The following is a 117,013-nucleotide window of genomic DNA, read 5'->3' on the forward strand; positions in this document are numbered from 1 at the left end:
ATACCTATAAAACATGAGCAAGGACAGCATGGATGAAAACGATAAAGGATTCGAGCTATTGCACCTTGCGAATATTAAAAAAAACCAACAGCTCAGTTAAGCTAACACATTGAGCCGTGTCACATAAACGAAATAAAAAACACAACAGTGCAAAGAGCCCAAGAACGAACAGGACTTCATAAGAATAGTAAAAAACTGATAATTTGTGAATAATAAAAATATACTGATTTATTGCATTACGGTTAAATTCTATAAGAAAAAAAAATAATTTCAGAGAAATGCTGGCTAAAGCATGATATTATATATCTGTTATTTTCAACACTCACTACACCGTAAAATGTATTATTTTACCATGCGTTCTAATTATATTACTAAGGAATCGAATTCAATTATCTAATTTTATTCAATTTTGAATAAACACTATTTAATCGGAACAAAACATGACAAACGAACAATGACAGCATTTAAAATTACATATCAAACCGAAACTAAATCCCAAATCTTTCACACGTCAAAACTAAACAAACCTTTCAGAATTTCTTCACTTTCGTCTCCTCAGATATCACAAGTATTTTTAGTGTGTGTTTACTCTTCTGCTAGTGCTACAGTTACCTAATATTATATTCAGTAGTAAACTGGCTGAAAGCTAAATAGATCACCTGTCCGCGCCTGGAAATGTTATATATGCGTATCGCAAGTACGTACTCGTATCGATGAACGGATTAACTAACGAAACCTTCCTGAGTAGGGTCCGGTTGGCTATCAGATCGAAGGAACCAATTGTGCGGGTGCTTGCCATTACCAATTCCAGCTGGTAGCGGCAGTTTGGAAGCCGGAAAACGATAACCTGCTGCTGAATGAAGTACGAACCACCTGCGCTACACGGTCAGTCTGAGTCGTCCGACTTGAAGAAAAGTTTCTTCTTCGTTAGAAAAGAAGACTCGTTAATGCCGGGCGATGTGTGATTGATCAACGAGTGACGCGAGCGCAGCGACTCCTCCGTCCCGTGGCTGTGGTTGGAATCTATCGCAAAGGAAAGGTCCTCGTCAGCCGATTCAAAGCTAGAAGTAAATAGATGTTGCTTATTATTTTCAAGCTTCTAAAATCAGTTGTTTGTTGGGAATACCCGAAAGCTCTAACGGCAAAAAATAAGTAAATAGCAGAACGATTATTACTCACCTTCCATTCCCGGGTGGTGTGTCGATAGCGTTATTTCTAAATCTCAAACGAAGCCCCGCGTGGCTATGGTTAAGCGGCGTCGAATTCATCATCCTCGCTGTTGGTGTGTGCGTTGGCACGGTGTTGTTCAGTGTAGGTGTAATCTGCATTCCAGTTCCCCCGCTACCTGTTGAAACATCCAGCTCGCCGGTAGACGTAAGCAAATCATCGTCCAACTCGTCGTCGAAATCCTTCATCAGGCACGTTCGCACACTACTATTATTGATACCATTGCTATAGCTGCGGTTGTGACTGTTGCGGTTCGCTTTTTGTCCGACACCGTGTATCGGCGGTTTTGCGTGATTCAAACGTAAACAACTAACAACGGAAATCACCAAACTGGTCAGCAAGCATCTCAGATTGCACAGTTTGCGATGCAAATAGGATTGTACCCCGCGAACCAAGCGCCACCGTCGTCTCTCGCGGTGTAAAGCGACTATCCTCGGAAACTGAAGCAGTGTATCGACAGAAGGACGAGACTCTGGCATAGGACACATCATCCACCGAACTACGCCCTGCAGTTCAGTAGATAAACGACATAGAAGCTCTGTTGGTAGAACACCATTTCGTAAATTTTGCCAAAGCGGTCCATTCGGAGGCAGTTCGAGATTGCAGGATAACTCCAATATTGCGATTCCAAGGCTAAAAATATCTACCGCTTTCGTGTAACGGCCTTCCATCAGCTCGGGCGCAATGTACCGAGAGTCACCCTCGGTTGCGTGATTCGAGTTCCGGTTGGTTAAATCAAACACAAGCCCAAAATCGGCTAGTTTACACACTCCGTCATCCGTGATCAAAATGTTGTCCAGTTTTATATCCAGATGAATTAGGTTTCGATCGTGCAAGCTTTTCAAACCCTGCAAAACAAATTTCGTCAAGAAAAGATCATTATTTAAAAGTCATTGCATCTCACCAGTAACAGATCCAACAGTATAGACCATATTTTGTCTTCCGGAATAAAACGCTGTTCCCGGGCGTAGTCTTCTAAACTTCCTTTACACAGCTCCATTTGCATATACAGCCGATCTTCCTGCTCCCATGCCTGATACAGTTTAACGCAGTTTTCGTGCTCACTAAATTGTTCGTACCGACGAACTTCCTCCAACCGCTCGTGCCTATAATTCTCACCTCGGAAATACTCCTTCGACTTTTTGACCGCATAGAAGCAGCCATCAAGCTTACTCTTCACTTTGAACACTTCCCCGAATGAACCTTCACCGACTTTAATAATCTGCTCGAAGCACTGCTCGTAGTAGGACTCTCGTTTGTCCCGCTGGTACAGCGAGCTGAGCTCCGAACGGTTGCTCTTAAACGAGATCGCATGAGCCGACAGGGAACCATTGCTAGTCCGACTAAAACTGTTGTCGAATTTGGGATATAATTTCGGCGGTTTTGGCGGCCGCTGAATTCGGTTTCTTCGGTAGGGATCTTTGAACGATAGTGAAAGGTTGCTTTCTTCCAGAAACTCCGGCACTGGCAAAGGGGACTTCATTGTTCTTATGTTCTGCTTTAAAAGGAACTGGATCACTATAGGAACAGGATACACCACGAAAGTCGGTATCGGCGAATTTGAAAACAAAGCCCCAAGATGTTTACGCAAAACAAAAATGAAGGTTATGATAACCAACCTACCTTAACAGAAATCAACCTCCGGCCGATTGAAAAGAAAATGTGATTTCAGAACTCAGTTCTGCTCGCGTAGTAATATAAAATAAGTCTTTTATCGAAAATTGTGCAATTTTTTAGCCAAAAACTAAATATCACGAGATTGAAAACTTAGCGGTTTTTATTTCGTCTGCTCTTTCTTGCATTCGTTAAACGTTTGAACGTTCTGACAGTTACGGTTGCGTGTGTCTAAGACGTTAACAGACGTTACCAAAATTTGCATGCAAATTTGCTTCAAAGCGTTACGTTTATCAATGGGATTAGTTTCCGGGAATATTTGCATGTATAACATTTTTTTATAACTAGAGAGTGTAAATCACGTTCAGTACCATTGTACGAAGACGAATTTTTCATCTTCTTGAGAATACATAATCTGCCGTTGTGACCGAAACTTTTTTAAAACCAAATATTAAATTGAAGAGTATCTCGTAACTCTAATTTCGATTTGGCGCCAAGTTTCTCTGCACGAGGTCCTAGCCGAGGATTTCCCTTCCTATAATCATACTCTTAGGGATAGACCGTTCCAACAGAGACTAATAGAGACTACCAACTGACGAAGAAACACTCGAAATTCCGTGGTACACTGTGTACTAGATCTTAAGAAGTAGTAGAACTATCACGGTCCCTTCAGTTTTGCCAACCTTAACAAACCAATCTAGTGATCCCCTTTGCAACGGGCTTGTAAAGTTGGTAGCAGGAATTATTTATTGACCGTTCCTAGGATCGTCGCTGCATGCATCTGTTGTTTACATGCAAAAATTTCTCCGTTTTTCATCTACGCAACGACACTTTCTAGTTTTTCAACCACAGACCAGTTTGTTAACGTTCGGGGATTTCATGACTAATCGAAGTTTGTATGCATTTAAATTGCTGAAACTATAAGTGCGGTTGAGATCTTATTTCTTGTAATGTTTCAGCCACTGTGTTGTTTTGAAAACTACGAAACCTTTGCGTGTTCTGCATATTGTTTTAAAATATTTTGGAAAACAAAAATTGTTCAGAATGCATCAACCTTTACTTAGGGATGGTTCTGGGAAAATTAACTGAAAATCGTTTGTGGGGTGAGTTATTTTTTTCACTGCTTCGTAAACAACATACCCTAGCAGGAAAAATAAAAACACGTAGCAAAGAAACGCAAAGCATCCTCGATGATCAACGCGTTTTCTGATTGACATTTCGAGGGACCGTCTAGTACTACCTGAGTTAGTACCTCTTGAGCCACGGAAAACTCGTGAGTCCGCCGTCTCAATTAGTCTCTGGTTCCAACATCAAATTATGGTCTAAGAGAAGAGAAGACAATCGCGTAGCCAATTTGATCCAGTCCTAACCTCAATATTGAACCAGCTTATGATTGGTCGTTTTGCCAGTCAAGAGCGTTCATAATATTTTAAACGGGACAAAAACAGTGCTGCTGAATTTATTTTGGCTACTTTTCATACACATGAACATTTCATGCAAATTGAATAAATACCCAGAATGACGATATAACTACGTGTATTGTTAAGAGAGACACGAATAAACATAAAATTCAATTTTTAAATGCAGCTAATATTGTGAATTTTTCGACCGAGGGTTGATATTTGAGGTACAATTATTTTCAGCAACTGTGAAAAACTTGCAAATGGAATCTGGCAACTATGGACGCTTGTTGTTTCTGGAATTACGACAGGGCCTGGTAGATAAAATTAAGAAGAGCAAGAAGCCTGTTGTCGTCTCTTCTCTTAGATTATGGTCTTGTCAATTTTGGTCTTGTCCAAAGAGAATAGTGAAAGAGACGCAGAGTGAAAATCAGTCAAAACGGCAACACTCCCTTTACGATGATTTCAACACTAGAATTTGGCAACCGTTTCCAAAGGCAGCACTTTAAATGACTCCTATTATATTTTGAAAACAAACCTTTTGTCGATCGTTGGATTTGTTTATCAAATGATGTGCATTTCGAAACAAAGAGAATAATTCTAAAACTTGTTTTTACTCATACATAGACTGTAGAATGCACCTTACAATCACGATTGCACTAAATTCTGACGAAAATTCAAATTTTTTTTTGATAGATTTACAATACTTATCTCCTCCAACTCAGGCATGAGTAATGTTTATTTACATTGCACGATTGGTCTGCTCAATAAGGTATTTTTGGCTTCACACTATTCGTCTCTTTTCCTATTCTCTTTGGTCTTGTCAAACTGCAAATGACGTGAAATCCCAAGATGATACAAGATAAGGTATAGACATACGTAAAGCGAGAGTTTTGGTTTTACGATTGGCAAGAAAGACATTGCGTAAATACTACTTCACTTTCCATAGAAAGAGATTTAAAAAAACGAAATTTATTCAAACATAATGTTTTGAATACAGAAAATAGTTCTTTCAGCCTTTTTGAGGTTCTCAATGCATTTGTCACCAATAATATTATTGTACAACCATGTATACACCTTATGCAGATTATCTTGAATCTGTTTTGTGTTTGTCAAATCTGCGACTCTTCGTTTTCTTATGCGGATACGCTCTTCAGCCCATTGTGGCAGACATTCGGTCCTAGCATGCGTCAAAGCTGTTTAGTGATATTGATGACGTAGACGCTACCATTCACCGTAGAAATTGTTACACATACGAGCACAGAGGCAGTTTTTGTTTTGATGCATGTTAAGACCTTCCTATATAAGGACTTTGGATTCGGCGGTTAAACGCAGGATCAAACATTGCGCCGTATCATCTTTTGACACCAAGGTGGTTGAGAGTTTCGGCACAGACAAACAGACATAACACTCAAAAATTCACCATCGCTCATGTTGAAAACAATAATTTTATGGGTATGTTAGTGTCCAGGAACGCCACACTTTGGGTGGTGGCGTTAGTGTGCATTCTTAGAAGTTCGCGCGTAGTAGTCGGGTAAATAGCTGTAAAAATGAGTCCCCGGTGCGAGTTTGTGTTGTCAAAATAGAAAAAGTGTAACAATCAGAAAATCGTTTTCTGGTTTCCACGCGTTTCTCCCATGTAATATATAAATATTTTTTCAAATATTCAATAGTACAATAGATTTGTTTTCAGTTGTGTACTTTGGACGAACTGATGGAATGATCAATCTCGAAGAAATCCAATAGGGAAAAAGTAGCCTATTGTGTGTCGATCACTTCCAGTCGATGGCTTGCAATGAATTTCGCTGGGAAATTCCGGATTTAGGGCAAAGCATAGGGAATGGCTGCATTGGTGATAGAAGCTGCTGGAAACCTGGATAAGGTGGAGGGTCTAGATTTAATTCAGAACGTTCTGTAGATAAAGTATGCGAAACTAATATTTTCAATAACGTGGATTAATCCACGATGGCAAGAAGGATTTTTTTTGAAAATGCAAAACAAGATTATCGAACTGCAAAGGAGTTTTGTTTTAGCTTTATTTATTATTTCTTTATATAACTCTCAAATTAATCATAAATAAAAAGCAATTAACAACCATATCAAAACATAATTATATTCTCAAACGTCTTTCCCGTCAGATGTAAGTATATTTTTTTGAGGACCCTACCCTACATCTACCCTAAAAACGAATATTAAGAACTGAAGAAAGACACATACGTTATTGTTCAATCCCTGATTATTCTTTGTTTGACACGTGCATTCGGCTTATGATACTTTACAAACAGTAATAGTTAAAGCAGATTTTAAAGTGCTGATAAATTATAATTGTTAAAGTTTAATAAGTACCTTTAACTTGCGAACAGTAAAGCCATCTTCCTGGCCATTGCAAACATCGCATAGTGTTGGAAAAATTTAAACAAACAAACTTTCACTATGAAACTTTTACCTGGCAACGACGACCAGTGTCGCTATCTTCGACGAGGTGAGTAAAGAAGTTGAGCAGGAATGACGATAGGTAGCGCTAGTGGCAAGTAAAAAGGATTTTATAAATATGATCGATAGAAATTTTGTCTTTTTGCTCAATGTATTATGTCTGTTTGTCTGTGGTTTCGGTATCAAAGTTGAAACCGATCTTGGTAAAAATTATTGCTGCAGCGTATTTGCCGTTTCGGTGCATTGGCAAACAAACTAATTTCTTGAAAGGAGACTTTAAAAAACTTACAAGTTTTACAGTTTTGACAGACCAAAGTCACATTTGTAGCGAATTGATTACACATGCTGACTTTGATTCTGATCACCTTCCAGTAACTTTTTCACTTTCTTAAGAAACTGTTTCCGATCCCATTAGATCAGTGTTTAATTATCATAAAATGAATTGGGAAAGGTACTATTAATGAGACCTTGTACGTCAACCTGGGTATGTTTTACCCATTATTTTTTGCAGAACTGTTACAACAAAATGCGTACAAAATACCCATTCATAAAAATCGCGTTTCAGTTTCAGTTTAGACATTGTAAAATCTATTGAGTCGCAATAGTGATTATAAATAGACACCATTCGATTTATGGGGCTATATTTTGCATAGTTTGTGCGAAAAGGAGTTATTGAAAATATATTTCGATTTCGTAGCTGTCGTGAGGGTGCATAAAAGTTCAATTTGGATAAAATTTCAGCTGAATCGAGACGATGCGAAACGATATTACTAATGAACGAAAGCATTGCAAATTCGCGACGCTCCTTTAATGTTTGAATATTGATAAGCAAGCAGCGTGCTTCATAAGATGGCAAAGGGAATGCTGTCCATCCTAGTTTACGAAGGGCAAATAATAAAAAGTGTTTTCGTACCGATTCTATTCGTTCATCATGTCTGCTTGAAAAAGGGCACCAAATAATACTACAATATTCCAATATCGCCCTAACATATGCAATATATAATTTTTTTGTATAAGGATCTTCAAAATGATAGCTAAAGCGATTTATAAAACTGAGCATGTTGTTAGCTTTGTGTATAATCGAGAGGCAAGCACTAAATTTTCAATACGACGCAGTGCCAAAAGTAGTACTTAATTAGTTAAGTTTCTTTAAGTACCATAAAGTACCGCCAATATTTAAAAAAAGTGCTGTCAAATACAGAAAAGATTTTAAGTACAGCGCCTTAGTACTTTAAACACAGACTAACAGACATAACACTCGAAAACAATGCTTCGCCCGCTTTAACGGTCATTTTAAATATATTTGTAGTTGGGACTGTGACCACATTTGAAATTATGGCGCCACTGACATATGAACAAGCATATGGGGGATAGACCACTAGCCAAAATTGTTCCCAAACCTGAGGGGTAAGCCTTCAACAAATGAGTATTTGGGACTGTGAATAAAAGGTGGAGCTAGTGTTCTGGGAAAATTACCGGATCGACGTTTTTTGTGGGAATTCCCTCATAGTGTTATGTCTGTTAGTCTGTGCTTTAAATACGTACAATATTTTAATTGCCACCAATATGTACTTTAAATACTTCAAGCACTCAAACATCGACATTGATTATATTAAGTACCTTATCAAGTACCACAGAAGTATTTTTAAATACTTTCATCATTTACTTTAATTATATTCGAAATACGTTGGTATTTTCAATACGGCGCACTCAAACCTGTTAGTGCTTGCCCCTCGCGTATAATATAACTCCTAAATCCCTAATTCTTTCAAATTTTACTACAGTCTGATTTCGTAAAGTAATCTCAACATTTGGTGTTTGTCGTTTGCGACTAAAGGTTATTGAATAACATTTCTTCACGTTCAGTTGTAAGAGGCTTTTTTGACACCACGTGTGGAAAATTTGTATTTCGTTTTGAAATGTATTCATATCTTCAGCGTTTCCTATCTCCAAGTAAAGTTTCATATCGTCTGCATAAATTAATATTTTCAGTTATTTGAGAATAAAGGAGATATCGTTCACGTATAAAATAAACAATAGAGGGCCTAAATGAGAGCCTTGTGGAATTCCTTAGGTGGCATTAATAGCATTAGATTGCTTGAATTTAATTATTTGCTGACGGACGGAGAGATATGGTTCTAACCATGTAAGTAACTCAGGCTCAATACCGATCTTTATCAATTTATAAAGTAACATTGGGATGACAATGCGATAAAATCTAGGGGCAGATCACTCTAGAAATGTATAACAAATTTGCATCAAATTAGAAAAAATGCATTTAATTTCCATTTTTGAATCAACTTTGCACTCCCTCGCAGAAAAGTTTGTTTAACAAACGTCCTACCAAATACACATTAGATATTTGTATTTGGTCCTACGCTGATTCACTTTGTTCGACGTTTTGTTGAATGTAGGGCTAATTTTTGTAGGGTTTTGACGTCTTACGCGCAACGCAAAATACATTGCACGCAACGCAAAATACATTACGAATTTCTATTTTGATGGAAAGAAATGCATTTAATTTAGCTGATTTTTAAAAATGCATCACAATGATCAGCCCCTACACTGAAAAAAATCCAAGCGTTAATTCTATTTGCTTCAAACCGCTTAAAATTCATATGAAGAAGAAATGCTATTGTTATCTCGCGCACACATACCTTCTATGTGTCAACTGTAAAAACTATGTATGCACACATATAAGTTATATGTGCATATTGTTATAGAATGGGGTTTTATGCTCCTAATAGTTATGAAAGGTGAATGTAAGATTAAAATTTCTTGTAAATACACACATTTGGTTTATGTGCCAGCAAATAGTGTCTATATGCCTCCGTTAATTGCAAAAATCTATGTGTAAAATCAATAGGCATAACGTTTACTTTTTTTTGAGTGTAGGATAAAATGCTTTACTTAAGCCTGTATAAAGTGCCTTGACGTAGTTTCCATTATCCATTGCAATCATCAGTGAATAGTTAATAAATTCTAGTAAGTTTGTTGAGGTCGAACGACCTTTGAAGTAGTCATTTGGTTTTTCTTATACAGCTTATGGGCTTTTTGCTTCCTATTTTTCAAACTCTTAATTTGTCTATTATTCCAAACGAGTACCGTACCAGTGCAAAACACCGTGGCAGTGTCAGTGTCATCAATCAAAAACGGTGTAAAGAACAGCTGCCTTTCGTGGACCAATAAGCCTACTGTCAAAATTCATTTTGAGAGGAAATTTTGGACAAACATTGATCGCCAATTATAAATCACAGCAACAGACAAAAGGGAAAAAGTCTCTCTTTCTTAAAATGTTAACATCCATTCTCGGCGAGTTACGGCTTGTCCAGAATTTTCTCTCAAAGTGAATTTTGACAGTATGCTTATTGGCCCCTCTCAAAAAAACACGCGAGAGCCAATCAGAAAGTGTTAACAAAAGCGCAGCAAATGTCATTTTGGTCGAGCTAGTGCTCGAAATGTAACGCTATTAACACAGCGTGCATTTTGCTTCATAAATATTTTTTGAATATGAACTGTGAACGCACTCTATTATTTTGTCTCTTTCGCTTACCTTTCTTCCCTTTTTATTCGCCTTTATGTGTCATGCCGACTTTGTTTTGCTAGTAGATTCGTATCTATTTGGTAACATTAAAATTTTTCAAGATTCTCGCGATCTAGTGTGATTTGATTAAAAATCAGTTAACTGGTAGCAAGTGCGTATTAGATCCAGATTCTAATGAAAGTATGCCACATCACACAAACTATTTAGTCGCACTATTGTAAACGTTCAACCAGCAGCATGAACACGCTTCAAAACCGGCTGCAGTACTACAGGAAGCAAAAGTTCTTCCGGTACGGTGTTCCGTTCCTAGTCCTAATCGTTGCCGGATCATTCGGTTTACAACAGTTTGCTCAGCTTAGGTATGACGTGTATTATGATCGGTTAATTGTGATTACATAAACATCCTGATTGCAGATACACTTATTCCAAAAAGGGTACTCTTACCTGGGAGGAAGCCGAATCGTACGGTATTGAGATGAAAAAGCCAGCAGAGGTTACGCTGGAGACGGAATATGATAAAATAAAAGCAATTGACATCGACAGTTGGGAAAACGTTCGTGGTCCGCGGCCGTGGGAAGAAGAAACCATGCCCAGACAGGCAAAGGTAGGACATTAAAGAAAAATGAGACACTAGTTTTTTTTGTAGTTGATATAAGTTAATTATCAGAAAAATAAAAAAGAGGATTTGTATATTTAGTGGTAGGTGTAATGTATTTCGTATGTATTGCATTTGCCAACTATGATAACAATGTTGTAAGCTTGCACTTTACATTAAGCGACTAAGAAACTTGACTAATATATTTTGGTGTTTTAACACTGAAAGCTTTCTACGGTTCTGTCCGATATGATTATTGTAAATGAGATAGGCGAAGGTAACGCCTGCGTCACCAACTTGACTCGGGGTGAAAGTTCGTTTCACTTAAGTAGGCATCTAATTGTTTAGGTCTTAAGTATTTTAGCAACAATCGTAGATATTTAGTCTTACTGAAGCAGATCTTTAAATATGTTTTGATTGCGTAGCTTTTTACTAGTTAGGCAGATTGCTTTGGTAGCTACTTTTACGCACACCGATATCTAATATTATTTGTTTTTTACTTTTCTATTCACTAGTGTCCAGCAGACATTTTAGATAGAATCTTGTACTGATTGCACCTTTTGGAATGAACTCGTCATAGCCTCGTAGAAGTTGCAACAAGTCCTTTCCTTCGACAACTTCACTGTTTATAGCCACATTCAAGATATAGTCCCAACTGTAAAAATTGATCCTTTGGTCAATGTTAGTTTGACTACTGCTGCTTGTTTGCGTAGCGTAATTATTGCTTTTGTCACTGTCACTTAACTGCAATCGCATGGGATTTCGATCGGGATCGACAAACGTACAAAGTTTATCACAGTTCAAACACATCAAGCTGTTACTGTTGTAGCAGGTCAGCATCAAATCGAGTAATTGACGCCAAAGATCGATGGAGAACATTTCGCTGGCAGCCCTTTCCAATAGGACGCGGTCTCCCACATTCCACAGGCACTGAACTACTTTGTCCTCACGTTGATCCTGAATGTGGAACTTGGTGATGGTTAACCAAAGGTACGGAACTTGTTGCACAATTTCAAAACACTGAGTATATTCTCGCCGAGACCAGTAGTACTGGATCAGAGTGGTTCCTATATCTGCGTAGTGGCAGCAGGAAGTGGGCCGCAGATAATGACCACATGATTCACACTTTTCCAGTAGGCGTAGCTCTTCATCCAGCAGTTTCTGATTGTATTCGATAAAGCTTCGCTTGATGTAAACTCTTGATTCCTCGTCGATCTCCCAGATCAGTTCAACCTTCAAGTAGTCGAAATAGATTCGAATGCACTTGAGCCTCGGGTTATCTTCATTGTGTTCCTCCATTACGCATTCTAGTTTGTACAGTAGACTAACAATCGCTTGACATTCGTAGGCATCAAAGATTTTAGCGTAGCGGTCAGTAAAATTCAGATTACTTATGGTTGATGAACGGTACACTAGATACAGATTACGAACAGTTTTGTCATCCTCACTAAGCTGATAATCGCTGAGTAGTGACATGGAAAACATCTTCTTTTGTGCGTTTCTTTTGGGAACAACTTCTTCGGTGGTATCCTCATCTTCGACAGCCTCATCATTGCTGGGTAAAATTCGAACTATGTCGTTGTAGTTCTCTTCGTTATTGTACATCTTGCTCACGTTTAGTGTTTTGGGCCTTTCGGGACCGATCTGATCATACCCCAAGAACATTTGCTTAATGTTCCGTCCATACTTACCACGTACAACCGACACCAGAGCCTCCTTGATTGTTACTTCCGCTTGCAGGGAACCATCTCTTCCTCCATTGTTGTTAAACAGGTGATCTAAAATGTAAACTCCATTTTCCATTCTGAGAGGCGAGTTCTGCTTTCCGTTGCTTGTAATCTTCTTCGGTTGACTACTTATCTCAACCTCCAGTTTCAGTTGGAATAGTTTCTGTTCGCCACCGAAAACGTAGATATGCTCTCCTACAACAGCCACGCGCTCAATCTGTTCCAAATCGTTGATCCACAATACAACTTTCGATGCGAGTGGGTCTATGAGAAATATCTCCCTCGAGTCGTGCACCAGTATTAGTCTATTCAGAATTGTTTGCAGACGCTTAAATGAAATTATATCGTTCTGTTGAGGAGATGCGTCTGATTTTTGCTTGAACTGGTGTGTTCGCAGAACATTTCCTTCCATGTCCGCTTCCCATAGTCGAGATCCCGGTCTGGCACAAAATATTCGCACCTCTTCCCTCCGTATGATGTCACTAGCGGTGCTACTGCAGTACATTGAAGGTGACGGCATCTGATTGTTGTCATTGTCGTCTTCTTCTGCTTCCACCGGCGTACCCGTACGGTGCCTTTGACCCACAATAAAGGTTGCGCCGTACTCACCGTCCCGAGGACGGTTACCGATCTGTGGAGGGAAACGAAAAACATATGAAAAAAATCAAAACTTTTATCAAATATTTCACGATTCATGTAGCTTTTTGATAGGGTTGGCTTATTGAATGTAAGCTTAGTTCAAAAATCTGACTAACCTGTTTGAACTCCTCACGCGCTGTATTGCACAGAACACACTTCGACAGTGTCGAAACCAGTAACAGATCTTGGTACCGATCTATTTGTACAATTTGATTCTCCAGCAATAGTACCGGATTAAGTGTTATGTTCAAAATATTTCGTCCCTATAAATATAAAAAGATAGGTATAGCGATTGAGAACCTTTACTCACCTTACCATAAACATCGCCAGCTGCAAAAGTGACACAGTCCCCTTCGAATCTCCACAATACAATTCACGATCATCTTCACCCCAACAAAAACAGGTAACGAAGTTTCCATTGTTGCCATTTCCTAGATCCGTTAGCAGTACCTCCTTTGAACTGCCGGAGCTCTCCAAATCTAGCACAATACCTATCGACCCCCTCATATTGGCTATAGCAATCTGCTTTCCATTGCGTGAAATCGATAGCTGACTTATCCTGCCCAACTGACTGGGAATAATACTCAGAAAACTAATAGTGCCACGATCGTACACGTACAAACTTCCGGAGTTGGCACCAAATATCAGATATTTGTGCGAGACATCGAAGCAGGTAAACTAAAATCAGAGAAAAAAAACTATGTTTATAAAATACTTAATCGCTACTATCTAACTCCATTCACCTTGATCCTTTTGGTGTTACGCAGCGGAAGGTTGACGGCCTGCGTAAGATTTATACGCTGGCCCAGGCCGTAATGCTTGACTGCATCCATTATCATTGTAGCACCTTCGCACCAATACTCACTGTAGCTATATACCTACCTATATGCCAGTATCGAAACAGGCGCAGGAGTTTTCGGGAATTGCGGACAAATCAAATAAAACTTTGAATTGGCACAAACATAGCTGATAGATTACGAAGTTCAAGCACAACTTTTGAGTCTCGAAAAACAGCAAATATCCAACGAGATTAAACTGATAACACAGGAACGAAAAAAATGCAAACAGCAAGAAATTTATTTTTCACTGCTTCTCAAAAGCTGTCAAATTTTTGTAAGATTGTTACTGGGGGGTCAGCTTCCGGGAATTTCTCTCGGAGATACGGTACAGACATCAACATTTCTTACACGGAAAGAAACTTAAATATAATACGCTTGATTGGAAACGCGCCTTCCGCGAGTTTTTACGACGATACCCAAGACGGATACAGGTGTGCACATTTTTTCTGTGTGAGTGCGGTTGTCATTTTTCTTTCATGAAGCCGAAAAAACAAGAGGATATGAAGAAGAAATGCACAAACAGGCCACGTAGCGGGCCCTTCTGTTGCCATAAGTTTTGTTTCGGTTCGGTCATAGTTAATTTAATCTTTTTTTTAGGTAAAAAGTGTCCATAAGTGTTCTAATCGATAGATCTAAAGTGAAGCTCGGCCTTTTCTCACTTTTCATCGTGCGCCAAGGAATCAGGATGCTCGTTCGTATGTTGATGTTTACTTCAAGGGCCCCGGCCGCCATGCTCAATTTTGCAAGTATAATACCACAGATAACAGACGTTTAGGCTAGAACAAAATTTCTTCACGTGTTTGACAGCTACAATCTAACTGCATTGTATCGATCACTGCGCCATCTACAAACGTTTGCCAAACGTGTTTCAGACGTCTGATTTATTCGGAATTTCAGTAGCGGGTATTTACACACGATTCAAATCGAGCCTAAACGTCTGTTATCTGTGATAATACTAATACACTCAAAAGTGTCAAATGTTCCCACCTTCTCTCCATCTTGGACGATACCCAGAAAAGGCGGGTAGGCTGGTTAAACTAGATCAACGACACTAGATGCTATTGCTTGTGGCAGTAAAAACTGGATTCTAACCACACTGCGCACTTACTATTCTTCTATTGAATTCTTCTCATAGACTGGTTAGCTCGACTGGTTTGTCCATGAAAATACCATCTCTATCACTTGAAATACATGTGATTTGACAGCTCGCAGTTTTCAGTAGCAGTTTGATCACTCGCACTTCGAAAGTGCGGAGTCCAGGTTGGTGGGAAGTGCGCAATAACTATTGAAACTTTGTGTTAGGCTCCCCGTCGTCTTGCCCTTTACTGCAAAAGAAGTGTGGGTACCCACACTACTTTTACAGTAAACGGCAAATTACGGCGGATAGCCTAGAACAACGTTTCAATAGCCTACCGATCGCCAGCATCTAGTTTAACCTGCCTGTCCACCATTTCGTTTACTGGGTAAAGCTAGAGTCTGTGGTATTATAGAGTCCCGTACAGAGGAATGCGCAACACTGCCTAAAATGATGCCCTCTTATTTGTTCCTGGCACCCACAGTTTTTGCTGTAACTTTGAATGACTTCAACCGAGTCGCACAGTAAATTGATATGGAGTGAATTGAAAACATACTGTTTCATGGCTTGTAGCACTTCATTCATACTACTATTCCATGTAATTTATTTTACATTGTTACAAAAAAGTATAATAAATTGAATACAGTGTCTGGTTTAGTCGATTGAAATATTTGGCCATGATATTATTTTTATCAACACTAATACTTTTCTTGCATGTTCTCCGAAAGAAAAATGTTTGTTTACTTTGCACGATAGGTAGCCATCTGACTGTTCGATAGGTAGATTTGGCTTCACTCTGTGCGGGCCTTTAACATAAACAACTCCTTTGGGTAAAGCCAAATTTACACCTTTCCAATCCGATTCACGGTTTAGTACCGTGCACGAATATCCAATATTTTAGCATTGAAAATGCTTGACTCTACAAATTTTGGATTCAAGCTTTGTATGTTTACATTCGTATTGATTTATTCGTTTAAATTTCATTATTTTTGTGTGTGTAGGATTCTCGTCTAGTATCACAAGACAGCTTTCAGCAAACCATCCTTATTAGGACAAATAAATAACGGAAAAAATTCAAGTAGAAAATTCCTTTTATTATCTTATATTAAGTTTGCGCTTGTTAATTCTGTACCTTTACCATGAGCCTTAGCGGCAAGGTTCGATTCGTTTCATCCGCAAACCTCATTAGAACGAATATATAATAGAAAAAGAATTGAATTGGAAAATTCAATTCTGTATCTTTTTCCAGTAAACAATAATATTAAAAGTAACAACGTAATGCATGTGTGCCCTGAAAAACGATGCGATATTGATACGATGAAATAAACTCACGCATGGTGTTCGCTAGTCATGCTGCATTTTCAATGTAACGGTGGTCGTGTCTTGTACACAACCCTCTAATTTTTTTTCGATCTCTTACTCTTATTGTGCAAAATGCTTCCGCGCAAAAGTATATCAGAAGTGCAAATTATCGCAACCCTGAACCGCCTATGAAAAATGTATGACTGTTTTCAGATTGTTTCTGACCACGAAATCTTTTTTTTTCTTATCGATATGTTAAACAATGCATGTTTCTAGCTGAATAGCCCTTAAGCAAGGAGAAGATTGTTTACATCGATTAGCTGTCTGCAAGAGCAACGAATACGGTGACGAGCCTATTTTCGCCATGTTTCTATTATCATGCTACCCATTTGAAGCCGTTGGTTAGAGCAGCGTCCACCATCTTTGTTCAACGCATTTTTGCTTTGTTTTTCACATTTTGATATTGCCAGGATTCCATTCTTTAACAAACAACAATAACGAAAAAACTTGTAGAGGCTGTGTCCAAGATTTTTTCCGCTGCCAGGAATTCCACTGTAGATCGCGGTCGTTTTCATTACCGTGTCGTGTCACTCGTCGGGTTCGTTGGATCCCATATACAATATTCAATTCTGGTATTTCTGGTGTACCGAGCAAGGCGAACCTGCGACAGCATGATCATTGATCAGTCGTGAAACTCAACGTCCGTTCATAAGATGTTTGGTCCAGCGCCCGTCACCTTTCTTCGTGCTGGTAACAAGTGATTTGCAATAAAGTGAGTGTGTTTTGATGGGAGAATGCTATACCGGTAAAGTCTTAGCATCCACATAATAGAATCTCTTTCATAAGACACGATAGAATGGTGATGTGTACTAGTTTTGGAACAGAGATAATTGCATATCTTAATTTTGAATTCCAGGCGTTGGATTTGGAATCGATTCTAACTTAACCAAGGACCACTGTAATTTGTCACGGCGCAGTATCGTATACCGGACCATGTTGAAGTACTACGGTAATTCTGACGATGATGCGTACGATATGTGAAAAACTTGGTACCGAGATCTCCATCGAAAGTCGGTAATTCTGCTGAGTACCCCGATGAGTGATGAGCAGAAATGTAGATTGCACATTATACAACCATTATTTACAAATAAAATTGTTCTTCGACATTAACTTATTTTAATTACATTTATTAAAAATAGCTGATCACTCTTACTGTCTCCAAGAAAAGCGAAATAGATTAACTTGTCACATAGACATCTAATTGGAAAAGTTCCTTCGCGTATCAGTCGTCGGCAAGAAAACGACTAATGAGCGAAAAAACTTACTTTTTGGCTTAAAGGACCGCATACAAATGACGTAGCTTTCTTTTGGAGATTTTCAAACCACCGCAAAACACAAGTTAGGGATGTCTAATACAACCAGTGAAGTTAGAAATTTCAAGCCAAGAAAAAGAAGAGAAATGTTTGGATTTGTATGCTGATTGGAATTTATTCTATGAGTATTATTCGCTTAAAAAGACACTACTAGAGAAATACGATACTTCCTAGAGTTTAGAGGCTGAATTCAATTTTCTTTTCTGATAAAATTGGGGCAAATCTCGATGAACGTATACATTTTAGAATCTTTCGCAATAAAACTGCGGAATGGTGTTGGATGGGATTTTATATACATAATCGCTACTCACATGAAAATATTATTGAAAGCCGTCGCTATTTTGTAAATTATTCAAAATACTTGAAATTATTTCATTCGCTGCGTGCGGAAGAAGTGGGGCAGTTCTTAGAGAAAATGACATTGTTTCAAAGGGGATGATTAGAATTTAGTGCTGAAAAGCTGTGAGGGGCAAAGGGGGTTGAAAATCACAGAGAATAACTACGTCATTTCTGTATGTCCCAATGTCAATAACAACCAACAAATCGCAGTGCCAATAATTTAGTTCCTGCAAACCATCGATAAAAATCACTGATCATATTGGAACCATAATTGACCCTATTTTCGGATTCGGTTTCCGGTACCATTTCAGGTAGCATTCGTCGCCAAAAACACACTGCATCAGCTTTAGTAAGGCCAAAACCGTTGCATAGTGACAGCTGAACTGAATGATGACAAACTTCTTATAGAGGTCACAAAGGCATTGGCCAATATAAGTCTATTAAAAATCATATCTTCCAGATTGAGTGGCTAATGTTGAGATAGGTGAATACAAGCACCGGTCGGTGGCAATCTGTCTCGTTTGTGTATCATGCACTCCATATGATCCAAGCCCACTGGATCTCCTTCCGTGATTCTTCTCTTTGACCATATTTGATATATAGTTTTAGCGCAGAATATCCGTTGTTTCACTTCTGCTGCTGGTAGAGTTGATCCATTCGGCGGCATCGGTTTTTTTACTTCGGTGATTTGAATCACTGCTGGAGGCTTGTTTTTAACTTAAAAGTAGAGTATGTAAACTAATTAGCGCATGATATTTTTAAATTGGATTTATTCACAGAAAACTTACCGTTGTCTCCTTTGGCATTTTAAGTTAAGAGCAGTATTTGCAAAAATTTAGTATCTTGAGGAATCGAAAATTCTAGCCACAATATTTTTCCAACGATTTTTGATTTTTCCCTGCGTAACCAATGGCTACAGTTATTAGAAATATGTAACAACAGATTCATCAGTGCTGCTAGTTATATGCATTTTCAACCAAACATCAAATTTGACAGTACCAGTTACCTGAGTCACTGAGGGGTAGTCGGATTTGCGATACAGTTTTGGAATGCCAGTGTCTAGTCGTGTCGTTGGTTATACCAAAGAGAACTGACATACAAGTGAAGTTTTCAACTTGTGTAAGAAATAAAACTGTCGCTTTGAAATGACAACAGCGAGTAGCAACTTGCCACTCGTTGGCGCTTCGGTCGGCCAGCAATCGCTATACGGGACTTGTGTGCAAACTTGGATACAATGGTGATTCACGCATGCGAACCTGTATGCGATGGTGATTTTCAACGTATTTTCATTTTAATGTTTACACTGGTTTTTCGGGAGTTTGTTCTAACTTATATGTCTGTTCTCTGTGGTTATACTGCCTAAGCTCGACCCCCATCAACAGAAGACAAAAGTTAAGCCCGTAAGATATTAAGCCTGTTTCAATGGCCCTGCCACTTCAAGTTTTCCGATCTGTATACTTCACATCCTTGCTCTCACTTGAGTACTACAGTCGTGATTCGCTGGCTGGGCCACACCTCTGTCCAACTAACGAATTTGATTCGTTAATTGGACCGACTGACAGACGTCAAAAACTCTCCAAAGGAGACGTTAGTAGTGTAATTGCATCTATTCACATCTTCAATAATTGTCAGATTGATTGTCAAAGTAAATTTGACATAAGATTTTGACATTCAGATGCTTTTTAGTTGGACAATGGTCCAACTAGCGGCGGTCCAACTAAAAAGCGGTCCAGTTAAAAAGTGTCCAACCAGCGAATCACGACTGTATTACTCTAATTTTTCATTTCTTGACCTACCCAGTAATCTCTTACTAATTAAATTTCGTTAGAATGTAAAAAAAATAAAATTTATGATCTTCAAATTGATAAGAATTTGATTACTTTAGGCATTTTTTATAATGGTATATAAGCTAGGGGCAGATCACTTCCGATGCATTTTTAAAAATCAGCGAAATTAAATGCATTTCTTTCTATCAAAATAGAAATTCATAATGTATTTTGCGTTGCGTGCAATGTTGTTTGCGTTGCGTGTAAGGCGTCAAAACCCTACAGAAAAACTAGCTCTACATTTAACAAAACGTCGAACAAAGTGGATCAGCGTAGGACGTTTGTTAAACAAACTTTTCTGCGAGGCAGTGGAAAGCTGATGCAAAAATGAAAATAAATGTATTTTTTTCAATTTGATGCAAATTTGTTAAACATTCTTAGAGTGATCTGCCCCTAGTATATAAGCCACTTAATTTCAATGTGTCATACATATGAAATATAAGTGTGGAATCGGTTGGAATTGACGTGTTTTTTTCTTGACAAACTAAATCTAAGTGTCAATATAGTTGCGGAAATATCAAGTGTGAAAGTGTATCTTCGTCAATACACAGTATTAATGATATTGTTACAATATTTCAATCCCATTTGAAATCCACATCTTCAATACAACTTTTTTCCATTATACGTACAATACTTTTGTCAATCTCAATACTCCCTTATAATGTCAAAAATATTGAACATAACCCTAATAAAAAAAAATTATACACGAACTTTAACCCATATAATCCAACGATTCCACATATTGTTTGGATTATACCCTGAACAGGTCGTTAGGCTCTTGGATCATAAGATGTTTATTAGGGAAGGCTCGAATAGAAATGTATAGTAACAAAACCATGATTTTCACTGTGACAGTACAGTAATTTTACAATAATTTACAGTAAGTTTTAGTGTTTTGCTACAATACAAAAACAATAAACTTTAACGTTTTTACAGTAAATTTCAATGTAAAATAGAATTTTACAATGAAAAAGGGGGGTGGTTATGTATCTTAACATTAAAAAAAATCAATTTTTCTCCATACATTTTTTTCTCGAACACAGTAAAATTTAATGTGAATGCACTGTATCAGTTTTTTGCTGAACAGTGAAATTTATTGTTACATGAAATTTTATTGAAAATCTACTGTGAGAACTTATTGAAAATCTACTGTGAGAACTTTGCAACGAACAATGTTGAAACAGTAATAACTATAATATTTATTGTTTTATGATTGTTTGTAGGGTAAATGCTATTGTAAAATTCTATCCGGGGGGGGCACTTTTGACGGAACGGAATATTTCGCACAAATGATTTTGAATCATTCTCCGTGCATCATTTTTTATTTTCCCACCTTTAGTAGAGAAACTAAAATAACCTTGATACATGCGCTGGCAGCCCTGTCGGAAAAACTTCACCGATACGGAAAAGTACGAGAGCGCTTCATCGCGCGAGTGTCAGTGAGTGAAAAATGTAGAACCTGCGGATCGTTCCAGATTCCGTCTATGAAAAGTTGGAAAACCAACCCAGATTTACTTGAAAATTGTCGCCACGCACGCCAGAAACGCATATCTAGTGGAACTCGCAACGTAGTGCACAGAATTCCTACGGTAAATAAGTGTAAAGAGTGCCTGACCACTTGAAAAAAGTCGGACCTTTTGCTTCGAGGATCGCCTGTATCTTGTGGGTGCGTGCGGTGAAGTTACATGAGGGTGGAGTTAGAAGAGTAATAATTTTTCTCAACCGCGGGAAGCTCTGCAATCGTGTACGTGAGAGAAAAGTATCGTATAGTATTCGTGCGGAAGTGTTTGTTATTCTTTTCCAGCCTCAGTGTTGGCAGCTCGGTCAGAAAAGGTCGACGAGTTTTGTTATTCAATTTCTGGTGATAAACATTAATATTTTACTACAAACTCTTCAGCCAAAGAAATTATTTGCTTTGAAAATTATCAAATCTTGCCGTAATTTTACACTAAAGGGACGTCAGATTCCCCACAAACACCTTTGTATTAATAAATATTCCGCTTGCTGCCGAAGAAATACGCTGAATGATTATTCTTTTCAATGGGTAGTCTACGGAAATAATACATCCTATACCAGCTAATAGAATAATCAACCATCGGCAATTGCTTGCTACTGAGACAACGCAATGAAGATCTGCATCAACCGTACCCTATCGATTTACACCTTCCGCATCTGGCATGATGAGCTGGGTGTTGTTTTTGCTGTCACACGAACCTTATCTGTTAGAAGATGGCAAACTTGCATATTTGATTGGCATGTGAATATTGATTCATATCAAATTGTGCTATCGTGTACGGTATCATTTTTTTATTTTAAAGCTTGGATAATTTTTTTTCCTGGCAGGAATAGGATGAGTTAATTAAATAGTCTAAAGTTGGATTTTGGTGTTTCGAATTCATCTCGTCAGTTACTGAAACCAACGTGGGCCAATGAGACAAATTCAAACTAGCGCTAATTTGATAGATAGGCACTAAATCCTTAAAGGTACTTTAGTGAACGTTCAAGCAACTGCTTGATCCCGGACGGCAAGCAAAAGAACTAAGTTTTGGATTGGAAACCTAGCACTGCACTGCAAGGTTAATTTCCTAAAGGACCAAAAATGGATTGAACAAATTTGTTCATCAGGATAAAACAGTTGGCTTATGGCGTTTTCGTTACGCTACACCGTGTAGCCGGTGCTACACTCTTTCAAACTTGGGTGTAATCCAGGCTCCTGCCAGGTGGTCATTTTTTCCTAGTCAACATCTGCCTCTGTTTCAAAACAACCCAATGCATGTGTCCTTGACCTGACAAATCGATCATGAATCGACCAAAGGGCCGAAGTCGCAATGATATCGAATCGAAAAAAATAGCTTTGAAAATTCGGTTCAGAAAATTAAATCGTATTTTAACAGTGTTTGCATACTGCGCTTTCAAATGTATTGAAACACTTTGAAACAATACTAGTTTTCGGAAGCATAACTAAAATGTTTTATATAATAACGTTTTCGTTGATAAAATTGAAAACAGATTGTTTCGCCGAGTGTTGTTATGAAATGTTGATTAGGCCATTTTTGAGTCGCCCTCTTGTTTTGACGACCCTCAATTTCGCCCTGCAGTGTCGCCAAAAAACAAAAATCAAATGTGGCTTTCGCCGTGCTCGCTGGAGGGGAAAATTTGTTATTCCCCCTGGGCGTAACAAGCACTTGGTTTTTGTTTAGGGCGATTCCATTTACGGACCTTGTAAACAATGATGCTGTCAATTTCGCCTGTATACACTACCTTAGAAATGCAGAGGCGTAACCCGCCTGGCATTTTGTTTACAGTTGAAAGTCGGATGCGCCGTTTTGTTTTTTATTGATTTTCCTGAAGTGTGGAATATTTATAAATGAGTTTTTATATTTTTTATAAAGTATTTTTACTCCTCTTTCAGATATTAATCAAATCTCTGTTTGTGTACATTTGTTAGTTTCGCCCATTTGTCGGTTCATGATCGAAATGGTACAACCACCAGGGTATCGTTAATGCTAAATAAATTACAATTACAAGAGCATGGGCAAATCACCGTTCTGATATACGTAAGCTAACAGTATCATTCATGGCGAATCAGACCAAATTCTTCCCATCATGGCCACCAAACAGTGTCAATTGAATTTGAAGAATTGGAAGGCTGAAACTGTCAAGATGTGTGGGACGGGAGTTGACTTCTAAATCAGGACAGTGAGCCATCAGCAGGCGAACCGTTGGCTTATCGTGCGAAGCCGTCGTTCGAGAAAGCCAAGCCTGCTACAGAACCGTCTTTGGATATACCATATTGTAGAGCAGTGAAGCAGAGCAGATTAGGACAACAGTGGTACTAAGGCAGATCGTGGCCAAGTGAAATCACCAGTTCACAAGCGCAGTCCATAGCGGGGACTTCGATTACGACGAAGCAAAGCACCAACATTATTCGTACAATTTCCCAACGGCTCACACGTAACTTCAGCGTTCCCGATACGAGAGAACTTAAAGCATAAGAGTCGACGTGAAATGAAGTTTTCTGGGTTTGCCGCTTAGTAGAACAAGAGAAATTGAAACAGTCGTCCTGCTATGCCGGCAGGATTCATCCTAATTAGTCCAGGTGTTTGTTTTTTTGACTTCGCGTCTTCAGAACCACGGCACTTGACAAATGCTCTGGGCTGACGCTAAGTCCAAAATTGGAAACACTACTTGTGAACTCACTAAACGATTTCTACCTTACGATGTCCCGTAAGTAAAGAGGTTCTGTTTGCTGACGAGACCTAGTAAAATCGGACCTTGTTTTCAGCTAAGCAGGCCAATGCTAGCAAATGCTATATTACTCCCTAAGGAGAAAATTGGTTCAAAACCGTCTTTATGCATGAAGGGCACAAAACCTATCTATAATTAGTCCAGGTGTTTGCGTTTCGATTCATCCTGCTAAACACGAGCTTCAGCTCTTAAAAAAAAGCCGTTTCTCATTCGGATCATTGTCGAGATACCGTGAACAACTTAACTGCCTTCCCACCTTGACAGCGGTTTGTAAAACCATACAGAAGCCGGAAGGGCAGACAAAGGAGGCACGCCGTTTTCGGGGCAGGAGAAGCTGAGCGCGGAAACGTAGCACCGAGCACAGGAAACCTTCGAGCATTACGTAGTCTATGTATTATAGAGTTCCGTACAGAAGAATGCGTAACACTTATAGTTACTATATTCATAGTTAGACGGAGACACTTTGCGGAGCCAATTGAACATGTTAAATGCTGGAGCCAATCGAGCATGTCACATAACATGTTCTTTTCGGATGTTTATAGAAAAGGTATTGTGATTATGGTTATCAATTATTTTACTTTTTCCTTGTGTTATCGAGCGTAGAGAAAAGAAAATGAACAAAAAAAATCTGTAACGCCAAGACATATTCGTATAAGTATGAAACCACATCATATCATCGGATACGTGCATGTAAAGTTCTTGCTGACGACATCAACAGTGAAACTATTAAGCTAGAGCTTGAACATTTGCATGGGATGCCAGTGTTTTCTTCCTGGAATAAGAGCTGCCAGTTTTCCGGCTTTTGTGTCCGCCTAACTATGAATATAGTAACTATAGTAACACTACATAAAATCTCGACGACTTCTGAGCGCCAGAACCCGCAGTTTTTGCTGTAACTTTGAGTGACTTCAACCGAGTTACACAATAAATTAATACGGAGTGAATAGAAAACTTACTGTTTCCAGCACTTTATTTATGTTACCTACTCTTCCATGCAATTTATTGTACTTTGTTACAAAAGAGTATAGTAAACTGAATAATGTGTTTTGTTTAATCGATTGAAATATTTTGCCATAGTTTTTATCAACACTAATTCTTTTCTTGTATGTTGTCCGAAAGAAAAAATTTTGTTTACTTTGCTCGATACATGGTAAAAAACTACCCATTTTAAGTATTCAAATTGCCCATTTTCGAAAGTTATTCGAGCTGTCAAAAAATGGGTATTTTTTGTTTCTAACAATTTTTATCCATTTCACAACTACTCGATGAGGTAATGTCAATTGATCTTAACATTGAATGAAAAATCCTTAAGAATTATTTCAAGCGAGTTAACCTGCAATGTTGCAGAGAAACCACGGCCTTTCCGATTTTATAATCTTTATTCTACGAGGATTATAAAATCCCTAAAATTTTAGATTTACATTAGTTAGTATTTAGTTGAATAGGTAAATTCTTTCGTTTAGTGCCTTCTTAGGCTTCTAATTGTTTCCTCCTTGGTAGTTTACTCCACGTATTAGCCACTGTAAGTTAGGTTAGGTTTTAGCGATTATTCACAGGATTGCTGTGTCATGTTTTATGTTACCTCTAATCTGGTCGTGTTCTAGGCTAGACCAAGTATATTAAGGGCGATTAGAAATAATACAGTCCGCTATTTAATACCTGCATTAATTTTAAGTAGATCGTAAGTTCATGAAGTTTTAGTTTAAGTAATTCACGTTTTGTACCTCAATTCAATATCGAAATATCTTTAAATCACCTTTAAATACCGTCTTTAAATACCACTAGATTTTAGTTTACTTGTAGCCTATAAGTTAGATGTAGTATAATATTTCAATAGTTTTAAGTTTAGTAGTAAATTTACCGTTTTAACACCATCGATCACTAGATTCTAAGACGTAAGCTAAGACCGTTTTTATAATTCTTTGATTTGACATTCTCATGAGTCATTGCCTATTGGCTGACGTTTAGTTTACTTGTACGGTACGGGTAAAGAAGATTAATTGTGGACGAGGGGCTTTGTAGTAACATGCAAACTAAGGATCGTAGCGGAACGTGCAAATTATCGGCCTGCATCGGAGACCGTGTAGGAAACGGAACATTTCGCAATGCTCCGAAAACAACGGCTGTTTAGACTACTGAGGATGTTGCAAATATGCACCAGTTCGTCATTTTTAGAGCAGCCAAAAGATCCAGCCTTCAAAAATATATCCAGTTGGCGGTTTTATTTTGTTAAGGAGTTTTGGAATAGGATCTCCATCTAGATTTCTATAAGGAGACAATAATGTGAAATGAATGTTATTTTATTTTCTTTTAAATTTAGAAATAATTCTATTGACAGTATTTTTCATCCTGGCGCGATTTTCACGAATGGGTATTTTTTACGCGTTTTGTTGTAACAGTTCTGCGAAAAATAATCGGTAAAACATACACTGCCGTTCTACGCCCAATTGTCCCATGTTGCAAAACTGGCAACTGAGAAAAACGCGATTGAAGATGAAAATTGTATTAGCCATCTGGAGGGATACGGTGTAACAAATAAAGCTTTATTGTCCAAAATTACGTTCATGGCAATCGTTTTCATTATAATCAGTCCAGTTTTTTATTATAGAGATTCAATTAACGTTAGTTTTTAAGAAAAATGTTAAGTGGGACTGTTATACCGAGAAATCGAACGGAAACCGGAAAGTTCTACGCATATCAGTCCCATAACGATCTATGTAAATGATGCTCATAACTCATTTTTTTTACAAAAGTGTATGTCGTGAGTTTTTCTGTTACTCGGGAGATTTGTTGCTTTATCAAAATTGGACATAAGGTAAAGTACCTATTTTTACACTATTTAGAAGGGTACCTCACAAGATCATTAATTACTCTGCCTACACTCGATGGAGTGCATTAATTTGGCATTCACAACCTTGCTTCGTTCTTAAGAACCAATCTAATAACACAAATGGCCTAAAAACGATGAAATGCTAGTGTTTGATCGCAACTAAAGTTCCAATCGAGTGCTCCAATTGTCGCCCTACCATTTGATCCAATTTGTTGAACAAAGATAGCAAACGCTGCACTAACCAACGGCTTCAAATGGGTAGCGTGATAATAGAAACATTGCGAAAATAGACTCGTCATCCTAGATGCGTTCGCCATGTTATGCAAGCGACGATAGTAATGAAGAGCTTTACAGGATTGTTCTCACTGCTGGGATTAATATTGCCACTGCCATCTCTTTTTTATTGAACCTGTATTTTTCCATCAATTTTTTCAGTGCCCGACATCTAGCGTAATGTACTTCTTAACTAAACGCTACGTAATTATTCTTTTATTGTGCACTTTTTTGGGATTTTTGTTAGTGGGACAATTATGCGTAGAATATCAACAATGGGACAAACAGACTTGGTATTTTTTCACGAAGTCTTCGAACAAACTTTATGATTTGGATGTGACCAAAAAGCCAAAAAGCAACATGGGACAATTATGCGTAGAACGGCAGTACACGAAACTATAAAATAACCTACAGAATAAGTTCTTTTAACTTAAATTTAAGTACTTTTGAGATGTGCGTCGCTTTCGCACTTATTAGTGTTGTCAAAAACAAAACGAGAGATTCGACTCAGTCGAGGTCTTCCGTGCAGTAAGGTACTTTTTAGTTGTTTCGGGTATACTCAAAATTAGGTAAGTTCAACTTAAATTTAAGTAAATTAAACTCAAGGTTGAGTTATTATTTTTGCCGTAGTTAAATGGAAACTACCTTCAACACGGTTTACCTAATTTTACCTTCCTGCACGATACCACGAGATTGAGTCAAAAGTACTGAATTTTAGGTAGTTTTTCGGTGGCGTGTACCCAGGTTGACGTACAAGGTCTATACTCATTTATGGGTACAAACTCTACCCATTTAATGGGTTATTCCACTTTTATTGAAAATGCATAGTTTTCTACGCATTAATGGGTACTTTATTTAATCAGTGTGGTCGAACATTTAAATATGAACAACGCCTTTGGGATTAAGTTTTCCGAGTGAGCCTGAGAAAAACGTTACACAGGTCGACAGATGTCTCGGCTCGCAAGATACAATGGGTAGGGGCCGTACACTAATTACGTAAGGCTTTTTTAGAGCTTTTCAACCTCCCCCCAGAGAAGAGTTCGTAAGATTTTGGTGAACTCCCCCTCCCCCCACATAAGATCTTATCATGATTATCGTAATTCATCAAATAATAAGATAGCGAAAATGATATGTATAGAATTATTACAAGGAAACTCATGACAAAATTTAACTGTAATCATATGCAGAATTTTAATTGCATGCTAATCTCTCCCAGTAGACAGAATAACTGTTGTCAGATATTCAGTAACTCCAATTTGGTCCACATGATCTGCTTTGCTATATTCCACTTCCTTTGAATCTATTTTCTTGTGATGTAGAATTTAAGAGTTTATAACCTCTTCTGGCATGAATTTATTCTGAGTTCCAGCTGTGACGCTTATCGTACGCATAGCTCCGAGTTAACCATCTTCGAATTTTCTTAAATTAAAATTACAGCTCACACTCTGGAAATATTCGACACTCAAGATCTTTGGTATGGTGAAACATTTTCCAGATACCTTGCGGGTTTGAATCGAACGTTTGAAAAGAACAAAGTCGGTCTAACAACACGAAGAGTATCAACACTTCCTAACTTGTAAGGCATATTGTGACTCCAGTTCCCGAACAGAAAAATGTACAACCAAGAGCCAAAAAAAATACTCATTGTTTGATATACAAAGATTATATGGTACAAATGAAAATAGTTCCCTTTTCTTAATAAAAAGAATATTTTCCTTATGGATTTAATTTTTTAAACTTGCTTTATGATATTACGTAAGAAAGGACAAACCCTCCCTCCCCCTCAGATAAGAATTTGTAAGATATTTTGAAACTCCCCCTCCCCCCATATGCCCTTACGTAATTAGTGTAGGCACCATACTACTCTCGAAGGCAAGTCGATTCAGGGAGCATATCGAGCCAAATTCATAATTGGGCTGGGTTTTTATAAACGATTATTTCTCGGGCGGATTTTTAAAAGGCCGTTAGGAACAAAAGTAAACAAACTAAGTTATCTGCACTAAACCACTCTTTCCTAACCTTACTATCGTATTGATTGTATCACACGAATACGATTCTTCAAAAAGGGCAGGCTACCAAATTATTAATTAAATTAAAAAAACGTCATATGCTTCATTAACCATATTTTTTCAAGCAGCGTATACGTCCTTTTGATATCCCACGGTCGTATAAACATCAATATTAGAACCGCATCAGTGTGGAGATACGCTACCCAAGTAACCACTAAGCCGTGAAAATAGCATCAATTCGATTCTATAGTCGCTTATAGATCAAGGGTAGCAGAGCTTATAGGTTCAATATCGTACTTTAGTGCTGCTTAAGGTTCAAGTTACCTTTTTTAAGCATGTGTTAGAATTGAACGCTTGGTAGTGTGCTTGGGAAAATTTGTGTTCAGCTTTGCCACCGGATTATCCATTTAAACCTTTTTTAAACTCAAAAAGAAGAATATCAGTCGATTTATTAGATCATCACGATTCAATTCATGCAAAATACCTGCTGGAAAAACCATCGGCTTAGCTAAATGGTGCTTTTGAAAAAGTGGCTGTGGTTTTTTCATTGCGCAGTTGTGTTGCGTACCCCAGCTCGGTGTGGTAGTGTGATAAAAAATCACAGCCACTTTTTCAAAAGCACCATCCAGCTAAGCCGATGGTTTTTCCAGCAGGTATTTTGCATGAATTGAATCGTGATGATCTAATAAATCGACTGATATTCTTCTTTTAGAGTTTTGAAAAGGTTTAAATGGATAATCTGGTGGCAAAGCTGAACACAATTTTTCTTACGCATACTACCAAGCCTTGAGGTAACTTGAGCCTTAAAGGCCAGTTTTGGCGAAATATTCGGCTGATATACTGCATACTCCTACTTTTTCCACCGCGCCTATGGAGATATGTCAAAACAATTTGTGGTGGGTAGAACCCACTGGTTGGGAAAAACAAAACAAAAACAGGGAATAAAAAGTTTTTCTGGTTCTTTTTTGCATGGTCTTTCTGTCGCATGCACCGTTTGATTTTTTTGCAGTACGGAGTACGTTCCAGGCTCGAACGTCTGCCTTTAGAAATTTGGAAATTACTTTGTTCGCGCTTGCCGTTTGATCCATTTAGGAGTTGGTTAATCTAATTGATATTTGTCGTTCTTAAATTAATAGACTGATTATACTTATAATTGGGCGCAAGGTTTTGATCATATTTTTTAAAACTATCATTAGATGTATACTAAATTGAAACAAATCATTGCAATGTACCATATTTTATGGCTCGAAGGTTTTGTGCCCTTTAATCTGTTTACGACGGTATGCTCAAACCTGGGAAGCTGATAAGGTTTCCTATGCTTACAATGTGTCTCATATCATATTTGTCTTAATTTGGAACTTATTGTTTAGAGTAATATAAATGTCAACTATAATAGGCATTAAAATGGCATCGGTTACCGTATCTGGCTTATAGCTATAGGGTTTATAAGCTCTATAATAGAGCCTCATATACCCATATACGACCTGTTTTAATGCTTAAAATTCGTAGTGTTTATGAGCATTTGCAAAGTCTGTATAGAACCTATAAGCATCGAAAAGCTGGAAAAGGTAGGAGTAGGCAGTATATCAGCCGAATATTTCGCCAAAAGTGGCCTTTAAGCAGCATTAAGTACGATACTGAACATTTAAGCTCTGCTACCCTTGATCTATAAACGACTATAGAATCGAATTGATGACCACCTTGACTGACGTTGTTTTTACATTCATGCCCCCGGGAGAATTTATGTCTTGTATTTTCATCAATTTTTCCTAAAAATCTGGCCCCAAGATATAAGCAAAATTGTTTTGCTCTGGGATGGGACCTTCGGATAGATGTTCTCTTCTTAAGTTTCCTGTTCATTTTATCTTTTATCTCACATAGCCACTCTTTCTGCCTCGCATATTTTAATTGGACTGGCTGCATTCGACAGTACTTCTTGGTTGCATTTGGCCATAATTTTTTTGCTATTCGCATGTCTCGTCACAGGTGTTGGTAAATTAGAATGAGTTTATAACCCAATTTTCCAATACAACAAAACCATAAATTAATCAAAAAAGTTTGTTCTTACCAATATTTTCGTTAAACACACTGACATTAATAATTTTATGGTAAGCATTAGAAAAACTCTAGTAAGAGAACTGTGGAGAGAAAAACAGAATTTTTGGCAACGTATGCCCCAGTATTGTATGGCAACACGTCCAATGTTATAAGGATAGGCAATAGGTTTGTTCCAGTACCAGGAGAAACTGTAAGTACTCCGGAGCAAACAGGGAGAAAATCGTTCCTGTACTATCTTCTTCTCTTTTTTCTTCTTCTGGTGGCAAACCGGAGTGAAAAGGAGCAAGAATTTTTTGCTCCGGAGCAACAGGGAGTAACTTCCATGTACTGGAACAAACCTAATGTTCGATTGGATTCGTTTTTTGACAGCTGAACGCGAATCCAATTCATCCAAAATGGAGTCTCCGCAGTTCTCTTTCTAGAGTTTTTTCTAGTAAGCATTTATAGCAAGATCCATCACCTGTCAGGACTCATCAGAAATTGAAGTCAGAGTTCGGATTGATTTCACCGGAAAACCTAACAGAATTCGGTTGGTTTGATTGAAATGTCACATGCCAAGATGTATAGTATAATGTGTACACTGATTAACAAAAATATGCATAGTTAGCATACTTTCTATACTCGTCTCTTTTATTCTGCTGTGATTTTTGTCAGCATTTAATGAGTGGATAGACCGAATATGTCAAATGCATAAAATTTACGGCAGAAGAAACGAGAGGCAAATAGAAAAGTGTGCTATCGATGCATAAATCTATACCGTTTATTCAAAACGTAATATCTAACAAATGTAAACAAACTGAGTTTATTATGCAAAATAAAAGCTAAGCATTGACTCTTTATCGTCCACAAATAATAGAGAAAAATGACAGCTCTTTATATGTTAATTTAATCTTAAGTCAAAATGTCACATATAGTATACTAAAGCTTTGCTAATATTTTGAAGATGTGATGTTTTGCGTTGTGATGTTTCTCCAAGTCGACTGTAGTTAGTATGTTTTTCCAATGCCAAACCTCATATCTACACTCTCGGTTGCAATACAGCACATGAAGTATATCACAACTACAAGCCCGTCTCTCTAAACGTCACAGTAAAATGTGTCATCTACAAACGGAGTTGCCAAGACCACATATGTAAAAGAGCATAATAGCAAAAGTGATCGGCAAAATGTAATAAAATAATAGTTATCAATTATTTTCCTATTATCTTCGCGAAAAACATGTAATATGCTTATACGATCCTGCAATGAGTAAATGCAGAGGTGATAGTACAATTAATAGCCTTCTGTGTGCTTTAATTGTTAAATAAATTTAAAATTTGCAAGAAAATTTTTGCACGCGATTTTCTCCGTTTCACGTTTCTGTTAGATATGACGTAATGAAAAAACGCTCTAGAAATAAATTTCTACGTGTAGGTATCCATACACGGAAATGAAAACAACCCGCAGAATAAGTCCTTTTAACTTAAATTTAGGTAGTTTTGAGTCTTGCGTTGCCTTCGCACTTATTAGTATTGTCAAAAATAAAGAGAGAGATTCGACTCAGTCGAGGCTTTCCATGGAACAAGGTACTTTTGAGTTGTTTGAGGTATACTCAAAATAAGGTAGATTTAACTTAAATTTAGGCATATTTAACTCAATGTTGAGTATAAAAAACCTGTCAATGAGTTGTGGTTTTTGCCGTGGTTAAAGGAAAACTACCATCAACACGGTTTACCTAATTTTACCTTATTCCACGATACCCCGAGATTGAGTCAAAAGAGCTCAACTTTTGGTAGTTTTTCGTATCCGTGTATATCTCTATAGTCTTAAGGGGTTATATATTGTCGCTGTTGTGCTATTTTATGACATACGCCATTTTCGGGTAAACTGAGTTAGATATGCCACATTACTTGTCGAAAAAATCTCTACAAAGTGGAGTTTTCAGAATTTTTACATTCTGCTTAGTTACTGAGATATAGCGAGAAACGTGCTGAGAAATTTTCAATTTTTTGCTTCAAATGACTGTCTGGGGAGTGGCTCAAATTATCGTGATACATAAGATGTTTTTATGTGTAAAACTATCTGAGAAACACAATGGCATACTCATTTTCAAAAGAAAAAATGCATTTTTTTCTCATACGAAGTGTGAGAAAAATGCAGTTTTAGTTTTAAACTGGAAATTTAGCATATTTGGCAACACTTTTGCCAAAAGTTACTATTTTTTTTTATAGATTCCCTGACTAATTTTCTTCAAAATGCATCTCACCGATTGTTTATAGACCAAATGAAGCCAAAAATATGAATAAAAGTTTATAATTGATGGTTTTTTTCTATGGAAAATTTTCCATGCGCGATTATGACACGCCATACAAATTTTGTCATCAATACACAGCTATGACACGTGTGAGTGCGACTTTTGTTTACATTTTTGGTAAATTTAGAGAAAATTTTCAATAGGACGTAAGTAACAATGAGAGATTCTCTTTGAGGTCTTTCTCTTCTGTTCATTACTCGGCCATTTCAACATTTACTACTCTACTCCTTGCATAATATTGTAGTAAAAACCGTCGGCTTTCGATATGTACTGGAAAATTAGTACAAAGTGTTGTAATGACGTCGTAATAAACGAAAGAGAAAGTAAACAAAGAGAGGCTCTCAATGTTACTTACGTCCTATTGAAAATTTTCTCTAGAAATACTCGCGCCATAGTCAACCGATCTTCGTAATATTTTAAAGATTATTACAGAATAGATAGAAGCATCAATCATATTCATTGAATTGATTCTACCATTTATAAGTTTCACGATATTTAATGTGAAACTTTAAAAATTGTGTTCTCGAAATGTGCTAAATGGCGCTTGTCATGAGATATCACAACAGCGACGATATGTTGAAGTTGGTCAAAAAATCGATTTTTTGTATTCTTTTATCTTAAAGTGTAGGTTCTTAAGAATGTTATCCCAAACTTTTATAGAAGCAAAGTTATAGCGTTTTTCATCTTGCTCCCTTGCGAAGACCTGGCTTATACTTGAAGCTTCAAACGCGTTCCGTCCCAAAAACGTTTTTGCGGGGATTAGGATTGCCGAAAGAGTTTTCAAACGATTTCAAAACTTTGTTTAAATTGTTTGCAATTTAACTGCCGAGTCCTTGAACGATTTCTTTTTTTCGTCTAAATTTTCAAATAAATGTTATGAATATTTTAATATTTTTTTCGTGTGAAAATAGCTGATGACAACTTCTTTGTTTTTGACAACCACATTTTTTGCTGTAGCTTTGAGTGACTTCAATCGAGTTACACAAGAAATTCATTCGAAGTCAATTGCAAACTTACTATATCGTGGCTTAATTACACTATTCATAATATTCTTCCATGTAATTTATTGTACAAAAGAGTATAATTACATAAATTAATTAAGTATATTGTTAAGTCGATTGAAATATTTTGCCATATTATTTCTACAATTCTAAAAGTTTTCTTGCATGTCCTCCGGAAGAAGAATATTTGTTTACCTTGCAAGATAGGTAGCCACTGACATGTTCGATAGGTAGCGATTAGTAGATATTTAGCGTTACTTTCATACCTCTGAAAATAAACAAAGCCTTTGGTATTGAGCTATTTCAATCTTTTATTTGGAGGTAAACAAATCTTTTACCCAGAAAATTGGAAGAAAAGAGGCTTCTGGGCTTAAGGGATGGACAGTATAGTGTAGAAGGCGAATGAAACGTATCTTATTTAGTGCGCCTGAAAATAACGCTTTCTCTGTTTTGTACGGCATTGTAGTTGTTTGTTTTAGCAGAAATCAAGTGACCAACAATTAAAACGCTGAAGTGATACAGGTATGGATCAGTGCTATTTTAGGGGGGTTTAATTTTTAATAAAAAATCATGATATCTCATTGGTAAACCCGACACAAAATGGTACTTTCGAAACAATAAACGGTGCTTTTATTTCAAGTTTGAACGGTAGGTTACGGCACAGACGTTGGTGATAAGATCTCTCAAACAGCTTGCGTTGTATAACGAATGCATGTTGCGGAAAATTCAATTGGAAAGCTACCAGTTGCGGGAGACCTCAGTGTCATTGACAAACTAATTTCTGAATTTAAAGTATCGGTCCATTGAGTTTCAATAATTTCTTATAATCTTCTGGAATCTTTCTGATGTTTGCCTTATGCCTTATACATTGCGCATAGAGAATAGAACAGAACTAACTGACGTTTCTACTTTTCATCGATTTCTGGTTTCCTTATAAACTCGATTAAAATCTAACTAACTCTATTGAGAAGAAGAAGAAGAGAAACTGTAAATGGTTTTAATTTAGAGGTAAACAAATCAAATGTACCCAGAAACGAAAAGAAGCTTCTGGGCTTAAGGAGTGTATTATAGTGAAACGTATCTCATTTAGTGCTTCTAAAAATAACGGATTTAGACAAGAAAATCATGAAATCTTAATGTGGGTTGAGATTGCAGTCACAGATAGTGTTACATGATTGTTGTATTTCGAAACATTTAATGGTTGTTATGAAAACCGTGTATACCTCTGCATTTCCACGTTTGCCACGAGAAGGAGTTTTGTTAATAGGATGGAGTAAAGAGTTACACAAAGGCAAATACCTTGTTTAAGTGATACGATTCATGCAACGCTCTGATGTGATACCATGTGTTTATTGTTCTGGGCATCCGACTGCCGAGAATTTATAATAGATTTACCGCTTGTTGAATTAATTTCGGAATGCACAATTTGTAAAAGAAACTTCAGCTCCGGACCACCAACGATCAGAAGTGTTTGAGTACTTATGTTTAATTGAATCAAATGGCAGGCGAACGATTTTATTGATTGGCATTAACTGGTGGAAGTTACATACGACAAAATATGTGCAATTCTGAATATAATTAAAATTTAATTTTAATTTAAAATTTAATCATTTAATGAAGACTGCTTAATTCTTTGCATTCAAATAAAACAGGAAAAAAATAGTTGCATAACCAAGGGGGTTAAAAAAAGGGCAGTAAAGTTGAAAAAATCGCATTGTTCATGGGAATATAAAAATAGCACGCACATCTTCTTCGTTGGCACACAGTCAGTGAGTGCGGGTTCTACCAGAATTAACTGCCAGTTTGTGGTTAGCTAGTCTCTCTTCCGGCATACGCACTACATGTCTAGCCCACAGTAATCCGACGTGTTTTAACAGCCTTTCGATGTCAGTATGTCTGTATACTTGGTACAGTTTGCTTTCTTCAACGCCAACGCCGAATGTTCGAACAAACAAACATTCTACAATTATCTCATTTGTAGCGCAGGTTGATGGTAACATACCACAATAATAACAACTCGAGATAATATAATCAATCGTTGGAATGATATATCTATCTGTTGATATAAAATAAATTCAACAATAGTGACCTTTCGGTGTGTTTCACTAGGTTGATTATTTACAACATACATATTTTACCTTGAGTTGGGATAGTTAAACCTAAAAGTCCGACTTAGTTGATAAGAATGTTTACCTTATAATTAACAAGGTTTTTTCTGTTGCAGAGTACCATCAAGTGATCATCGACAGATACATTTCCAAATTGGAAAGAAGATCAACGCTCCAACGCACCGCCAACGATGTCGGTGAAAGTTTTCTTCGAAATAGGCCATGAAGCATCGCTGAAAAGCCGCGTTACGCCGGAGGGCTACACGCACGACTGGGAATTGTTTGTGAGAGGTTACGACAACAATGACATTAGCCACTTTGTCGATAAAGTGATTTTTAATCTGCATGAATCGTTTCCTAAACCGAAAAGAGGTATGTTACAGCATCGTATGTACCGTCCCAGTTTACTAAATATCTTCTTTTTTATTTTAGTGGTCAAAGAACCTCCATACGTGGTGAAGGAAGCTGGATACGCCGGGTTCATACTACCTGTTGAAATATATTTCAAAAATAAAGGTGATGAGCCGAAGAAGAAGGTGTACACGTACGATCTTGATTTGCAGTCGTACAAAATTCAGAGAGAAGAGTACATCGTGACTAACCCTTCAGATGATTTCAAGCGCAAACTTCTTAAAGGTGGAGGGGTACAGCTAAACAATTCGTTGCCTACGTCGTCAGCTTCGGCAGATTATAAAAATCGGCACAGTAACAGCGGTGGTAGCGAAAAAACCACCTCGTCACAAGATAAAAAGTATAAGAAAAACTCAAGCGATGACTCGAAAGTTCAGAACACATTCGCAAATCTCTTCGGACCTCCGATCACCAAAGGTAGCAGTAAGGTTTCGCCTGATCCAAAGCAAAACTTATCCTCGTCATCCAGTAAGACTTCGCCGAATACAGCTGCAAGCGTTAGCAACAGCAAGAGTCAGCAGGCGAATCAGAAAAGTGATCGCGGTAGCTCAAGCTCCTCGTCCAAGGACAAGGATAAAAATGAGAAGGAGAAATCTTCCAAACATAAGCACACTAGTCCCAACAAAGAAAAAGAATCAAAAAAGTCAACGAGCGAAGAAAAGCATAACAAAGAGAAGAAAGATAAAAGCCACTCTAAAGACCGGGATAAGACGAAGGAAAAAAGTTCCAGCTCGTCTTCAGCGTTTTCGAAAATGCCAGCTAGTCCAAAGAGAAACAGTTCCGCATCAGCAGCTGCAACAGCACCACTACCCTTACCTTCGACTAGGACTAATAGTCCTTCGTCGAAACGACATGCCTCGCCGGCAGCACCTCCACCAGCCGCAAACCCTGCCGCCGTGAGTAGTGGCGCTTCAAAATCGGAGGAAAAAACCTCAAACAAGCATAACAGCGAAAAAGAGAAAAAGAAAGATAAGAAAGAGAAAAGAAGCTACGATAAGGATAAAGAACGCGGCGACAAGAAGGATCGGGAGGTGAAAAAAGATAAAGAACATCAGAAGAGTGTTGATAGTGCTTTGGATAAGCCAAAATCTGATCTCATTAAACCCAGCAAGTTGGATGCGGTTAAACTGGAATCTAAAATGCACTCAAAGGAGAAGAAAATCTCGGATGAACCACTGAAACAGGCAACGGTTGAAAGTACTTCGATACAATCACAGACAACAGTTGCGACACCGTTGGTGCAGGAGGTTCCAAAGAGAATAGAAAAGTCTGAAACAAAGGAAAAGGAGAAAGAGGAACGGAAACACAAACATAAGAAGAAGGATAAATCTAAAGACAAGGAAAAGGATAGATCTTCCAGCAGTAAAGATAAAAAAGAGAAGAAAGATAAGGAAAAATCCTCAAGCAGTAAGTCGGCGTTTGCGACTCCTCCAACTAAAGAACCTGATGTTGCATCATCAATAAAACCTGCAAAATTAATAGATCCCGTCAAATCTGTCCCACAGGAAAGGGAAAGCCCTAAGTCAGCACCGGCGAAAAGTGCACCGTTGAACGCATTATTAGCGGTGCATCGTGGTGGCAACAGCAGCGACTCAGAAGCAGACAGTCCACCTTCGTTGGGTCCTGATAAGGACTCAGAAAACTCCAACAGCAGCATAACAGAATTGCTTGCAGCAAGGCCTCCTTCGGCTGCTTCATCCAGTGCGTCTTCCAGCATAACGAGGCAGCCGGAACAAAGGTACATAACGGAACCTCCGCCTGCCGTGGAGCCACAAAAACCGGAAAAGACACACCACAGAAGCAAGAAAGAAAAAGTGAAAAACGTTTCATCTGAGAACAAAGAGGAGAGTAAAAAGCGAAAACGAAGGAACAAGGATGCTGATAATGATAAAGATAAGGATAACAAGAAAACGCCAGCAGTGGTACCGGCAGCGGCATCCGCTGTTCAACGGAGTCCTTCACCTCCAACACCTCCTCCGACATTGATGGAACCACCGGCCAAAATACCCAAACGGGACGACCACTATAAACGAGATGAATCGTCCCCAGTCCCAAATAATAACAACTCCAAGATTCTGCCTACGGAGGATAACGGAACTACATCGTCATACTATAACAATAATAACACCTCAGCAGCACCGATGGGTGTGCCTGCACTGCCGCCTCCCTCCGCACTGCCGCAATCGAATAGTTCCAACAGTGCAGCCACCATGACCAGTCTGTCCGGTGACTACATGTCCGAATTAAAGGACCTGCAGCACAAAATTATGACCCTGCAGGATAACAGCGAGTTGCAGCGAGTGGTGGAGATGATCGCTGCTACCGGGTGTTACGAAATTACCAGTGCAACGTTTGACTTCGATCTGTGTGCACTGGATCGCCACACGGTCCAACGGTTGCAGGAATTCTTCGCGACATCTTGCTCATCCTGACAGTAGAACCCTTCGTTGTGCACAGCACCATCGGATCAACAGCTGTAAGTTCCTTCCTCGTTCTTCTCGATCTTTCGAGGGTTTGTTTTTACACTCCTACCGGTAACTCATCAACCGTAGATTTCCTTCAGTCTGCCTTGTCTTATTTTAACTTATTACATTTTATTTGTCATGTTATTTATTTCCTCCCATGGTTGAAGGCTTCAAGTCAGCTTTTTAATCGAGTCGTCTTTCCGAATGTGAGTGGATAAGCATAAATTGAGTGTGATTTGGCGTAAAAGTACCGGAAAAAAAGCATCCGCGCTTATAATTCACACACTGGTGTAATTTTATGGCAAGCACGAGAAAAGTTTACACAAAAATGTACAAATTAAATTTGATCGTCTGGTAAGGTGTGTTATCGTGGTACGGGTTTTTACCAGAATCGGTAGGATCTTCTACACTTGTATACTTGTACATAAAATTTATTATAGGTTTAAAAGTACATAATTGTATGTAAAAAAGTAACGTACTGAACATGGACAAAATTGGAACAAGTTAGAATAAATTTACTTTAAGCATTAGAACAGAAAAGGAACAACACTTAACGGGAGATGGATGCTCAGATGAAGCAGCAGTCTAACGAGAAAGGCCACAGTGGTGTCCCCCGGGATAATTATTTTATATGGGTTCTCCATATTGAAATATGGATCTAAAGTACGACATGAAGCCTTTGTCCAGTGACGTATGTTTCGTGGAACATACGACAGGTCTGTCATTCTGTCTCTTAGAATATTCAAAATTAAGAACTTAAGGTTAAATGTCGCAATGGGCTTTATCAATAAAATATGAATTTTAAATATAGTTTTAAAATAAATTTGCCATACTTTGATTTCGTTCCATAGTCCGACATGTAGAATCGATAGAAAATAGACCCATCGGAATACCCGGTAGACACTATCGTGGCCCCCCCAGCACATGGTTACACAATACTCACAAAACAGACGGGATTTGCTATCATGAATTAATATCGCGATATCATTTTATGCCATTAGAATTTTTCATGAAACAACATTCAATCTTTCAAATTTAAAATTAATTAATGAATGTAATCCAAGCATTTTACAGGAGCAAACCAACCTCTATAGTTTTCGCGTGTCTGAAAAAGAATACTGCAACTCCACCTTATACAACCGCATTTCTCGTTTCTATAGTTGCTTTGCTGTGGTATATTGCCTGGAATTGCTTTCTCTGTGCGCTACTCTTATTTAAACCGTCTACTAACACAATTTTGTGACGGAATTGCAAGACTGAAAAATAAAATTCAAATTTCTAACGAGGAGGAATTGTGTATGATTTCACGTCCAGGAATAATCTTTACAGGTTCCTCAAAGGCATGATTTAGGTGTGAGGTTTGTTTGACAAAAGTTTTGAAAGAATAGCTCTGTAGTGAAGATTGTGGGTATGCAGCCCTTAAAATACAACATCCACAAAATCTATTTTTTTTTCTTCACCTAGATCATTGCGATCACACGGTGGATCAAATCTCGCGTGTTTTTTGTAAACGGCCAATAAGCATACTGTCAAATTTCACTTTGAGAGAATATTCTGAACAAACCGTAACTCGCCAAGAGTGGACGTTGGCATTTTATAAAAGAGAAAAGTTTTCTCTTTCGTTTAATGCTGTCACTAATAATCGGCGATTGATGGTTTGGCCAGAATTTCCTCTCAAAGTGAATTTTGACAGTATGCTTATTGGCCCTTTTCAAAAAACACGCGTGAAATGTTCACAGTTGACAGGACTTGAATCTCGAGCGTGCGATCGAGAATCCATTCTTTACATTTATCTGTATAAGAAAAACCAAGAGATGGGTTCGATGGGAGTACTGTTGAAGCATGAATAATTCAATATAATCATGTCAAATTGATAGATAAAACCTGAACAACACGTCATTCTTACGCCATTTCAATTCACAAAAGGGAAAATTGGATTAAACCAATTTGCGCATTAAAGACAAGACCTAAATTAAATTAAGATTGATTTTTGTGTTTCTAATTCATTTCGTCAGTAACTAGCGCCAGCTGGGTGCTAGTTACATGATGTATCTAAATTAGTACCCAAATTAGCACTAGGTAGACACAGAAAATCCAAACAGTTCACGGCTACTTCAGCCGACTTGTCCCGAGAAATATCCCGCGAGGCAAATACAAAAGCTCTGGTTCGCTGACGAGAAGTCAGAAACGAACTGTTGTCCTTTTGGCTAGGAAACCAAAAGTTTCAAATGCGCTAATTGTAGCGAAAACCATAAATCGAATTTCTGGGCTTGTCCTGTTCAAGAGCCTGGCATTATGCAAATCAATCCCAAAACGCATTAAACTAATTAACGTATTAAGGACATAAGACTTCATTTGATTTTTGCGTTTCGAATTAATCTCGTCAATCCGTGAAAGTGGTGCTACGGAGGAAGTAGCTCCTGAAGCACGTGGATACAGGTACTCCCCGGAACAGGTAACAGACGATTGAAACAACGGAGACGAGAAGACGTTGGTCACGACTCATTTAATTGTGGATGAGTGCCAATGGCGAAGGCTACGTGGACGATGCTGAAGGAGCACCACGAGAAAAGCAACCTTGGGCAGCATGTGACCCTTCTCCGACAGATTACAAACCAGAACTTTAAGGTAGACGATACTGTGGATGCGAAAATCGAAAAAGTGAGTGGACGTCACGAAAATTATGGTTTCGGGATGCAAGAATGCCTGCAGATGGCGCTAATACTGCGGGGACTTCCAGAGTCGTTCAATCCTTTGACGACGGCATTGAAGGCGCAGAACAAAGATGAGTTTACCCTGGAACACATGAAGATGAAACTGATGGGCGACACGGTCAAGCTTCGAAAACATTCCGGTTGTGACGAGGACGTGCTACGCATGAGCGATCATAGTGCATCACAGAATAGCGTCATCTGCTCTCATTGTGGAAAGCCCGAGCATCTGAAGCGGAATTCTATGGCGACGGCAAAGCAGAACATGAGGAGACAAGTCGTTTGTGATCCTTTATGATGCGGTCCGATAGACTGTTTATCCAGTGATTTGGATGCCCTTAGGAACAGTGCTTCTTACGGCGGGTGTCGATGGCTGTAAAATCGAGTGCGTAAACGGATGCAACGAAAAAGTGTCGATTACGTTGACCGGTGTAATTTTTGCTCCCAGGACTTGACGGCAGTTTGGTGTCGATGGTGAAACTTGTTTACAAAGGGATTCGTGCGAAATGCGATGCGACGGCTGATCACGCTGGTGACCTGTGTCAACTAAATGTGACCTAAGACCTAAGAGATCCGGAAATGATTGGTGAAATCGAGCGTATTGGCCTCTAGGATCAAAGGCAAGATCTGTGGAATCTGGTACAATTTTACGTCGAAGGCAAGGTGACACGGCTGTCGTTCTCTCAGAAGACGAGAAGCGGCGTTGGATATCGTGCACAGCGGTCCCCCGACGATATCCGGGTGGATGCTGATATTATATCATCGAAAATTACAGCCGTCACACGATTGTCTGTTTCTTGAAGGATAAGTCCAAAGTTGCTGGACCCCAGGGTATTTCAAGTTCACTGAAACACAATTTGGATGGAAGTCGAAGGTGTTCCGGTCGGACGGGGATGGCGCGTAACTAGCTTCTTTACGTAAGTTCTACACAGAGGAAGAAATCAAGGCAGAGTTCACAGCTGAAGACGCTTCGCAGTAGAACGGCGTGGCTGAAAGGAGAAACAGGATGTTAAACGAATTGGGATTGTGTATGCTGTTAAATGCTGGCTTGTCTCATTCAGAACCGACTGCAATCTTTACCGGTTGGTTTGACGCCGTATGAGATGTGGTTCGGCACCAAGCCAGATTTGCGACATTTGAAGCTGTTCGGCTACAGCGCGAGTTGTATACCATTCCCCCGAAAGCCATTTCCCAGAAATTTATTCCCCAGAATGTACCATTCCCAGAAAGACATTTCCCAAAATGTACCATTCCCTAGAAAACCATTATCCAGAATGCCCCATTTCCCAGATAGTCATTTCCCAGAATGCCCCATTTCCCAGAAAAGTTAGCTTTTATTCATTTTTTGTGGTGAAGCCAAAGGTTTGCGCATACCTAATTCAAGGAACCTATGCGATGTTAAGCTGCTGTGCCGACGAAAGCGGCAAACCTGTTATCCTCTCGCATAACCGGTTTACTCGAACATCGGACTTCGTTCCTTCTTTCAAACATGAGCAGTTCTTTGAATTTGTATGCCAAGTAACTCTTGCACGCAAACTTGTGAACTTTTCGTCTGCTCGATTTATTCAAACATAGGTTTTGATTCCTGCTTTTTGAGCTTTCCTTGAATCTATATTAAAATCGAAATGAATGCATATTTTGACAAGTGGTTTGGTGGGTTTCTAGAGCATTTCTCTTTCTTTTGTATTGGGAATGTTTCGTACGCAAATGTACGATCCACCCGATTGCTCGATTTACTCAAACATGTTGCACTGAATACATTCGAAAGTATTTTAATACTTACGCCAAATGGTACTTTACCACAGTGTTACAGACATTTTGAATTGAATATATTTTTAGTTGGGACTGTTATCGCATTTGCGATTATGGCGCCACTGACATATGCGCAAGTATACGTGGGATATACCAATTGTTCCTGGACCTGAGGGTTAAATAATTTGTAAATGAGTGGTTGGAACCAGGGTTGTTAATACGATACATTTTTCGCGATAATTTATCGGCGTTACTCGTTAACGATAATGTATCGTCATCGAAAACTCCGTTAACGATAATGTATCGTCGCCTTCATCGTCATCGTCGATAATTGTATCGTCGTATTCATCGTCATCGTCGGTTCATCGGTTATCGCGATACATTTTGCGTTACTTTCCCGTTTATTGGAGTTGAAGTTGATGCGGTTAACTTTCAGTTGTTTAGAAATAAATACCTATTGAAAAACATGTTGTTGGCAGTTGAAAATCAATAGTTTTGGACATTTTCTATGCACAGCGGAGTCCGACGATGCGTCGAAGAGAATTTTTTTTTAACTTTTCGGGAAAGTGTATTATACTGAAGGGAAAGTTGTTGGCAGTTGAAAATCAATAATTTTGGACATTTTAAATACGCAGAAGGGTCCGACGATGTGTCAAAATGGAATTTTTTTTAATTTTTCGAGTAAGTTGGTGCACAGAAGAGTCCCAGGTGCACAGTGCGACAAAAAGGTGATCAAAATTGTTTTGACTATGAAGAAAACAAATTTTGAGCTATTGTGTAATTAGTAATTTTTATCACGCAAAGACATATATTGAAAAAACTACTAAACCACTATTATTAGGCCATTCACAAATTATACTACACATTTAAGTGGTGTGGTGATTAATAGATTTTATTATAATTTTAATTTAAACTAGAAGATTATGAATTTTATAAAAGAGAATATACATATATCCAATGCATATTTTTTTCTAGTTGGGATGCTTTTAGCCCCCTCCTCCGTTTCTTCTCTCCACTATGTAACAAGAAGCTTTATGCTTCCTTCTTTTACCCTCAAATATGTAGTGTAATTTATGAACGACCTCATAATAGAGTTTTAGTCGTTTTTGAATACAGTGAAGACCCGTTTTTATCAGCCCCTTGGTGAATTGACACTGACAAAATGTGCACATATTTTTTCTGGTTTTGAAGAGACGATGTCGAAACGCAAACACCAAGACGAATATATTTTTTTTTCCTTTCTTTTTAATAAACGGCAGTGGTTAAAATAATCTTCTTTAGTCCCTCGACAAAGCCTCATAACCCGTTCTTATTATTTAGTAAAAATTTCCCTTAGGAGTACAGTACAGTAGTATTATTTTTGTATATTTTGCAGTATATATAGTGTTTGTTTTACAGATTCGTCTTGGTAAAGCTATACCTGCGGAAATTTGTGGCTTCCATACCAAAACATTGCTTTTTGGACACTAAATCATTCGATAACTTCTAAGTTGTAAGAGATACAAATAAACTAACATTACAAAAATTCTGTATTTTCTTATGTTGAACGAAATCTTGGAACATTTTGAAATTCTACAAAATTACCAGGAAAAGTATTTTGAAATAAGCAATTTTGTGGGGTATATCAAAGAAATCTCCACAAACGTATAATTAAATCGACAGATAGACACATAGTCTCTTCAGCGAAATTAATACTAAAGATATTCTCAACAACTTTGCCAAAAAAAAGTTTTTTTTTATTTTCATTTAAATGACCAAACAAAAACTTGCTTCTCAGCTTTAGAGGGATTAATCACCTAACTAATACTTTTTAAATGCAAAAAAACATAAATAAATTTTGCTGAAGACACTACAGCTAAAAAATGTTTTTCGTGGTTCAAAGAACTTCTTTCACCTTTTTGCCATTTTGGAAACACTGTGCACTGGTGGATTCTCCTGTGAATTGAAAATGTCCAAAACTATCCATTTTCAACTGCCAACAACCTACCCTTCAATATAAAAAGTTCGCGAAAAGTTGAAAAAAAAATTATTTTGACGCACCGACGGTACATGTCCAAAACTATTGATTTTCACTTATTAATAACTTCTTCAATATAATAAACTTTCCCTAAAAATTGAAAAAATCCATTTTGACACATCGTCGAACCCCCTGTGTATTGAAAATGTCCAAAACTATTGATTGTCAACTGCTAATAACTTTCCCTTCAATATAAAACACTCCAGAAAAGTTGACAAAAAATTCCATTTTGACACATCGTCGAACCCCCCTGTGCATAGAAAATGTCCAATACTATTGATTTTCAACTGCCAACAACATGTCCTTTAATAGTTATTTATTTCTAAACAATTGAAAGTTAACCGTATCAACTTCAACTCCAATAAACGGGAAAGTAACGCAAAATGTATCGCGATAACCACCGATGAATTATCGACGATGACGATGAATCCGACGATACATTATCGTTAACGGAGTTTCCGATGACGTTGACGGGTGGTTAACGTTAACGACGATGACGATTAATTATCGATTAACAACCCTGGTTGGAACCATATGTAAAAAGTGTAGCTAGTGTTTTAGCCAAATTGGTGGAACGATATGTTTTAGGGAATTCATCATAGTGTTATGTCTGTTAGTCTTTGCTTATGCTACACGACTGTTATGTCAAATGGCCAACCACCAATAATGTAGCATGACTAAGCTGACCAACTCTGACAAAAAAACCGTACACCATACCGCAACAAAGCGAAATCGTTCGCAACGCTCAGGCAAACAGTCCGCACAGTGTACGGATTTTTTCGTCAGAGTTGGTCAGCTTAAATATGACAGACGATGTTGTGCCAAAAGATTTCATGCCGAACAGGATAGTCCTGCTCAAAAGTTGGGACAATTCTTCAAGTGTTGTGTTGCACTGTTGGTACTGATGGTTTGTATTATGAATACATTTTATAAAACAAATCCCCTTCTTTTAAACATGAGTTGTCATTTTGAGCTTAACTTTTGAAACATTGTTGAGGGGATACACTTTTGAAGTTAAGTGATGTTTACTGTTCAGATTTTAGAGATTGTGACCCGGATCAAAGCTTCTTATTTGATTCGTTCCATTTATCGTATTCATAAAATAGTAAAATGATTGAAGACGCTCCTGGTTGACGGTCCCGGTTATAACGCAAATTCCGCCTTTCAAGCCACAGCTACAGAAAGCCTTTCAAACTGGATATTTCATAAAGAACTCCCACTCCCCGCCTGTTTGTGACATCGGAGCGTTTTGACTACCGCTAGCAACCCTTTTTGGCGCCGCTGCGGCTTTCGATTTTCTCCAACCCAGATTTTTTGGTTATTAATAAAAACTTGTTTTACATTGGTAACACTTCATAAAAATAATCTTCAAGTGAAAAGTAACCTATCAAATTTTTGCTCTCCCTTTTCACAAACCCGAACTACTTACACCCCAAGTTAGCTAGATCGTTAAAAGTGTCCATTTCAACAGTAGATACAGAACACTAGATTGGGATTGTCGCTGGCATCAGTGGCAGGAACATCATTGTTTTGATTCCGGGATATACCTGTCAAATGGGCCAAATAAAAAAGGCAAAAAAATAATCCTCTATCGTCGTTTCATAGCGACTAATCACTTTTGTTTCTTTTAGCCAGCAAAACAATGGCCATTCTTGGCTTATGTGTTTTCACTAATTAGAATGCACAAATTGTCTAAACTTGTACTGAATTTTGATAAATTTTCATTTCCTTGTGCGGTATACACAAACTCTCATTTCATAACAATAACAGTCGAAAATTTACACCGAGAAAATTCGTTATATTGAATATATTGATTTCACACATAATTTTTTGCAATTTGTAGTGGCAGATAAAAATTACCTGTCGCGCATAGATATCATGTGAAAGTTAATGAAATTATAATAGTATGCCACATAGAAATTTGTTACATAGCAGATATCACATCATTTTTCTGTTTGCCTCTCGTTTATTCTGTTGCAAATTTTATGCATTGGACGTTTTCGGTCTTGAATGCATAAAAATCACAGCAGAATAAACGAGACTGAAATGAAAAATAGGCAAACTCAATTTGAAGTTCAACTAAACGGTTTGTGGAAAAAGGCAGGCCATATTTTTCTGCGTGTACCAAAAGCGCGGACCAAAGACTTTTACTAGAGAGACTTTCGATACTTTGACAGATATATACCGGAAGCAAAACAAACATGTTCTGAGGCGAAAACAATGGGAACACCAGCGACAATCCTTATCTAGTGTTCTGTATCTACTATTTCAACTTTCATCAACGTAATAAAAGCGTTTCAGAAATGTTGGTTATAGGCAAAAGGGAAGAAGCCGAAAACCGGAAGCATGACAAAAAGGGTGGCCAACGGTTTCAAGCGAAACACCAACCGCACCCACTGGGAACATCGTGAAGTTATGTGTGAATTATCTGGCGGCATTTTCTTTGTAGCCGGGACCGTCAACCAGAAAGTCTGATATGGCCGTCATATGAATACGATCAAAATAAGAAACTTCAATCGTAGTCACTATCTCGAAAGACTACATAAACATTGCGCATATTCAAAAGTGTATCAAAACAAATATTTCAAAAAAGAAAACTCAAAGGAAGGTAAGGGAAACTCTTTTAGAAAATGTATTCATATGAAAATAATCAGTACTGACAGTGCAACGTAACACAATAATAATTGTCCTATGCTTCTGAACAAGATTACTCTGCGTGACATAACGCCATTTGGCATAATATCGTTTAACATAAGATATTATATGGTAGTTGGATATTTGACATAAGAGTCGTGTAGTATAAGTATAATTTACCATTTACTTTCGAGTGCATTTGTTGCCACTTGTTTGAGTAAACCGAGCAATAGGGTGGATCGTACATTTACGTACGAAACATTTCCAATGCAAGTGCACTCCTTTCGACTTTAATATAGATTGAAGGAAAGCTCGAAAGAAGGAATCAACACCTATGTTTAAATAAACCGGGCAGACGAAAAGATCACAGGTTTGCGTGCAAGAGTTATTTGGCATAAAGCTTCAAAGAACTGCTCATGTTTGAAAGAAGTAATCAATTCCAGTGTTCGAGTAAATCGGGTATGCGAATGAATAACTGGCTTGTTTGCAAGGGGCCGCCGCTTTCGGCGGCTCATCTGCAGCAGTTTAATACCGCATAAGTTTCTTGACTTAGGTAATGCACAAAGTTTTGGTTTCACCACATAGCCTTATTTACACTCTTTCATTCTTTTGGACCCTCGAAAACGGGCTACCGCTTTTTATGGTTGTTGCCAAATGGCTCTCAAAAACACACCTGTACTGAATTCTGACGTTGCTAGCAGTGCACACTTCGAGGGGAGTAAAATGGTCAATAGTCTGAAAGATTTTTACCTATTCAAAGTAATATGGGTGTTTTCCTCATCTTACTTGTCTAGAAAATGGTTATATCTGGGGAATGAACTTCTGAGCATTGGTTTATTCTGGATAAGGCTTTTCCGAGAAAGATTATTTTGAAGATAAAAGAAGACATGCTTTTTCTTTTAATTCCACCAGGTGGAATTAAAAGGAAAAGCATCTTATCTTTAATTTTATTTTTTCAGCATTCCACCAAGATGATCAAAGAAAAACTGTTTTAAAGAATATTGTTTTCTAGGAATTGTTGCTTTCGAGGAAATGGTTCTTTTTGGGGAGAACACTTTGGTATTGTAGTTTCTTTGGAATGGTAAAGTCGTAGAACCAACTTTTCATTCCAATATTCAACACAACATAATTATTATTATTTCCTGATTATACATCATATTAACATGGTTTAATCTGTTCCACAATATTCCGCCACGTCACTCGGTCAGTTGCTGCTTGTCTCCAACCTCTCAGGTGCCCGATACTCGCCAGGTTCTGCTCCACTTGGTCCAGCCACCGGGAACGCTGCGCTCCTTTCCGTCTTGTACCTGCCGGGTTGGAGGTGAACACCAACTTGGTGGGGTTGTTGTCCGGCATCCTCACAACATACCCCGCCCACCGCACCCTTCCAGCTTGAGCTACTTTCCGGATACTTGGCTCACCATAGAGTCGCGAAAGTTCATCCTTCTCCTCCACACGCCATCCTCCTGCACACCACCGAAGATCGTTCTCAGCACCCTTCTTTCGAAGACTTGCAGATCCTCCTCGAGCATTGTCCACGTTTCGTGCCCGTAGAGAAACACCGGTCTAATCAGTGTGTTGTACATGGTGCATTTCGTGCGGTGGTGAAGCTTCCTGGAACTCAAAGTTTTGTGGAGCCCATAGTAAGCACGACTTCCAGAGATAATACGCTTTCTGATCTCCCGGCTGATGTTACTGTCCGCAGTCACCAATGAGCCTAGATAGATGAACTCGTCAACCACCTCGAACTCGTCGCCGTCGATCGTAATACTACTGCCTAAGCGTTCCCTATCGCGATCCGGTTCCGCCAGTCAGCATGTACTTCGTCTTAGACACATTTATCTTCAGTCCTACTCGTGCTGCTTCGCGCTTCAGTTGGGTATACAGAACTGCTACCGTCTGTTTGTTTCTACCGATTATGTCCACGTCGTCAACGAAGGTGTATCTTCGTCGCGAGCGGTTGACTCTTGTAGAGCTCCCTTCGAGTCGGTTAATTTTCATTATTTTCGGCGCAGTTTACTGCCTCCCGGTTATCGAAAATGTCAATAAGGGTGCAATTTAACGATTATACAAGGTGAAGTGGCTTATAAAAGCATTTTCGGCATATTTTTGAGTGACGCGAGTGGTGACAGTTTGTGAAAATCGAATTCTGGCAAATGAAAAAATATCTTTTCCTCGCATTACGGGCCGTCGATTCCCGATGCAAGGACAATAAAAGTGCACAGAAAACATCTAGAAACACAGTGTATATTCGAAAAATAGTGCAAAATGGTTTTTCAGAGAAAAAAATTCAATCCGAAAAGTGAAAAAAGATACGGCAATAAGAAAAACTAGCATATTCAAATAATTGGCGTTTCACCAGCGACTAGTGACTACCAGGTGTCGCCCCAAAATTCTTCGCCCGAAAAATAGGTGGCAAACCAGCCAGTCGGTGCTCAGCTAATTTCGTCTGCGTCCCTTGTCACCTATTTTTTTTATTTATTGGGTGTTTCATAGGCGTCATTCATCTTTGGAGCCGCCTTGGATATTCAACTGTTTTTTTTACTTTCTTATTTTTTTGCGAATGAGTAGAGGTTTTGATTCTTTAATATTCGGGATTGCAGATGTTTTGTCGCATGTAAATTTTGGGTGTTCGTTGATGTGATGGCACTGGTTTGTTTTACCAACGGGGAACTAATCCAATGCATTCAGTGCATTGGGAGAACACATGGCCTTGTTTGAGTGGAATGATGACTTCGATCATGTATGAGGTTTGAGAATTGACAATTCACGAGAGGAATCGGCGACCGGTAAGCAATTACCTTCAGTTATGTCAGCACGAAGAATAAGTGTTTTGCTGTCATATTCATTGGTTAGCTTTCAATTCTATCTCATGCCTCCACGCGAGTCTATGTTTATTAATGGCATTTGGTCGTTAGACCGGCGACGACTGAGTTCTATCAGCCTTCTGCCAATAGTGAGCAGAATGCAGCAGAATGAGAGGGTGCGAACAGATCTAGCGGAGAAAACAATACCGTAAAAATGAATAGTTGTTAGGAAATCAGCCCCAATAAGACTTTAATTTGACTAGTATCGATGATCGCGGGTCAATACGTACTGAAAATTCGCCGCGTCGGTTTTAATCTAATTTCAAGTTCCGTTATTGGTGGCAAGCCCGTGCATCAGGTTAACGATCCTCTGTATTTCCCTTTAATGTTCGATAAAATTGTTCGTATACGTGTATTTCGCAAACAATCCGATATTAGAAATAGGAAATACTTTCGTTGATTTATAACATCGCGAGCTATCATAACTCTTTGTGTGTATAACGTGTTATCACTCGGTAGTTTGCAACCCAAAAAATATATTGAGGAGAAGGTATAGCGAAATTAGTCTAAATAATGTCGCAATAAATAGTGATCCGGCCTATTATGCAGATAAGATTAGCTTTTCTAGGCAATACTCCCACGATCGGCTGTGTGGAGTTGAAATTGCTTTTGTTTAGAAAACAGGATACTCTCGGTAGCCGGCTACCCAGAGTTTAAAAAGAACCAAAAACTAAACAAGATCTTCTTTTTCGAGCGATCGTGTTCTCGAAAACTTACTAAACTACTACCTAATAAACTATGTACAGGTCGCATCGCTTGCATGGAGCGAATCCTAGTCTGATGAACCTTCTGTATAAGATTCCTCATTTTATTCAAACGATCGCCGGGTAAAATCAGCACCGACACGATAGAAACCACGAAAAAATTCGTCGCGTTATTGAATATTATTAAGAAATATAAGCAGTGCTCCCTATCTCCGGCTTTCCGGAGTTCAAGTTGCTTATTTTGCTAATCGTATTAATACAACAAATGATAAATTTCCCAAATTCTCGGCAGCCGGCTGCCCAGAGCAATTATTACATGATAACGCTATTGGCACACTTACTAACAACTTTCCCATTCCCGTGATACATGTGGAGATGCAGAGGATTCCTCGGTCTCTAGTAGCAACATGTATCGGACTAACATTCCTTCCTTTCCCAGAAGATCTGCATTCGGACGTGGCCGGCGTCGGTATTGATCAGCATGCAAGGATCAGAATAGATTGTACAATGTGGCTCATCATGTTATTCCCAAACATGTTGTTCCAATGAACATTTTGCAACCTAATTTGGTTCTGGTCAATAACGGAGTAGCAACTACGGGCGATCTCTTATGCTTATGCTTATGCTTATGCTTATGTCCACGTCGTCAACGAAGCACACGAGCTGTCCGGACCTCGTGAAAATCGTGCCCCGCATGTTGAACCCCGCTCTTCGCATTACACCTTCCAGCGCTATATTGAACAGCAGGCAAGACAACCCATCGCCTTATTCCCCTGCGTGTTTCAAATGGACCCGAGAGGCCGCCCGAAATTTTGACACAACACCTTACACCATCCATCGTAGTTTTAACAAGTTTTGTCAGCTTCCCAGGAAAGCCGTTCTCGCCCATCATTTTCCATTGCTCTACACGGTCCACCGTGTCATAGACGGCTTTAAAGTCGATGAACAGGTGATGTGTCGGGACCTGGTATTCACGGCATTTTTGGAGGATTTGCCGTATAGTAAAGATTTGGTCGTTTGTTGATCTGCCGTTGATGAAACCGGCCTGATAACTCCTAACAAATCCGTTTACCAGCGATGATAGGCGCCGAAACAAAATCTGGGGTAGCACTTTGTAAGCGGCATTTGTCACTGTTATCGCTCTGTAGTTTTCACAGTCCAATTTGTCGCCTTTCTTGTATATCGGGGTGATGACCCCTTCCTTCCACTCCTCCGGTAGCCCTGTCCCAGATTCTTTCGATTATTCGGTGCATGCATTCTGTCAGTTTCTCCGGAACCACCTTGAAGAGTTTCGCTCCTAGACCATCCTTACCAGCTGCCTTTTTGTTCTTGAGATGTTGAATAGCCTCGTTAACTTCATTCATAGTGGGCGCCAGTACATCCCCGTCAACTGCGACACTGACATAATCGTCCTTCTCGAACGCCCGATTGTCCGCCTGCGCACCATTCAGATGTTCATTGTAGTACTGCCTCCACCTTTCGACCACCTCACGTTCGTCCGTCAAGACGCCACCTTCCTTGTCTCTACAGATTTCGGCCCGCGGAACAAAACCGTTGCGAGAGTCATTCAGCCTTTTGAAGAACGCCAGCGTTTCCTGAGAGCGATACAGCAGCTCCATCTCCTCTCACTCAGACTCTTCCAGGCGGCGCTTTTTGTCCTGAAAAGACGAGTCTGCTGTTTTCGCTTCCGTCGATATGACTCCACGTTCTGACGAGTGGCTTGAAGCAACATCGCTGCGCGTGCTGCATTCTTCTCGTCCAATATCTCTTGGCAGTCGCCATTGAACCAATGGTTCCGTCGACTTCTCTGTACGTATCCCAGGACGCTCTCCGCAGTGCTGCTTATGGTTGCTTTAGTCCTGGTTCAGCAGTCCTCAAGGGGAGCATCGATGAGCTCCTCCTCCGGTGGCAGCGCTGCTTCAAGAGGCTGCGCATACGTTGTCGCGACGTTGGTTTCCTTCAATCGGTCCAGGTTATACCGCGGCGAGCGCCGGTATCTTACACTGTTCGCTATGGATAGTTTTGGACGCAGTTCAACCATCACCAGATAGTGGTCCGAGTCGATGTTAGCGCCCCGATAGGTCCTTACGACGATAATGTCCGAGAAGTAAACACAACATGAATTAGCAAATTCTTTGTTTTAATTCGGAATAAATAATATTATTCTAACTTCCGGTTTCAACACCATGCAAATCATTTCAAATGTGACCGAATCGAATGCGAAGAATGTCGTTCGGTGGAAGTGGAAACGAGTAGTACGTTTGAAAAGATCAAATCAATAAAAAAAATCAATTTTCTGGGGAATGACTTTCTGGGAAATGGTGCATTCTGGGCTCCAGAATGACTTTCTGCGGAATAGTATATTCTGGGGGATGATATTCTGGATGAAATTCCGGAGAATGGATTTCTGGGGAATGATTTTTGGGGAAATACTATACAATCCGCAGCGCATACTTGTGGATTCCACCACAAGAATTTGAGGAAAAAGTAACTAAAATGACCTTCGTCGAATAGTCGAGATGTACGGTTCTTGGAACTCGATAAAGCGCAGAAGGACGTGAGAGATGGAACCATCCGTGACCTACCGCGTGAGTCCCACAACGAAGACGAGCACGTTGCAGTACGACTGTACGATTGTGGGCAAAATGTGAAAAAAGAAGAAGTTGACGATGACGAATATTTCAGATTTGACGAAGATGACGTAAACGAATCCAGATAGGAAGTTTCAGTGCAGGAGGAGCCACCTGAAATGATTCCTGTTCGTGTTAATGTACAGTAGTCACAAAGAGCGAACCTTGGCGTTCCACTAGCACGATACAGCAACGTGATTGGTTTATCAGAGAACACGCGCACTGAGACGAGATCATACGGCGAAGCGATTGCGGACCCGGATAATGAACAGTCCAAAACGGCTATAGACGAAGGAATGGTATCCCTTCATGAAAACACATCGTAGCCACTTATCAAAGTACCCCGACACCGCAACGTGGTTAGTTGCAAATGCGTGTACAAGTGTAAGGAGGACGAGTACTGATAGGTTGTGCGATACAAGACCAGGTTGGTCGCACAAGGATTTTCTCAAAAGCATAAATCTGATTAGGATCAGGTTTTTGCTCCGGTGGTGAAGCAACTAACATTCTCTACATCCCTGACGATAGCGAACACGCGGCGATTGCTCGAGAAGCACATTTACATCAATTCCGCATACTTGTATGGCTTGTTGCAGGAGGAGATTTTCATGCGCCAGTATCCAGAGCACAGGAACGCTACATTTTTAAAGTGGAGTCTATACGGATTGAAGCAAGCTGCGCGACTATTAAACCAGCGGATTGTTGTGGCATTGAAGAGCATGGATTTTTATCCATCTGCTGCAGATCCGTATTTCTACTGGCGAGTTATGGACGGAGTGTACACATACGTACTGATCTATGTGGAAGATATTATAATCGTATGCCAAACGGCGCAGGATTATCAACGACTAGTCCAAGCTTTAAGCTCGAAGATTGCGGATTTGGGAGATTTGAATTCGACGTTGAGTACGAATACACGGTTCGTTTTGAGCCAAAACTCTTCGTAAAGATTTTAACGCGGATCAATATGGAGAACTACAAAGTATCTCGTGTCTCTATGATTGGCGGCTGAACTGTAGGCTTCTGAATGTGTTCCTTACTGCTGAACCTCCTACAAATACATGTTGGTTTCTACAAATATTCCGGCATGAAAATTATGTATAATATTTCAGAAATACTACAATCTGTCCACTAAGAGCGCGATCGGCAGTGATATTTATTACAAATTTAGGCACGTTTATTTGAAGTTTTTATACTTCCATCCTTTTGTCTCAATAGGACCTCTAATATCAATTATTGCCTGGCATCTTTAAGACATACTTTCGATTAGATTTTCGACGTACTCCCTTGTTGAAAAAACTCCCCCGAGCATTGGTTATCACAGGGTATTTTACGAAACGCTCGGCCTCATATGCGTGCTATTGTTCGATATTCCCAGGAAGAAACCTCCAGCCTTATTCTGCATTACGACGTATCGCTTTTTCGAACGAATGTGGTTCGCATTCTCAATAACGACAACAAAATCAAATGGGAGCCTGCTTCGATCGAACCATATTCGTTTGAAAATGTGATCCGTCGTAATGCAGACTCTACTGTTCATCTGAGAAGACAACGTTGCTTCAATCTCGATCAATGTTCACTTTGGCCCACGCGAAATGTTGTAGAAGCACATGGGCGTCAGTATGGTTTCCGCAGCATCCTCGGAAATTCACGTCTTGAGCAATTAAATGTTTACTAATCGTGTTATGTGCTAATTGTACACTACTATTACCGACTGTGAAGAGTCGTGATCATGCTCTTACTGGGCATGCTGCATGCTTCAGATAGTGAATTTTCCTGACCTTGGAATATTGAGCTTATTGGGATTATTTGATTAAAAAATACTCTTCACATTTAGATCATTTCAAACTTAACAGTGCCACATTGGCAGGTTATAAGTTCTAATGCAAACATGCTAACACTTCTACCAGTACATCAAGTCAACTGAAAACATCCAACATCACACAATACGCTAAGGTAGCATAGAATGTACAGTACACACTAAATATATACATATAATTGTAATAAAGTGTTTATTGGATTATCCTAACAATTTATAAACAATCGTACTCCAGCGATTTACAAGTACCCCAACCTGTACGCCCTATTTTTAGTCAGTCCTAACCGAACCGATGGGTCGAATTAATGTGCAAACAGTTCAATCATCGCCGTTACTTTTAAGAATGTGCAAACGCCACTAATAAGCGCCATGCAATATTTGTACATTTGTTGGTTACTATATTATATATGGTACAAATATTTAATTTAACACAGCAAAGATATTTTGTTATAAGCACACAAATCAGATGAAGACATGAATGCGAGCCAGTTTGTACTCTATAGCGTGTTTGTGTGTGTGCATGTCGCAAATAGGCATGTAAGAAGTCGAGTTTTAGTTGCTAGAGGAAAGGATGGCCAAGTATTTACAGAACGCTAAGTCACGGATATACAATAAGGAAACTCGTTTGTCGCTCATTATTTTAACAATTTCTTGGCGTTTTCAATCGGTCTAGAGTTCGTTCGGTTTTGCTGAACTTCACCCTCTGTTTAGTCAGAAATTATTTTAGGCATCTAGACAGTAACGGAAAAATAATAAAACTGAGAAAATGATAAATCTTAAATACAAACGAGCTGTTGGCCGTATTCTCTCTGAAACCTACCGAAATTGTCATCTAACAAAAAATCACAACGTAATCATACATATCTTTATTCTATCTCTAACACTTGTTACATAACAAACCCGACTGCATTATGCAGTCAGATCGATTCTTTTGCGCGATACTCCGCCCACTCCGGTGCGGGATCGAGCGGCGGTAGAACCCATCCCAATGGAATAGAACTCGCGTCATCCGAATCTTCATCAGCGTCCCCAACCAGACAGACATCCCAAGCCCAACGGGTTCTGATTAACGCGTCTCGATCACGATCCGCTTCAAGCAGTGGATGTTCAAATTTTTTCGGTATAGTATCACCTAACAGGGTCCGGTTCCATTCGTTTTCCACGCGTCGCTGAAAATTGGCAGCAGATCGTCTCGCCAGTACATCTTTCAGACGTTTTTCCTCCTTGATGCAGTCTGCTAGCTTCGCGTTCCAGATTTTTGTTAGTTCGCTTAGCTCGGCTTCAAATTTTTTATCGCTGTCATCTTTTACGTTAGATAAACCTTCCGAATGCCGTTGCTTAATCATCTTGTCAAATTTGGCCAGGTGCCTTTTACAAGCTCCTTTCCGTCGGTGTACATCTGCTAGAAAGTTGCCAGCATAGTCTAACTGCTGCTGGGCTAGTTTTTCTTCATCTAACAATGCTCGTTGGTCCTGCTGCCATTCAGCTATCCTTTCGTGTAATTGTTTCCGATTAGCCAACTGCTCCTGTTTTTGTTGCTTTAATCGCGCATTTCGTCGCTTCTCCCAGGCACGCTTCTTCCGGCGTGCGTGTAATTTCTGTTTGAATTGCTCGAGCATTTTAGAATCGTCCAACTCTTGTGCGATTTTTTCTACACTCTTCTGAATGTGCTGCATTCGATCGACCGCTGCGTTCCATTCCATTTCAGGCAAGGAATTCATCTCGTTTTCCAGTCTTTCCTTTTCGATCTTTAAATTTTCATTTTCGCTGACGAGGCTGGTTATTTTGGTTTTGAGTTCACTGATTGACGCTGATGGTCGTCGCTTTTGCTTTATTTGGTGCTTATTAGTTAGAAAGGTTTGCACAAATTTTTGGTCAATCAAATAATCAACTTCACTCTTAGCAGGTGCTGGTGGCGGGGGTCTCGTTGGATCAAAGAAAGGAAGACCGAACATTTCTAATTGGTAGTTGTGTTAGACCTTTTTAAACTATTAGAAATCAATAATAATATCAAATGGGGTAAAATGTGAAGCAAGTTTCAGCAGCGTATTTTGATTAATTAAAAAATGCTCCAACAATAATGTTATGTTACTGAGGTAGGTTCACTTTGGCATCCCCCAAGATGGACAGAGCTGCGATATACTGTTCGCTTTCCTTCAATTCCTCTTCATTTTTCAGCATTTCATTCAGTTCTTCGTATGCTTTTGCTAATCTGAAATTAAAAAACTCGTGAATTTTGACTCACATGAGCATTACTCCCAATGTGAGAAGCTTGTAAACAATCCAGCGGCAAGGATATGTGAGCACGGCTCCACCCCCGCACAGACGAAACAACCATATGGCGAAGCGAGGCTTACCTCCGCTGGCAGTCCGGGACCATCATCATCGATTCCTGCAGTACTTCCTCCTGTTTACGGACGTCGTGATCATCAGCTCCGTTTGCCTTCAGTTTCTCGATGCGGTTCCGCTGCGTGACAACCTCCTTTTCGTACACGGTTTTTTCCTTGGATAGACGCTTCACGACACCGGTCTTGATAGTGAGCTGGCGCAGCCTTGGATCGGACATTGCAACAATAAGAACGTGTTGTGATTATTGCTCTAAGAAAATCGAAATGTCTTTTTAGTTTAAAAAAGCGTGATCAACGATATACTTTTACAGAATGACTCACCTTCACGCTGGAAAAACAAAGCGATTACCCGAGTTGCAGCGTTAGTTATGTGGGGGTTTGGGGTCGGGCAGAAAACATCGCGGAATATTATGCCCTTTGTTGCAGCGATGCCAGGTCCATTTATGAAACAGCTGGATTAAAAGTCTAAAAAGTTTGTAAATTAGTTAATGTCTATAGTACACGGTAAAAATTGCACACGTTGATGTAAAGTGATTTGCTGTTGAATTCACACTACTTGACAAACATTGCAATGCGATGTGCCAATCTATTGGAATGCTTTACACATGGCTTCTAATGGACCATGCATTGAACTCCGCATGCTTTCCAAGCTGATATTTATGATTTATCATAATATAAATTTTCCGGTGCATTTCGTGCCTTGAACACAAATGATAGCATAATAAATTTGAGCTTAACAAAAATTATGTAATACTCACGCTTTCGAACACTCTAGAAATTACATACTATCTGGATTTTCACATTCTTACACCGATTTCCAAGTGTTTGTTTTACGACAATTAGATTCATGTAATTTTGACATTTGTAAACAAAGGTTGAACCATTCAAATTTAATAGATCTGAACAGTGGTGCGAATCCAACAGATAAGCATTTTGACTTATAGATAAAATCCATTAAATAGTTCTAAAACCCGGATCACTTTGGTGCCATTTGTAAATCCCGAGAATATCAAAGCCAAATCACTACAATTGGTAGTGAGGCATGACAAACTAATTCAAGTGAAAAAGCTCTTGGATTGAACGTGACTATTTTTTATCGTGTATATTTCTCGTCAAACACAAAGAGAATAGGGAAAGAGACGAATAGTGTGAAGCCAAAAATACCTTATTGAGCAGACCAATCGTGCAATGTAAATAAACATTACTCATGCCTGAGTTGGAGGAGATAAGTATTGTACTTCTATCAAAAAAGAAATTTGAATTTTCATCAGAATTTAGTTCAATCGTGATTGTAAGGTGCATTCTAGAGTATATGTATGAGTAAAAATAAACTTTAGAATTATTTCATCTCTTTGTTTCGAAATGCACATCGTTTGATAAACAAATCCATCGATCGACATACGGTTTGTTTTCAAAATATAATAGGAGTCATTTAAAGTGCTGCCTATAGAAGCGGTTGCCAAAATTCTAGTGTTGAAATCATCATAAAGGGCGTGTTGCCGTTTTGACTGATTTTCACTCTTCGTCTCTTTCCCTATTCTCTTTGGTCAAACATATATAATTACGGCGTAAAAGCCAAGTGACAAAATTCTCTTTGAAGGGAAATTCCGGACAAACCGTTACTGGCTGAACACAGTTTACAGCAATTATTGTCTATCCCGAGAAAAACTAGCATTTCGTCGATTTGTTGCTATATGTTTCACACATGAGTGCGAACGAAACAAAAATAAACGTCAAATCGGTTTTTCGCTTGCACTAATGCAAAGTGAATATGCGCGTGATTCGGCGCACGGCTTGGCGGCGCATGGCTGATATGTGACGATGTGGATTTAAGAAAAGATTCGCAATAATGAAAGAGAAAACTTTTCTCTTTTGTTTACTACCAACATATGCCACACTTAAATTTCAAATACATGGTGCATTCAAATCAAGTCGATCGTGAACCGACAAATGGGCGAAACTAACAAATGTACACAAACAGAGATTTGATTAATATCTGAAAGAGGATTAAAAATACTTTATAAAAAATATAAAAACTCATTAATAAATATTTCACACTTCATTAAAATCAATAAAAAACGAAACGGCGGATCCGACTTTCGACTGTAAACAAAAAGCCAGGCGGGTTACGCCTCTGCATTTCTAAGGTAGTGTATACAGGCGAAATTGACAGCATCATTGTTTACAAGGTCCGTAAACAGAATCGCCCTAAACAAAAACCAAGTGCTTGTTACGCCCAGGGGGAATAACAAATTTTCCCCTCCAGCGAGCACGGCGAAAGCCACATTTGATTTTTGTTTTTTGGCGACACTGCAGGGCGAAATTGACAGTCGTCAAAACAAGAGGGCGACTCAAAAAAGGCCTAATCAACATTTCATAACAACACTCGGCGAAATAATCTGTTTTCAATTTTATCAACGAAAAAGTTATTATATAAAACATTTTAGTTATGCTTCCGAAAACTAGTATTGTTTCAAAGTGTTTCAATACATTTGAAGGCGCAGTATGCAAACACTGTTAAAATACGATTTAATTTTCTGAACCGAATTTTCAAAGCTATTTTTCTCGATTCGATATCATTGCGACTACGGCCCTTTGGTCGATTCATGATCGAAGTGTCTGGTAAATTGTTATTTATTTATTTATTTATTTATTTATTTATTTATTTATTTATTTATCGCACGCATCAACAGGCCGCACTCGGCCCCAATGATGGAAACTTAAACTAATTACATTTAAAAAACTGCAGGAATCGCTTTCTTAAAGATATCCGAGACAAATGAAAGTCGAACAGGTGCGACACACGATTGAAGAGGCGTTGTAGTCCCGTGATAGCGGCATTAGCTGTTTGAATAGTTCGTCGAAACGGCACTCTCAGAAGAACGTTTCCGCGTAACGTTCTGGACCTTGCTTGGATGTTGACTCGCTCTAGTAAATCTGGAGAATCGATGCGTCCTGACAGAAGATCAGAGATGAATAAGGCTCTTGCAGTTTCTCTACGGCGCTAAAGGGTATCGAGCTGGATGAGTTGACACCGACTCTCGTAGCTTGGTAGACGAAAAGGATCGCGCCAAGGCAGGCGTCGAAGTGCATACCGTATAAATTTTCGTTGAACGCCTTCAATTCGATCGCTGCTGTTCATGTAATTCGGGTTCCAGACTGCCGAACAATACTCCAGCGTGGAGCGCACTAAAGAGCAGTAGAGGCTTTTGAGACAATAAATGTCTGTGAAGGATTTAGCCGTACGGAAAATGAAGCCCAGGCTTCGCGATGCTTTACCAACAACATACGAAATGTGATTCTTAAATGTAAGTTTCGCATCTAACAGCACTCCAAGATCCTTAACGCAGCTCACCCGGGAAACAAGAGCTTCAGACAAGTTATATTCAAACTCAATGGGATCTTTTTTTCTGGAGAACGATATCACAGAACATTTCGCCGGATTCAGATTCATTCGGTTGTTTTCACACCATCTGCTGAAAGTGTCAAATTGCTGCCGCAAATAAAGTGCGTCCGTTCGGCTCTTAATTCTGTTGAAAATTTTTAGGTCATCTGCATACGACAACCGTGGCCCTTTCAGCTGATAGTTTACATCGTTGAAATAGAGAGTGAATATCAAAGGTCCGAGATGACTTCCTTGTGGAATTCCAGACGTTGCGGAGAATAATTTGGAGTATGCATCACCTATATTCACACTGAGTTGACGGCCAACGAGATAGGATTGGAACCATCGCAGGAGTGATCCACTGAAGCCAAGTTTTTCCAATTTAGCGATTGCGATATCGTGATTGATTTTGTCAAAAGCTGCAGATAAGTCAGTATATATAACATCAGTTTGTTGATTCGCATCGAACCCTTCGGACACAAAGGAGGTTAGAGATAGTAGATTCGTCGACGTCGATCGATTCGGCATGAATCCGTGTTGGTCTTTATAAATATATTCCTTACAGTGAAAAAACACTGACTCCACCACGACTAACTCAAAGAGCTTGGAAATGGCACAGAGCGCAGAAATTCCTCTATAATTGTCAATGTTCCTCTTATCACCTTTTTTGTGGACAGGAAAGATGAAAGCTGCTTTCCACAATTGAGGAAAAATCGCGGTTGTCAGTGACATTTTGAATAGTTGACAGAGTGGTTCCACCAAACCAGATATACACTTTTTCAAAAACACAGCAGGGACACCATCTGGCCCGGGAGATGACGATGCTTTAAGCCTGGATGCTGCTGATACAATATCCGAGTGCTCTACACGAATCTCACTCACTGACCGTTCGCGTTGGGCCACGCCGCTAGCTGCAACGTCAATCTGCTGCGAGGACAGTGTCTCACTGACGAACACACTCGCAAATTTAGAGGCGAACAATTTGCATATGGCTTGTGAATCATGACCAGCTTCGCCATTCAAAAACATTGCAGAAGGCAAGCCGGTTTCTTTCCGCTGCTCATTGACGTATCTCCAAAACGATTTAGGATCCGACTTAAGCTTACGTTGCATTTTTCGTTGATAGTTTGAAAAACAAAAACTGTTCAGTTTTTTTAAATCGTTATTGAGCCTTACATAATAAGCTCTCAGTGACAAGGTACGGCGTTTGGTAAACTTTCGTAATGCTGCTCTTTTTGCAGTTTTTAGCTGACGTAACTCGGCTGTCTGCCAGGGGAATTGATCCCTTCGTTGATTACACTTTGGGACATGACGATCGATAAGGTAGCTCATTATATGGCAGAACGTTTCAGCGGCGGAGTTCACATCATCCTTGCTTAGCACAGAATCCCAGTTAATGCTTTGTAAAATATTCAGAATGCTGCTATAGTCGGCTCGCTTATAATTGTGACACACGGTGGGCGCGTGGCTAGAAAACTTCATAGGCGGTACGTCCTGGAGTGTAAGATGTAGAGGCGGATGGTGGCGAACATACTTTACTAGCGGGGCGAGGGCGGTGGAAATATACGGCGATTGATCTCTGGCATTAACCCATTCATGCCCATGTTGTTTGTGGACAACAACGTTTTTAAACAGCTATAACTTTTGATTGAGGCGAGATTTGCTCACAAAAATAAGTTAGGCTCATTAATGTGATTATTGCCTTTAATTTGAGTATTAACAGTTACAAGAATCAGCTCTAGAACTGTAGTTATTGCAATTAGTCTGATTGGATTCCAATGGACCAGTGCTGCCAGGGACAGTTTACGTTTACGACGGAAAAGGATTTTTTCATATATCTTCGTTATGGTGCAATATTATTGAAAACTGATAAAACTTATCAATTTAGACTGGGTTTGGCTACGTTTTCCACGTAATTGGACTATTGTAATTATTCTAGGAGAATTGTATTGAGCATTAGATGGTAAAAATTGACCAGCTTCTAGCACTACCATGGAAGCACCTATCTTTATGAAAATAGGTTTTTCGCGTTTCTTGACCCAAACGTTTTCAAGGAAAAATAGTTTTGAAACCTTACATGAACTAGAAAAAATTTGGTCATGAAAGGGTTAACGAAGCGAAGCCAATTAAATGTAACACGCAGAAAAATTATATTTAAACCAAAAATATGTGTTATTGAATTCTACAATTTATGGTTTAACGAAAATATTTCTTTATTGCAATAATAATAAATTTTTGCATAAGTACCCATGGACGACTGCAAAAGAAACAATTTATCGTATTTTACTCATAAAAACGGTAATTTTTATAGTTAGGACACATTTTTTGTCTAAAAAAGGAAAAGGGTAGACGAACAAAACGGTGAACATCAATTTTATAGACAATTATAGATAATTATAGGGGGGGGGGGTATAAAATATACAAAATCTGGTGCAATATTTTTATTTAAGAGATTGTCATGACCTCGATGACCTTGGTCGACAATGACTGGGCAGTGCGTAAGCCTCTCGTACCTGAAGGCATAAAATAGACCCCACTTGCGGTCCTTAGCTTCCTGCCCAGTAACTCCTAGCCCTGGCCTCCTCGTGGCGTCGACTGGGATACGAGTAACCTTAGTGAAGATCGGGTAACCAACCCCGGTGGGAACTTTGGTCGTATGCTGGCAGGGAAGGGGGGGTTACCCTTCTTCGGAAGGTGTAAACCTGTCCTGGTGCCCAGGTGGGACCTTAAGCAGTCCTGGCACGATGGCCCACCGGCGAGACAGGTGGTTGGCGTAGGCCCTATAAGCCACCCCTTAAAAAACCCACATAACGAACAATACAGAAGAGAATACGACCCAGAACAATCGGCAACGACCCAGGCGACGAATAAAGGATCACGATTGGAAATTCGGAACATGGAACTGCAGATCGCTCGGCTTCGCAGGATGTGACAGGATAATCTACGACGAGCTACACCCCCGCAACTTCGATATCGTGGCGCTGCAGGAACTTTGCTGGACGGGACAGAAGGTGTGGAAAAGCGGGCATCGAGCGGCTACCTTCTACCAGAGCTGTGGTACAACCAACGAGCTGGGAATCGGCTTCATAGTGCTGGGCAAGATGCGCCAACGTGTGATCGGTTGGCAGCCGATCAACGCAAGGATGTGCAAGTTGAGGATCAAAGGCCGTTTCTTCAACTACAGCATCATCAACGTGCACTGCCCACACGAAGGGAGACCCGACGACGAGAAAGAAGCGTTCTACATGCAGCTGGAGCAGACATACGACGGTTGCCCTCTACGAGACGTGAAAATTGTCATCGGCGACATGAACGCACAGGTAGGAAGGGAGGCAATGTACAGACCGGTGATCGGGCCTAACAGCCTGCACTCCGTATCAAATGACAACGGCCAACGATGTGTGAACTTCGCAGCCTCCCGTGGAATGGTAGTCCGAAGCACCTTCTTCCCTCGCAAAGATATCCACAAAGTCACCTGGAGATCACCGGACCAAGTAACAAAAAATCAAATCGACCACGTTCTAATCGACGGTAGATTCTTCTCGGACATCACAAACGTCGTGCGAATATAGATTCGGACCACCACCTGGTTGCAGTATGCTTGCGCTCAAAACTTTCGACAGTGCATAGCTCTCGTCGAAGCCGAACGCCGCGGCTAAACATCGAGCGGCTACAAGATGGCAGAGTGGCTCAATAATACGCGCAGCAGTTGGAAGTGGCACTACCAACGGAAGAGCAGCTAGGCGCAGTTGCCCTTGAAGATGGCTGGAGAGATATCCGATCCGCCATAGGTAGCACCGCAGCCACTGCACTAGGTACGGTGGGCCCGGACCGAAGAAGCGACTGGTACGACGGCGAATACGAGCAGTTAGTCGAAGAGAAGAATGCAGCATGGGCGAGAATGCTGCAACACCGCACGAGGGCGAACGAGGCGCGATATAAACAGGCACGGAACAGGCAGAACTCGGTTTTCCGGACCAAAAAGCGCCAGCAGGAAGACCGAGATCGCGAAGCGATGGAGCAGCTGTACCGCGCTAAAGACACACGGAAATTCTACGAGAAGTTGAACCGCTCTCGCAGGGGCCACGTACCACAGGCCGACATGTGCAGAGATACAAACGGGAATCTTCTCACGGACCAGTGTGAGGTGATCCAGAGGTGGCGGCAGCACTACGAAGAACACCTGAACGGCGATGCAGCAGACGACGAGGATGGCACGGTAACGCACCTGGGAGCACGCGCGGAAGACATTACACTACCGGCTCCGGATCTCCAAGAAATCCAGGAGGAGATTAGCCGGCTCAAAAATAATAAAGCCGCTGGGGTTGACCAAATACCAAGCGAGCTACTAAAACACGGTGGCGAGCCACTGGCTAAAGCGCTGCACTGGGTGATTACCAAGATTTGGGAGGAGGAGATTTTACCGGAGGAGTGGATGGAAGGTGTCGTGTGTCCTATCTACAAAAAGGGCGACAAGCTGGATTGCTGTAATTACCGAGCAATCACCCTGCTGAACACCGCCTACAAGGTACTCTCCCAAATACTATGCCGTCGACTATCACCAATTGCAAGAGAGTTCGTGGGGCAGTACCAGGCGGGTTTCATGAGCGAACGATCTACCACGGACCAGGTGTTCGCTCTTCGTCAAGTACTGCAGAAATGCCGCGAGTACAATGTGCCCACACATCATTTGTTCATCGACTTCAAAGCCGCATACGACACTATCGATCGAGATCAGCTATGGCAGATTATGCACGAGTACGGATTCCCGGACAAACTGACGTGATTAGTGAAGGCGACGATAGATCGGGTGATGTGCGTAGTACGTGTCTCAGGGACGCTCTCGAGTCCCTTCGAATCACGCAGAGGGTTACGACAAGGTGATGGTCTCTCGTGTCTGTTATTCAACATCGCACTGGAAGGTGTAATAAGAAGAGCAGGGATCGACACGAGTGGTACGATTTTCACAAAGTCCGTTCAGCTACTTGGCATCGCCGATGACGTTGATATTATTGCACGAAACTTTGAGAAGATGGAGGAAGCCTACATCAGACTGAAAAGAGAAGCCAAGCGCGTCGGACTTGCCATCAACACGTCGAAGACAAAGTACATGATAGGAAGAGGTTCACGGGAAGCGAATGAGAACCGCCCGCTTCGAGTTTGCATCGGTGGCGACGAAATCGAGGTGGTTGAAGAGTTCGTGTACTTGGGCTCACTGGTGACTGCCGACAATGATACCAGCAGAGAGATTCGTAGACGCATCGTGGCAGGAAATCGTGCTTACTTTGGCCTCCGCAAGACACTTCGGTCGAACAGAATTCGCCGTCGCACGAAGTTGACCATCTACAAGACGCTGATTAGACCGGTAGTTCTCTACGGGCACGAGACCTGGACCATGCTCGTGGAGGACCAACGCGCACTTGGTGTCTTCGAACGGAAAGTGCTGCGTACCATCTACGGTGGAGTGCAGATGGAAGACGGCACATGGAGACGGCGAATAAACCATGAGCTGCATCAGCTGTTGGGGGAGCCGCCCATCTGTCATACCGCGAAAATCGGACGACTACGGTGGGCCGGGCACGTAGCCAGAATGTCGGACAATAGCCCGGTGAAAACGGTTCTCAATTGCAATCCGACCGGTACAAGAAGACGTGGCGCGCAGCGAGCACGATGGATCGACCAGGTGGAAGACGATTTGCGGACCCTTCGCAGACTGCGTGGCTGGCGACGCGCGGCCATGGACCGAGTGGAATGGAGGAATATTTTGTATACGGCACAGGCCACTTCGGCCTTAATCTGTTAATAAATAAATAAAATGACCTCGGTGAACACTATGTCGAATGAAGTTTTTCAGAAATTAATGAATCTGTGTTCGTTTGGTATAAGAATAGCTTTAAAACTTTTTTGACTACCTAATAACACGCATAATAGGCACAGAGAACAGACATACAAGCTAGAAGATTTTAATTCGGAAAAGTTGTGTAAATATTTAAATGAAAATACGTTAAAAATTCACTAGCGACACCTATCGTCAAGTTCCGTTTATCACCATCGTCCTGGTTCGCCATGTTTGTTCACCATCAACAAGCTGTCAAATCTACCCACAACAAAAACAAGAGAAAAATTTTTTCAAAACAATGAGATTTCTTCTGCTACCAAGTTGCAGTTACTGTTCAACCGTTGCTGCAGTAATTATAAGATAATTGAAACATTCCCTATTGTTGACAACGATGTTTGTGTTCTATATTTAAACCGTCGAAGCGTTGTTACATAAACTAAGCGAGGGTGAAGAAATCGGTCCTTAGAGACCAGCACATGAACTCTATCGTATCAGAGCCCGCACCGGAGTTATTTCCAGTGTACGACAGCTTGTTGACGCCGAGTGCTAGTGTAAAATACTTCCAAAATTGCTCGGGTTACGTGTTGCGTCCCGTACATAATCGATTCGTCCCGGGCATTCGGCATCTCCAGTGAAAGTGGTACTAAGTAATTCTTAATTATAGAAGACCAAAACAGTTGTCACTTAATCGAACTAATTTTCAGGTGACTTTGTGGAAAGTAGACTGCGTAATTAGCAAGAGCTGTGGATGTCATTTTTCTTTGTTATTGTGGAAATAACTTTGAAAACCAACCGTCGAGGATGTTTACGATACCTTCGAGTATTGCTCGTAAGATGAAAGTAAGCGTGATGGAACTGACATCAATTTCTACCATAAACGTCTACCGTGGAGGCTAGCGGACACAAAATTCTTCTAAGAATTTCTATGATGCGATGAAGGATTGAACAGTTGGATTAATGAGCATTACGAGCGGGTTTCAAAATACGTCAAAGCCAGATGATAGATACACCCTGTTCTGATTTTGCCCACGTATATAGAGGATTCCTAATCCATGAGAAGTATAGTCAAGATGCGGATGAATAGGTACAGATTCTATTGGTATACCTGTCAAAATGCAGTGAAATGCAAAACTGGAAGCAAGTTGTTCACAGGTGTGAATGTCCCTATTAGATTGCAACAAATGTAGTTGAGGAAAGAATGCATTGTGGGTGAATATAATAAGCTTTAGTAGTAACAATTTGATTATGTGTATCATTAATTTATTATAGGTCACTAGAAACTTCACTATGAAACAGCACTTCACTACTGAGCTGGCAAATTCATACGGAATGCCTTCCGGTTCCGTTTTTGTCGACGCTTATTGCTGTCAGCCACTTTGCGCTGAATCCGAACATTTCCTAGAAATCCTTGTATTAGAGTGTTAAAGATATAATCAATAAGTCTATCGAAGCATGACCGGCATGCTGCAAAAGCGAAAGCATTATAATCGATATAGGCCTTCAAGCGTTTCTTGACACCTCTTCTGTTTTCAAAAAGAAATTTCCGAAACTTCAGTTTGAAGCTCCAAAAGGCCTGTAGACCAACAGCATATAAAGTGTTATTCGGAATGTTAACCGAACGTGCGGAAATTGAAGATTTCAATAAAGTGAACAAATAATCTTCGTTTTCTAGGATCTCGTCATCCTGCAGGGCTATCAATTTCTCTCGACACTTTCTATGACGAAGTTTTCGGACAGCGGCTCCAAGAACGTAAACTAAAGCATTAATTTCCTTAGTTTGAACCACCTGAGAAACGGATACATCAAGGGCTTCAAATTCATAATCTGAATACTGGTCTTGTTCTGCCATTGGAAAACTCTCCAAATCTTCTTCGTTGAGAAGAGGTACTGCCTGATCATTTTGGCAATTTTTGCCATTAAAATTTTGTTCAACTGCTGCTATCATACTATACTTGAATGCGCTGGCGAATTGAAACGCATTGGGAGCATCATTAAAACCGCAACGACGCCTAATTTCGGAAAAAAAAAATTCCAGGCAGTCTTGACAGAGCGGATTCGTACAAAGATAGCAACATTTGTAGTCCTCCTTCAACGTTGTCCACAGCCATCGCAAGGCGTAGATATTACCAATTAGGCCACTTAAATAGTGTGGGTGTTTTTGGGTAGCCTTCAGCCTGTTTGATTCCTCCTTAGCCTATAAGAAGCATAATGAATATTTTAATAACGTTTAAGCGTTTAGTATTCAGGAATGGTAGCGCGAATACGCATAAATGACGGAAGTACATAACCAAAGTGAACGTACGTCATTTATTTGAATTCTACAGATTTATATATCAAAACTACCTCGTTCAAATCGAAGCAGGAATTCGGAATATAGTACATGCATTTCAAGATTTTCATAGTCTTTGTAAGAAAGTTCATGTGATTGGTTCCGTCAGTAATTGCAGTTCGGTACGGCTGGTTCAACGAAAATAATAATACTCATGAATTATAAAGTTATAAAATTTTAAATCAATCTCTTTTGATAACTAATACCTTGCCAATGGAATCTGTATATTTATCCTTTGAATTAAATATGTCGAACAATTTATCATGGATTTCGACAAACTCTGCTGTGTCCAGTGCTTCATTTGGTAGTTCACCACTTTGTACATAATATCTCATACCAATCGCACAGGTCTCACTTAATGTTCGCGTTGCTAATGCAACGTTCATTGATGAGAACGGTGGTAATTCAATGTTTTTCAGTTTCAGTTTTGGAACTAGTCTTAAAGCAGGATCTTGCTGTACATCCACATCAAATAACTGTTTAATGTGAGTTTTGGAAGCAATTTTATTATCAAAAACAGCGTTGTACTTAAAAATCGCATTCCGGGTATTTTTTATCAGATGAGGCGTGTCGTACATAACTGCAATTTTCGAGCCATTTAATTCCAAAAATGGACTTGTAACAGTGGCACCAGCTTGGCGTACCATTCTCATGTTGGTACTACACTGGTCCATGGTTAAAACAAGAGGAATTAACCCACAATTATGCACAGCACGGATACTCCTCTTAACCATTTTGAGTTGTTTTTCATTACCTAGACTATTGTGAGCAAGGAGGTATCCTATGGGCTGAAATTTTGAGCAAATATTTGAAAATTACATGTGAGACGGCATTTGAGTGGTATATAAGCTTTATACAGTAATCAGTGTACTCAGAAACAATTGGGAATATTTGGAAAGAACAGTAATCCCATAATCGGGGATATTGTTATAGAGAACTATCTCAGCACAAGACAACTCATTGGTTGTTTTGGTTATTGCCTATGATAATCATCAATTACAGGGTGACTGTGGATAGACCAAACTACAGACTCTTTACACAGACTTGCGGAGACAAAAACCATAAAACCAAGAACCATGCATATATTGGCATCACGCAAGATCCCATAAGCTGTAGGGCTTCCTGCCATATTTCACCTCACAAACTCATCATGCTTGTTTGGCTGCATTTTTGACCCTTCGCTAGTCTGTGTGTAGTCTGTAGACCAAACTGGCTCTGAGTGCAAATAATGATACAGCACCTGTTTAAACCGAGAATATATCCCAGACACCATAAATGTTATGGCCTCGGTCGCAAGTTTCATCACATCATTTTTTTCGATTCTGCGTTTAAGGCCGTCATCTGGAAATCCATGGAACTTGTCAGCTTTCGCGCTATAGGAAAGTTCTGATTTAATGGCCATTCCATCGAATGAAATCACAACAGTTCTGTCCTTCTTTGCCTTTATTCGCTTTATTTTTTTGTTCATTATTGCAATGATAGCGACGTTTAGGCCCGGCTCGATGCGGATGTGTTTATTATGGTTATACACTGAATTGTTGTGCGGCAATACAAGGTGACCAGAGTTCTTGATGTGACGATAGGTTCGTGGACCACTTAAATAAGTCGAAGCAGCGAACCTCATAGTAGGTGCCTGATATCTACGCCCTTTTGGCTTTCGCAAAGCATTGCGCAGTGAATCGAATATCACAGGATTGTTTCGAGCTCGTTCACCTAACAATTCATTCGAGGTTTTATGTTTTTTCAAAATCTTATGCTCAACTTGTAATTTGGCAAGCTGCAGTTTCCTTTGTCGTGCAGATTTCAACCGACGTTTACTGGTTTGTGTTGAAACAAATAAGTGTCGTTTAAGTTTGTTCACCTCATTTTGCAATCGTTGCGTCTTTGCTTGTTCCATTTTGAATTGGGTATAGAAATCAGGCACAGAGCAAATGTTATTCGTGGCGGATTCAACCGCATTGTGTTTGCCATCATTTGAACAAAAATCACAGGTAAAAAGTTGTTGCTGCGACGGATCATAGGTGGAAAGTATCGTCATAAGAGACCCCGGACTGTTGATATGTACGTTCACATCATCCGGCTGCATTTTACTAAGGAATTTAGTATGCTCTGCCTCTCTGTGGCTTTGATCAGTACTACACAAGTCTCTGTAATATAAAAATCTATAAAAACAGTTAGCAAATTCTAATTTTCCATACCCGTTGGTTTCTTCTGTAGGTTCTGCAAAAGTTTCAGGTTGACAATCAAGTTGGCTGTTGTTTTTGGTTTTACGGGCAGCTTTCTGCCATTCCCAAAAGTCTTTATCGCTTTCAATAAATTCCACCACTCCATGGGGATCATCAACGTAGTTAATGTTAGCATGAAGCTGCATCGCGGTATTCCTTTCCGGGGAACTGTTATCACGAGATGCGCATTCATAGGGTATGATTTGACATGGTTTCATCATAGAGTTTTTCCACTTGATGGAATCGTGATCGTCATCAATATATTCTACTCCTTGGTATTCTTCAGACGGACTAGATCCTACTGCGGCACACAAGTCTCTGTAATGAATGAATGAAGAATATAAAAAGAATAGCCAATTTCAATTTTTACACCTACACGTCATCTTCTCCTGCATGCTCATCCAATACTTCCTGTTGATACTCAATGTTGCTACCATATTCTCTGCACCGTGTAGCTTCGTGCCATTGCTGAAAATCACCATCGCTTTCGATGAATTCCACTATGCCTTCAGGATCATCAGCGTAGTTACCATTTGTAACAATTGGTATCATGTTATTCCATTCCGGGGAACGGATGTGAGGAACGCTACCAGCGCGCAGTCTGCTTTGACATGGGAAAAAACGCAAATCTTATCAACCGCATAATTATTTTTTTTGTTACTGACCCTGTCCCTCTTTTTCCTAGGTCTCGTAAAGCATCCGGGGGGAAATGATCAGAACACAGTTTTTTCCTCGTAAGCGAATTTGCTCCATGCAACAGGAAAATCTCTTGCAATGCTGGAGACTCACAACTAGACACCCATTGACTGCATCTGCAAATAGATAGCAAGGAACATTTTGTGACTGAACTTTCCATATGGTATGGAAATACTTACAGTTTTGTATCTTTGGGAAAATTATAAAAGGATTTACCCTCAGTAATTCCTTGTTTATTTGGGCACCAATAATGTTCACATTTGCGTCCCATATTGGATATCAAAACTAAACAATCGTATTCATTTTGATAATGTGGAAGTTTAAATGAATGACATTAGAATGACGGATGAAAAGTCAGCTAGTGGCGATCGAAGCGCCGGCTAGTGGCAAGTTGCTAGTTAGTTTTTTTTTCAAAGTGACTGTTTTATTTCTTACACACATTGAAAATTCGACTTGTATGTCAGTTCTCAGTGTAATAGGGATCTTTAGGGGTATGCGGGTTACGGCTTTTCTGATGCAAATTATTACTGTAAGCTGTGGCTAAAGTGCGATATGGAAGGACAAATCTCGACAAACATACACACAGAAAAAAGTATTGGTAAAAGTAAGAGTGTTCCGCTCTTAGCAAAAAACAATCAACGCCTACTGTTAGGTTGAAACTAAAACTTTTAAATTAATCACGAATAACAATCAAAATAAGTTTTCCTTTTAATCTTATAAAGAACAGTAATCAAAATAAAAATTTTATTTTCAAACTAAGGGTCGATTTCTTCATCCTCGCTTAACTTTTAAACAAGGTTTACCAGCACATTTAAACCTGGCTTAAGCGCTAAGCGAGGGTGAAGAAATTGGCCCTAAGAGTATTTTTTGCTATGAGTGAAAAACTCTTATTTTTACCTACATTTTTTCTGTGTGTATGATTACGGTTTAAAATCTAACTGTCACAATTCTCTTTGCAAGAAAATTCCGGATAAACCGTTAATGGCTAAACACAGTTCATAGCAGTTAATCAAAGAGAAAACTTTTCTCGTTTGTGTACTACCAATATCTGTGATTGACGAGTAACGGTTTGTCCGGATTTTTCTTACAAAGAGAATTTCGACAGTTGGCTTTTAAGCCGTAATCATATGTTTGTCGAAAAATGGAAAGCTCCTGAATTTTCAGTGACGCTTGAAATTTAAAGTTAAGTCGAATCTCTTCGAAATTTTTTACAGCATTCACAAAGAAATTGAAAAAATCTGTAGATTACGCACTTCTGGAAACTTGGCATCCTTGCCGCATTGAGAAACTGCAAAATTTGGCTTACCGACCAAAGTTTGGTGTTGGTAATATTCTAGTACTTCTCTCTTGGGATTTGTTTTGTTTACCTTTGGTTTGTCAGGAGTAAAACCAAGAACTGCATGCACGGCAACGTGTTTGTGATTCACAGCATTTCCCACCTGTAATTCACCGTAACAATCTATAAAAATGGTAAAAATTGAGGAATCCAAAGTCATCGATATCGGCCGGGTACTGAACGATAAAAAACGACCACTGAAGGAACGGTTCCGTGCCCTATTCAGCTTGAAGAACATTGGCGGCACTAAAGCGCTGGAATGTATTGAATCGTGCTTCGTTGATGATTCCGCTCTGCTTAAACATGAACTGGCATACTGTCTGGGCCAGATGCAGGACCGGGCAGCGATTCCGATTCTTGTGAAAGTGTTGGAAGACGAGTCGCAAGAACCGATGGTACGCCATGAAGCTGGTGGGTATTTTCAAATTAGTTTTGTGAATACATCATTGAAACAGATTTTCATTCTAGCGGAAGCTCTGGGAGCAATCGGATCGAAAGAAGTTGAAGAAATTCTGATCAAGTTTTCGACAGACTCGGTAATTGAAGTGGCAGAAACCTGCGAAATTGCTCTTGGTAGAATTCGGTGGCTTCAGAATAAAGAAGCTGATTTCGTAGATAGCAATCCTTACGCGTCGGTTGATCCCACGCCTCCCGCCAACAATACCAATATTGCCGATCTTCAAAAGATTCTACTAGACGAGGAAAATTCGCTGTTCAATCGATATCGGGCAATGTTCAGTCTCCGCAATTTGCAAACAAAGGAGTCCGTTCTTGCTCTTGCCACAGGATTAAAAGGAAAGAGTGCCTTGTTTAGACACGAAGTAGCGTTCGTATTGGGTCAACTGCAGGAAGAATGCAGTGTCCCATTTTTGGCGGAAAATCTCCGCGACGAAGAGGAAAACGAAATGGTGCGACATGAATGTGCCGAGGCGTTGGGAGCAATTGCAACAGAAGAGTGTACAGAAATTTTAAACCAATATCTAGACGACGAGAAAAGGGTCGTCAAAGAAAGCTGCGAGGTCGCATTGGATATGTGTGAGTATGAAAACAGTCCCGAGTTTCAATACGCTGACACACTAGGCAAGGTTTCCTCCAATTAGATTTTTTCACGTGATATATAAATATACGATGTTACAGCTGAAGGGCAAATTGTATTCTGCAAGTATCGATAGGAAGTATCACAATCAAACTGCCAGTAATTGTCGGCGCTTAAATTCTAACACGTAAATTCAAATTTAAAGATTACTTGTCTATTTCTTCTTAGGGCGCCTCTTGGCACCTTTAGCGGCTGTTGGGACTTCAACCGATGCACCGGCCATCTCATCTTTCAGTTCAGAACTGGCAATCTTATTCTGTGCTTCCAAGTAGAACATCAAATCACGAACTTGTTCCTTGAGCTCCGTAACTTCCTGTTCCTTTTCAGAACATTTTTTCTCCAAAGCGGAAAATTTACTTTGCCACGAAGCTTGATTCGATTGGAGTGTCTTTCCGAATTGCTTCTCCTCCGAAAGTTCCTTCAAAACGGTTGTCATTCTGAAATTGCAATAGAAAGTTATGGAGCATGCATAAAATATATGCAAATTGTTTTCAAACATACTTAGTGGACATTTGATTGACCTTCTTTTCCAGGATGCTTTTCTCCTTGCTAAGAGTCTGTATTTTACCTTCCAGAATACCATTCTTTTTTTTGATCTGTTCGGTTTCTTGCAAGAGCCTCTGTTTCTCACCTGTGATGCTGGACTCCAAACGTATCAGTTTCTCTTCGTAGTAGTCTCGTTGAGCGTCCAATTGTGATGTGAGTAGATATGAAAATTCCAATTGCATAGAATCGATTTTTTCCTCCCCATCATTACCCGGCGACTGTGTGGCTACCAGCTTACCATCCGATTTACTCTGAAGTAGCCGATGCACAAAATTATCCCCTGCGTAATCCCAAACGCGATTAGTTCCCAACTGTAGAGCATAAGTATGGTTCGTGGATCGATAGTGTGAAGCTGCATGACCACCCTGATACCGGCCGCAACCGATATGACCACAGATCAAACAAATCCAAAGGGCTTCTGTTCCCTCACATTCCATGCACACAGAAGTTTCGGACAGCTCCGGTGTTTGAATGCAACGACATACCGGACATGTCGAATCACCCCACTTAATCAGGCAGCCCGCGTGAAAAGCATGGTTGCACAAAATAGTCAATACGCCATCAACACTTTCGTCCATCCTCTCTAAACAAACGGGACACGTGGGTAGTTCAGTGTGGCCGGGAGGCGCAATTCCGTCTTCACCCCATTGCACTCCGGAAACCCACACCGCGTGACATAGTGAGTCCGGTTCCAAACTGTTGTACGGGGCTCCGTTAAAAGTCTGATAAAATTCGACGGCTGCTTCCACGCAGCGAAATTCTAGAAGCACCATAAATTGATTTGGGGAACCGTCCCGAAGTATTCGTACGTGCTGGATGACCGAATGACACGGGGCGATAAAATTAAGAATGTCATGGCAGTTCAAAGAAGAAGGAACGGCGATCAAGCAGAGCGTTCTGGAAGGGCCTTCCGTAGCGTCGGCACGTTCGCTGTAAACGAGAGAAAAATGATTCTTAGAAATCTTTCAGGTATTAAGATTAAATAATAAACGGTTCCTAAATTGATAAAACCTTCCTTATAATCATTATAGATCGAACCGTTACAAGAAACATTCCAATCACATTACGACCATGATCAATACCAATCGTAGTCAAATTTATATCGCAGACAACAAACTGCACTAAAAAGGTATTTCATTTTATGTAACCGAATCGTTTGTTACGTTACTTACTTTCGCTTGTACAGGTGCAAAACTCCTTTCGTCACCTCGACAAACGGATTTCCGGAGAAAAAATTGATTTCCCCGGGAAACTCCTGGACCGGTGCTGGTGGGGTCTCGTCCATGGGAGTCTGCTCGCGCGAACTTTTTGGTAAAACTCCACGAAACTCATCACTTCCCACTTCCGAATCGAGTCGGTTGCGGTAGCTTTCGATGGTAATTTTCTTCGGTTTTCGTTGACCTCGCATATCCCGCTGCACTCGAGGATTCGTCGGATGCTCGTTTGAAACTGCTCCGGCTGCTTCTACGAATTGAGATGAAAAAACGTAATTTCAAATAGTTCTCTGGGTATGTGAAGTCACACTGTACATGTAAAGTGGCATAAATTTTCTCTGTCGAAATTTTCATGAAAACAAATCACTACGCGGAACAAACACCTACCATTTCCGTCATCGATGGCACTCATTGTGTTGTCTCCGTCGACGTCTATTTCAATTTTTAGCAGGCACAACGAAACCAATACAGACATTTATGAAGTGCATGCGGATTAATCTAATGATAAGCAGCTGAATTTGTAATTTTTCTTCGGAGAAAACAGTGTTCTCGCTACAGCCGAGAGTATAAACAAAGCGAAATAAAGAACCAAAAAATTATGCACTTTCTAGGTGCATCTGATTGAACAGAGATGCCAGGTACTTTTTTCAAATGTCTGCAATAATAATTTTAAAAGTCTGGGAAGTACAAAAAATGTGCGGCAAGCTAGTGTAACCAAAAGCCTTTATATTCAAAAATCTGCAAATATCTGCAACCAAACTAAAAAATCTGCAAATATCTGCAACCAAACGGAAAAATCTGCAAATATCTGCGTCATCGAAAAAATCTGCAGCTTAAATTAAAAGTCTGCGAATTTGCAGACTTGTCTGCAAATCTGGCATCGCTGTGATTGAACGATGTCAAAAATAATCGAAAAAACTGTCAAAAGCGACAGAACAGTAACACATCGCAAATCTAGTACAGCATAGCTTTTGCATTTATTCAGTGAATTTGGCCCTTTATTGAATTCAAGCAAATACTTGCGTGTGTTATTCAATGAGGTGTACTCAACATTGTTATTAGAATTAATTTGTTGTTCTTTTGGCAGACCTAAAAGTTTTATTGAAATAATAATACAAACCAATTATCAATTAGTTTCTTGATATGTTCTAAATATTTAAGATAATTAAAAATTTCCCGATAGTTATGGAAAAGCGAACTTTATTCAACCAGTATACCGAGTTGTTTTTAACCATAATTTTCATTGGAGCGGTAGCTTTAATGATGCCGGTATCAGCGGAAAACGTGTCGACTGCAGAGGTAAAAGAATCGTTGCAGATAACTGGCAAAATGTGTATCCTTTTATAAATAGCTTAAATTACTAAGGTTTTTCTAATAAAGGAACTTATAAGTTGTGTGTGTTACATCATTCCAAATTTTATCCTTGACCAGATTCCAACTAGATTCAAACATGTTTGTCCGAAAACGCGAAGAACAGAAACAGGTCGTAAAACGTCTTGCTTCCACTGATGAATATTCGAAGAAATATGACCTACTACAGCTTGCCCTGACGGAGATAATGCGAGTACGTTTCCAAATATGTACGTATTGTCAAACATAAATCAGCAATGTAATTACTTTCAGATAATTGTAGAGGAAGGAATCAAACTTCGTGAGAACAATATCAATAACGGATCAGACTTTCCCAAAGACACGAAACTAATAGAAGCATTTGCACGTTTTGTGGAAAATACATGTTTCTTTGCAGAGTTAGTGCTACGTCTGCCCGATATGTCGTACAGAATTCTCAAAGGTATCAATGGATGGAGATACCTGGTGATAGACGCTTTAAACTATTCTCGTAGTTTCGAAACTATACTTGACCCTAAATCACAAGAATTGTTGGGTTTACTAGAACAAGAGTTAGACGAAAGCAAACGGACCGAGAGTTACGTGAATCCTTATCGGGAAGACAAACAGCATTCGGCACAAAGATTGAAAAAGAAAAAACCGAAGGCGAAGAAAGGGCCACAATTGACGGGTTATATATCTAAAACTGAGCTTTGACTATCTTAAGTAAGTGCTTCCGTTTATTGGTTTAAAAGTTTTGTTTTACATAATAGTTAATTTCACATGTCTTCACGTCCGAACCTTCCGCGTCTAGCTTTCTCTTATGTTGGGCGCTCCAAGCTGCCCAACCTGGACCATTTTACCGTAACCACCTCGACCTAGATCGTGATCTTGGCGATATTCGTCACGTACCTGTCCACCGGTTTTACCGCGTCCATACTGGCGACCTTCCACGAATCCTGCATCCCAATCGACACGTACAATTCTATCGTCCAGTCTTGTTCCGTTGATGTATCTCATTGCACTCTCCGAGTCGACTCGGGTGTAATATTCTACAAAGCAGAAACCGCAGGGTGTTTTCTTGAATTTATCCAGTCCCATAACAATTCGCCGAATATCGCCGCATCGCGAAAACAGTTCATGGATCTGTTCTTCCGTTGTGTAGAAACTGAGATTGCCAATGTATAGCGTTGACGACATCTTGAGCAGTCGTTCTTGTTCATGGCGAGATCCCTGGAAACAACAAAGCATTACTGAAGACACTTACATGTAAATCATGCGGAGCACCCGTTCTAGTCAAGCTGCTTATTTAATTTAATCCTAATATGAAAATTGTTTAAAAAATATCAGTAAATTCAATTTGGAGACGGCTGTGTGAAAGTCGCAAGGATAGAACATGCTTCGCAAAACCCGTTTCAAACATATTAGAATATAAAAATCGAAAATAAACTTCAGGCATAAAAATCGGACAGAAATCCTTCAGCATAAGTATCGCTTAAAAGTTCTCACCCGTAAAACTCGGCAAGGATGAACCTCCAGTATAAAAATCGTTTAAAAATAAATAAATCACTCGTAGGAGCATCCGTATATCTTGATGTTCGGCTAACAAAAACTACTGTGTAAGAATCGGATGCATTTTTTCCGTTTTTTACTGAATGTTTTTTTACCCGACTTACAAAGGAATGCCCCAGTCCGATTTTTATGCTTCCGGTTTTTATATTCTAATATATTTGAAACGAGTTTTACGAAGCATGTTTTATCCTTGCGACTTTTATTTTCGGTCGCTCATTTGGCAAAACAGAATAGACCAACTCTGACGAAAAAAAACCGTTCGGTAACAAAGTGCAATCGTTCACCACGTTCAGGCACACGGTACGCATAGTGAGCGGATTTTTTCGGCAGAGTTGTTCACACATCCTTAACTTTTAAATCTTAGTTTTTTATTATTAATCGTACGATAACCTGTCAGTTTAGTACTATAAATCAGGTCAAGGAATAATATTTTAAACAGAAGTTATACATGGGAAGATTAATTTAACAACAATAGTACATACTTAGTTCTAGTTTAGCGATGCGCTAAACATGGTTTAAAAGCAAAGCGTGGGTGAAGAAATCGACCCTACGTATTGTGCAGGTAGCACATAGCATCATAACAGATTATAACCTGCTGAAACTCGCAGAGAAAACTCACCTTGAAATGTTGATCCCTGTATTTGCTGAGAGCAACAGATGGTGTATGAACAGAGGTCATTTTTATCCGCTATTCGCAGTGCGTTTACAATTAAAACTTCCGCAACTGTTATTATTTTTGTCTATCTTTAGTGATTAGAAAACTTGTTTACCACTTACTGACCCTCGTTATGCGGCTGACAAATTTTTTGGTAACAGCTTGACAATGTCAAGTAATGTCCCTTTAATAAAAGTCCGGCAAATATTAATTTGACGTTGGCGTATCAGTGATGCCAGTTTGGCAAACATGTCTGTATTCAATAAAAATAACATTATGAAGAAAATTGTAGTTGAATAATTTAAAATATTTTCCCGGGACATGCGGATAGAGAAAAACCAAGTGTCAAATTGATCCAGCTCTCAACGTCACTTTGAACCAGTGTGGGACAGAATGAGATGGCATATATTTTCGTTTGGCATTTTGCTGTAAAACTCAATTGCCTGCTGCGACATCTACAGATTAATAGCATACATAAGATAAGGTGGATGTTTGTGCGTTTTTCATATCTACACAGAAAATAATATTCTTGTAAACATTACAATAAATCTGCGCTGGCAACCGTCTGGCAGCCAGCCTTGAGCGGGTGTGTTCAAATCAGCCTCCTGGCAACCCTATACCATCATATGGAGTTTGACAGCGACCTACATATATGGGGCGTTATAGCTATAAAGCCCCAAACAAAGAATTATGTTCGGCACTATACACGATATTCAAGCATTCCTCACGACGTTTTGTATCTTGTGGAATGATTTAACACCATATTATTCAGAAAAACATCATTTAGTAACTAATTACAGCTTTTAATCATTCAATTCAAAATTAATGTTTTGATTTTCATGGCAGTGATGCTGGCTGTACAAAGACGTCGTCCTTGACAGGAGGCTGGTTCAAATTTACTACGGATCAATAATAGAAAATTAAGTCAACACAACCACTTAATAGGAAAAAGGACTATGCATCAATTGAAATTCTATGGTGTTGCTGACTATAGGGTGATGAGCCTATTTGCGCCATGTTTCTATTATCACCCTACCCATTTGAAGCCGTTGGTTAGAGCAGTGTCTGCTATCTTTATTCAACGCATTGAGTCAAATGGTAGTGCAACAATAGGGGCACTCGATTCAAGTTTTCATTGTGCTCAAACGGGCGAATTTTACTGTTTTCAACGCATTTGTGTTATTATATTCCCGGATAGAATTTTACAATAGCATTTACCCTACAAACAATCATAAAACAATAAATATTATGGTTATTACTGTTTCAACATTGTTCGATGCCAAGTTTTCACAGTAGATTTACAATAAAATTTCATGTAACAATAAATATCACTGTTCAGCAAAAAGCTGATACAGTGCATTCACATTAAATTTTACTGTTTTAGAGCAAAAATGTATGGAGAAAAATTGATTTTTTTAATGTTAAGATACATGACCACCCCCTTTTTCACTGTAAAAGTCTATTTTACAGTGAAATTTACTGTAAAAACGTTCAACTTTATTGTTTTTGTATTGTAGCATAACACTAAAACTTACTGTAAATTATTGTAAAATTACTGTACTGTCACAGTGAAAATCATGGTTTTGTTACCGTACATTTCTATTCGGGTTGGTTCTTAACCCATTCATGCCCATGTTGTTTGTGGACAACAACGATTTTAAACAGCTATCATTTTTGATTGAGGTGAAATTTGCTCACAAAAACAAGTAAGGCTGATGAATGTGACTATTGCCTTGCATTTGAGTATTAAGAGCCACAAGGATCAGCTCTGGAACTGAAGTTATTGCAATTAGTCTGATTGGATTCCGATGGAGCAGTGCTGCCAGGGACAATTTACGTTGACGACGGAAAATGATTTTTTCAAATATCTTCGTTATGTTGCAATATTATTGAAAATTGATAAAACTTATCGATTAAGACTGTCTTTGGCTACATTTTCCACGCAATTGGACTGCTGTACATATTCTAGAAGAATTGTATTGAGCATTGGAAGGCAAAAATTGAGCAGCTTATAGCACTGTGAGGGAAGCACCTATCTTTATGAAAAAAGGCTTTTCGTTTTTCTTGACCCCATCGTTGTGAAGGGAAATGCACTAAAAAAAAGTTGGGCATGAAAGGGTTAACAACGAAGCAAAGCGGTTGATGTCAATGTTTACGCATTCCATTGATTGTAAGGCAAGAAATTACCGAATTAGTGAGGCACCTTGCTTAGTATGGTGAAAATAGGCTCATCACCCTATTAATTATTTAAACCAACTATACTTTTGTGTTAAAATTCACTTCATTTCCGGTAGTATTTATTATGCGTGTTGTTATCGTCCCGTCATTTTCTTGTTATAAGGTCAAACTTTGCCATGATTATGGTAAAATTAAATGTAATGTACCGACAAATTTCAGCTGACTATGATTTCCGTTTAAATGTACTAGAAATATAGTATTTCTAAGTGTCAAGGGAATGTTGACGTGCGCCATTTCGACCAAATTAACTTGTTTTTGTTTTTCGTCGCAACAAGTTTATTTGTATTGCTTATTTTATTTTATTGTGACAATTTTCTACGAAATAAATATAATTTAACATCCGCAATCACATGTCCGGAAAACATTGCTGGAAAGTCTAGTGGTAAGTTTAAAATGAAATTTTAATAGTGGTATGACAAACTGTCCATGTAACTGATTCTTTTAGGATGACCATAAACCAGACTAGTTGAATTCTGTCTGAAATTTGAGCTCAAGCAGCATCATAGTCATCCGTAAGTACTCGTAAATAAAGTATAGTTTCTAAAAAAACTATAACTATTAGCAGAACGACGCACTTATTTGTGACATTATATTTGTTAGGTATATAGCAAAATCTTACAGCAAAAAGTATAGCGTGTATGGTAAAATTTACTATGAACTTAAATCATCACGGGAGAATATTAGTTCTCAACTTGACTACTTTCATAGTAAAAACGAATACCATACGGTGAGATGAATATAGTGAAAACTACAGAAACCAAAGATATATTAATATGGTAGAAATGATTGTTTACGTAGTTGCAGCGAAATCATAATATTAACAGCTGAAAATTGTGGGTACAATGTAATTAATTTAACCCTCTAAAATAGTAATTTCAACCGAAAGTTTTTTTTGCGTGTATGATAAGTAATTTGATGTAATTTTTTAATGTTTTTCCGTAAATACGCATAAATGATTGTAAATAATAGACTCAGAGGGAAGAAAAACAATTTGGAAGGTAATGATAATAGTTTTTAGTAGACACACACAAGTTAAACATAAGAAATCTTCGAAAATGTGTATATTGTGCTTCTAGGTCAGGGTTCACAATTGCCCGAGTTGAGAATATTTAAACAACCAATTAAAGCATAATCAATATAAATTCACTTTTGGCGAGAATTAGCTCTCATTTCGAACATACACAACGTTGTACGGAGTGGTTTTATACCGGTTCAGAAAATAAAATTTAAAAATATGCTTTATTGTCCCTGTTTTGCATAACAAATCTATTAACATCTTGAAGAAAATTAGCTTTCTTCCACTTCACTTTCATTTTTTATACAACTACGGACAATTTTCTTAAAAATGCAAAAATTACGTAATCTTTTAACGATTTGCTACTGTTTATTCGCAAAACATCACCCCAAGCATGTAGCGCCCCCTGCATATATTTTCTGAGTAAAGATGCCAATTATTGTGGTTCATTCATTCATCCCATATAAGAAATACATTGCGAGGAATCGTGCGCCGAATAGCGCTACGAATCTTACTGCGATGAACAATAATCGTTGCGTCTCTTTTGGAAAAGCATGGTCAATAAAAAGTCATGATAGATGATAACATTTCATGCGCAGACTTTTGGTTGGTTTAATATAGTGAACACCCGGTTGAATCCACGCCCAATTTTGTCACATTTTTTACCTAATTTTATCAGCCTCGCTCATTTGGTTGACATTTTGCTGCAAAAGCTCAATTACCTGTTGCGACATCTGTAACTTAAGGTTTATCCTTCAAGCTTCAGTAGCACGTGACTCGGACTTAGTCGCAGGGTCGGGGCGCTACTGGGCAAACTGGAGGGATTACGCGGATCTTGTGCTATAGGAAAACACTCAATTTTCTTAACGTGTGTAATTTATTGTAAGTTGTTCGTGTGGTGTTATCACTGAGAACTGACACACAAGTAAAATTTTCAATGTGTGTAAGAAATAAAACTCGTTTTGAAACGCCACCATCAAGTAGCAACTTGCCACTAGCCGGCGCTACAGTTCGGTTTCTCATCTTGCTCAGTTCAGAAGCTATAAATCGCTCCGCTGCTATAGCAGGCCAAGTGATCAAATTTACCCATGCGCTACCGCTTTGTCCATTTGCAAAAGTAAAAAATGATTCCTTCTACATAGTGTGTGAAACGTGAACAAACGATGAGTGATAATGCAAAGGAAGAGTGTCCCGTTGCGGATAAACTGTGTTGCTATTGACTTCTCGAAATGTCCGGTAATACCATCGATTCGTGAAGTGGAGCAATTGTTGAAGGTGAACATGAAGCTCAACATAGCAGAAATTAGCGTCGTGCAATTCCATCATTTACGTCATGCGGTACTGATTACGTTCAAAAACGTTAGCCAAGCAGAATCATTCGCTTCGCAGAACAACTTGAAACACGCCGTCGAATGTAATGATACTTTATACAGTATCCCAACGTATATTGATAATGACAGTATTGAAATAAAGCTACACGACCTGGCACCACGTACTAGTTCCGCCGCTATCAAAAAACTCAAGTCAAAATACGGAGAAGTGGATAGTGTTAAAGAAGATACTTGGAGGAATTTCTTCCCAGGACTTGGCAATGGCGTTTGTGTAGTGAGAATGCGGCCGACAAAACCTATTCCCTACTACTTGTCTATCTCAGGCAGATGCCCTAAAGGTATTGTACATTCTCAACGAACACTAGTCACGTACCCAGGGCAGATTCCTACGTGCCAACATTGCGATCAGCCGCTACACCACGGAAAACCTTGCGCAGAGGCTGCTAAGGAAATACTCCCTGCGACGACCAAAGCCGGTATACAGTCGTCGTATGCTACACCACAACTGGTTGGTAAACCAACGACTGCAGACCGGGCAGTAACAAACATCAGCTCAACAACGATCGGGTCCAGTGCCACTAAACCAACTGCCATTGCCAACATCGAAGTAACAACGATTACTGCAAATGTCTCCAAACCAACAACCAACAGCAACAATAAAGAATCAAACACCGATGAAGAAGGATTTACAGCAGCGACCCGGAAATACAAGAAACAAACAAGAACATCCGACCATGAGCATCATGAATGCAGTACCGATGACGACATGGACATGGACGAAAACGCGAGAGAAGACGGACCGTATGACCCTCAAGGTGCGGCAGACAACGCACCTAAATTTTCACCAACATAGAAGAGGATCTCAACACGCAGCAGCAAACTGCGTCAACAAGATCCTATGGATAGTTGAGTTTATTTTAATTTCTACATATTGTAAAATTTTTAAAAGACCCACGGCTCAGTTATGCTAACGCTTTGAGCCGTGTCAACTAAACAAGAAAAAAAAACTATCTGGCGCTACGATCGGCCAGCCACCGATATAGGGGCGTTGCGTGCAAACTTGGATACAATGGTGCTTCATGTATGCGAATCTGTATACGATGGTGATTTCCAACGTATTTTCATTTGAATGCTTACACAGGTTTTTCGGTAAAATTAAAGAGTTTAAAATCTCAAATTTCGGTCTACGTGGTTCATGAATAGTGCTGATTAAGCTAATAAAGTATGATATATTTTTTTGTTTCAAGTGTTTCAGCCTTGACAAGTAGCTCATCAAGTTCGTGGATGGCTAGCCATTTTAAATAGGTGTTCTAATCTGCACAATTATTTTGAACACAACCAGCCATATAATTATAATTTAGAGAAATTAGAAAGGCACAATAGGGATCTTTAATTTGGAAAAATTGTGCCAGTTTTTCATATTTATTGATAGCAGGTGTCCTTACGAGTGCACTCATATCATTCTTAAACCTTAATTATTCTTTTCTGATTTTAAATTAAAAAAAAAAAACAAATTAAATTCAACCAACAAACTGACAGTTGTCCGACTAAATGACGTATCTGCAAATATCTCGTTCGTCTCATTGTTCACCGGGACAGCACCCCACACAGCCCTACGAGTGAATGCACTTGGCCCAGTCACCTGTCAAGCATTTGTGTATGTGTGTTGAGATATGTGTGGAGCCTGTAAATAATATTTTAATACGAATAATATTTTATACGTTAAAATAAGAAATGTGTAATATACTACTTGCAGTTTGTTGATCATTCCTACTTATCTGATTCCATCGAGTATGAGAATACATCTCCATTGTTTTAAAATCTGGCGACATCTGATGGCAGAGAAGAATCATTGTTGGCAGCAACGTTGCTCTTCTTGGATGTATGAGCTTGAAAAGGTCATCACAAGAAAATAACGCATGAGACCGAAAATAAATAAAAATAAAATAAAGAGAAGAGTTAGTATTGTTATTGAGTATTAATAATGCGCCGAATTTTTTTTTCGACGGTTGTCCTACTGGAGCTGTAGAGCTAGGTTCTCGGAAGGGCTCCAAGTCAGAATCACATACTACAATTTACAGACGAGACAGGCAATGTCGCCTACTAAAACATTGCTTTAGGCCAATTGTAGCGGGCCGTGATTCTGAATGTGATATTCATTGTACGGTTCAGGTATGTGCGGGCATAGGGACTCGCGATCGCGTGTATCATCGCGAAGAACTCGAGCATTTGTACGTTAACGTGTTCGATCGCGTGTACATCTAATCACCTATCTCTAGCTCATTCAAATTAACTACCTCAGCTCGGTACACGCCTTAGCGAAACCGTCCATATGGTTCGCATGTGTCGTGAACGCCGAGAAACACCCAGCTAAAGCAAAATATATTCAATTGTTTATTGATAGAACCTTTCGCTTTACAAGCATTTTTCCCTACGTCCAGTGCTATCTATGGGCACACACCCTCTGCCCGAGTAGCGACCAATTCTAGGTAGCCTTTCTGTCTCTCTCCAATTGGCTTTACTCAGAATAACCAAAAATACAAACATGTCGCGCAACATACCAGCGCATATAAAATAAGCCTTGGGAATTAATAAAAGAACATTCTTAGTCTTACCTTAGAGACGAGCAATCCTTACCTTCGAAAAAACCAAAAGGTAGCCAAAAGCTACCAGATGGCGACCGTGAAAAAGAAAAAGTGAAAACGGTGCAAACCAACAATCGAAAAACTCAGTTGCATGAAATCGAGCAAGGGTGCCACAGAAAAATAGCCTCTAACTGAATAATATACTTGGAAATGTGAATGTATCAATTTTGAACAGGAGTGATAAAAGTTCGTTATAAGGATGTTTACGAGAAGTTAAAGTTGATCCTGAACGTGATCGGTTTGTTGATGTCATTCTTTTTGAACTATGAATCGAGAAAAGTTCGATTCCGAACAAGTGACGTTTTGAAATAACTGGTTATACCTGGATAAGGACATTCAAGTGTTTGACAGTGGCAACAAATTCAGACTACTGATTGGTGATCGATAAGCATGCAAGTTTGCTTTTGGCAATGAAACAAACGTGTGAAATCATCCACACCGAAGAAGAATTAGTGCCACACAGAGAACTAGTGCCACGTAGAACCAAGGAAACGGAGACACCCGCATAACACCATGAGGAAGTGAAGCAGCTGTACGGCAACAGTTTGGTAACTATGCCACCACCACCGCCGCCGATGATGGCCCCGTCGTCACTGAAACCAGCTGCGCCGGTGGCGGATCGAGAACCGGGCAACGCACAGGCAGACCGAACCAGCCTACATGCCTACACACCCGCCACAGGCCCACGAGTTGTTACAAATTAATTCGACACGTAGCAGTACCTCTCCCTACTCGGACGGTTTGGGTGCATGACTGTCGGAGAGTAACGGTGATACTAGCAACAGCAGCAGAATCCGGAGGTAAGAGTTCGATGAACAGAAAACGCTGTTTTCTTTCCAATGCATGAAATACAGATGTCACCGGAGAAGATGCAAATCAAGATTCATTTTAACAGCATTGTTGAACTTACGTCAAAAACCAAACAAAAATGAATAATTTGTATATTTTTATTTCGTGTAGTTTTCAAACGGTTCAGAATATCGCCCTGACGTCAACAGAAAAGTGACAGAAAATTTTATGCGCATTTTGAAAAAAAAGTGTTGTTCTTGATCAAAAAAAACGAATAACTTAGAAAAAGGAAATACCTTAACGATTTTTTTTTTCTTTAAACAAAACTTAAGTCATCTTGAAAACAATCATATTTTGGAAGATTTTAGTTAAAATTATTTTGATTTGACAATACATTTACACTATGTTGTTCTGTTGAGGAATAGTGCAATAATCCGACGAAAATAAAGTCAGGATTCTATTTTAGCTTTTGTTCTTATTCAGTGTAATTTATACCAAAATCAGATAGTCTATCAAAATTGATACACTACAAAGCAGATCTATTAAAGATACATTACAATCCAAATAATGTATTTTGATCCTTCCATTTTCCAAATTGCTCTTAAGACATGAGATATAGTCGGGATTGCAAAAACAAATTCCTCCCAAAAATGTTTCACCACAACCTGTTCACCGAATGTATGGATATTAAATTATTATATACTGTATGTTAAATTTTAATTATTAGATACTAATACATTAAATTTCAAAAAAAAAAATGGGGTCTAGAACAAGTAAATCCCCGACAGTAAGCGGAGATCCGCAAATAAATATAATTAATAGCTTGGAACAGCACGCAAATTGGCAAGATAACCAAGATACGAAGTACTGGTTATTACTGACCATTTGTTCCATACAACTGATATTCACAATTTATCAAACGTACACAAGATACGTCAAGCGCCAAGCATTTAAGAAGGCAAGGAAATCGCTTGCAAGTATAGACCAAATTTAGAATGCACATAAATTAGAGATAAAACAGACTAACAGATAGACAAGTTAACATACGCATTTGTTTTTGCGTATTCATGCAAAGGTTACGAGAAATAGACTCGCACCTTTGCAGGATACAGCTAAATTTAAATAAGAGCAAGGGCAGGGCTAGAACCCTACAAGGTATTCTAGAGAAAAAGGAAGAAATTTCCGATCTCTATAATGAATACAAAAGCAAATTAAATAAATTAAAACATCGGATATCGCACGAAGAGTGGAACATCGAATGCGATAAGTTTCTAAATTTAAAAACAAAGTACCAAGCATCATTAGAGATCTTGGATACAGCAACAATATTAAAGAAAACTACTTTAAAAACTCTAGCTAAAACAGCCATATTTTGCAGACGGCTATCGGCAGGTAAACCAAAAATGCCTGACTTTGATATTAAAACTGCGACAGCCATCGTACAAAAGTACGATGGAACTGCTGACGAGTTGGAAGCATTTATCGACTCGGCTCAGTTACTAAAAGAAATGACATCGGCAGAACATATGCCGATGGCAATAAAATTCCTTAGAACTAGATTAACGGGTAAGGCAAGACTTGGCCTACCCATTAACTTAGTATCAATTGATGCACTTACAGCGGATGTAAAAGCCCGCTGTGCATCAATCAAAACCCCAGATGAAGTTCTCGCTAAATTGAAATTTTCACAACAGCGAGGACCTCTCAACAAATTTTGTGATGAAGTAGAAGAATTAACACTTCAACTGCAAAACACTTATATAGAAAGGCAAATTCCAGGTGATGTAGCAGCTTCAATGGCTACAAAAGCTGGAGTTAATGCCCTAATTCACGGTTTAAAAAACCATGAAACACGTACTATACTTAAAGCAGGAAATTTTTCCTCAATAAAAATAGCCACACAAAAAGTATTGGAGAACTCGGAGCACGAAAGCCACAGCGTACCAAATGCACAAATTATGCATTTCCGGCACCGTCAACACTACGATCGTGTTGACAACACACGAAATTATCGTGGCAATACACGTGTTAGAGATTTTGATAGGCGACGTCCCAATGCACAAACTAACCGATATAACACATATGGTAACATGCAGCACTATACTCCTAATAATACACAAGCTAACCGATTTAGCACAAACGGGAACACGCAGCAATTTTACCAAAACAATAACAGAGGACGAGGAAGAAATAATTCGACTCCTCAGCATAACAATTACCGCAGTAAGCAAGGTCAGGGACGATATATATATGTCACTGACTCAGCACCAAGCAGCCTACCTGATCAACCAACAGCGGACCTGATCCAACCACCGCCCAACCATCTTTTTTTAGGAAACGGGCAGTCTACACATTAAACGTAGCTGCCTCGAATTTCATAAAGCTCAAATTGAACAATTCGAGCAAGATGTGCACTTTCCTGGTCGACTCAGGAGCTGACATATCACTCATTAAAAGCGAATGTATCTTGCCAGGTACAAGCATAGATACAACTCGCAAATACAAACTAAAAGGGATTATTCCTGGTGAACTGCAGAGCCATGGAATTACCAAATGCATCTTTTACATGCAAGACACACCTATTGAGGGTACTCTGCATATAATTAACGATGATTTTCCTATACCAACCGATGGTATTATTGGAAGAGATTTTTTGGCAACATACCGATGCTCGATAAATTATGATGCATGGTTGCTGTCAATGCATGTACATAACATAAATATAGATATACCTATACACAATAATCTAGGTGGCTCAACCTGGTTACCAGCTAGAGCAGAAACATATAGAATAATTAATAATTTTAATCCAGAAGGAGACGTTGTGTTAATTGCCTCAGAGATCGCTCCTGGAGTATTTAGCAGCAACGCAATTGTAAATAAAGAATCTCCTTATATAAAGATTGTAAATACCAATAACGAACCCGTTTTAATCAAACATTTGTTACCACAATATGAACATTTAACCAATTTTCAATTGGCGACGATCAGCGAAACTGATTCTCGGAATATTAAACGAAATGATGCTCTCCAAGAGGAGCTCAATTTAAAAAAATTTTCGGCATCTGCAAAAGATAGCCTTATTAAATTATGCAATAAGTATAACGATATCTTCCACCTAAAGGACGACACACTATCTGCAAACAATTTCTATAAACAAAAAATACACCTGAGTGACAAATCACCAGTATATATAAAAAATTATAGAAACGCGCATAGCCAGCGTGAAGAAATGTGCCGTCAAGTGGACGACTTAATCAAAAATGATGTGATAGAACCATCTGTTTCTAATTATAATTCACCCATTATGCTTGTTCCAAAGAAAACAACTAGCACAGAAAAGAAATGGAGACTAGTTGTAGATTTTCGGCAACTAAATAAAAAATTACTAGCCGACAAATTTCCTCTACCAAGAATTGACGACATTCTTGACCAACTTGGCAGAGCAAAGTATTTCTCTACTCTACACTGAAAAAAATCCAAACGTTAATTCTATTTGCTTCAAACCGCTTAAAATTCATATGAAGAAGAAATGCTATTGTTATCACGCGCACACATACCTTCTATGTGTCAACTGTATAAACTATGTATGCACACACATAAGTTATATGTGCATATTGTTATAGAATGGGGTTTTATGTGCCTAATAGTTATGGAATGTGAATGTAAGATTAATATTTCTTGTAAATACACACATTAGGTTTATGTGCCAGCAAATAGTGTCTATATGCCTCCGTTAATTGCAAAAATCTATGTGTAAAATCAATAGGCATAACGTTTACTTTTTTCTGAGTGTAGATCTACAGTCCGGTTTCCACCAAATAGAAATCGAGAAAAAATCTAGAGAATTCACCGCATTCTCCTTACAGGAACGCGGACATTTTCAATTTAAACGATTGCCATTCGGACTCAATATTAGCCCGAATAGCTTTCAACGCATGATGTCAATCGCACTTAGCGGACTAGGTCCCGAGTGCGCATTTCTCTATATTGACGACATCATAGTCATCGGTTGTTCAATCAACCATCATCTTGCAAACTTGGAAAAAGTTTTTCAGAAATTAAGAAACCACAATTTAAAATTAAATCCATCCAAATGTAATTTTTTTCGAGCTGACGTAACTTATTTAGGTCACCACATTTCTGAAAAAGGAATTCAGCCAGATAAATCCAAATTTGATACGATCTGCAACTACCCTATACCTAAAAATGCAGATGACGTACGACGATTCGTCGCGTTCTGTAATTATTACAGGCGTTTTATAAAAAATTTTGCTCAGATAGCAAACCCTTTGAACAAATTATTAAGGAAAAACACTACCTTCGTTTGGAATATTGAATGCCAAAATGCATTTGATATGCTTAAAAATCAACTAATTTCCCCAACAATTTTACAATTTCCTGATTTTAACAAAGAATTTGTTCTAATAACAGATGCTTCCAAAATTGCATGTGGTGCTATCCTAGCACAAACATATGACAATATTGAATTACCAGTAGCATTTGCCAGCAGAACCTTCACGAGAGGCGAAGCAAATAAATCTACTGTAGAACAAGAGTTAACAGCCATACATTGGGCTATTAACTATTTCCGACCATATTTATACGGACGAAAATTCACTGTTAAAACTGATCACCGACCGTTGGTCTATCTTTTTTCAATGAAAGAACCATCATCTAAATTAACTAGAATGAGACTAGACCTAGAGGAATTCAGTTTTACGGTACAATATGTACAAGGTAAAATGAATGTAGGTGCTGATGCTCTTTCTAGAATAAATATCGACTCTGAAAAATTAAAACAATTAAATTTATACGTGGTGCAAACTAGAGCAAATACTCGCAAACAAACAAATTCAAATATAGACGCGATATCGAATGATGCTGAGCCCGATCAACTCAAAATCTACGAGTCGCTAAACAATGAAGAGGCATATAACCTCCCAAAATTAATGATAACACAAGAAAACAACAAAATCCATATACAAATCATGGATAAAAGCTACAAGAGGGAATTGACTCCAGCGTTAACAGTCCCTAGCAAGCTATCAAAAAACCTAGGTCACATTTTACAAAATGTGGAATTACTGGCAAACAATAAAAAAATTACCACTTTAGCTCTAGCGCTAAATAGTGAGATTCTTAAGGATATGAATATTCAAGAATTTAAAGATAAAGGCCAACAAATATTGAAGAATGTATCAATAATTCTATATACTCGCCAGCAAATAATAGAAAATCCTGAAAAACAAAAAGCAATTATCAAAGCCAACCATGACACACCGATAGGCGGTCATGTTGGATCATATCGATTATATAAAAAACTTCGTTGCCAATACTATTGGCCAAAAATGAAAATACACATAAGAGAATATGTAAAAAATTGCCTAAAATGTAAACAGAATAAACATACTTACAAAACTAAAGAAAACCTCATACATACTCCTACACCTACTAAAGCACTAGATAGTATCTCAGTAGACACAATCGGTCCATTTTCAAAATCAAACAGTGGTAACCGATATGCCATAACAATACAATGCGATCTGTCAAAATATGTAATAATCCAAGCGATTACTGATAAACAAGCAAATACACTAGCAAAGGCACTTGTCGAAAATTGTATCCTTGTATATGGCGCACCCAAATTAATTAGAACAGATCAGGGAACAGAGTACAAAAATGAAGTATTCTTACACATGAATAAATTGTTAAATCTCAACCATCAGTTTTCTACAGCATACCATCCAGAAACAATTGGAGGTTTAGAGAGGAATCACCGTTGTCTGAATGAATACGTAAGACAGTTTATCAATCACGCCCAAACGGACTGGGATGATTGGCTGCCTTACTATGCGTTCTGTTATAACACGACACCTCACACAAACCACCAATACACACCATTTGAATTAGTATTTGGTAAACAGGCAAACATCCCACAAAATCTCATGTATTCCGAAAACACTCACACACAACCCATATACAATTTTGACCAATACCACGCAGAACTAAAATACAAACTACACTTAGCAGCACAAAAAACAAAAGCAATATTAGATAATACAAAGCAAATACGAAACTTAAGTCAAGAGAAAATAAGTAACCCAATTGATGTAAAACCTCTAGATAAGGTAATGTTGCAGAACGAAAATAGAAGAAAGTTAGATAAAGTATACCAAGGCCCGTACACAGTTATTTCAATTCAGCATCCAAATATTACCATACAAGAAGATACCACAGGTTTAAAACAAATTGTTCATAAAAACAGGATAATCAGATTATAAAAAAAAAAAAAAAAAAACACATACCACAAATGTACATCCAAAATATAAAAGCTATCTGGAGAGAAGCAAAAGCTACAAGTTTTTTTCGAATAATTTCACTTAGTTACATTATTCTTCCAAAAGGAGGGTGGTGTAATACATCTAATCACCTATCTCTAGCTCATTCAAATTAACTACCTCGGCTCGGTACACGCCTTAGCGAAACCGTCCATATGGTTCGCATGTGTCGTGAACGCCGAGAAACACCCAGCTAAAGCAAAATATATTCAATTGTTTATTGATAGAACCTTTCGCTTTACAAGCATTTTTCCCTACGTCCAGTGCTATCTATGGGCACACACCCTCTGCCCGAGTAGCGACCAATTCTAGGTAGCCTTTCTGTCTCTCTCTCCAATTGGCTTTACTCAGAATAACCAAAAATACAAACATGTCGCGCAACATACCAGCGCATATAAAATAAGCCTTGGGAATTAATAAAAGAACATTCTTAGTCTTACCTTAGAGACGAGCAATCCTTACCTTCGAAAAAACCAAAAGGTAGCCAAAAGCTACCAGACTTTGTATGTCGCGTGTGCTAACATGTATGTAACTTCGCGTGCATAAATTCTATATAAATGCCGTTTGCTTCCGCATATTCGCGTGTATTCTAGAATGATCGCGCGCGGAGCGTGAATCTGATACTTATTTTTTCGTGTGTGGTTCAGATTCTAGAAAAAAGTGGGTTCTTACATATCACTAGAGTTCTCAGCCATGTCGCCAAGGAACGTGTTACCTTGTGGATATGAACTTTATTTTTCGATTGGTATAACTGAATGTATGGACCTAAGTTACTAGAATGGAGGATAAAGGTTTCCGGACGTGACCGATTCATGATTGCGCGCGTTTACGGGTTCGCGTTTGAGACCGCGTTTGTAACTTCGTAAGTACTAAAACGTTCACGTTTTTACCGGAGTGTTGCGATCGCGAATGTAGGTGTGCGTAGATGATCGCGAAGAGCTGAAGTATCGTTTGTTGACGTGTTTGTCGCGTGTGCTCGTGTGTATGTGCCACACGGACCGTCATTCTGATGTTTAGTTTTCGGTGTACGGATCACATTCTGACAGGGAGTGAGTTACTCCATATCACTAGATTTCCCGGTCATGTCGCCATGAACCGTGTTTTCCAGTGTATATGAGAGCTTTCTTTATAATTGATTCCATTGAAGGCATGGACTGAGACTTCTGGAATCGAGGATCATGATCGCGCGAGTGTGGGGGACCGTAGGTTCACGCTTGAGACTGCGTTTGAGTCATTACAAGTGCTGAGACGTTCATATTATCACCGGGATGTTATAATGTCTGGAAGAGCGCGGGTATAGCTTGCGTGGATGGTCGCGAAGGGCTCAAGCATTTTTATATTTGTTTGTCGCGTGTATGTGACCTTATTTGTATACATTCGATTTTTATGTAGTTTAGTGGATATGAGCATTATATATTTGATTGGTCCACCTGAAGGCATTGGACTTATGCTACTAGGGCCGAGAATAGGGGATTCCGGACGAAACCGATTCATGATCGCGCGAACACGGGCATTTGGAGGTTCACTCTCGAGACCGGGATTGTTAATTTATAAGTGCTAAACCATTCACTTAGTCACCGGGGTGTTATTCTTTTTACGAGATCGTGGGTGTGGTCGTGCGTGGATGATCGCGAAGGACTCGAGCATTTGTATGTGGACGTTTTTGTCGCGTGTGCTAGTATGTATGTAACTTCGCGTGGACACATTATTTTTATAAGCGTGTGACCAATCGCATGTTCGCGTATTCTTTAATGATCGCGCGCAATTTGTGTTAGTGAGTGTTAGCATGGATCTAATTGAAAATATAACAACAAAAGAAGGGTGCCTGCAGAGAGAATTGGGCCCTAAACCCACATTGTACATTATTTGACCATGGCAGTGGATAATAAAGGTCGCCAAGTTAAGTACTAAAATTGATCAAAATGTAGCTTAACTAAAAAGAAAATAATTGTATCCCACGTTTCTGTGATATAATCACTGTAATACTGCTTTGGTGGAAAAGCCCCCGGACCACATCAAGGTACAGTATCATACCGAGGGAATTTTACTGACAGACTTTGTGCTCCTACTTATAATATTTAAAAGGTTTTGGGCAGATTTAAAAAGATTTACAATGAAAAGTTATACGAGCTGCTAGGGCAATCCCAGAAAATGTCCGTAAACCATCGGTTAAAGCCAAGTAAAGTTAAAGCACGAAAACGCCGGTGAGAGATTCAACCGTAGAAGTGGGGTACGAGTTCAAGAATACTGATTGATTGCCTCTCGGTTGCATAACATTTTACAATGTTAGCCAGTATGAAAGTATATATTCAACGCAGTTTATCATTGGGGCAATTTAAAAAAAGTTAGACGAAATATGTTCTCTTGGTATTCCAAAAACACGCAGAAAAGTTGGAAGAAAGTTTTATTCATATATACAAAAGAATTCTATAATTGTTATCACACAGTATCATTCCCGAGTAAAACTAACTTAAATCAGAAACCGTTTGTCGATTAGCGTTTTTTTGGCCAAATTAGTCTTCAACATGTAGTTCATTACCATTTCAAACAATTTATACAATATCCCAACCACAACGATCGCTATCAGAAAATCGTTGCTCAACAGAACTACGAGCAGGAAAAGAGCCAATTCTTGTTGGAAGAATACCGATTCATTACCGTAGAACAACACCTGATCGAATGAGTGTCCGTTGTCAATGTAGAAAACGCCTTTATCTGGTGGAAAATGAGATTTCATGAGTTTTATGTCTAGACAGTATTTAGTCTCGCTTCGGCGTACTTTCGGTTACGTAGCTTTGAAATTCGCAGTTTAGCAAACTTTCAAGGATGGTTCGTTCTTGAATTATATAGTCCAAATCTTTGAGAGCCTGAAAAATAAAAGTGTGTCGATTCTTGGGATTTGGCTAACTGTTGTTTCAAATTGATTTAAAAAAATATTTTTTAAAGTTTTGCTTACGTGATCCACAAATGCTGCAAAGAACCGATTCACATTGTAGTAGGTCAATATGGTCCTTTCAAAGTTATACTCGAACTGTCCTCCTGGACCACTGATGACTCCCGAGTTACTAAGTTTCGCGCTGCCCACCAAATGAGTCTGATTTAGATGCTGGTGCGGTCCAAAGCTTGACGAATTTCTAAGTGGAGCGATAAGCTTATCATAAAACGTTCGTAGATTTTTCGGTACCAATATCGAGTATGTTTGCTGTTCGGAACCCGGAAGGAGTCCACGATTTCCACAGAGGTTATCTTCCTCCCGCTTAAACTGAAGAATCATCGAACACATGTCAGTGTCGGAAAATCCGTGTGGCGAGCGGCCATGAATGTAGAATCCGTACGATTCCATGCACAAAATAAAGACTGAAATGTTGGCAATCGATGCTACGTCTATAAACTGCTGGATAGCGTTCTCGATGAAACGTTCGTAGATTAGAAAGTTGTACACTCGTTGTGCGAGGTAAACCGTTCCGTACACTAGGATTCCTATGGCAACGTTGAGCACCTTATCGCTATCCCCAAGATTCTCTTCAGTTTGCTTTAAATGTAAGTCGAAACTTCGTGAGGACCAATGCTCAAAGCCGAACAGGAAAAATGTTAAAATTAAGAGTATAATGTGTGCAAACATTGATATCTTTCTCTTGGTGGCTAGCTCTTGCCACTCGTTAGCGATGAAGTAGTTTCGCCAAGCAGATACACTATCGCATGAAGGACGGTTCTGAAATACTCATTTTGGTTAGATTTGAAGCAACGAACCACTGAAAAGCACAACGATGGCCATATACTTACAGTAGCACTAGATGTTATGGAAGATGTGTCTAGTAGATGTGTGCGTTGATTTCCGAAGCCGGACTCGAGTACTTTCGGGCGCTCCCAATCAATAAAGAATATATCTATTCCAGAAATGAGTACAAAAATTCGCAGCAATTTGAGCAACTGAAATACATAATAATTAGAGCTGTATTGATAATACATTTATATATTACCTTGAAACTAAATGCTAAATAAATGAAAACTTCCAAGGCACCTTGCACCTCAACTGGAAGTAGCATTTTAACATTGCTCTGTGTTTTGTATGTTATAAACACATGTAGTGCGATTGCCACCGTTACAGCGAGTAGCGCCGTAGCCACGTTCGAACACAGGTAGACTATAAAGTTCAAGAAAATCTCCATGTCGTAGTACATCTTGTTTTGGCGCAATTTATGGCAGAACGTTTGGAAGAGGGTCATGGCAAAGGCCAAAAGAATAAATATTGGAAGCAGTATCTACATTGAGTAATCTGAAGATTATTAATCATACTTTTTTATGAAACTGTATAAGTTACCTCAAGCAAGGAATCAAAGTTATATTTTTTTATAAAAGTAACTCTAAAATCAAAATCCACGGTATCCTCGAAAAACAATCTAGATTCCCATTGCGACGTATTGACCATGTCATACTTTAACTTCAGCAAGGGCACTGCAATTCGATTCGGGTTCCTAGCGCCGTCTGAGTGCAATCGAATCTCCAATTCAACGCTGCTCACATATCGCACGAAAAAGTACTTCTCATGAAGAGCATTTTCATCATACAGTCTTGGTTTGAAATGTTCATTCCGACCGGACACGGCGTCAACCATCAGAAACCTTCTGATCAGTTGCCATTTTTCCGGATCCACGTGATCATTGTGGGAAAATGCCTTTCGTACCAGAATCGGAATCGATCGTAAAAGACGTGCTCTTTGGTCATAATAATCTGCATACAGATTGATGAACTCTGGCTCGGCAAAATCATCCAACAATCGCTGCAAACTGATTCGACACTGGCGGTAATAGTTCTGAGCAAAGCTCACCCTCTGTTCCCGGCTGACCGCGTATCGCTCGCACAAGTTCAAATCCGTTAGGCGCATGGCACGGAAGCTCTTCAGGTGGCCGTATAAATCGTAGCTAATGAGGGTGAAGTTTATCGTGTTGTTTTGCTGGAAAATCGATGGAAAGTATTAGTGGGCAGGAAGAAAAGGCGCATAATGAAATGGAATTAGGTCAACTTAAATACATACTCTCGTACAACTATACTACAGCTATAAATATAAATATTTTTATATGTATGATAGGGTGGTTTAAAATTTTAATGTCTGCTGTACCAATGTTTGAATAGTCGCCATTGGATCAGCTTCAGATTTCAGCTTTGTGATCAGACAGGTAGAAATATGTTTTTATATGCATTTTATCATGAATATCACACTAACGGTTTTGTGTACGATTGGCTATATAAAAATGCGATGCTGCTAACCTATAGGAGGACTTTCGTGACTGTAACCAATTCCATGCAGGGTGAATATTTGCATCTATTATGTATTTCTATACATGCGTATCTATACAATATAGGGTAGCTATTCTAAACACTTCCATTTTTAAATTATCATGCGAACTTGTGCATACGAATAACCTTCTTAATAGCTTCCATGTAGAACTGGGAATATCATTTTGGAATATCGAGTAGTTCATATGTTTCATTAATTGCTCTAAACAACACATAAGAAATTGTCTCTCCTTCAAACATGAGATATTGTTGGATAAATGTTTACTTTTAAACAATGGTTTTCTAGGCTTTGATATATTGAAGGGAATATTTTTTGGGTTGCGATTTGGGAAGCGAAGCGCGGTCATAGGGTATCTGCACGTATCTCGGGTTGGATAAACGCAATGTTTCGTAACCGCATTCTTTGCTCGTCACGGGGACAGGTAGGTTGCCCTTAGGGTGGCGTTATTGTTATGAAACCTGGTTGCCGACGGCTTGTTGAAGAAACTCAATAAGCTTGGATTTCCAACCTACGGGTTTGCTGACGATTACCCAATATGAATTACTGGATTTCGCATCGAAACAATCTTTGACTTAATGCAACCCGCATTAAGAGCTGTCGAATAGTGCACTATTGTCCCAAAGCTGCATCTAGGAAGCCAAACTGTTTACGCCCATAGTGTTGGTTTTAAATATATAGTATCTTCGGCAAACTTTCTTAGAACTTTCTTGCCGATTTTTTATATTAGTTGAATTAGGGTGGCCCTTGTGGTTGAAATCTTCAAAGTATCAACTTTTTAGATGTGTAAAATTCAGCTACATAATGTTCTACAAAGTTATAAATCAATCAAATTGAAGCAACTTTTCTGAGGAAACTATATAGCTATCTCTAATGGTTCATATTTTATGATTTTTGCAATTTTTAAGGTAGGGTGGCTCTTGAAAAAATGGTTTTATATTAATATTTTTTTATGTATTACCCAAGTAAAATTTACTATACTGTTTAGCTTTATTCAACCCAGGTAACCAATAAGCATACTGAATGCGTCTTAACGGCTACTTGATAAGCACTTGAGTCGTTTTAAATGCTATTTAAAAGTCGCTTTTGGCAAAATATACGGCTACATTACTGCTGTGCTATAAAAATGCTTTTTTACTACTGTTGTGCATTCAGAATGCTGCTTACTGGCAAGAAGTTTTTAAACAGTTTTTCAAATGCTGATTAACAACAGTTATGCATAACGAACGCCAGCATACTGCAAGAAGCATCCGGGATGCAAATTTTACGCTACTTTACTGCATACACTAATGCTTGTTGGTTACCTGGGAAGTTTTATGAAAGTTATATTGAAGCTAATAGTGATCAATTTTCTTTTTTCGTTGATTGAAATCATGCCAATCAGGCTTACGTTTTATGTGAACGTATGAAACATATCACAGTAATATTACAACAACCTTAAAACCAGGCATTGTAAATTTCCATTTACTCGCAATAAATGTTTTAACGTTGCTCTATGTAAACTTAAAATGCTATCGGATGATGCTATATTAAAATAAGAAAACAATGTTTTATGTTGGTTGTGCGACAGAGTGCGACAAAGCTAAGAATTCTTCATTCAAACAATCTCACGACGTATTGATTGTATACAAAGCAAAATAGCTGTAACGATGGAAATGTTGTGCTTAAACAATTATCCAGAAAACTATTATAAATCTTTGTCATTACATTTGTCAAAATGGATAAGTGGAAGAAAATAAATGCGAGAGATCACTTTAAGCAAAATGTGAAGCGAAATTTTCTTAAAGTATTCCAATCAGAATCACAGGTATACCCAAAACAAAAATCTCTTGCAATAATTTCAAGCGACAATCAGTTGCAAATAATGTTAGCATCGCTTGCAATTTTGCAGTAAAAGCCGCTTGCAATTGTGGCAAGCATATAAAATCACTTCATCTCTCGCTATACGTTTCTTCAACACACTGTCAAAGGATTACCACTACATTCACGTGACTATGCTGGTTGGTATAGCAACGCAAGGCGAGCTTTTATTTTCCGTCTACTTTTTATTCATTCCTCACCAATAATATCATCAAACGCAGTTTTGTGGCTTATTCATTACATACGAGACAGCATCAAATTGCGGATGTATTTATTGCACGAGTTTTAACGCTCTCTCAACATGTGGAAAGATAGAACAGTGCCTATAGTCAGTACTACGATGCGCAAGGACGTGAGTTCAAATCTGGGTGCGCCCTTTACTTTTTTCATTAATCGTGAAATCATCCGAGTGTTTATATACGACTTTTATCCAGTCATAATTATCTGATAGCATGGTTGGATGGATTAAGCGTTGGTTAGTGACCTCCACGTGCTGGGCTTATTTTTCAATGCCAGCTGTCTTTTTTCTAACACATGCGTCACCAATACATCGCTAATACATCGGCAAAATTCGTCTTGTCTGTTTCTTACATTACATGCAAGGAAGCTTCTTGCAATTTTCGCACATTACCAGAACGCTTGCAATTTTCTCTCGTATTTATTGCATTAATGTAAACGATTCTTACAGGGTCTGTTTTGGGTGTATTATCATTGAGTGATAATTGATAAACACAGCTCCAGTTAACATAAATGTTCTCCCTACCTATTCCGTTGAATCTAATAGCCAGACAGAAGAAACAACGTTCGAGTACTATCCAGGTGAATCAGATGATGACATTTTCGAGAACTTGCGGCTGTTTAGCGATTTTCGCACGTGTGCAATCACCAACAACATTGAGCAAAATGCGTTGAAAAATGTGCTCAAAATTCTGAATGGTGGCCTCTCCCATGTTTTACCGCGGGATCCCAGAACTTTACTCAAGACTCCTAAAGAAGTTTCGATCCAGCAAATTGAAGGTGGTCAATGGATTCAAAACATTTTTCGTCCAAAAAAGGACCCCCTCTTTCTCCCATAGCGCGGACGTTTCTCCTTTCTCGATCGTTTGCCCTATTTTAAACGGCATCGCTTTAACACGCTACCGAACAACCTAAATTTCTGCGTGATTTGTTTGTTTTCGGCTGAAGCTGTCAACCTGTTAAAACCGGATTGCTGCGATTTTCGCACCAATAAAACTACTTTCAGGTATTTGCTACGCCGCCTTGATTTCAAAGCCAACATCTAAAACGTCGCGTTAGGGTCGATCCACAATTAGCAAATTCAATTTCATTCGACACAATTTTGTGATAGTCAAATTCGTTTAATTTGTTGGTGCTCCATGGTATAAAGTTTTTGTTATTCACTGACACGTCCAAAGCAAAACATTTCTTCAATTAGCTGTCCAATCTTTTCGCTTTTTAACAAATGTCTAAAAATTGAGTCATGCCGTGCGGTATCTGACTAGTGAAAATCGAACTTCGAGCAAAATGAGCAGAACAATTTGAACTGTCAGTGGGGCCCATAATTTGTGTGCCCGCTGAGATGTCGACTTATGTCAGTTCAATACAAATGGGATAGGGGTGCCATATACTGCCGTTATAAGCATATCTGTCCCATGTTCTATGGGATTCCCTATATACATGGGACAATTATGCTTAGAACGACAGTATACGTGACTACTTTAGCGTCTGTGAGCGTGATTAGCAAGACATAGGGTAAAGTGCCTATTTTCACCATGCTAAGGAGGGTGCCTCACTGATTCATTAATTACTCGGCCTCCAAACAATGGAATGCGTTCAAATTGGCATCAACAGCTTTGTTTCGTTGTTAAGAACCAAGATAATTACTCAAATGCGCTGAAAACAGTGAAATTCTCGTGTTTGAGCGCAACGAAAACACGAATCGAGTGCCCCTATTGTTGCGCTACCATTTGACTCAAGCCGTTAAACAAAGATGGCAGACACTGCTCTAACCAACGGCTTCAAATGGGTAGCGTAATAATAGAAACATAGCGATAATAGGCTCATCACCCTACTACCATTCAATTTAAAAACATATTTCTACGACCTGGAATAGCGCAAACAATCTTGTTGATGGATTGTAGCAAAGTAAAATGTTTTATCGTATTATATTCAGAAATGTTGCGAATTTTTTTGCTGTCATATTGGAAGAATTCATTTGGTTGAAATTGGAGTTTCCAAATTTATAATTGTTTCGTCAATAAATGATTAAAAACAGTGTAAACATGATTCAAACATTTGCTTAAACGGTAGATACGAATATTCATATTGTTTTTAAAATATTAGTTATTATTGAATCTTAATCTCTTTTAATAAAAATATGTATATTTATATGGCGCTCAGCTTCTGGAGCACTTTTATATCAACTATTACCTAAAATTTGGATTCGCACCTAATTTGCATGTACGCAGCAATAATGGAAATGAGTTTTGTGAAGTCAATGGTTCTTTCAAAGTGATTAAAAATGTAGCTCATTTCTATTTCACAACTAATTTCTGTACAAAATTGTCAAGATGATCAATTAAATAATATGTAGCGATATCGTTTTATTTTTATCTTTCCGAAAATAAATTTGGCCAGTTGCAGGAGAGAGAACACAATCAAATGAGCAAATGCTCCTAATGAGGTTTCATAATAAGGTTATGAAAGCTTTCTCTAGCGTGGGCCTTTCTGATCATGTTATAGTTCTATGATAGTACTAGAGAAGCATTTGTGGTATTACTAGTTTTATTTTTAGCTTTAAGTGTTTTCTATAAGAACCACTTTAAACCTGCCTCAAAACTTAATTTGTTACCTGGGTAATTTCTCGCAAATACTTTGTTCTAGACGTTTTTAGAACTTTAATAAATGCACATTAATGCCGAAACAGCAAAGTTTCTATCTCTTTTGTTTGCATAGTTACAGGCGATTTTCAAAACAAAAATGGATTTCTTTCAAAGCTATAATATATTATATCTTCCAAGATTGCAAATGGATTTTCAATCTTTTAATTTCATTTGAAAGATAGGAAATTGTGAAAGTGAAAAAAATTTCGGTAGCGTGATTTCCGTTAATTTTTTTTTTAAGATGGGGTATCACTTTACTGCCTATAAAAGCATAAGATTGAAAAACAGAAATCCGAGAAAATGGTAATTTTACTTGTGAGTTGTAATTCAGTGGTGATACAGAACACAATCCAACAGATAACTCATTTTCGACAAAAATCCATATGAGACTCTTATGCTTTTATGGGCAGTTTATTACTTCAGCTTGCCCCATTCAAAGTTCTAAAAGTGCTACAAACAAAGTATTTACGATAAATCAGTGTATGAAATGTGAATTTATAAACGTTCTAAAAACCTCTAGAACAAAGTATTAGCGAGAAATTAACACATAAAATAATATTAATAGAAAACCAATTTTTCAAGAGCCACACTACCTTAATTATTGCAAAAATCATAACACATGAACCATTAGAGATAGCCACTTTAACACTTTAGCCACAGACTAACAGACATAACACTCGAAAACAATGCTTTGCCCGCTTTAGCGGTGATTTTAAATATATTTGTAGTTGGGACTGTGGCCACATTTGCAATTATAGCGCTAGTTACATATGAACAGGAATATGGGGGACAGACTACTAGTGAAAAATTGTCCCCAAACCAGAAGGGGTAACCCACCAGCAAATGAGTGATTGGGACCGTGAATAAAAGGTGGAGCTAGTGTTCTGGGAAAATTGCCGTATCGATGTTTTTTGAGGGGATTCCCTCATAGTGTTATGTCTGTTAGTCTGTGCTTTAACGACAAGAACCACCCTGATTGAACTATTATAAAAAAAATCGGCAGAAAGTTCTAAGAAAGTTTGCCGAAGATACTATATATCTAAAACAAACGGTTTGGGCGCAAACAGTTTTGTCTTCCTTAGTATAGCTTTGGGACCATAGTGCAGTGGTATCGACAAGTTAAATTAACAGATAACCCAAACAAAACTTCAACTTCAAACTATGCTATATTTCACCCTACGGAGAAAAAAAATTCGTGTCGGTTTCTGATGAGACGAAGTCGAAACGCACCCATGACTAATAAGTTAGGATTTGTGCCCTTCATGCACAAGGACTGGTTTTTCCAAAAATTTCCCCCTGGTGAGAAATTTTGATGTTTTCCCAATTTTTCTCCTTAGGGTGAAAATATAGCATAGTGCTTTCGCATAGGCCTGCTAAGCCAAGACAAGTTTCGGCTTTACTTTGTCTTATCGGCATAAACAGAACTTTTGCTCGGACGGGACATCACGTTTGACCAGTCGTTCGATTGAAACACAGTGTGTTTTAGTTTTAGAGATTTGGCGTCAAGCCGGCGCTAATCTATTCCGACAAAAAGATAGTGTCGGTTTCTGATGAGACGAAGTCTAAACGCACCCATGACTAATAAAAACTTGAATGGTTCGTTTCACGAAGAAGCGAATAAAAACCGGGGTTCGTTCCTTACAGTTCATTGATTTTGAGCTACTGTGTGCAGATCACGTCAAATACGTTGGAGTTATATTGGATTGCAAACTGAATTGGTCTGCTATCATTGAGTTCAGAGTCAAGAAAGCATGCGTGGCCTTCGAACAGTGCTGATAAATTTTTTTGGAAAGACCTGGGGTTTCAAAACTAAATACATCTATTGGATTTACACGACAATTGTACGCCCAATACTGTCATATGGATGCTTTGTGTGGTGGCAGAGGAGAGAGCGGATGCCGGTCCAGTCGAAGCTAAACTATCTGCAAAGAATGGCGCTCATGGCGTTGACTGGTGCTTGCACCACAACTCCGACTGCTGCCCTTGAGGCCCTTTCAAATATCAGATTTACACATACACCTCAAACAAGAAACATACAGACCGCAGGTTACTGGGCTTTGGAACAGTAACTATGTTGATCATGCTACCAGTCATACACGACATACATGGGGTGAAGATATTAGGTTTGTTCCAGCACGCGGAAGTCACTCCGGAGAAAAGAGGAGCAAAAATACTTCAAATTAAAAAATAGCGAAAATATTGCAAATTTTATCGCTCGTTTACTCGCAGTTTCATAGAAATACAATGGGATCGGTTTGTGGTCATGGGTAATGAAGCAGCCCCTCTCCTTAAAGCTGTAGCAAAGATCGTGAAGTAAGCTAGATCAATTGTAATCGAGCAGACAACCCTACGGCGTATCGTGAGAATTGAAGCCTACTCGATGCCGCGAAGAGTTCCGCAATATCGCAAAGTTGTCGGTCATCAACGAGTTCTGCACTAAGTTCAATCTCAATAAGATTTTTGGTGTTCCTGAAAGCGCCGAAAACTTGACTTGTCTCAAATTTGTAAGATGAAGAGCTGTTTACTTCGGCTTTCTCTCAGGGCTTGCTCGAGCTGGTATATTTGGTGGCCTCTCAAGAGAATATCTAAGCTTTTGTAAGGAATCTAATCTGTCTATAATTTTTGGGAGCAGTAAATGTCCCCACATAGGGATCATCAGAATCACACTCCTCACCCAAGAGAGTATAATGATTTGTCGTGGTGAGTGGCTCTTTTTAATATTTTTGCAAAAGAGTGCTCAAAGAGCTTTTTAAGGGAATGCTTCAGATTTCTCGGACGCTGTTTGTACACATGGCATGGTTATGTGGAAAGGTCACTTGACACGAGTTTGAAAAGATAGACAATTTTGTCCCGTCCAGTGCGATTGCCAGTCAAAATCTTTGCTCGTTAGAGCAAGGGGTCCTTAAAATATGTGCTTCAGTATATCCACGCATGACAAACTCGAATCGGTGACTGCACCGTCGATCTCAACGTTGGGAGCAGGTATGTAAACACGGAAGTCTTTCAATAAAAAGCTTGCTCTCAGTAACGTAATTTGCTTGCTTTGGGGGCAATTTCTTCACCCTCGCTTAGCGCTGAAACCAGGTTTAAACGTACTGGTGAACCTGGTTTAAAATTCTGAGCTTATCTAGGCGAACTTTCGAGAAAACTGTCACGATGGGTATTCCTGCGCCAGTTCTTTCGAAATCATTAGAATATTTAGCGGATTATCTATGATTCAAAAGAAGATCAGAGTTCAATGTGTATGAAGCCAGTGCCTGATACTAAGGGCAGATCACTATAGAAATGTGCATCAAATTTGCATTGAATTTAAAAAAAAAAATGCATTTGATTTTCATTTTTCCATCAACTCCCTCGCAGACAAGTCTGTTCAACAAACGCGTTACACCGATTCACTTCGTTCGATGTTTTGTTGATTGTAGAGCTAGTTTCTTGCAGGGCTTTGACGTTACAAGTACATTCTAAAGTTCTATGTGGATGACTAAAAAAACATTTAATTTTGTTGATTTTCAAAAATGCATCACAACCCAGGTAACCAACAAGCATTAGTGTATGCAGTAAAGTAGCGTAAAATTTGCATCCCGGATGCTTCTTGCAGTATGCTGGCGTTCGTTATGCATAACTGTTGTTAATCAGCATTTGAAAAACTGTTTAAAAACTTCTTGCCAGTAAGCAGCATTCTGAATGCACAACAGTAGTAAAAAAGCATTTTCATAGCACAGCAGTAATGTAGCTGTATATTTTGCCAAAAGCGACTTTTAAATAGCATTTAAAACGACTCAAGTGCTTATCAAGTAGCCGTTAAGACGCATTCAGTATGCTTATTGGTTACCTGGGAAGTGATATGCCCCTAGGTCTGATACCAGCAGCTGTTATTTTTTTGTCAAAGCTTATTTATACCAAATGCAGAATAAGAAATTAAAGCATACGAAAGAAGAGATAGAAATTGCGGGAGATATAATAAATTAAAAGACAAGACAGAGGATGGTAAAGCAAAAATGTTGTCGGCTATCTTCACTTATTGTATAAATTACTACCGATTTTATTCGAAGTATGTGTAAAAACCTTTGTCAGCCAAAGATCATAAAAGCATCTTAATTTTGCTCGCATGTGCAAATCTGATTGAGCCGAAATTTTGCGTAGAGACTTTTTTCAAGGTGCTAATGATTTCGAAGTGTGTCTAGTTATAAAATTTGATGGTTATGTTCCTTCCATTCAAACTTTTGGCATCCTAATATACAGTCCCTTGCCTCCAATTACCTGGCGTCAACTGATTTCAAGAATATACAGATTTGTGGCTGGAATTTATATGAAATAAATGACAGTCAACGTCGATCGAATCTTTTGGATATCGGGTTTTACTGTATACCGAACAGTTGATGAAGGAACAACCAAAGCAACCAATAAGCATTATAACGTAACCTAATATCTGCTTTAGATCCACATATAAATCTGTCTTAAAAAGCCGTGAAGCCCTAAATACTGATATAATGCTGGTATTATACCAGAAAAGGCGAAATATAGTGCTATTACTGTGCAGAGCTTGACAGCTCGTTACTGCAGTACTAATGCTATTATATAGCACCAGCGCACAAATGTCAAATTTGAATACCTAATATTGGTACTACTAATGCTGTTAAAAAGTTTCAGTGGGCTGTCATTGTCCGCCATGGTTTTAAAACCATTTCTTATGTTTCTTTTCGGTATGATGAGCAAAAAGGCACAAAAATTAAAATAAGATGTTCTGTTTAAAACCGTAATTGTCTCTCTTCTAATCCATTGTAATGAATATCCTTAATGGGGTTTCGTTCTCACATAATATGAATGTTTTACGAAAATTGCCTTTAGTCAGTCTCGAACTGAAGTACCTTGCCTCGTCATTTACGGTAAGTGTGCTGCGTTTGCTCCCTGGACTATATTGCATATGTTCGATTGAAATGAAATATGCCGAATATAATCTTCAAGAAGAGTTGCATAACAAATAAAACCACAGCATTACAGTAGCATTATATCGGCTTTTTATTTGCTCTATAATGGTACTAAATGCACTTGTAAAGCTTACATGCTTTAAAGATCCTTGAAGCATGTACGCGTTATATCAGCATTATATATGCATATAGAGCAAGCGATAATGCTATATGTCGGCTGTGCAGTTATGCATTATTGATGCTAATATAGAGCTTTATTGCATTGTTAATGCTGTAATGGAGTTTCAATGCAACATTAGTGCAAATGTATGGCCAATATAGTGCAATGGCTTAATGCTTATGGTTACTTGGGATTAAAATAATCTTCGATTTGTGTGATAGAAACCCCCAATAAATCGTCAGCTTAATAAACTGGTCTACACATCCAGTATTGTGGAACGATTCTCTGTCCGTCATCTCCAAGCTCCTAACATCAACTTATTTCCCTAAATCTTTCGAAAATGTGCTCCATTCGTAACCTTTAAACACCTGGCTTATGATGAAGATTGTTGATTTTTCGATAATGCTTCAATTTCATTAAAGTTTGATAAATATTGAAAGTTCAGAAACAAAATTAGCCTAACAGATGCCTTTTATAATTTTGTTTATAATACATTAATTAAGGCAAAGTATCAAAATACAAAGTGCACTTTTATAATGAAATAAACGTTCGAAAACTTCTAACGGTCACGATCACATAATTTTGAAGGCATAAACTTTTGAATTTAACAACCTCGAGGAAGTTTTCCAACATAAAAAATCGTATCTTTTGATGTAATTATTTTGGTGATTAAAGCTCCTAGAAATAATTATGGAAAATTAACTCTTCAAAAATAGTAAGAGACATGGTGTCTTCGGCAAAGTTGTTGATAATGTAATTTTTAAGAATTTTGTTTAAAATATGAAGGCTACAGGAATGCACTAAATTGAGATATTAAACAATATTTAAGAAATTTTCTTAAATCAAGTTCTTTACAATATTTTTTTAGTGTGAGATTCAGAGACTACCTTGAATAGCATGTGCATTATATTGTTCATACACAGCAGATGAGATTTATCAATTACTGTAATATCAGAATAATCTGTTTTAAAGGTTTTCATTCACATATAGTCTAATATATTTGGATCTAACAGGCAATCTCTACCCGGAGCCGTGATAAGTTTGTGGAAACTCCATTGAACATAACGCATAACTGTCCCATGTGCTATGGGATTCCCTATACACATGGGACAATTATGCGTAGCCAATTAGCAAAAATGAAAATCAAGATGAATCAAAACACCGCTAACTAGCCCCAGTCTCCCCTAGTAACGAATCATAAATGAGCCACCCTATTGTAACACATCCCTTCCTCCTCCGTCTTACTAACACAAATCGCTCTAACTGTGCCGCGTGCTAGCGAATCGTAAACTATTCAACTACTGATTACATTACCGACTGACCTGATTAGTAGCATTCATATCGTAGCTAAAATCCAAATACTTTTCCAAGATCTCGTTCACGTACTTTCCGCGGCGGTAAAACAACGGCGGTTTCACATTGTCACCTAGCGTCCACAGGCTTGCTGTCTTACCCGAACCATCTCCAATCCCGAAAAGATTAGCACTTACTACCGTATTGGGCACAGAATTGGTTCCCACCGACATGTCGTGGGTTTGATACGTATGAAAAATGCCACACGGTGAATATTTATCCAGGCTATAGAAACTAAGCACGCACAGGTTGGCCAAGTAATGGCAGTGTCGGGGGCTCCGCATCATATGACAAAACAAAATTAAGTATTTAACGTTTTTATACAAGTTGCCATTGTGACGGTGATTCAACTTGAAGGAATAGTAATTTTGAACATCTTTAAGTAATAACTGCGGTAAACAGTAATTGTTAGCTTCGTATGACCCCGTCTGGTCAGAGTATGTTTCTACATTTTGCTGATTATTACCACAGCCGCAAACTGTGCTGTCGTTTCCTGGTGGGTAAGTTTTGCGAAAAATTTGCACTATACGACCGCCTGGTTTTGTCGAATTTAACTGTTGCACGTGGTAAGTTCGACAAAACTTCATCATTTCCACGCGAGGTCCCGCTACATCGAAGAAATCACTAACGTTGCGACAGATTGGTCCCTGCATGGTACTATCGTAGTCGCGCCACGGTATCGAACGTTCATCACAGGTGCACGACAGGTCTGTAAATGGATAGTAACGAGAATGAATGTAAATACTTATGCGAAACATTTCTTGATATATTTGGAATAACATCTTCGAACTTTCAATGGCGCTATTAATTACACTGTGCATCAACATGAACGAAAATGTAAACAAAAATCCTGTTTTCAGCTACCAAGTTGCCCTTCTAATTTATTCAAACTATGATTCTGTTGCTGGTTATGTTCAATATAATTGTGTGTGTATCTAATGCATTGTTATTGCACTTAAAACCTACATACAAGCACTAGACAGCTTTGAACCTGATGAGCTACGTGTCGACGTTGAACCATTTGGAACATAAAAATATCATATTTAATTAGTTTAATCAGCCCTAGTTCTCGGTTGGACAGGTAGATTGCGTATGAAGGATTCAATGGTAACATCGTAAAAATTGCTTGTTTTTTTGTAAATATATAAAAATCCCACGGCTCATTAAAGCCATTTTTAAATAAGCGAATTGGAAAAAATGAGTAATGAATGCACCAGCGCTTTCAGGCGACGAAAAGAATTTTCACACGACCTGATAAAATGGCGGGCGTAAGATTCGAATGACCACCATTTATTATAAATAAATTTAAAAGCTAATAATCGAACCAAGATAATGATTAAGTAATAGTGCTATACAAATATTACTATTGATATGTTCAATGCTCCCTAAAGTATAAATTTCTGCAAATATCATATCCAATAGAATTTAGTAAGGGTTCTACTTCTACAGTTCTGATCCCTTATGAATATGTAAGATACCTGATACAAGATCCACTGTTAGGTGGAAGAAACCATCTGTTAGTGTTTCTACACACAATATATCTATCAGACTTACGATCATCATTCACAGCGAGATGTAATCCTTCATCGCATACCCTACATTTGAAGGTAAAGGTATCGAAATATTCATTACTTCGACAACTATCCGGAGATTTGTAGAGGAAAACTTCATTTATGTTGTAAAAATCTACGTTCGCGAAGGTATCATCGATACCAACAAACATGCCAACAATCAAAGAAACACATAACACATCACGGGTACCTAACGTACACGTGCCACTTCTTTGTCGTCGTGGTGCCATTTCGAGGCATTTACCAACGAAACTTTGAACAATTTAATTACTTTTCTACAAGTATCGCTTCTAAAAGATTTGAAACCACGCAGAGGATACGGTTTTGCCATCCTCGACGGAAGGATTCAGTTCGACTATTCTCGGATAATAAAAGTAGCAGAACAGTGCCAAATTGTAGGTCGCACTTGATTTGTTTTGTTGATGTTACCATGGATATCCGGCGCGACCTGAACTTATGGCAAGCGGACATGCATTTACCTTACACACCGATCGTGACACGTGTGGTAAATGCAGTACGTGTACGTGGGTTAATTGCCGGAGGTAGTAGAACATCTGATTTTAGGCAAAACAAAACTGTTTGATGTTGGGTGTTACATTGTATATGCATATTAGGATGGAAGTTTCTTTCAAACCTTGGTATCATGCATTGAAATCTGTCGTTCATGGAACGATATAATTATTGGGTGAAATATGATACTTAATTGGTTTTCTAGTCAGAACTGCAAACCTTCCAGATGTATCTGGATTTTTCCAGATTTGTACGCTCCGTCACAGATTTTAGAGTAATATATCAGTAATATTTTGAGCATTAGCAAAATGAAACGTTTCTGTAATTTATACACCATTTGCTGAGAAAATAACTAAATACATGCATAGTTTCCTACAAAAAAAATTTCTCCGATTTCCAATAATCGAGTCCGGTCAACTACAACAATAATCTATAGTGGCTTAAATATCAATTAAATACTGAGAGTTTGGCATATTTTGTTTGTTGAACACAGCTTAATGCGTACACGCAGAAAAATAATTATTAATCTCAAATAATATGAGGGTGACACCAACAAATTTATCAAGTTGTTCTGTGTTCAATAAAAAATGTATGTTGATATAAATAAAACAATTGTTGAAATAACTCTGAATAATTTATTGGATCAAACATGAAAAAAAGTTGAATCAAAAAAGTATTTTGTGGATCTCATCATAACCACAATCGAAACAAAAATACAATTTTGTTGTTTTAATAAGCTCGTTTTGTTGCTTTAAACGCTACAAATATTTGAATCAATGCAAATCGAACATTGAATCGAAATAAAAAAATTTGTCGATTCAAATTGTACCTTTTATTATTTTAAATGCAATAAATGTTCAAAATAACGCATTTCGAATGTTAAATCAAAACTAAATTTGTTTTGTTCACGCAATTTTATTTTTTGCAGGACATCCTGTACTACTGGGACTGTGCATTCCTCAGAGCTTCTATGGGTGCGATCGTCGCTGTTGAATTCATTCGCGCGTCGCAGAATCCAACTGATTTGTCGTAGCATCCGTTGTACCTTCAAACGAATGAATTGTTCTCAACTCATTACAAAAGATCAAATTATTAGTGACTTACCACTGAAGAATTTTGTTTTGTTTAGAAGCTTCTCGATGCAAGGTAGAACCACTGTAGACGTAACGACAGTCAACTCGCGTAAACTAGCACTTCTGCATGACGTTTCCGCCTGGTTCGTTTCTCGGTCATATGCTCACTTGATATCGATCTCGAACGACTTTTGCTGCTTTGGAACTAGCCCACATATCGCTGGAGGGAAATTTGTTCAATATTTTTTTTAGATTTTTGGCAACAATTTGATTACTTACGATCGTTTGGAAAAATTTGATTACTTACGATCGTTTGGACACTTCAGAATTTGCTTCTCCGTATCTTGACAAGGCAAGCGAGCGTAAAGTTTTCCAGTTTTGCCGCACGCGTGATCAACTTCCTTATTGATTGGAACAAACTTTTATCTCTTTGTTTCAATCCAACAAGATTTGTCGAGTTAATGTAAGAAAACCCTTGGAATCAATTCGTAGCATGTTTTTACTTTAATCACTGATTTATTTGAAATAAACAATAATTTTGCCGCTCTTCGAAAATCACAAATAACAAAACCAGTAAGATTAATTTAATAAATATTTTTGTTGATCTAACCCAAAAATCCATTTTAGCTCAATAAATGCTTTGATTTGAAATAAATATTTAATCGTGATTGAAAATAAAGAAATAATTTGTAGAATCAAGCATAGATAATTCTTTTGCGTGTAAGCATAACTGAGCCAACTGAGTTTTGTGTTTTTACAATATATAAAAATAAAAACCACAACAAAATTTTGTTTCTATTTGTAACTTCTGGTCGACGCAATTGGCTGATGCGTGTTGAGATTTGTTTCCTTAGCAGTGAAGCATTAGCTGCATTGTCGGCCGCATTTTAGTGGGTCATTCAGCCTTCGTTTATGTCGTCATCGGCACTATTTTCTTGCCGTTCACAGTCGGGTGTTATTGTTTGTTCCTTGGTTTTATGGCTCTCTATTGCGTAGCTATCTTCTTCGGCGATCGCTTCTTTGTTAGTGGTGCTGTTTGTTGGTTTGCTCTAACTTTGCAAACTTTTCCGAGGCCTGGAGATCCGTGTCTCATATACCAATCGACTTAGCTCGGCAAATTGGGACAATGTTTGTATGTTTGTGTCTGAATTTCTAACAAGCTATAGAAGGGCAAAATCCGTTCCCGAACGCGGAGATACATGTTATAATTTTATTCCTCACTTACCAATTTTCTATAGAGGAATTCCACGAAGATCCGTCCGAAAATCATTAAAATCGTGACCGACCATCTTAGATTCCGATGAAACTTTGCACGTTTCACCGTCATGGAAGACTAAATATTTTCCACAGGTAATAAGATTATTTTGACTCAAGAGCAACTTTTCAAAAGGGCGTAAACGTTTCTACGTGTATGAATTTCAAAATTTTTTTGTTCGATTACTATATTTTATACAGCAAAACTATCTAAGAACGAGTTACAGGGAATGAATACTTCTGTTTGAAAAAAATATACACTGAAAAAATGTTGTGTCATTTTTCAAAAAAAACAAAAATTTATGATAAAAATTTAAATTGCGAAAAAACCCATTTTTTTAATTTTTTATATTTTGTTACCAAAAACCTAAAGAGAAAGGAAACATTTTGTATGTGATTGCATAATGGAGAAAAAATCGGTAAAAAAGTTTTTCT

The 117,013-nt window shown here is 38.8% G+C and overlaps 12 protein-coding genes and 3 long non-coding RNA genes across 19 annotated transcripts; 6 read left to right on the forward strand and 9 right to left on the reverse strand.

The window, feature by feature from the left end:
- Positions 1–265: 265 nt before the first annotated feature.
- On the reverse strand, positions 266–3,026 carry LOC131684990 (membrane-associated tyrosine- and threonine-specific cdc2-inhibitory kinase). The gene is made up of 3 exons (XM_058968304.1): positions 2,132–3,026; positions 1,180–2,075; positions 266–1,061 (listed from the first exon to the last, which is right to left on the reverse strand). The coding sequence occupies exons 1-3, from the start codon at positions 2,708–2,710 to the stop codon at positions 887–889; spliced, it is 1,650 nt and encodes a 549-aa protein (XP_058824287.1). The 5' UTR covers positions 2,711–3,026; the 3' UTR covers positions 266–886.
- A 7,233-nt stretch (positions 3,027–10,259) lies between these two features.
- On the forward strand, positions 10,260–10,914 carry LOC131684992 (cytochrome c oxidase assembly protein COX16 homolog, mitochondrial). The gene is made up of 2 exons (XM_058968306.1): positions 10,260–10,577; positions 10,633–10,914. The coding sequence occupies exons 1-2, from the start codon at positions 10,456–10,458 to the stop codon at positions 10,832–10,834; spliced, it is 324 nt and encodes a 107-aa protein (XP_058824289.1). The 5' UTR covers positions 10,260–10,455; the 3' UTR covers positions 10,835–10,914.
- Positions 10,915–10,921: 7 nt separating this feature from the next.
- LOC131684991 (BLOC-2 complex member HPS5 homolog) lies at positions 10,922–14,278 on the reverse strand. Its single transcript, XM_058968305.1, has 4 exons — positions 13,923–14,278; positions 13,495–13,857; positions 13,296–13,442; positions 10,922–13,171 (listed from the first exon to the last, which is right to left on the reverse strand). Exons 1-4 carry the CDS (start codon positions 14,016–14,018, stop codon positions 11,318–11,320), a joined length of 2,460 nt encoding a protein of 819 aa, XP_058824288.1. The 5' UTR covers positions 14,019–14,278; the 3' UTR covers positions 10,922–11,317.
- A 2,602-nt stretch (positions 14,279–16,880) lies between these two features.
- On the forward strand, positions 16,881–17,565 carry LOC131681826 (uncharacterized). The gene is made up of 2 exons (XR_009303984.1): positions 16,881–17,167; positions 17,312–17,565. It is a non-coding gene; the product is annotated as an uncharacterized LOC131681826 (long non-coding RNA).
- Positions 17,566–21,344: 3,779 nt separating this feature from the next.
- LOC131684997 (protein AF-9) lies at positions 21,345–40,466 on the forward strand. 3 transcript variants are annotated; one of them, XM_058968319.1, is made up of 3 exons: positions 21,345–21,522; positions 36,869–37,124; positions 37,185–40,466. In XM_058968319.1, the coding sequence occupies exons 2-3, from the start codon at positions 36,944–36,946 to the stop codon at positions 39,593–39,595; spliced, it is 2,592 nt and encodes an 863-aa protein (XP_058824302.1). In that variant the 5' UTR covers positions 21,345–21,522; positions 36,869–36,943; the 3' UTR covers positions 39,596–40,466. The 3 variants fall into 3 exon arrangements, with proteins under 3 accessions (XP_058824302.1, XP_058824304.1, XP_058824303.1); XM_058968321.1 differs by lacking the exon at positions 21,345–21,522 and adding an exon at positions 21,529–21,599; XM_058968320.1 differs by lacking the exon at positions 21,345–21,522 and adding an exon at positions 21,538–21,677.
- Positions 25,646–26,214, reverse strand: LOC131685011 (uncharacterized). Its single transcript, XR_009304721.1, has 3 exons — positions 25,906–26,214; positions 25,764–25,840; positions 25,646–25,701 (listed from the first exon to the last, which is right to left on the reverse strand). It is a non-coding gene; the product is annotated as an uncharacterized LOC131685011 (long non-coding RNA).
- A 17,147-nt stretch (positions 40,467–57,613) lies between the features above and the next one.
- Positions 57,614–58,717, reverse strand: LOC131685003 (programmed cell death protein 7-like). The gene has a single exon (XM_058968333.1). The coding sequence runs from the start codon at positions 58,715–58,717 to the stop codon at positions 57,680–57,682; it is 1,038 nt and encodes a 345-aa protein (XP_058824316.1). The 3' UTR covers positions 57,614–57,679.
- Positions 58,718–58,832: 115 nt separating this feature from the next.
- LOC131685010 (tubulin-specific chaperone A) lies at positions 58,833–59,554 on the reverse strand. Its single transcript, XM_058968339.1, has 3 exons — positions 59,432–59,554; positions 59,120–59,360; positions 58,833–58,974 (listed from the first exon to the last, which is right to left on the reverse strand). The coding sequence occupies exons 2-3, from the start codon at positions 59,326–59,328 to the stop codon at positions 58,851–58,853; spliced, it is 333 nt and encodes a 110-aa protein (XP_058824322.1). The 5' UTR covers positions 59,329–59,360; positions 59,432–59,554; the 3' UTR covers positions 58,833–58,850.
- Positions 59,555–68,585: 9,031 nt separating this feature from the next.
- LOC131685012 (uncharacterized) lies at positions 68,586–69,901 on the forward strand. 2 transcript variants are annotated; one of them, XR_009304722.1, is made up of 3 exons: positions 68,586–68,981; positions 69,039–69,539; positions 69,604–69,901. It is a non-coding gene; the product is annotated as an uncharacterized LOC131685012 (long non-coding RNA). The 2 variants fall into 2 exon arrangements; XR_009304723.1 differs by having other exon boundaries at positions 68,587–68,974.
- A 2,448-nt stretch (positions 69,902–72,349) lies between these two features.
- LOC131680867 (uncharacterized) lies at positions 72,350–73,885 on the reverse strand. Its single transcript, XM_058961581.1, has 6 exons — positions 73,764–73,885; positions 73,554–73,700; positions 73,265–73,489; positions 72,862–73,206; positions 72,525–72,810; positions 72,350–72,376 (listed from the first exon to the last, which is right to left on the reverse strand). The coding sequence occupies exons 1-6, from the start codon at positions 73,853–73,855 to the stop codon at positions 72,350–72,352; spliced, it is 1,122 nt and encodes a 373-aa protein (XP_058817564.1). The 5' UTR covers positions 73,856–73,885.
- Positions 73,886–74,944: 1,059 nt separating this feature from the next.
- Positions 74,945–76,069, forward strand: LOC131685004 (deoxyhypusine hydroxylase). The gene is made up of 2 exons (XM_058968334.1): positions 74,945–75,331; positions 75,389–76,069. Exons 1-2 carry the CDS (start codon positions 75,052–75,054, stop codon positions 76,018–76,020), a joined length of 912 nt encoding a protein of 303 aa, XP_058824317.1. The 5' UTR covers positions 74,945–75,051; the 3' UTR covers positions 76,021–76,069.
- On the reverse strand, positions 76,059–78,392 carry LOC131685001 (BRCA1-associated protein). The gene is made up of 4 exons (XM_058968330.1): positions 78,164–78,392; positions 77,735–78,026; positions 76,518–77,492; positions 76,059–76,453 (listed from the first exon to the last, which is right to left on the reverse strand). Exons 1-4 carry the CDS (start codon positions 78,249–78,251, stop codon positions 76,171–76,173), a joined length of 1,638 nt encoding a protein of 545 aa, XP_058824313.1. The 5' UTR covers positions 78,252–78,392; the 3' UTR covers positions 76,059–76,170.
- A 420-nt stretch (positions 78,393–78,812) lies between these two features.
- LOC131685006 (coiled-coil domain-containing protein 134-like) lies at positions 78,813–79,877 on the forward strand. The gene is made up of 3 exons (XM_058968336.1): positions 78,813–79,109; positions 79,219–79,340; positions 79,400–79,877. Exons 1-3 carry the CDS (start codon positions 78,962–78,964, stop codon positions 79,820–79,822), a joined length of 693 nt encoding a protein of 230 aa, XP_058824319.1. The 5' UTR covers positions 78,813–78,961; the 3' UTR covers positions 79,823–79,877.
- LOC131685009 (nuclear cap-binding protein subunit 2) lies at positions 79,827–81,498 on the reverse strand. The gene is made up of 2 exons (XM_058968338.1): positions 81,297–81,498; positions 79,827–80,338 (listed from the first exon to the last, which is right to left on the reverse strand). The coding sequence occupies exons 1-2, from the start codon at positions 81,354–81,356 to the stop codon at positions 79,916–79,918; spliced, it is 483 nt and encodes a 160-aa protein (XP_058824321.1). The 5' UTR covers positions 81,357–81,498; the 3' UTR covers positions 79,827–79,915.
- A 16,621-nt stretch (positions 81,499–98,119) lies between these two features.
- LOC131684996 (meckelin) lies at positions 98,120–116,725 on the reverse strand. 2 transcript variants are annotated; one of them, XM_058968318.1, is made up of 8 exons: positions 116,550–116,725; positions 112,140–112,879; positions 100,013–100,645; positions 99,672–99,953; positions 99,475–99,621; positions 98,648–99,403; positions 98,471–98,558; positions 98,120–98,406 (listed from the first exon to the last, which is right to left on the reverse strand). In XM_058968318.1, exons 2-8 carry the CDS (start codon positions 112,821–112,823, stop codon positions 98,162–98,164), a joined length of 2,835 nt encoding a protein of 944 aa, XP_058824301.1. In that variant the 5' UTR covers positions 112,824–112,879; positions 116,550–116,725; the 3' UTR covers positions 98,120–98,161. The 2 variants fall into 2 exon arrangements, with proteins under 2 accessions (XP_058824301.1, XP_058824300.1); XM_058968317.1 differs by lacking the exon at positions 116,550–116,725 and adding an exon at positions 113,725–114,079.
- Between the last annotated feature and the right edge of the window lie 288 nt (positions 116,726–117,013).

This window comes from Topomyia yanbarensis, chromosome 2 (genome assembly GCF_030247195.1).
Source record: "Topomyia yanbarensis strain Yona2022 chromosome 2, ASM3024719v1, whole genome shotgun sequence".
Lineage (NCBI taxonomy): Eukaryota > Metazoa > Arthropoda > Insecta > Diptera > Culicidae > Topomyia > Topomyia yanbarensis.

Bases quoted from the DNA above. Each gene is read 5' to 3' on its own strand.
- LOC131684990 (XM_058968304.1), bottom strand. From the start codon at position 2,710: ATGAAGTCCCCTTTGCCAGTGCCGGAGTTTCTGGAAGAAAGCAACCTT. The intron at 2,076-2,131 runs GTGAGATGCAAT...TTTGTTTTGCAG, and splicing joins TACTGTTGGATCTGTTACTG to GGTTTGAAAAGCTTGCACGA. The intron at 1,062-1,179 runs GTGAGTAATAAT...ATTTACTTCTAG, and splicing joins ACACCACCCGGGAATGGAAG to CTTTGAATCGGCTGACGAGG.
- LOC131684992 (XM_058968306.1), top strand. From the start codon at position 10,456: ATGAACACGCTTCAAAACCGGCTGCAGTACTACAGGAAGCAAAAGTTC. The intron at 10,578-10,632 runs GTATGACGTGTA...TCCTGATTGCAG, and splicing joins CAACAGTTTGCTCAGCTTAG to ATACACTTATTCCAAAAAGG.
- LOC131684991 (XM_058968305.1), bottom strand. From the start codon at position 14,018: ATGATAATGGATGCAGTCAAGCATTACGGCCTGGGCCAGCGTATAAAT. The intron at 13,443-13,494 runs GTAAGGTGAGTA...TTATATTTATAG, and splicing joins TGCAGCTGGCGATGTTTATG to GGACGAAATATTTTGAACAT. The intron at 13,172-13,295 runs GTTAGTCAGATT...TTCCCTCCACAG, and splicing joins CGCGTGAGGAGTTCAAACAG to ATCGGTAACCGTCCTCGGGA.
- LOC131684997 (XM_058968319.1), top strand. From the start codon at position 36,944: ATGTCGGTGAAAGTTTTCTTCGAAATAGGCCATGAAGCATCGCTGAAA. The intron at 37,125-37,184 runs GTATGTTACAGC...TTTTTATTTTAG, and splicing joins GTTTCCTAAACCGAAAAGAG to TGGTCAAAGAACCTCCATAC.
- LOC131685003 (XM_058968333.1), bottom strand. From the start codon at position 58,717: ATGTTCGGTCTTCCTTTCTTTGATCCAACGAGACCCCCGCCACCAGCA.
- LOC131685010 (XM_058968339.1), bottom strand. From the start codon at position 59,328: ATGTCCGATCCAAGGCTGCGCCAGCTCACTATCAAGACCGGTGTCGTG. The intron at 58,975-59,119 runs GTAAGCCTCGCT...TTTTAATTTCAG, and splicing joins GTCCCGGACTGCCAGCGGAG to ATTAGCAAAAGCATACGAAG.
- LOC131680867 (XM_058961581.1), bottom strand. From the start codon at position 73,855: ATGGGACGCAAATGTGAACATTATTGGTGCCCAAATAAACAAGGAATT. The intron at 73,701-73,763 runs GTAAGTATTTCC...ATCTATTTGCAG, and splicing joins TTTCCCAAAGATACAAAACT to ATGCAGTCAATGGGTGTCTA. The intron at 72,377-72,524 runs GTGAACAAACTT...ATGAATTGTTAG, and splicing joins CGCAACGATTGCAAAATGAG to GTGAACGAGCTCGAAACAAT.
- LOC131685004 (XM_058968334.1), top strand. From the start codon at position 75,052: ATGGTAAAAATTGAGGAATCCAAAGTCATCGATATCGGCCGGGTACTG. The intron at 75,332-75,388 runs GTGGGTATTTTC...TTTTCATTCTAG, and splicing joins GATGGTACGCCATGAAGCTG to CGGAAGCTCTGGGAGCAATC.
- LOC131685001 (XM_058968330.1), bottom strand. From the start codon at position 78,251: ATGTCTGTATTGGTTTCGTTGTGCCTGCTAAAAATTGAAATAGACGTC. The intron at 78,027-78,163 runs GTAGGTGTTTGT...CTCAATTCGTAG, and splicing joins TGCCATCGATGACGGAAATG to AAGCAGCCGGAGCAGTTTCA. The intron at 76,454-76,517 runs GTATGTTTGAAA...TTGCAATTTCAG, and splicing joins GTCAATCAAATGTCCACTAA to AATGACAACCGTTTTGAAGG.
- LOC131685006 (XM_058968336.1), top strand. From the start codon at position 78,962: ATGGAAAAGCGAACTTTATTCAACCAGTATACCGAGTTGTTTTTAACC. The intron at 79,110-79,218 runs GTATCCTTTTAT...GATTCCAACTAG, and splicing joins GCAGATAACTGGCAAAATGT to ATTCAAACATGTTTGTCCGA. The intron at 79,341-79,399 runs GTACGTTTCCAA...AATTACTTTCAG, and splicing joins CCCTGACGGAGATAATGCGA to ATAATTGTAGAGGAAGGAAT.
- LOC131685009 (XM_058968338.1), bottom strand. From the start codon at position 81,356: ATGACCTCTGTTCATACACCATCTGTTGCTCTCAGCAAATACAGGGAT. The intron at 80,339-81,296 runs GTGAGTTTTCTC...TGTTGTTTCCAG, and splicing joins ACAGGGATCAACATTTCAAG to GGATCTCGCCATGAACAAGA.
- LOC131684996 (XM_058968317.1), bottom strand. From the start codon at position 113,971: ATGGCACCACGACGACAAAGAAGTGGCACGTGTACGTTAGGTACCCGT. The intron at 99,954-100,012 runs GTAACTTATACA...TACTCAATGTAG, and splicing joins ACTTTGATTCCTTGCTTGAG to ATACTGCTTCCAATATTTAT. The intron at 98,407-98,470 runs GTACGCCGAAGC...ATTTTCCACCAG, and splicing joins TCAAAGCTACGTAACCGAAA to ATAAAGGCGTTTTCTACATT.